A 115802-nucleotide genomic window follows, 5' to 3' on the forward strand; every position below is an offset into this window, starting at 1 on the left:
AGTAGTGTAACAGAAAAACCTGAGCAGAAGGGGACGAGGGGGGGGGGGGGGGGGGGGGGGGGCTTTTTAATGAGGTCTTAACAAACACAAAAGTTGTAACTCACATTAATTTGTGTGCGATATTAGAATAAGGAAATATTATGTTAGCAAAATTGAGACACGTAGTTAACTATGTAAAATCTACAGCGTTAAAAATGAAAACAATACTTTATCAATTTCATACTTCCCAAGTGCGTTCCTGGCTTTACTTTCATCAGAAACGCTCAAAGCGTCATATTTGAAAGCGAAGGAAAAACAAGATCCGAAACAGTCAAAGAGCTAGGTATACAAAAAGAAGATGTGGTATGATTGCCAATGCGACAGCTGTTCACAAGAGACCAAAAGTACACAGACATTTTACAACTATAGGTCACCGTACGGTCTCCAACAATGAGCAATTTTAAAGCCCATACCGCATAGTCAGCTATAAAAGGCCTCGATATGACAATGTTAAACAATTCAAACGAGAAAACTAATAGTCTGTATTACAGAAAAATTATTAGAAAAACACAGATTTTTAGCGCTTCATAATTTGGTAGGTAAAGTATAAAGAAACCTAATTAATACCTATTATATGTGACAGAAACATCGGATGTATCCTCAACATTAATTATAATGACAAATTGAATGGTGAACATTCTATAAGCAATGTATTGTGTGGTATCAATAGATACAAAGGATGAATATGGTCCCCAAGTACAATACATGTTGTTGTCAAAAACAGTTTTACTTAAAAGTTTAATGATAAAAATAACTCAAGTATGAAGTTATAAAACGTTCTTCGCAACATCTATTAAACTAAGGCAATAACTAGATATTGTATATTGAACAGATCTTGGGTGGTGGAAAGCGGCCTTTTTTTAACAAAGAAAGGGATGAATTTAATAGAAGATGATTACACAGTTGAATGGGAAATTTTTATTTCTTGGAAGATAGCTCAGGGATTTAATTGAATTTTATTTGCTTATTTGACCTACCAGAGATGACATGGGCGGAGCCAGCCATTTTCAAAAGGTGGTTTCGAACCCAGGATAAGGGTTGATCATCTTAAAAGAGGGGACCAACCCTCAGAAACCTCTGGATCCGCCACTGGGTTACAATACTGACACTATTCTGGATGAAGGAACTGAAATAGATGTACCCCATATCAAAAGACTTTGTTATGATAACAAATTAAAATCGACTGTAATTGAAGCCTTGTCATTCATCCTTAACAAAACAGAAGAATGTAGAATTTGAATAAATTTGCAAATAAGACGCAGTGAGACCTGAACATTTTAGGTCGTAAATAGAATAATGCACTCCATGAAACTAATTAATAAATGTTCACGTGATATCAACTGTTATTGAATATCACTGAAGACATTGGCCTAGTATATAACTACTAGTACTGTTTATCAGAATTATGTAAATTTTGATTTCAAGGTAAAATATTTTGAAAAATTTACAATATTTGATCAAAGTATAAAATAGATGTTGGAACGTTTTCAATGAATTGTTCGTATGCTTAGTCTTTAGTGTGTGTCTTGCCAATGAATATTTGTGCCGGCTCATAGTAGTCCGCTTAGAAACTTTACTATAAACAATGCCATACTATCTGTAAACTGTTTGAACAAATGTTAGATATCTGAACAAGTCTTTATTCCGTAAGTATTTCTGCCAATCGGAACTTCTATTTCACGACAGTCTGGCCTTGACGGTCTTCATGTGCACTGTATCAGAGCCAGTCTTTTGTTTTCGAGATTAATAAACAGTTGGTAATACACAAACTGTGTCTCTTTGTTGTTGGTCTATTCCTTGTTTTCACATGCTGTTTTTTGTTTTTGTTTGAAATATGGGATGATTTTGTCCATTGGTTTTCTGCTATAGGATTTAATACAATGATTGTGAAAATAATGCAATTTAACGGAATTCATCATTAATGCGGGTGAACAGATTTTTTACAAACATTTATCAAATCGAAACTACAAAAAAGTCATCCGAAAAAGTAAACATTTGTGTTCTAAATCGAAACTACAAAAAAAAAAGACATCCGAAAAAGAAACATTAAAATGAGATAAACATAAGAATATAAGGACTCCTTGTGTTCTTACTTACCATCCATCGCTTGGAAACAGTGTTGATGTTATACGGAACACAAGACATCCCAAATTATCCTAGATCTTTTTTGAGTCAATCATGATGGCTCTTACCAGTGAAATAATCGCAGGAATATTCTGGTGCGGTTTAAGTGTATAAGTTCTGCATTGCTAATCATGAATGATGCATGCTCGTTTGTACAGAAGATACAAATGTTGCACACAAATGCTTCATGCTCTCTTAAAAAAATACATCAATACTCAGATTCACCGGGAGTCTAGAAAAGTAGTGGACCTTTTTAGGTCTGCAATCAACATCAATTCCCCTATTTTGAATAAAAAAAATAATAAACAAAGGTTTCATATAAAATGTACCGAAACATTTGAATACACCTTCAAACACACATACAGTTAGGATTTTTGATGAAGTGAAATATTAAATCTTTTCATTTGGAAGACAAAATGGTAGAACTAATAATCAATCGAAAAACTGACGATCAAATTGAGACTTGCTTTAAAAATGAATCGAATATTGTTCAATTTTATAACCCTTTATCTGCAAGACTTCAAATATTAATTGGGTTATTACTATTGATTTAAAACTAAAGTTAACTTCAAAGTGCAGGGTTATCGTTCACTTTGCAGTTAAGTTGTTAATTTATATGACCTATTGTTTAAATTTCACAGCAATGCGATTAATGCATTAGCATAGCGAATTTTTAAACGGACGCATTTAACATGTTTAAATTGTTGTATATATTCCAGTTAACAAGTTCACATAAGATTGAACGGTTGATCGTATTAGTTTCCATATAGTATATATAGTGTAACAGCTGATAGTTATAGGTGTTGTCTTTTAAAACGATTTCTATTGGCTGCTGGTAGCCACACACCACTTTTAAACGGTCAAGATTTTGGTAATTGTACAATACTGATAAGGAAAAGAGGAATAATGGTGAACGTACGGAGAATAAAATTTCCTATTTTTGTGATTATTTGTCAGGTTGTTTTCTTGGTGCTTTTTGGAGCATTGGTGGAATATGACGACTCTGCAAAACCCGATAACCAGGATAAAACAGTCGATCGTGCCGAGGGAGGCATGGTTCCTAGAATGTACCCCAGTAAGTCATTAGTATACTTCATTTTACCATATAATCATATAACCCTGGTTTTTGTTCATTATTAATATTGACCTTGCATTGTCGTAAAAAAAAATCATCAAAAATAAGTACAGGTTTATATAAATTTGTATACCAGGCGCGCGTTTCATCTAGTAAAAGAAAATGCGTGAAAACATTTTATATTTTATTCTATGAGCTGAAAGTCAATGATGAAACTTTTGTTGTAAATATAAAAGTCAATATATATCATAATAGTGTGATATGTTTATATTACACAAATGGTAAAATGTCCTTGACAATACTATTACGGTAACACATGTTTCTGTATGATTGATGGATGTACTACATATTCTACAAATAAAACAAAATTCACGTCATTATTCTGGTTAAAACAGGTTCTTTATAAAAAAAAATGTATTTGCTTCGACTTCATTGTTAGAACTAGGAGATGGGTGTACTTGCAGCACTTTAACAAAAGAAAACTTAAATCTATATGGGAAATTATTTTTTTGTAAAAGAGGGACGACAGATACCAGAGGGACAGTCAAACTCATAAATCGAAAATAAACTGACAACGCCATGACCAAAAATGAAAAGGACAAATAGGCAAACAATAGTACACATGGCACAACATAGAAAACTAAAGAATAAACAACACGAGCCCCACCGAAAACTATAGGGGTGATGTGACATCCCTTCTCTCACCTCTCAAAATATAATTATTTGACGTAATTCTCCGAATATAAAAAAAATATCATTATGTTAACAAGTGCATGCTTACAGATGTAACATAAGAGTACACGTTGTTAAATCATGCTCACGCTCTAAATACATGTTATTTTCAGCGTGTTTTCTATTTTTGGAAGCGCCTGTATGGTTTTCAGAATTTAACAATTTTAAAATCTCTTTTCAAAATAAATGCATATTTATACCAAACGAGATTGATTGATGCGACTGTCGTACAAGTGAGAGGTTTAGCGCTATAAAACCAGGTCCAATCCACCATTTTCTACATTTAAAAACGCCTGTACCAAGTCATGAATATGACAGTTGTTGTCCATTGTTTGATGTATTTTATCATTTGATTTTGCTATTTGATTAGGCACTTTCCGTGTTGAATTTTCCTCGGAGTTTAGTATTTTTGTGATTTTCCTTTTTAATGGCATACATGAAATTAACAAAATAACTCAGCTCGCATATATCATAGTGTTTGAGTCCCCCCTCCGCAGTGACCATGGCGTTTAAACGGACATGAAAGCCATAATTCCAATGTTACGCACTTATTTTATATCATCTTTCTTTAAATATGATAGGTATTTTGTGATTTTTGGCAAAATTCTTTCAATAATCGAGTTTTTAATTAATTAATCTGTTATTTTCAAAGTTTCATTCGGTTTTTTTTTTATTGCAATTTGGTATATTTTCATAAACAAAGTTTACTTAATAGTACAGATAAGTTAAATATGTTTACTATTTGTGACATAATTTGGGTTATGTAATGCACATTTAAATTCATGAAAAAGCTTTATGCATTTCTAAAGCTTACTATCAGCTTTACTTTCTAAAGTTAGTTATGTTTTTTATCATTTGTCACTCATTGAATGACACATGAAAAAACATTGGCATTGAAATAAAAACATGTATATGGAGAGATTAAGGAGTATACATCAAATGTACAGTGTATATAATAGAGTCTGTTTCACCTTAATACATTCATCATTCATTTACAAAGATATTGCTGTTCGGTGTGAGCCAAACTCTGTGTTGAACGCCGTTACCTTGACCTTAAATGGTTTACTTTTACAAATTATGACCTGGATGGCTAGTTGTCCCATTGGCACTCATACCACATCTACCTATATCTATATAGAATCAATTCGAGCTATATAGGTCTCTATGACCTCATTGAAATGTCACGTCCAACAAGAGATCTAGACAAGTGATCTTTGGAATAGACAAATACAGCACAGTGATGGTCATGATTATACACCGTGGTCAATGCTAGATATAAGGAATTATAGATTGGCAGAAAACGGGGACAGTAGATATTGTCAACTTTAGTTAGCCGCTTAAAGTCGACGAAATGTAGTTAAAAGCTCATAAACGCGAAAGACTACCAAATCATTATTCCTGAAAGAATTGTAGAAATCTCTTGCAAATTATTGGCACATATATGTTTTCAACTGAGCATGCTGCGCACCATTAAATTAATAACTTCACCATTTTCTCAAAAAAATGTTATGACTCATGAGGACGGATCTTTCTGTTGGATATGGGGAATATGCATTAATTTGTTCGAAACTAATGATAACAGTCTTATTACAGTACCCTCAAAATAGTTGATTTTTAATTTTGGTCGAAATGTCAAAACTTGCTGTTGTCTGGTTATTTGATGCGATAATTTCCCAATCTGATTTGGCACGGTAACTGTATTTTGGGGATTTCAAGGATGCAAATTTAAAAGAAATCTCATAAATTTTTAATATCGGCAACTAACTGAAAATTCCACTTGTAATGCTTTCAATTTTAAAATTTTGTATAACCTACCCCTTTAAATTGATGAGAATTTTGACATACCAGGATTTTTAAATTTCACAAACATGGTAATTTTCAAAAAGTCCTTGAATTCACTTTTATCAAAATTCATAGTATTACTGATTTATGTATCTACTGTAAAGTTCTGACTATAATATGTATTATTACCATATTTAAGACTATTTGATCTAATAGATTACAACCGTTTGATAGAAGAGCGAGACAAGTGGAAAATGTTATCATTACTTTACAGTAAAGAAAGGATTAGATTCAAAAACAAAAGCAAATATTATATATCAAATTGAAAGTAAATGTTGCATTGTTTTGATACATTTTGTACACTTCAAACATAAAGGTTCTGGTAACGTTTAGTTAGAATATGGCCGCATTAGACAATTTTAGTGACAATAGCGAAAAACTTATCCATTTATTGAAATGCTATCAAATTCAAACTGCAAAATTTGTAAATTCAGCATTCATTCAAAGAAAAATAACTTTTACGTCTAATTCTGTTTTTTTATTTTGTAAACTTTTACGTTTTCGGATATGATATTATATTAGTTTAAACATATTTATTTATAGTGGATTGGGAAACAAGTTTTGCAACTTATATTAATCCCTTTCCACTTTGCGGGTGCGAGTGCTGCCTTGTAGCGGCATTAGCCTACTCTTTTTCGAAATCTACAAGGGTGTCTTTAACGTGCAAGAGATGTGGCTCTCTCTTAACACGGGTCAGCCATTTATCGCCCTTTTCCGACGGACTATCATCGTTTCCTTAAGACCATACTCGCAGATGGTGTCAAGGGAGAGCCGAAAATTGAGTCCCTGAAATTTTCATCCCAAACGGGAATCGAACCAGGAACCTTTGTGTCAGTAGTCCGATGCACTAACCACTACACCACGGCTATTATATTATATTGCTGAAGTGACATATAGATCCAATGGGCCGGGTATAAATATCAAATTGCTATGTATATAATTGTAAAAATGTATGTTGTGATACACATTTCACTATAATAAATAAATGCTTACTTACTTACTATAAGCAGAGCGGTCATTCGAATAACAACATTTCATTTTGGTGGGAAAGTGTATAACAATCAAAAGCTTCGACTGTTTGACATTTAACGATCTTCGACAAACTCTTTTTTTTCACTTACCTGGTCAATATCTCCCATCCATTTATTAAAAAGAATACTGAAAGATTAGAATAATAAACATTATCGCTATTTTGTGCATTTTTCCTTTGATCTTTTTTTGTGATAATTTTCATATCATGCTTCTCGCTTGATATGGAAAAATTATTGCTAGAAACTAAGAGGCCACGTGGCGTTGCTAACGAAATTGACATTGAAATTGACAACGTCGTCATAGGTAAAATAGCGATAAACAGATTATCATTGGTCATCTCAACTCGATTGCTTTTCTCACTTTCGCTGTACCAGCTCAAGCGAGAAAATCAATCTCGTTGAGATAATCAACGATAATCTATAATTATCCATCCATTGCCCGTAACCAGACTCAAGCTAGTTACTAGTACGGAGGAATACACTGCAGAGCTTACACTTTCTCAAAGAGTATAACTTTTTATTGCAAGCATCATAGTTCGCTATTTGAATTTGACTTTTTGGATTTTTCACATTTTATTGTACTCTTTCAACTAACAAACCAGAATTGTTTTTGTTTACATTTTTATAGGAAGCGCTTTATTCAAACTAGATCAAGGACGATTCGGATGCTATTTAAACGAATTATACATGTTAGGGTCTCTTATTACGGTTACTCCTATGTAGTGCCTATTCTGATTGTCATAATGGTCATTTAAACGATGTCGAAGAAGATCAAAGATTTAGCTATACCCCATAATTATCATTGGGACGATCAGCTTACGTTATCTGATTTCTTTTGACTGGAAAAAGATGAAAAATAATTAATCATGGTTTATTTTCTCTAAAGAAAGTGAAGAAAATTCATGTTTTTAAAGTACAGTGATTTGAGTAGCCTAAAGTAATCCTAGAAGTACAACTACAAGAGAGTTATTCACCTTAGTAGAATTTTCTATTCATATGAAACAAATTTTTAGTCCAAATTGCATACGAAGCCTGAAATGATTTTATAGCAAATTAAAAAGATGGAGTAACAAATGCTGATTTTATTGTACAAAATGAGTTTGTGATTATTACAAACAACGGTAGTTCTCACCAGTCACTTGCCTTTAAAGGGAGCAACTCATATGATAATGTACTTCACCGACCGTGCGAGGGTGGTATAGCTAGTCAAGGTCGTTATAAACTCCCATTATCATCATAATGTACTTCTCAAGTGTGAAAATTTACCTAAATGAAATGAATGATGTATAATGTATCATGGTTCTTATATCTATATACATTCATAAATGATAAATCAACACTATGCTACCTGGAGATCTTCAGAAATGATTTCCACCGAGGCTTTATATAGCCATTTTTTTTTTATAATATCATGTTTTACAAGACTACGGTACCATACCGAGAGAACAAGTGTATAATTTATTTTGTAAATATCATCTACTAGTTTTCAGTGCCTTTAATATGTAGACGGCCTGCAGTTATAATTAGAACGTATTACAAAAACATACAAAATATTTTACTTGTAGTTTCTATCCGTCTACACGTTCTTTCGATTTATATTTTATTGATATGATGATCCTTCTTTATTTCTATGCAACATAATTGAAACTAACATATACGATGACATATATATATATAAGAAGATGTGGTATGAGTTCCAATGAGACAACTCTCTTTCAGAGTCACAATTTATAAAAGTAAACCATTAAAGGCCACAGTATGCAGCCCTCAACATGGAGCCTTGGCTAACACCGAAAAGCAAACTACAAAGGGACTTAAAAATGACTGATGCTAAACCATTTAAACGTGAAAACCAACGGTCTAATCGACATAAAAAACGAAAAACGAGAAATGCTTATGAACCCCATCAGCAAACGACACCAACTGAACTTCAAATTTCTGACTTAGGACAGGTGCAAACAATTGCAGCGGGTATAAACGTTTAAATAGGTACCAACCTTTACCCTTATCTGAAACAATAGTGTAACATCACAACATAAAAATACACACTATAAAATATCAATTAAAATGGCTTAACTCAATCAAAAGACATATTAACACAAGTGAACATACACTGAATGAATAAATTTGATCTATGATACAATATAAATCAATAAAATAATAGGGGAATAATTAAAGCAACAGTATTATACAGCTGTGAAATGTTAAACAATTTCAGAAAAGTGTATGTTTACCCACTAAATTTATAATATTTGTTTTATCACCAGTGTTTCAAGATGTTCATGTGATGATTTTTGTTGGTTTTGGATTTCTGATGACCTTCCTCAAACGATATGGTTACTCGGCTGTCGGTATTAACCTCTTGATAGGAGCTTTTGTAATCCAGTGGGCCATTATCATCAGAGGACTGCTGTCAGATCATGGTGGTAAATTTACCATTAGTGTTACAGAGTAAGTGACGTTTCATGTACTTAGGTTACTACATATTACCGGTATTAGTTGGCCAAAAGTAAACATTGTATTTTTTCAGTATCCGAGGCAAAATGTATTCGCCGATAGCGTGCCGAGTTAAATCAAAAGTTTGAACAAAGACTGCGTGTCGTTCTAGTACAAAGCGTTTATTTTCCAAAAAATATTGTTATCTTGGACATGTATATGTAATATTTCCCGTTGGACTAGATAATCATCCACGTGCACGTATCCGTCAATTTAATTATTAGTAACCTTTTAATTATTAGTAACCTGAAATTGTAAAAAAATATATATATCCTTCACGAATATTCCGATTTTAAACTGCTTTATTCGTAGCAATGAGCGAAATATTATGAACAAATTAACATAAAAAATTAAATGAAAAAAACCCACATACCAGCTATCATGGTTATCCAATAAAGGATAAACAGTCTACTTGAACTGAATAACAGTATATAGTCTTAAAAAAACTTTTCCGAAGAGAATAATATATAACAAATATGAATAAAAAAAATATATTGTCGGTTATTCGTTCTAGCACTTTTGTATTTTTAAAATATAACTTGATATCTCCATTACATATTATAATATATGTCTTAACTTGACCAACAGTATGCTGACCGCAGATTTTGCTGCTGCTACAGTCCTAATATCCTTTGGAGCAGTGCTAGGAAAAGTTGGTCCAATACAGCTACTGGTTATGGCAATTATTGAGGTTGTCTTGTCACAAGTTAATGAACATATAGGACTTGAAATGTTACATGTATGTATATCTTTACTATTATTTTTAATATAAATGTGTTAGTACAAGAGGAAAACTTGAAAGCCTTCGTGTATCATACCACGTCATACCACATCTTTTTATTATATGGTAGAATTTATCCCCATAATTGTGGTGTATTTCTTATATCCTATAGTTAGGGTCTTTGCTTGTTTGGACTATTCGGATTGAGGTTTGCTCATTTTGAAGGCCAAACAGTGATAAATAATTGCAAACTTCTACATTATTTTTGCCTATATATAGATGAGAGTTAATTCCTTTGTGACGGCAAGGTTTCAACGAATCATTCCATCGAAATAGAATATGGCAAACAAAACATTTGTTTAATGGTTATATTTAGAGCATAATACAGACTGCTAAATTAAGTATACAAAACGTTTGTTTAATGGTTATACATGTGGAATGGTACAGCCTGCTAAATTTTAAAAGTATACAAAATATATAAATCTTCAAAATAGAAAAGCAAATTTACACCATAAAAATACATACATGTTGAAGGCCGTACATTGATTTATAATGGTTTACTTTTTTAAATTGTTATTTGGATGGAGAGTTGTCTCATTGCCACTCACACAACAGTACCTATATCTATATAAGAAGATAAAGAAGATTTATATTATAGAACATGATATTATTATGAAAAATATAATAACGCCAATGCCCTCTTTAAGCAAAAGCTTCTGTATTCCCAAGTCTTTAGTTAGATTTTCCACACCTTTTAATCATTTTTTTTAGGTTGCAGATGTTGGAGAGTCTATGTTCATTCACGCTTTTGGTGCTTATTTTGGGCTAGCCGTAGCGAGAGTTCTTTACAATGATAAAAGTGAGGATAATCCAGCAGAGGGCGCAGTATATCATTCGGATTTATTGTCAATGATTGGTAAGTTCACTTTCCATGAACAGTCAACATTAATTTGGTCACTCCTACATATGGACAAAAATACTATTCGTTCATATGCATCAGCCACGAGGAAGGACTTAACTAATTAAAGCAATTTTATAATGGGTGTGATGCTGCTTCTGGTGCATGGTCAATTAACATTAAAATAATGGTTTGTATGACTACATATATTATTAAATACATATAAGAATATGTGGTATATATGCATGCAAATGAGACAACTTTCCATTCAAGTCCCAATTTGTAAAAGTAAACCATTATAGGTCAAAGTATGTTCTACAACAGTGAGCATTGACACATACGGAACAGAAAGGTATAAAGGGCACCCAAAGTAACAAGTCTAAAACCACTCAAACGGGAAAACAAATAGTCTAATCTATATAAAAAACGAGAAACGAGAAACATTTATGAACCACAACAACAAACGACAACCACTGAACATCAGGTTCCTGACTTGAAAGGTACCAACAAGTTAACATACGCTGAACGAGTAAATTTGATATATATATACATGACGCAATGTAAATACATGTTGTACAAAATCAATCAAATAAGGGTGAAATGTTAAACAATTACAGAAAGACAACCCGAACAAAATGCCGCCAAATAGAATAATGTATACAGGTAAATGAAAATAATTTTGTTGTAAGGTAAACATGTACAGTAATGGAGAACGGAAATATCTATACTGTGAATTCATTATTATTCGTTGTATACCAATTTCGTGGATTTCGTGGGTACAGGGGAACCACGAATTTAAATGTTCAACCAATTAAAAATTTCCTACAGGAATATACGCAGACTTTGCCAAAACCACGAAATTATATATCCACGAAAATGCAAGTTTTCCTCAATCCACGAAAATTGGTACCCACGAAAATAAATGAATCCACAGTATTTTAAAATTTGATTTGGTTTTCTTGTGTAGTGTCTTTTTTACAATTGTTTAATATAAAAATCATAACACTGATGCCCATAATTTTCCTCCTGTTTTTTTTCTACTTTCTGTTTGTATACTTTCTTATTTTACAGGTACCGTATTTCTTTGGTTATATTGGCCTAGCTTTAACGGCGGTGGTGTTACAGGCGATGAGCAACACAGAGCTGTCATAAATACATATCTCTCATTAACTGTCTGTACGCTCGTTACATTTGTTATATCTGCCTTGGTGGACGGAAAAGGAAAGTTTGATATGGTATGTATGTATATTGTAATTAATCATCTCCTCAAAGGCCATCTTGGTTGGTAAATGAAAGTTATCTGTATATATATATATATAGAAGTACAAAAACATGTATTATCATTTATCAGCAAAAAGTTCTGAACTTTGCATTCAAACAGAAATAAATAAGATAGTGCAGACTAGATCCATTTTCTACACAAAATCTGTTATAAGTTAAATTGAGATAGAAATGAATAATATATCATTGTGACAACAACCCAACCATAGAACAGATAACAGCCGAAGGCCACCAGTGGGTCTGCAACGCAGCGAGAAAAACCCGCACCAGAGCTGGCCCATAAAAATGTGTATTAATTTGAATTTATTCATGACAGAAAAACACGAGTAGGATTTCATTCAATGCCCATTGCTACAAACATCTTCTGAGAGTGTAAATGCATCTAGAAATTTGAATTAATGACACTTTTCCTGAATTTTATTAAAACTAATTGCTCTTTTTAAAACATGATTAAAAACATGAAATATTTATTTATTTATTTGAGAAAAATAGATGTAACTCGGGGTCTCATTTCTTCGTGTCTTACGCCTCTCAGATATAAGCAGATAGTATCTAATACATGTATCTGAAACTGTAGTCCTATAACTATTTCATATATAAATCATTTCAATGTTATGAAAAGGTGAAAATTACATAATTCTAGAATCATACAAATGCCCCAATAACAAGATTAAATCTGTTTAGTAAACTTTTCATGTAGTTAAATTTTATTGTGGATACAATACAATAGTAGTTGATTCAAGTACAGCCACTGATTAACAGTGGTGAAAGGCGGTATTTCATAATATGATGTTAAATTCCAATTTAGATTGTACTGATACATGTAAAATTCCTTAAATATATACTATTACGTATGCCATAAATGCTCTTCATTCTATATTGACCTAAATTTGCTTTGTCAAATCAACTTTTCGTTCTGGTCCGCTTGAATGAAGATAAATATATTGGAAAGGAGTAGCGTAATAAGACCCTTATTTGGCCCTAATATAAGAATTCAAAATCTTCTGTTTTTCATTTATTTCTTGTCCCTATGCTTTTCCAAGCATCATGTGACAATTTTGATTAGCTTTAATGCCCCTTCTCAATCGGCATTTAGAAAATTTAGTATTGAACACAGCACGCATTAGGTGAGTCTTGCAATATGATGCTCATTAAAAAAAAATTACATGTGCAGATTTAAATTATACTGTTTTTGTATGACTTATCTGTTTTGAAAATATCATGTAAACTGTTCGAAAATGCCTCCTTGTCATCAATATTTAATAGTTTTGGTGTTAAGCAAATTCAATCTTTGATTGTACGAGGAATCTGAATTAGTAATTAATGATCGATGTTTGAAGATTTCTGAATTTTCGTTAATGAAATTTCCTTGCTGTCCTGTGTTTTAACAGAGATTCTGATTAAAAACACAATCTAAAAAGATTGACGAAAAAGTATCTTGTTATGACACAACCTGGTGTTTTATTTTTTATTTTTAGCAAAACTACTTTAAAATGGGGAGGGTGGAAAATATTGAGATAAGAATATATCAATATATCAAAAAATCTTAGAGTAACGCTGTAATCAGAGTAAAACAGCAGATATGTAATAAAAGATATTTACTTGGATACATGGTATCGTTTGGTAACTGTTTCATTGATCCACTATTCGTCCTTTGCTTATACCATGACAAGTTAAGTGACTGGTAACACCTAATCAAAACATTTTACAACAATGGAGAACATTACAACTATACTTTTAAAGAATTTGTTTTCTTTTAAAAACGTCAAAAAATGTTATAAAAGTCAAGTTTATAAATGACCAAATTACACCTCTAGCCTTGAAACTGTGACACAATACCTTTTTATATATTTAAGATTTTAAAATGATGGTAATGTACAAAATGTAATACGACCGAATTGCTACTGAAATTCTACCCTAACAAAACTATCTTCACAAGAAATAATTACTCTTTGACCGGTTTTTATGTGACAATGATGTATATTCAATTTTATACAGGTCCATGACCTTCGGATAGATCATAACATACTCTACCCAGATATATATACACAAAAGATCTGCCGATGGAATTTAAACATGTATCAAGCAAATAGGCTGTTCAGTGTTTGAGTAATATCTATCTATTTACAAAGATATAGGCTTTGTAGATCTTTTGATTTGAAATTCGGTCGAAACTCAAATTCAAATGTCGAAAAAAAAACTATGAAAAAATGACAACAAGACGAACAACAGTCAGGATCAAAACACTTAAGAGGCATACAACTAATATTGATTTACACCAACCCTACCAACAAGGGGTAAAAGCACATACTCAGGAAGAGTCAACACTTTCAGGGTTAGCGCTATAAAACCAGGTTTAATCCACCATTTTCTACATTTGAAAATGCCTGTACCAAGTCAGGAATATGACAGTTCTTGTCCATTCATTTTTGATGCGTTTTGTTATTTGATGTTGCCATGTGATTATGGACTTTTTCGAATTGATTTTCCTCTGAGTTCAGTATTTTTGTGATTTTTCTTTTTTCAACTGGTGTAGAAAGATGTTCATATTTATTTTTCTGTACATCATAATTCTAAATCATTCGCATCTACTGTTTGACATTCCTCGCAAAGGTAACATAAGTTAGCTATTCCCAAATAGGTAAACTAATGTTATATTCTTCGTAAGTTTAACCTCAAGTAGCATTCTCCGTCAGATAACCTAAGGTAGCATTCCCCGTAAAGGTTACCTTAGGTACATTCCCAAATAAGGTAACCGTAAATAGCATTCCCGTGAAGGTAACATCATAAGGTAGTAAACCTCGTAAAGGTAACATAGGGTTGCAGTTATCCGTAAAGGTAACCTATTTGCTAACAACATAAATTCCCCGTAAAGGTTACCTAAGATAACAGTCCCCGTAAAGGTAACATAAGGTAGCATTCCTTGTAAAGATAACCTAAGGTAGCATTCGTCGTAAAGGTAAACTAAGGCAAAAACAATCCCCGTTCAGGTGACTACAAAAGTCCTCGGTAGAACACTTATATTGAAACGGTGGTTTTAATAAAGGCATTGGAACATGACTTTATGTGTTATTCCCATTTTCAAATGTTGTAAACATGCGGATAATTCTGATTTCATACGTGTATAATTATTTGATATGAAATGTGTTTTCTTTAAATTTTCCATATATATATATATATATATATTGAAATCTTCAAACATCGATCATTAATTACTAATTCAGATTCCTCGTACAATCAAAGATTGAATTTGCTTAACACCAAAACTATTAAATATTGATGACAAGGAGGCATTTTCGAACAGTTTACATGATATTTTCAAAACAGATAAGTCATACAAAAACAGTATAATTTAAATCTGCACATGTAATTTTTTTTTAATGAGCATCATATTGCAAGACTCACCTATATATATATATCATATTGCAAGACTCACCTATATATATATATATATATATGATAGGAATTTGACTATTTTTTGGTATGTTAAAAGCGGATAAAAATAGATGATTAAGACATTTATTTTCCTAAGATTTCAAAAGCCCCCCATGTAGGATTGGCCTCGAGTTATCATATTACCCAATTTAGGATCAGTGTTGTATATTGTTGCCAATCCCCCCGATTAATGTTGAAGCATCATTCATTATATCATGATAAGATCAATTAGTTCACTATTTATAAAATAACCAACATGATACTGGCAAATAATCCAGCTGAATAACAAAATATGTCACTATAATGATCAGAATTATCTAATTATCTAATTGTAGAGAATTACAAGTATCATCTATGTATATGACAAGTGAAGTTGTGATAATATCATTTCACAGACACAGGTGTCTGTCTATATATAATTGACCTTAATATAACAGGTATATAATAAGGTATTCAGAGGCAAGTGTCATTGTATCATTTCAGCGAATAAATGATCAACAAAAATTTAATTCTCAAATGTGAAATTTGTCTGAATATAATATTTTTTATATTGTCAGGTTGTCATCTTATTATTACTTTGGGTTTCTTATGCAAATTAAGTGAACCACCGACATTGATGCACACAAATGAACAAAGGCAACAGCAGTATACCGCTGTTCGAAATTAATAAATCGATTAAGAAAAAAATCCAAATCCGAGTTACAAACTAAAACTGAGGGAAACGCATCAAATATATAAGAGGCGAACTACGACACAACAGAAACACAACGCTAAAATGTAACACACACAGAAGCGAACTATAATATAACAATGGCCATTTTCCTGATTTGATACAGGACATTTTAAGAAAGAAAATGGTAAGTTGAACCTGGTTTTGTGGCATGCCAAATCTATCGCTTTTATGGCAATGTTAAATATCAACATTATACGACAGGATTATAATACAAATAAATGGGAGAATATATAGGACAGAGAAACACACGAAAAATAGCTAACACAAGGTACCAGGTTTGAAATTTAATACGCTAGACGTGCGCCTCGTACACGCAAGACTTGCCAGTAATGTTCAGATGAAAAAAGTTCGAAAGCCAAAACAAGCACAAAATTGAAAAGCATCGAGGACCAAAAGTTCCAAAAAGTGGTGAAACAAAATAAGCATATTGTGCATGTTTCCACGTAAAACTGTTTGAATAGTTTTACATCAATTTATTTTGGCCCTCTTGAACATGTTTGTAAACTCGTGTTTGATTTGAAATGATAACAACACATTCTTTTCATCTGTGAATTCGAGCACGTAGTCTCTTTTTACTTCTACTAAATTCAATTCGGAATTGTGTGTCGCATCGTAGTTATATATTTAAAAAACCTAATTAAAGATAACATGCTGCTGCAGGCTAATACATTTTTACGCCAGATGCAAGCTACGTCTATACAAACTTCCATAAACTTCGTTTACTTTATAGGCCTTTTTTGCTGACATGTACATGTGTACCTAAGACGTTTTAAATACTTATTTGAATTGGAAATATTATTTTTATCTGCATAAATTCCTATGCAGGTTAATAAAAATTATTGCATAATCATGTAAAATTATTCCCTTCCCAATCGTGTTTATATAATAATTACATCATTAAAATAAATGCACCATATTAAATGTATCTAAATGAGATGTCATTTTGTTAAGATCTGTAAATGTTATGGTTATCATTGTATATTTGAGAGGTCTATTTACCCATTACACTATCAGAATCAAATCAAAACGAATATCTGAATACTAAGTATAGCCAAACATACGTTTATCTCAAAAATAAATTACGGATTTATTCTATTTTTTAGGATCACGATTTAGTTGGCTTTTGCAAAGGGTAAAAAATTACTATATAGTGGGAAAAAAATAACCCAACTAAATACGGGGCGCCGAATGGGACTCTTGTGGTTTTGTACAAAATTCAATTCTGTCATAACAAAATCATTTTTGTCTTACAAAACTATGTGCTACAGACTTGTTTTGTGAGAACTTCAATTTTGTGATGACAAAATTCATTTGTGTAGACAAAATTCATTTTTGTCATGACAAAATTCATTTTTGTAGACAAAATTCATATTTGTCATGACAAAAGTCAATTTTGTCTTAAAGGTATGCAAATATAAACATATTTGCATACAAAATTGACTTTTGTTACCTGATATGAAAATTAAATCACAAAAGTCAATTGTGTACGGTAAGATTCAATTTTGTGAAACAAAATTGACTTTTGTGAGACAAAATTGACCTTTGTGAGACAAAATTGACTTTTGTGAGACAAAATTGACTTTTGTGAGACAAAATTGACTTTTGTGAGACAAAATTCAATTTTGTTCATTTTTGTTGAGACAAAATTCAATTTTGTCATTTTTGTTGAGACAAAATTCAATTTTGTCATTTTTGTTGAGACAAAAGTCAATTTTGTTAATTTTGTTGAGACAAAAGTCAATTTTGTAAATTTTGTTGAGACAAAAGTCAATTTTGTTAATTTTGTTGAGACAAAAGTCAATTTTGTCAATTTTGTTGAGACAAAAGTCAACTATGTCAATTTTGCTGAGACAAAAGTCAATTTTGTGACGACAAAATTCATTTTTGTGATGACAAAATTCAATTTTGTAACAACAAAATTGACTTTTATGAGACAAAATTGACTTTCGTGAGACAAAATTGACTTTCGTGAGACAAAAATCAATTTTGTTGAGACAAAATTCAATTTTGTTAATTTTGTTGAGACAAAATTCAATTTTGTTAATTTTGTTGAGACAAAATTCAATTTTGTCAATTTTGTTGAGACAAAAGTCAATTTTGTGTAACAAAAGTCAATTTTGTGTAACAAAATTCAATTTTGTGTAACAAAAGTATTTTTGTGTAACAAAAGTCAATTTTGTGTAACAAAAGTCAATTTTGTGTAACAAAAGTCAATTTTGTGTAACAAAAGTCAATTTTGTGTAACAAAAGTCGATTTTGTATGCAAATTAGTTCACAGAAACCAAACTAAACTAATTTAAATACAAAATTGACTTTTGTCGCTCAATTTTCAAATTAGGTAACAAAATTCAAGTCTGTGTAACAAAAATGAATTTTGTCATGACAAAAGTGACTTTTGTCCGCTGAAAGATAATTTTGTATGACAAAATTTCAAATTTGTAGTATGATACAAATTTTGTTAAACTGAACTCATTTTTGTTGAACAAAAGTCACTTTTGTCCGTTAAAAATTGAATTTTGAGTACAAAATCACAAGAGTCCCATTCGGCGCCCCGTACTAAATATCTATATAGTCTTTTTAATGAACAATATTTATATATAATCTTTAGAACAATTACTCTGTTATCAAATAATGACATAGTTATGGATACCCTTTCTGGAAGTAAGGTAGAACTTTAAAAAGATACGATAGTTTGTCAACAGTTTATGCATGAGTTTGTATACATTTTCAATTCTATATATAACAGTTTATATAAAGAAAAAAGTAAAATCACGAAAAAACTGAACTTCGAGGAAAATTTAAAACGGAAAGCCCCTAATCAAATGGAAAAATCAAAAGTTCAAACATATCAAACGTAAGGATTACAGAGCTGTCATATTCCTGACTTGGTACACACAGTGTACAGGCATTGTCTTGTGTAGAAAATGGAGGATTGATCCTGATATTTTATCTAGCCAAACCTCTAACTTATATGAGTCATACATTTATTATATTGACAACGAAATGTGAACAAAGCAAACATACATTATTAGTCATAAAAAATTACAAAAATAAGGGTAAAAAAAATCTATTAGTGTGACAATAATAGTCCCCATATGTAAACATGTACTCGTAGTTACATGCAATTTAACTGTAAATGAAAAAAAAAACATTCTCAAGGCTAGATAAAAATTGACGAGGAAAGGTAACACCCGGACACCAAAAGCTTTATTAGTGTTGAGCCTAGATAATCGTCGAGTGGTCTAGCGTTCTAGCGCGTCGGGCATAGTGCAAGGCGATATGGTGTCACGATATGTCAGTATTACAAGTACGAATCCCGGTCAGGGAAGAACAATTTAACGAATTAAATATGCAGAATGCGTTTTCAGCCCTGTATCACCGTTTATGCTGATCCTGCGCAACTCTTATTAATTGAAAGCAACGGTCAAACCTATGATTGTGTTGAATAAACACCACAATTTATATACGTGTGCATACAAAACAAATGTCTTGGTCTTAATACAGCTCCAAAAGACAAACAAAGTGTAAAAGTATATTTTAACAAAATGCATTTGACTAGAAGGTCGAACAACTGATATTCTTAAACCCTGCTGACTGCCATTGAAGATAGCCAAATAAGCGAATCAGATGTAACAAAAAGGACCTTATTATTAATTTATTATTAAATATTTATAAAAAATTTAAGTTCATCATATTATCACAGAACTTTTACAGTTTTAAATGAGAACTGTTTATATTAAACTTTATTATTTACTTGTGGTTATGAAAAAGAGCGAGGAACTGTGATACCAATCATATAAATTGGCCGCCAGGGGCTCTAATCAAAACATTTTATGTATAGTAAGTGTTTTAAAGAAAACTCGTGACAGTTGTGTCACTTTGTATAATCGTGCATTTATATTTGCCATGTGATATTATCTGAAAAATATATAATAATATTGTTGCGTCTAAGCCAAAGCAGGCTACACAAAACGTATAACATACTTTTGGAATATGTACTAACTAGGATGGCCTGTTTGAATTACTCAGTGCATATTAAATGCATATGTACTTTATAGATAAGTGTGTTTGTAAATCTAAACGAGTACTACTGTTTCCGAACTGTTGAAAAAAATCTACTGTTCTTGTATTTCAACAAATCGTCAAATAATTTCGCATGGTGTTTCTTTCATTACATAATTGATATAGATATGCAATATATCCATTTGAAACAAATTTCATAAGTTTTGTTTACCATTAAAATTTGCATAAGACATATTATCCAAATACCAATTACTACAATTAGAAAATTTTGGCATATTGCTAGTTTGTAATGTATAGTCTCAATTCTAATGTACAGATTGTATTGTTCGCGATGACTAAAAACAGAGATTGTTTTGATGATGTTGACTGCGTGGCCTTGAAATCTGATTCTATAAGAGTACATTTTTACCGAACCAATTTCAACCGCATTTGGGCAGTTGTAACAAAAATGAATAATAGATAAGGTTTTGAGCTACACCTACTTAAAACATCTATTGAAAACATAACTTGCTAATATGGGACATTTACTGAGTTAAAAATAAAATGAAACATCAACTACGATTGGTTGTTCAATCATGCACCATGAATTAAATGCATTTTTCTGCACTGATTTCTAAAAAAAAGTTTTCCACGGTGTTGGCCTTGTATGAAGACGGAGTTGTTATTCAACAAGTATGAGCTATAAATCATAACAAGATAGTACTAATATCTTACAAAATGTGATTCATAATTCTTCCCATTGATTTCTACAATAGAGTGAGAATAAAGAGAAGATATCAGCTTTCATGTTTACATCTAACACGTCCCTATGTGTACCCGCACCATTTTTTGACGTGGGGCATGTTAAAAGAATGACAAAAATGACTGTAATCCTATATCATAGTTCTAATCTGGCAGTAAAATGAATAAAAAAGTGAATGAATGATGCGTCTTTCTCAAATTTTTAAGGGTCAGCTAAAGCTCTCCTTTCGGTGCAGGATTTTCTCACTGTGTTGAAGACCCATTAGTTGCAGTGGGTTGTTTGTATGGCTCTTTTGTCGGTTGATTGTCTCTTTGACATATTGCCCGTTTCCATTCTCAATTATATCTTTTTTCAAACGTTTTCTATCTCTTTACGCTTAAACACATATCCTCCATCTACAAATGTTTGTTTTTTTTAATCTAATGATTTTGCACAAATAAATATGTGCAATAAAGTTTGCTTCCATTTTTGGAGAAAACCAATATTGTTTTTAACCCTGAGAAAACAATGCTTGTTTCACCCTCAGCTGCCACTATTATATATGTAATGCTAAAATTTAAAGAAAAAAAATGTTCTCGACTTGATGCCAAATAGATTGTTTTTCGCCGAAGTTTGTTCTAAAACCCCCTACCCCCTAGAAAATCAAAATCAAATGGTTGTTGCCTTATTGATTGGTGTGTCCAAAATTAAACTGTGTTACATACAAGATACACGCCTTTGTATCTTGGTAAAGCATGTCTTCTTACATGTAGTAAGTTGGGTATTTTGCTTTCTCATGTTAGTCTCAAAAACATATTTGATGAAGTGGTTTTCCATAAAAATTGTGTTGTGTGCACTTAAATAACTTTTATACATTTGTTTACACGTTCATCATTGTTCAATTCGATTCCCTTGCTTTGTTATGATAATGTTATGATAATTAAGATAAAAACGACCGACTGAAATTCAATCTTTGGTATTTATACCTTTAACAAAACAGAACATTCTAACACATGAAATTTGATTAGAAATGCAAATGCGCAACCTGATGACATGGCACCTAATAATTCAATCAACGTGTTTATTTTGTAAATGTCAACACTTAAAAGTACATTTTAATAGATCATAATCATAGTGCATAGGAGAAAAACTTTAGTTACTCGGCAATTGATCACAAATTATATCTTGTTCTTTTAACGTAAACGTAGAGGCAATACATTTTACCCGTGTCCTTGTGTACGTCCGTTCGTCTCAAAAATTGTTACCATTTTCAAACTTTAGTTTTCATCAATCAAATGTTGTGGAGCTTGTACAAAATGCTTTTATTGTACCTCAAAAATCGGATTTACCTTGAATTTGGTAAGCGTCTTTTATATAACCGTTCTTGAATTATTATCTTTTTTTTAACCTTTCATTTTACATTGTAAAAGAAACAGATCTTTTCCATATGTTTCTTGTTGCTTCTGTACTGGATCAGGTTAATTCTTTTTGTAACTTCTCACGATATCATTTGTGTTATTTTATATATGCGAGTATTAGCGCGTTGAAGATGAAGAAACAGTTTTACGAAAAAAAATTTAAAGACAGTATAAATATATAATTTTATGTGATTTGTTATGCAATTCAGTGGATTTAACAGTTGCTGATGAAATATTTCTCTTCTTATGTATCCCTCCACTTGTCATTAGTACAGTTTCAACATTATATTTTCTGGGGATTTTGTATATACAAAAAAAACCACTATGTGATATAATAAATCGCTTTTAAGTTTCGTAATTCTTTCAATTCCTACGCCTTTACGTAAACGTTTTAGGAGAAAGTATGGGCACCAATATCAGTACTAGTCTTGTGTCTGAGCTCTCTCATTTATAAACAAGAATGTGTCCAAAGTACACGGATGCCCCACTTGCACTATCCTTTTCCATGTTCCATGGACCGTGAAATTGGGTAATAATCTAATTTGGCATTGAAATAAGAAAGATCATACCAAAAGCAACAAGTGTACTAAGTTTCAAGTTGATTGGACTTCAGCTTCATCAAAAACTACCTTGACCAAAAACTTTAACCTGAACGGACGCACAGACGGACGAACGAACGAACGGAGCCACAGACCAGAAAACATAATGCCCCTCTACTATCGTAGGTGGGGCATAAAAATCACTGTCATAAATCAACTTGCCAATCAAAGGCTCTTTAGGTAAAATACAATATATGTGTAGCTTAGGAATGACAACTCTGGAGTAAAAATATCAACTATCACTGTCATTTGGTTAAATAGCTGTTTCATTGACAATCATACCACATCTTATTTTTGTATATAGCAACCGATGATTTAACTGGAAATATGTACTACATGATTATTCTTAATTTTTCTTCCAGGTACATATACAGAATGCCACATTAGCAGGTGGAGTGGCAGTCGGAACAGCAGCTCATATGCCGCTTCATCCATGGGGAGCTATGCTTCTTGGTGCAGTTGCCGCAGTTATTTCTACTGTCGGTTATAAGTATATTACTGTGAGTTTGTTTTCAATACTTCTATTTTCCTGTAATAATTTGTTTGAAATAAAGAACATGATATTAGAGCTTCGTTGTGGAAAAGGTTTTTCATGATTCCACAATGAATCAAAAGGATTATTACAATTATTTGCGTTACCTTCTGTCACGGTTGGATTTTGACTTCATCGGCTATTTTTAGAACTTGACAACTTGACTGAGAACATTTAAAAGAAGGTATTGTAAGGACAGAAATCGCACGATGTAAAATATGCAATTATATAAATTACAAAATTACTCATTTTGGAAACATTTCAAGTTTCCATTTAAAGAAAAGGTAACATGTATCATACACTGTTTAATAAATCAGACCAGATTTAAAACATGTGTACTCATATTAAAACACGCATTAACGTTTCAGCGCTCTTGGTCACAACTATCATCTAGTCTTAAAGTCTCAAAGATGGCAAACCATGTACGTATTTGTGACGGTTACTTGTTTCTAAATGTACAGTCGCAACTATCAGTTATTCGGCCGTGCTAACGTCAACTTGGAAAGTTTATTAAGTGGAGGTAAACCACCAAGCGGACTAGCCATCAACCTAAAAGGAGTTGGCAAACCTGAAATTAGCTGCCTTATAATCTTATATACGTTTTAAGTATTGAAACAGACTTTAGCAAACAGTCATATAAGTATCGTTTATTTATTTACAGCCATGTCTCAGTAGTAAAATTAAGCTTCACGACACCTGTGGTGTTCATAACCTCCATGGTTTGCCTGGAATTCTGGCTGCAGTCGCTGGTGCTGTTATGGCAGCTCTCTCGTCTAAAGAAAAGTGGGGAACCAGGTAAGGAGTTATATATAAATTTCATGTTTCTAAGTTTTATTGAAAAATCAAGGCCAAATACGATTGAAAGGTTAACTGATACTACTCAATTATACTAATTGTTTTTCCAGCTTTATCATAAGTCCTTTCAACTGATTATATAAGTTCTGGAATAATGATTTTTTTTCTTTTTTCCCCCAGCTCATTATAGAACTAACTTTGTAGAATTTGGCTATTATTTTATGTATTTTTTTGGTCATATAGCAACAGGTTCTTATATAAACACCATTGGCTTTCAAAGTATTCCTCTTTGAGCGTCCCCAGTTCCAAGTTTAACATAGAAATCGGCACTTTGAAGGCATTTATACAGTGTTGCTTTCATTTTTTTTTAATTACAAACCAATATATATATAGTCTGTATTTTGCATTAATGAATACCGTTACCAAAAACTGCGTAGCGTTTTCTAAGGAACGTTTCATAATCATTTTGGCATCTCAGTAGTTTTAAAATAATAATATCAACACCTCTATCCTTCAGGCACATGTCTCAACAAAAATCCTATATATATCGGGTTAAAAGTTCTGAGATAAGAGCCTGTGCTCTATCCATACAATCAATAACGGACTCGGATTTTACTTTGCTTGATTTGCTGTTCTAAAATAAAATTAAAGGTACCAATTTTCTTGCACCAGATGCGCATATCGACAATACATGTCTCTTCAGTGATGCTCGTGGCCAAAATATTTGAAATCCAAAGCTTATCTAAAAGATCAAGAGCTATAATCCAAAAGGTCCAAAAAGTATGGCCAAATCCGTGAAAGGAATCAGAGCTTTGCATGAGGGAGATACATTCCTTAATTTATAATAATTTCTATCATTTTGTAACAGCTAATACCGGATCTCACCAATAAACGATTATATGTTGTACCTCTTTATTTTAACACACAATAAACAGCTTGGATTGTTGATGTTTTAGTCTAGTTCGAATTTCTCCAATGAAAGAAAGTTCTCACTGTAGTCTTACTTATTCTTTTATCTTTTTTATTTTTTTATATTAACGACAAAATTCGAGCACATTACATAAAATCTTATATGATAGAACTAAAAAGAAAGACATACACACAACGAGTAATTAGCAGTATCATTTCATTGGGCGACATGCGGATGTCTTAAATGTTACGCTACAACACATTTTGTCAACTTATGAGGGGCAATAGGGGGTCAGTTAACATGTTAAAAACACCTCGAGTTTGGCAAAAACAGTTAACAAAAATTCAAAAAATGCAGTTAACAAAGCAAGTTCAAACAGTTAACAGTTAACAACACCGTGAAAAGGGTCAAAACAGGTAAACATAAAAAGGTATTCCCCCCTTCTTATATGTACACAGTGGTCTCTAGAAATTTCAAATAATGGAAAACTATGATTATTCTGAAATAGTTATCTCCTTCATACAAAATATAACCAACTATATTTCCTTAACCTACACACTCAATGCAATCGGCTGTAAATCGAATTATATTCTTTCTATACTTGCGGTAAAACGAATGAAATTCAAATATAATATGAATCTAAATGATTTCTTCAAACAGCCTTTTTGAGATTTTCCCTGAGATGGCTGCATCAAACGCTACAGGAAGTGTGATGCCGGGTTCAGACCGATCAGCTACAGTTCAAGGTGGATACCAGATGCTTGCCTTAGTTATCACCCTAGCTATTGCCATTGTTGGCGGGATTATTACTGGTAAGCTATATTTTTGTATTACGCCTTGCCTTAGTTATCACCCTAGCTATTGCCATTGTTGGCGGGATAATTACTGGTAAGCTATATTTTTGTATTACGCCTTGTCTTAGTTATCACCCTAGCTATTGCTATTGTTGGCGGGATAATTACTGGTAAGCTATATTTTTGTATTACGCCTTGCCTTAGTTATCACCCTAGCTATTGCCATTATTGGCGGGATAATTACTGGTAAGCTATATTTTTGTATTACGCCTTGCCTTAGTTATCACCCTAGCTATTGCCATTGTTGGCGGGATAATTACTGGTAAGCTATATTTTTGTATTACGCCTTGCCTTAGTTATCACCCTAGCTATTGCTATTGTTGGCGGGATAATTACTGGTAAGCTATATTTTTGTATTACGCCTTGCCTTAGTTATCACCCTAGCAATTGCTATTGTTGGCGGGATAATTACTGGTAAGCTATATTTTTGTATTACGACTTGCCTTAGTTATCACCATAGCTATTTCTATTGTTGGCGGGATAATTACTGGTAAGCTATATTTTTGTATTACGCCTTGCCTTAGTTATAACCATAGCTATTGCCAGTGTTGGCGGAATAATTACGGGTATGGGCTATATTTTTGTATTACACATTGCCTTAGTTATCAACATAGCTATTGCCATTGTTGGCGGGATAAAAGTATCTAAAAAATACCGAATCTAACTGCTACATGGACAAAAAGATCACAAGAGTAACGCGTTATCTGTGACTACTAAATGATTTTTTTATAAACAAATGGTATATATATTACATTGAACATATAAACCAATGTAGAAGACAACACAGTTTAGTTATGCTATATGTATGGGTCATAAATGATGCAGGGTATGATAAAAAACAACAACATTGAAGTCTTGATCTTGCTGAAAGACTCAATACATAACCATAACATTTTTTTTAAACATCTATTTACCATAATTTTAATGGTTTATTTTTTTATGCAAATCATTATAAATATTCAAATTCAATCACATACACTTTTAAAAACAAAAAGATTGGAAAAAACATTTCAACAAGAAGATTAACAAACAGTGAAAATTAAAACTTCTCTGACATGCATGACCCCCTATTATGGAAAGGAGTAGGTCCGGTAAGGACCGAGTGTGGCCTCAAATTTCAGGTTAATATGAAGCTTTTGACCACTTTTTTAACACTTAAGTGTCTATTTCATTTGATTCAATTAGTTTATGTGAAAGATTTTAATTGATTTAGTCATAAAAAACGATCCGTTTCAAGCTCAAATATGAAAAATCTACCAAATATGCCCAAAAATGTCACTTTTCAGGTGGTTTTTGTCAAAAATGAAAGTGGCCGCATCTGTGTACCGTTCATCCTCAACCTTTATATACATGTATGTTATGTATTATCATCAAACACAACTTAAATTTCAATATTTAGGATGAACACGAATGCGGCCAATTTCGTTTTACACGGAAACCGTCTAAAAGTTAACTTAAATGCTAGAATTGTGAAGATTTCAGTAATTTAGCATGACTTATTGATGCTAGTACCCAATAAATGTGCATTATATTGTCAAAAACATCCCATATTTATGAAGCAGAAGCATTCTACTGTCCAATAAATAACTAAAAGATTATATTTTAACAATTTTGTAAAACTGCTATATATTTTGGGACCAAAAAGGGGTCTTACTGGACCTACTCAATTCTGGGTCCACCCCTGTGCTATTGAAATATATAATATATATAATTTGTCTATAACTTATAAATATATTGTCATCAGGGTTTATACTGAAGTTACCAATTTGGGACAGTCCGGAAGGTGAAAAATTCTTTGACGATAATCACAACTGGAACGTAGCAGAAGAAGGCTTCCCTGGATTTCCAAAATCAAAGTATGAGAATGGGAAAAGTAATGATGATACTGAAATGTAAGGAAATTAACAGTGGATTTATATGTTAAAACTGTGTTCGTCAGACTTTATAAGTCAGACTTTCTGATAGTGCATACTATTGATTTTCATATACTCAAATCAATTTCAAGAAGCGTCTTTATGTTTCAAAATAAATTCTTGTATCATACGCATTTATATTTTTATAATCGATTTTGTGCATCAAATTGATATCCATAAACTGAAATCCATTTCAAAGTATCGCATATATATTTTTATTATCGATTTTGTGCATAATATTGATATCCATATACTGAAATCCATTTTAAATTATCGTCTATATATTCCAGAGTAGTTTTTTTTGTATACGCATTTATATTTTTATAATCAGATTTTATATGTATTTTTTATATTTGTATTTTTATAAAGAGATACTTCATATCCTTTTTTACCTTTTATATGATTGTACAAAATTAATTTACATGTATATTTATTTATGATAATAAAAGCCAATACCAGAATTGAGTTTGTATTTCTTTTCAGCAATCTTATGTCAGATGAAACGAAACTCAGCTGAGAGCATCAAAGACAATGGTCATATAATAAGTACATCTATTTTATCTTTAATATGCTAGGTCCTTGATGCTTGGAATCGGGCATGTGTTTTGTTTTTGCTTTATTAAATTGATATTGCATGAATTTTGTTTCTTCTATTTGTACTGTTTTATGTTTTAACTATGAAAATGTTATTTTAAATCTTTCTTTTGGTCATGTAAACAATATTTTTCAAAAGGAATCCCATCTCCAACTATTCTGCATTTTTTTACTTTAAATTTACACAAATGAAGAAGGCGTGTTTCCCGCTGTCAACATACGGGTAACACCCTTGCTGTCAAGTATCATTCGGCAATTCTCGGTAGAATCCGCTTCTCTTCTTCTATCAACGTTAGATGAGGGTACGGAATCGACCGAGTTGAGACGAATGGTCAAGAATAACAGATAATAAAGGGAATCAGTCTATAAGGTTGAACCAAAAGTAACTGCAACAAAATATTAACTATGACAGAAATGCTATTTTAAGTTTTTGCTGTTACACCTAGAATCGAAAAGCTTGATATATAACTCTTAATTTCATGGTTTTGGCATCAAAATGTAATAATGTGTTCAAGCGTTGACCGTGCGCACACTTTATGAATGAATATTAGCTCTCAGTCTGCATGCAAAATGCGCTACGTTCAACTCCTTTCACACCTTATAATTATGAAATATTTATTTAGACTTTGATAGTGCAATACACATGCACAAGAACAATTATTATTGTAAAAAATAATTTTCAATGATTTTTTTTACCAGCTTTAAAAAAAACAAATAAAACATGGTCATTTTGTACCTGCGATTGTCCCCTTTTTTTTTAACAAATTCCCTAAAACAAAGTTTATATTTAAAAATGAGCTATTGCTGAAAATGTGTATGACATATAAGCAAACTGTATATGTGTGTGTGAGAATAAAAAGAAAACTTATATTTTACAAATAATTTAATATACCCTTTTACACAAATATTTGTATTTTTTGCTTTATTACATATAATGTATTGTACGTGTAATATATGTATTTTTGTTACATACATATAGGTATATTATGTTTTTATATAATTTACTGTGATGTAAGTTGTACTGATAAAAAATAAAATGTGTATTAGTAGAAGTTGTTGACTTTATAATGCTTTCCACTTGACACAATTTTCTATGCATACAATAACAGTCTGTTCAGAATTGTGTAAGGTACAGAGAAAGAAGCAAGCACCAAATTAGTCCGTCGGAAGGGGACGATAAATGGCTGACCCGTGTTAAGAGAGAGCCATATTTTTTGCACGTTAAAGACACCCTTGTAGATTTCGAAAAAGAGCAGGCTAATGCCGCTACAAGGCAGCACTCGCACCCGCAAAGTGGAAAGGGATTAATATAAGTTGAAAAACTTGTTTCCCAATCCACTATAATTAAATATGTTTAAACTAAACCAAATACCTATACCTCTTAATAACGGTTTCTTCAGTAAGAAACAAGTTGAACAATAGGATGCTGCTCACTAAGATACCTCTTTTAGTATTCGATGCACAGGGAATGATGAATATGAAAACGCATTACACAGATATTATTCTCACTGAAGTCAAGTATCTGCTAAAAGCCCAGATTTTTAGTACCCTAGAAAATAAAAACAAAATTTCAACGAAAGAGAGTGTTCACATTAAAATATATACACTTCACCATACGCCTTCAACAATGAACAAGCAATAAGCAAAATAGGATACAATTCAAAGAAAAGAACATTCGCCTGTTATAAGCTCATAACATTAAAGAAATCAACGAGTGAAGACGAAAATTAAAAAAGTAACTTAGCTTCTGGTTTAGAACATGCAAATATAGAATGTGAATGGGCAAAATAATTTTTAAAATAGGTAGCCTGAATATACCGAAGCACTGGGACAAAACAAAGTTTTAGTCGAGACATGAAATAAGTAGAATATGAATAACCATCTTGAAAATATTGGTTGCAATTAGATTTGATATTTGATATTTAAGTATACTTAAGACGACTACAGTGTGTATACTAAAGAAATTTATCCTGTTGATTTAAAAAAAAGAGGAAGATGTGGTATGATTGCCAATGAGACAACTCTCTACAAAAGAACAAAATCATGACACATAAATTAACAACTATATATGTCAACGTACGGCCTTCAACAAAGAGCAAAGCCCACACCGCATAGTCAGCTATAAAAGGCCCCGAAATGACAATTGTAAAACATTTCAAACGTGAAAACTAACGGCCTTATTTATGTACAACAAATGAACGAAAAACAATTAAACAAACGACAACAACTGAATTACAGGCTCAGGGACAGGCACATACATACATAATGTGGCGGGATCCCCTAACCTAGGACAGTGGTATAACAGTACAATATAAGAACGAACTATAAAACCCTTATTTTAACTACAAACTTACTTTAAATAAAGCTAATACTACCCATGACCACTGCCTTTTCCTCGATCTTGATTAATGCAATGATAAAAGAGATGATTTTTCATTTCCAATCGTTAATTATCCATTTTGAGAAGGTGACGTTCCCTGTCACCATCTTATGGTGTTTATATATCTCAACTTGTACGATTCGCTCGTGCAGGTAACATGCAACGTCTTAGATTTTAGCGAGAGAAATTTATATCTTATTGAAAAATTATTACACCAGGGGTTTCGATATCATAAACTAAATTTTATCATCGGTAAAAAGACATCTTCATTCGTAAATATAATTCAACATGCAGGCATCTTCGAAAGCAACAGATAGCAAAAGAATATTTACTATAGTAGTTCACAACGTTCTACCAACTCGTGATGGTGTACGTAAAATTTCCCAACTGCAGTGGCGGATCCAGGTGGAAGGTTCCGGGGGTTGAACCCCCCCTTTTTTTGGGGACGATCAATGCATTTGAATGGCCGGGACATAGAGTTAGAACCCCCTCTGTCCTTGATTGGGAAATCCCCTTTTTAAAATGGCTGGATCCTCCCTGCATTTGGAACCTTTGATTTAACAGCTTTCTTGTAAGCAGCAAGTATATATATGAAGGAGATCATGATAGCAAGCCAGGGAATATTGTATCAACTGTGTGACATGCAGGGGCAGCCAATCCATTCAAGGACTGTATTATACTCTTGAGCTGAACACGCTCATTGTTCTCCTTCCTGAAATGGTCCGGAAACATGTACCAGTTCAACCAAGATTTGAAAATATTTCTGTGTACCATACAAAATATAATTCTTGAAATATTCAAAATACATTGTCAATATTTTATAGATCTTAATATGTATTGAGTGACTGGGTAAGAGAAGGATTCTAATAACATTGGAGTTTATTCTTCCCGAGTTGCAACAATTGCCCTTTGAGGCGTAACTGTTAGTGATTGACAAAACAACACATTTACTAACTGAACAAATTCGTAACGTTACAATATGTTCAGTACTGTAGCCGGTACTGAATCGACGAATAGAACGGTGAAATACATGCAGACAAATTCCGTATTTATAGAGCTGTTCGGCATAGAGTTAGGATATTAGAAAATAGACTTCCTGTTTCACTTTCATTTTATCTAAAAAGTTGCTTTAAATTCGGTAAGAACAGTTGCCCTGAGTTGGGAACAGGTAAGGGCAGTTGGTCGATTTAATTAGAGAAATAACTGCTATAATTACAAATCATTGTTTTCAATGTGTTATAGAAGTCCTATTATCTATGTTTTCATTATTGTAAATTTCTTATCAATATTTGTCACATCTCTTGACAGTCTTTGTACTTTTAAAAAGTTTTTGTTTGTTTGTACATTTAAACTTTCATAATTTAAGCATATATGTTATACCCATATATATGATCTATGATTGAAGTAATTCTCGGCAAATATAGGCACAGTGCAATGACTTTTAATGTATTAAAATTGTTCTTGAAACTTATGAAAATATATGATATTCTATGTCAGATCATAGCTAGATGATAATAAGTGATTATCATGATTTTCAGAGACACAAAAAACAGAGTACATGACATATATATATACATAGGGTTTTATAATTTAATAATATTGAATGATGATTCTTTTTCATTAGTAACCCAAAAAAACATTTTCAGTTGTAAGAATGATCTTTTTTCAAAATGTCATACAAATGAAATGCTTAGATATAGGAAGATGTGGTGTGAGTGCCAATGAGACAACTCTCCATCCAAATAACAATTTATAAAAGTAAACCATTATATGTCAATGTACGGCCTTCAACACAGACCCTTGGCTCACACAGAACAACAAGCTATAAAGGGCCCCAATTTACAAGTGTACCATTCAAATGGGAATACCAACGGTCGAATTCTCTATATTTATTCTTTCAAAATTTTGTTTAAGAATTATTAAATATTCTACAAAAAATGTATTAAGCCAATATTAAACTGCCTTCACATACAAAAACATGGCTATTTGATCTTTTTTTAAGGTAAGAATGGATACCAGCCAATTCATCGCATTTTTCAAGAAACAATTGAAACCACCTTTGTTAGATATTTACAGACAGTATGAAAATTTAGTGGAAGCCAAGACTCCATCATTTAGTATACCACAGGGAGAAACTCCCAAGCATAAGTTTGTACATGGAAAAATCTTTGAAGACTGCATCAACCAAGCTGCAAAAAACTGCAAGGAAGACAGAAAAATAATTGAAGAATTTAAATCTTTATATGAAGAATTTTGTGAAAATCCTAGAAATGTTGAAGAATATTTTTCTGGTATGAAACAAGCTGGATCAGTGGCATGGAGTATTGTTCGTTATATGCAGTTACACCATGGGTCCTCCACCTTTGGTAAAAGAATAAAAAATGAACATTTTAAAATGCTAAGACCTAATCCTCAAATAGACTTCATACAGCCAACATTGATATATGATTTTAAACTTTCAACAGCTAAATCTCAAGAAGAATATGAACAGAAATATCTTGTTAGTGGACTAATTCAGGTTTTGATTTATTATTTGTGTATGGGTTTATCTCCAGAAAATGCTAAACTTGGTGTTTTGGTATTTTATAGTAGCTTAAATAAAGTTGTATTTTATTCCTCAAATGTTCATAAAGATGGCTTCTGTGTAAAGCTTTTAAAGGACAAGATGAATGAAAATAAACATTTAAATGACAGCGATACAGAATCAATGCCAGATTTAGAACCAATATCAACAGAAATAGAATCATTGGACACAATGCCAAAATTAGAATTATTAACTATTTAATATGTCTTTGTTAACAGTGCTATATACATAAATTGTGCAAGAATTACTACTGTATTTTGTGTGACTGTCTCTTTATCTTATAATATAATATGAATATAATATATTTCACCACCAATATCATCTTGGAACAGTGTGTGTTAAACACATTTAAGTGACTGTCTCAAGTGTACTAGATAAAGTTTTCAAAGAAACAAAAAACTTTCACTCATGATTTGGTATCATCATTATTCATAAACAGTTCAACACACTGTAGGTAAAATCAGCTTCTTATTAAATGATACCTTGAAAGAAACATCTGCATAGTAGTGCTCAGTGCATTGGTATTGGTATGGTTTGGATCCGTCTCAATGCTTAAAAAGTGAACATTGGTAGATCAAAATATGGCATTCAACACAGACCCATGATTCACACCAAACAGCCAGCTATTAATGGCCTAAAATGACTAGTGTAAAACCATTCAAAGGAAAACTAACTGTCTAATCTACTTCTTGCATATTTTTGATGTTTCATGCAGTTACTGAGAAACAGATCTCATCCGGAAAATTTTACCTGAACAACACTGAAACATTAAATTGAGGTCAAGGCCATAAGGTTATCAAATATAATCCTTGAAATCAATCCAATTAACTGCATTGTTGATCTATAATGTATACTAATTACTTTAATAAATGAAGAACAGAATACATCCAGAAAACTCAACTGACTCTAGAGCATAAAATTATAGGTCAAGGCCATAACATGTCAGTTGCAAATATACTTCTCATAACCAATCTATACACACAGAATATTGTTGACCAAGATGTATAGGAATTGAGGTACATATCTCACCCTGGAAACTTAACCTGATCACTGTAGTATCACTATGAAATTGAGGTCAAGGTCATATGAAATACAATGTGTTGATTCAGTTGCAGCAGGAGGTAATTAATAGTAATGTTTTGCCAACTACAGGCTAGACAACAATTTGGATTGTATAGTTGTAGCTCAGTGTGTTCTGTTTGGACAGTTGAACTGGTGACATAAACAAGAGAGCTCATGCTGAAACTGCTTTTTTTATTGACAAGTCTTATGGCTTTAGAAATTAAAATTAGAATCTGGCTAAAAATGTTACAAAAATTGAGCTGACCAACAAGTTGACCGTGAAGGGTGTAAAGGGACAAAATTGAAAAAAATGTCACTACCCAAGTTTGTACTTGATAGGAGTTTTGTGGTAAAAATAATTATTGTGTATAAGTTTTATAATATTTGGTTGAGGCAAACAGAAAGTAGAGAAGGTAATAAAAAAATTCAGCATTTTTCCATTTGTAAAGGGGCATAACTCTAGAACAGTAAAAGACACACCACCAAAATTCAAACTCCATATGTATTGTGTTGTTATACATGGTAGCATTGTGTAAAAGTTTCATATCATTTGATTGAGGCAGCCTACAGTTCCTGGGACCACAAGTTTCTGTTGATAAAATTTATTTATCAGTACATAAGTTAGAATGCTTGTAAACACAGAAGAGTTAAGATTGTGTTAATTTATCAGTGAGAAGTAAAATTAAATATTGCATGGTCAATAAGCCTTTTAGTTGTTTTTGATTCATTCAACTGTATTCTTGACAATGCGAGATAACTTCAAATTATAAAGATGAATTTTCCAATGGCATGATTCATATTTTTAGAACAGATATCATATCCATGCGCCTTTCAAAAGTTAAGTAAATTTTTTTGACAGGTGTAACATTGTTTTGTGACTTGAATATCTGAGCATATATCTATAATACTAAAATTACGAAGTCCAATTTTTCAGCCGTCATCACGTAAAAACGACGAATCAAAGAATTCAACTTTGTATATCACTAATATAGTACAAAGGTGTAGATTGAAAATTACACCACTCCAGGCCCTTTTGTTTTCCACGTAATTAATATTGCCAATAATTAAGAATTTCCGTGTCGAGTCCGATACCGATACCAATAGTATATTCACCTGTTACCTATTACCTAATCTGTACATTCCCAATCTGCCAGGCGCACCACCAAACGGTGTATTCAGGGTTAATATGCTATATACACGGGTCATAATCACAGGGTTGACACTACTAAATTGTGAAATAGCTACCTATTGTAGTATTTTAATCAGTAAGACTTTCTAAGATAACAAGACTAAAAGTGAGGAACAGTTTTCAATTTGTTAGTGTGCATACATGACGTAAAACAGCGAATCAAAGAATTCATCTTTATTTATAACTAATATAGGACAATGTTGTTGATTAAAAAATACTCCATTCCAGGACCTTTTGTTTTCCAAATAATTAATATTACCAATAATTGATAAGTTCCAGTCGATGGGTTCAAACAGAAAGATTTGAAAGCAGAGAAAAACTGTGTATCTTATAATCGGCATGACTTTATCAGATGACAATACTTATACTAAAATAAGGCTTGCGCATAGTTATATACCTTAATTCAGTCACGGAACCGCAATATCACGGGTGTGTTCTAGTTACATTAATAAATGTCAGGAAATGTTTATGTAGGATGTATAGAGTGTTCTGATCAATGCACTATATTTTGTGTATAAAAAGGTAGTGATAAGCATTATGAGGTTTAGATATCAAGTCAGTAACATAGGGTTTTGATTGAAATGCAATCTTTACCGAAAAACAACAACAAATGCACATTAAATATATTTTTCAATCAATGAAAAGTGAAAAACCAATTAATTAAAGTCATATACAATAACACAAGTACAAAATATCAATAGAAAAGTGTCCATGAACATCAATTTCAACAAATTTATGTATAAGTGATAGCATCTAGTTTTAGTTGCAGAACATCAATTATTTACAGTTTTCTCATCATGATCACAAAATCTTGTACATGTACAATCATCTGGCTTTTCTTTTTTGATAAAATGCAAACACATCAAGATATACAATCGTTAGCATGTTTAGTACTTGCTTATAAAATGTTACATTTTAAACCAGAATTCAATCAACAGTAGTCGTGAGTCAATTCATTTCCAATTTAAGAGAGAATGAGGTACATTTATACATAGACAATTTTAAACCATGATGGAAAATAAACAATCTAATAGTTAAACTAGAGGCTCTCAAGAGCCTGTGTCGCTCACCTGTTACTGTATTTACTGATGTCGGTCATCTTGGTTGGTAGGTGGGGTCATTAGACACTTTTTAAAAATAGATACCCTAGTAATGATTGTGGCATAGTTTGGTTAAATTTGGCCCATTGTTTTAGGAACGAAGATTTTTGTACAAGTTATAAAAATGACGAAAAAATATTCAATATTGACTATAAAGGGCAATAACTCCTTAAGGGGTCCTCTAATAATTTGATCATGTTTGACTTATTTGTAGATCTTACTTTGCTGAACATTATTGCTGTTGACAGTTTATCTCTATCTATAAAAGTATTCAAGATAATAACCAAAAACTGCAAAATTTCCTTAAAATTACCAATTTTAGGGCAGCAACCCAATAACGAGTTGTTGGATTCATCTGAAAATTTGTGAGGGGATAGATCTTATTCTGATGTACATTTAAATCTTAAAAGATTTGCCCTTAACGTCTTAGTTTCAAAGATATAAATCAAAAACTGCATTTTACAACTATGTTCTAATTTTAGTCATGTCGGCCATTTTGTTTGGAAGGCGGGGTCATCAGACACATTTTTTAAACTATATACCACAATGATAATTGTGGCCAAGTTTGGTTAAATTTAGCCTTGTAGTTTCAGAGAAGAAGATTTTTTGTACATGTTACAAAATATAACGAAAAGTTGTTAAAAATTGACTATAAAGGGCAATAACTCCTTAAGGGGTTGACTGACAATTTTGGTCATGTTGACTTATTTGTAGGTCATACTTTGCTGAACATTATTGCTGTTTACAGTTTATCTCTATCTATAATAGTATTCAAGATAATAACCAAAAACTGCAAAATTTCCTTAAAATAACCAATTCAGGGGCAGCAACCCAACAACAGGTTGTCCGATTCGTCTGAAAATTTCAGGGCAGATAGATCTTGACTTGATCAACAATTTTACCCCATGTCAGATTTGCTCTAAATGTTTTGGTTTCAAAGATATAAGCCAAAATATACATTTTACCCCTATGTTCTATTTTTAGCCATGGCGGCCATCTTGGTTGGATGGCCAGGTCACCGGACACATTTTTTAAACTAGATACCCCAAGGATGATTGTGGCCAAGTTTGGTTAAATTTGGCCAAGTAGTTTCAGAGGAGAAGATTTTTGTAAAAGTTTACGGACGACGGACGACAGACGACGGACGCAGGACGACGGACGACGGACGACGGACGACGGACGCCAAGTGATGAGAAAAGCTCACTTGACCTTTCAGGTCAGGTGAGCTAAAAATGTAATGCCAAAATTTAAAACCCATCACCCCATTTAACAAGTTCATCATAAAAATACATGCACATATACTATGGTTTTACAAAGAATATTTAGACTAATGTATGTTTAAGTTGCATTCTTACAGTCATGATTGATATATAGTGTTCAGGATTTCACATACACATGTACAGAAAGACCAATTTAGTTCATGAAGTTTTTTTTTAGTATATTTAATGCCAAGTCCACAAAGATAGGTTTATTCAGCAGGGATTATATAACCAATAACTAGGCAGAGGTTTAAGGCTTTTTCAACAGTAATACATGTTTCAATTAAATTTGTTTCTCTAGAATTGATCTTGTCTAAAGTTTTATCATCTGTACAAAAGACTTTGGGTTCCAAATGTCAATTATTTCAGATTTTTTGTTCAATTTTTCGCCATTGCTTTTTGTTCGCCACTTTCTCTGAATGTCTTTTGTAACACATATGCATCAGCAGGTTCAATTCTTTTATAATAGTTCTTTTTTTCTTCAACGATTTTAAATCCAAATTTTTCGTAAAATTTTATAGCTCCATCATTATTTACTTGCACATGCCTGAAAAAAGAAAATAAGATTATGATGAGAAAACAAAAGGAATCCAGATTCCACAATAAATTGTGTTGTATCTGAGACAAGAACAAATAAACACATAATCTGTAAGTAAAGTCAAGGTTCTGGATTTTCCCCCCAAATTTCTGTCATTTTGTAGAACTAGAAAGCTGCACTAATTATAAATGAACAAATCCATACAAGATGTCACAAAACATACACAAACCTCTATCACCAGTTATGCTGTATGAATTGCATGAAATTTTATATAGATATAGGAAGATGTGGTGTGAGTGCCAATGAGACAACTCTCCATCCAAATAACAATTTAAAAAGTAAACCATTATAGGTTAAAGTACGGCCTTCAACACGGAGCCTTGGCTCACACCGAACAACAAGCTATAAAGGGCCCCAAAATTACTAGTGTGAAACCATTCAAACGGGAAAACCAACGGTCTAATATTATAACTTTTTTTGTGCAAGAGTTTTAAGAATACTATGTGGTATGCAAAAATATAACACAGCAATTAATCGTATAACTTGAAATTGCAAGAGAATAATCTTCATGATCTTGTACCTACCAGAAAGAGGGGAACATTTGCACAAATGTGTAATGCAGATGAGCATTAGACTTCTTATAGAGGGAAACACTTGCACAAATGTGTAATGCAAATGGGCATTAGACTTCATATAGAGGGAAACACTTGCACAAATGTGTAATGCAGATGGGCATTAGACTTCTTATAGAGGGGAACACTTGCACAAATGTGTAATGCAGATGGGCATTAGACTTCTTATAGAGGGGGACACTTGCACAAATGTGTAATGCAGATGGGCATTAGACTTCTTATAGAGGGGAACACTTGCACAAATGTGTAATGCAGATGGGCATTAGACTTCTTATAGAGGGGGACACTTGCACAAATGTGTAATGCAGATGGGCATTATACTTCTTATAGAGGGGGGGGGGGGGGCACTTGCACAAATGTGTAATGCAGATATGCATTAGACTTCTTATAGAGGGGAACACTTGCACAAATGTGTAATGCAGATGGGCATTAGACTTCTTATAGAGGGGAACACTTGCACAAATGTGTAATGCAGATGAGCATTAGACTTCTTATAGAGGGAAACACTTGCACAAATGTGTAATGCAGATGGGCATTAGACTTCTTATAGAGGGGGACACTTGCACAAATGTGTAATGCAGATGGGCATTAGACTTCTTATAGAGGGGGGACACTTTCCCAAATGTGTAATGCAGATATGCATTAGACTTCTTATAGAGGGGAACACTTGCACAAATGTGTAATGCAGATGGGCATTAGACTTCTTATAGAGGGGAACACTTGCACAAATGTGTAATGCAGATGGGCATTAGATATCTTATAGAGGGGAACACTTGCACAAATGTGTAATGCAGATGGGCATTATACTTCTTATAGAGGGGGACACTTGCACAAATGTGTAATGCAGATGGGCATTAGACTTCTTATAGAGGGAAACACTTCCACAAATGTGTAACGCAGATGGGCATTAGACTTCTTATAGAGGGGGACACTTGCACAAATGTGTAATGCAGATGGGCATTAGACTTCTTATAGAGGGGGACACTTGCACAAATGTGTAATGCAGATGAGCATTAGACTTCTTATAGAGGGGAACACTTGCACAAATGTGTAATGCAGATGGGCATTAGACTTCTTATAGAGGGGGACACTTGCACAAATGTGTAATGCAGATGGGCATTAGACTTCTTATTAACAAAATTCAAAATCTAAATTATAGATAGCTTTGGCTGATATTTTTTCAATTTTGACGAACAATTTATTCTGCCTTAATCATGTGATTTTTTTTTTATCACTCCTTTACATGTTTTAGAGTGTGACTTATTCATTATGGAAACAATATTGTAAAAAAAAACTTACAGAAATACATTATCAAAATTTGCATCTTCCTCACAGATCTTCAACACGTGCTTTAACATAACTGTACCTGAAAAATATCATCATATATTTGAATTATTTACAATTTTGTCCTATTACATGTTTATGTATCATCATCATCATCATCATGATTGTTTAGTTTTTAAACTTAACAGAATAAAAATTATCACCATTTCAATCATTAACATTTGATAAAAGGTCTAAGATATAAATTTACACTTTACACCTTGTGAAAATAAGGTATAATATGTATGGATTATAGTACAGTTCTTAACAATATATACATGTATAGTATAATTTTGTCAATTATCTTAAAACTGTACCACTCTGCTCTTAAAAGTGCATTAGCTGTCAAATTCATTCTATCTATTTGACTCAAATTCTCATATTTGCTTTATAACATACTAAAATGTACAGTCAAATTATAAAAAGTCTAAAATAAACAATTGATGATGCATGTACTCAGTAATATGTATCAGCATTTGAGTGTATTTTAGTCTAAACATCATCCAATTAACCATTGAGGTGACTGCTGAAGACGCCCAATGGTTATATATAACATTATATAAATTAATTGAACTGAAGGTCACATAAATACAGGTTGAATTCTTTAATTCTTTATTTAACTGCAGACACACTTAGTGTACAAGAGGAGTTTGGCAAAAAGTGAATTATCAGTTCACTAATTGACTTTCATAAATGATTGAACCAATCTTATTATTTTTTTATTATTTGTTGTAGCAAATGCTCCTTTAAATCTAAGCTATGACTTTAACTAAATAGCCTACCTATATGTAATTTTCTATATGGTGCCAGACATCCTAGCTATGACTTTAACTAAATAGCCTACCTATATGTAATCTTCTGTACGGTGCCAGACATCCTAGTGTCATTATGTATAATCGTCTCTGGTTATCAGATGTATCAATACGACAACAAACAGCACCAACCACAATGTCATTAAAATAAGCTGGAAATTAAACAAGAGGCTCTCAAGAGCCTGAATTGCTCACCTTAATTCGTTTGGTTAAATCTCTCATCAATGATTATTTTGGCTTTTCAATTTATTTAAATGTTTTTTGGATCGTCCTATTTTCTTCAAAAGCAAAAAAAAATCATTTTCTCCTATGTTCTATTTTAGCCATAGGAGCTATGTTTCTTGACATACAAGGAAATAAAATATAAAATTTATACTAGATACTCTGAAACTCATTTAGCCTAAGTTTGGCTGAAATTGATACAGCAGTTTCTAAGGAGAAGATTTTTTAAAGTAAGTCAACATGATGAACAAATTGTGAAAAAAGTCTTTAAAGGGCAATAACTCCTTAAGGGGTCAATTGACAATTTTGGTCAAATTGACTTAATTGAAGATCTTACTTGCTGAACATTATTGCTGTTTACAGTTTATTTCTATCTATAAGTTTAATCAAGATATAAATAAACAAAAACAGCAAAATTTCCTTAAAATTATCAATTCAGGGGCAGCAACCCAACAACAGGTTGTCTGATTAATCTGAAAATTTCAGGGCAGATAGATCTTGACCTGATTAACAATATTACCCACGTCAGATTTGCTCTAAATGCTTTGGTTTTTGAGTTATAAGCCAAAAACTGCATTTGACCCCTATGTTCTATTTTTAGCAATGGCGACCATGTTTGTTGATAGATCATAACTTCGAATACAATTTACAAACTAAATACCCTAAGGAACATTCAGTTAAAGTTTGGAAGTATTTGGCCCAGTAGTTTCAGAGGAGAAGATTTTTGTAAAAGATAACTAAGATTTACGAAAAATGGTTAAAAATTGAATATAAAGGGCAATAACTCCTAAAGGGGTCAACTGACCATTTCCGTCATGTTGACTTATTTGTAAATCTTACTTTGCTGAACATTATTCCTGTTTACAGTTTATCTCTATCTATTATAATATTCAAGATAATAACCAAAAACAGCAAAATTTCCTTAAAATTACCAATTCAGGGGCAGCAACCCAACAACGGGTTGTCTGATTCATCTGAAAATTTCAGGACAGATAGATCTTGACCTGATAAACAATATTACCCCATGTCAGATTTGCTCTAAATGCTTTGGTTTTTGAGTTATAAGCCAAAAACTGCATTTGACCCCTATGTTCTATTTTTAGCAATGGCAACCATGTTTGTTGATAGATCAAAACTTCGGATACAATTTATAAATTAGATACCCTAAGAAACATTCAGTTAAAGTTTAGAAGTATTTGGCCCAGTAGTTTCAGAGGAGAAGATTCTTGAAATAGTTTACGACGACAGACGACGACGGACGCCAAGTGATGGCATAAGCTCACTTGTCCCTTCAGGACAGGTGAGCTAAAAATGAATAAAGTTTCATTAAACATGTTAAATGATTAATCTGACAATTCATATAAATATGTAAATATTTCCTAGAAAATAAAATAAATGAAAGAGCCCAATTTCACTGAAAATCAAAACAGAGGCTATAGGTATTAATAAATAGTATGATATGAGTACCTGGTAAAAAAGAGTATTCTATTTTTATTTTTACTTAATTGCAATCAGTTATGTTTGCTTTTTGAACATGTACATCTTATAATCTAGCCAACTTTTTTTGGATGTTTTCTCTCCATCTATGATAGTTTACAAGAAAGTATCGAAACTTGCATTTGTAATTGACAGGGAGTCATTTGATGATTTTGAACTTTCTGTAACCTTTAGAAAATCTTTAAAGACCTTAAAAAGTATAGGCTTTGCTTTGGTCGTATCACATCTTATACATTGTTATATATCAAGTGTTGTCAGCTCTCAATCCGCTAGAAACAATTCTAGATCATTGTTATAAACATACCAAGTTTTGCTAGCTCTCCCACTTCTAATACATCTTTATAGAACTTGTCATTGTAAGTCACAGGGAACACCACTTGATTCAACAACTTTAGCTGCTTGATGTTGTGAGGAGTTATGTCCCCTAGTTCTGTATGACCTCTGAAAAGAATAGACATAATCAACTTTAGTAACTTCAGCTGCATCATATCATAAGAATTCATATGTAAATATATATCTTTCTTCGATGACCTGTGAAATCTCAGTGGTGCTAAAGTCAATTTAACAAGTTTTCCCCATTTGTCCCCAACCTGTTTTTAATGATTGTAAATTGTATTATTCCAACATTTGACATCTTTACATGTACTGTTGCAAATGGTACTTATACATCCTCTACCATTTCCAGCCAGTGAAACCTCATTTGACACCACCTTATAAAATTCAAAATCCGGTCAGTTTTAATGGCTCGGAATTTCCAGACCGTTCGATTTACATTGTCCGGAAATTTGGGTCTGTAAAATTTTAACGGATTTTAAATTTTATATTCACCAGAAGTCACGTGCCGTTGGTAATTGTGGGAAATCTTTGCCAAACAAAATAAATATTCCCCCACTTCAAATGGAATCTTATCTTGTTTTATCCTTTTCTTTGGATATTTCTGGAAATATTTTACATCAATATGCACAAAAAAGGTAGGATTTTGTAACTACGTCATGTACGTAAAAATTTCTAACCGGCAATTAAAGTTTCTTGTCAAAATTAGATTTCAAAGTTCCCCCCAAAATTTGCTCTCCAACTCCAGCCGTAAAAAATGGCTTCAGCATAATGACGTCGTAGGAAGGCGTCCCAGAAAAATAATAAAATAGCCTTGCCAGACGTCATAATTATTTGGACTAGCTTAGACCCCAATGAGACCCACTCAAATCCAGTTTAAAATAATTTACATGAAGCTTAATAAGTATATATGTTCCTGGTACATGTGGTAAGTTGTACCACAGGCAACTGTTTCTAATCATGGGGAGGTGGATATATATATATATATATATATATATATGTATATAGATAGTCGATCTTCCCATGGAAGGAAACAAGTGCCTATGAGTTGAATAATAAAATAAAACAGGCCTGGGCTAGATAAAAAAGGGGGTTACGAATGCTATTGATCCACCAATCGATTTCAGTGCACACTTGGTGAACAAAAGGTAGCAATAATAAATACACAACTCAAAGTAAAGATCACAAATATGCACCTTGTCATTGTAAACACTTGATTAACATCAACTAACTGCTCACATGTGTTCCCGCTCCAAAACCGGAAATAAACAAAAAATGTTTTGAATCGGTCCCTTAATTGGGTAAAATTAAATGCTGTTTTGATTGGAATGAACAAAAGTACGATAAAACAAGTCCGTTATAAGCCAGAAAATTTTCCGGTTTGTTAAAAGATCGTCAATATTCCATGACTTTTCATTTGAAAAGGACAAATAGTATTTTAAAATATACATAAGTGCAATTGTTGGCAAATAATTGATATTGAAATAAATGACAACAGAGACATACAGTACATTAAAATAATACAAAATTGTCAAAAACACTATTGTAAGAAGTGGCGGATTCAAAAAGGGGGGTAGAGCATCTTTACATTTTTTTTAATTATTTAACGTGATTTTAGCCAAAAAAAGGTATGAAAAAAGTAGACAATTTTATTGTGCGTATTGTTATGCGTTTACTGTTCTTCATTGGCTAGAGGTATAGGGAGAGAGTTGAAATCTCATAAACATGTTTGACCCCGCCGCAATTTTGCGCCTGTCCCAAGTCAGGAGCCTCTGGCCAAAGTTGTTAGTCTTGTATGATTTTTCATTTTAGTTTCTTGTGTCATGATAATTCGGAGTTTAGTAGGACGTCCATTATCACTGTACTAGGAAATATCTGAAATTTAAAACTCAACTGATTTACTCCAAAAGTAGCACATGGAGGTATATCTTTTATTACATATTTGATTTAATCAGGTGAAAAAAATTAAATACGGGATCAAATCTGTATCGTATGCCCTTAAAAACCGCCGGGTTCACTGGAACCAATTGACCAAACTAACAACTTGACACGAATTGGTTGATACGAATTGGAGTTGGGACGAATCATCCAGAGACGTTTGTGAGACTAGAGACATATAATGTAATTGAACTGTATTGTTCAAAGCAAGGCTTTGTATTATAAGATATCCTTGTTCAAAGTAATTAAGAATTGACAATTCTTAATTACTTATTATTATTGAAATTGACTCTGGTATTGAAATCGACTCTGGTATGCGGACCGTATGTTGTTGTTTTTTTCAATAAAAAAAACTATAATAATTCTTGATACATAACATATGATTTTCACAATCATTTTTTATTCATCTGAATTTTTACCGGCTGTAAAATGAAATAATATGAAATTTTATACTGTAGTGTATTAAATTATAATGATTATAGATAATTGGTTCCTCTGCAATTGCATATTCAATGATTAAATATAATTGGATTATCATGATAAGTGATAAAATATAAAGTGTTTATATAATCAGAAAAATATGTAAGATACACTGTTCACAGATGTAATTGACAAAAGCTTGTGTCTCATGATAAATCAATTGAATTGAATTGAATTGTCACATTTGGGAAAAGAGGACGAATATCTTCTATCAACGATTGTTTCTAAGCTGATTTTGACACTTGTAGAAGTTGAAGTCGGTAAAATCGAACCAAAAAGCGAATCATTATTTCACTTTTAAATTTTCATTAGATTGAGAGAAACAAAAATATTTTCTTTATATTTTATATCACATATTTAATGCCACTTTGAAGGAATTTAATTTATTTAGCATTGAAAGGGATTTCTTTGAAATTGTTATAAATACAACCAAGGATTTGTATAGTTAGTCTAACTATACAAATCCTTGATACAACTGAATTAATTTATCCGGATCTATATACGTTTTTAGCCGATAAAGTTTTATGTTATTAAAAAACCGCTTCAGCATTTTCATCAAACCGGAAGTTGTTTTCTCTCAAGACATCGATTATCACATGATAATTTACAAATCCAATATTTCATTGCAAAATGGTTAGTATTTATTTAAGAATTGGCTGAATACTCCATATGTTAAACAGTCACCACAAAAGAATTGAAGTTCTACAAAGATCGACTAAGAAATGTCTTATTCATGAATCCTAAATGTATCATGTAGCCACTCGAAGTCATTTGTTCTACAGTTCAGTCATTACAGTCTACATTTATAACCACTAACCATTAGTGAATGACCACATTTGACAGTTCTTAAACTATCTATATTCTAGAATTGTCAGGTTTTTACCAGTAGATTGAATAAATGTTGTACGGTCACTTAATGACAGTAATGTCCAGTGGCAAATATTACATGCATATTCTTGATGATACCAAGTTAAAAATTGTGATTTTACAGTATTGCTTGTTTTTTATACTTAATTGAGGCCGTTGCTTCTAGATAAGACCTGAAAGGTTATAAGAACAGGATTATTTATCATCATGTCATGATCATCCTTTTTCCGTCATCAGATACACATTTGCAAGAAATCATCTGCACCTTCAAATACAAATTTGCAGAAAATCAGATGCCTTCATAATGTTTCTGAAAATTTTGAAAGCTGACGAAAAAAACTGGGAAGGGTTTTATCAACCCTTTGGTGTTGAAGGTCTTTCAGGTCATTGATCATGTTGTTAGAAATAACCAATAGATTTCAAATTTACCATGCTGATAATTTAATACGCCAGACGTGCATATTGTCTACATAAGACTCATCGGTGACGCTCAGATCAATAGTTATAAAGCCAAACAAGTACAAAGGTGAAGAGCATTGAGGACTCAAAATCTCATAAGTTGTGCCAAATACGGCTTAGCTAATCTATGCATGGGATAAGAAAATCTTATTTTTTTTAGAAAAAGTTATATTTTTGTAAACAGAAAATTTATTAAAAAAAAAGAGTATGCTTCCTTTTAGAGTATAAAATAGGGGGGAAAAAAATCATATTTCTAGCATGCACAGGCTTAGACATGTTAGACAGTATACATACAATCTTTATCGCAAAACATAATTCAGGCAGAACTCAAGACATATGTTTTTGATGATGTTGATTCACTTTTGCCTTTTTGGACTTAATGTATATCCATGATGACTAGGTCATTGTTTGATACACCTTATTGCAATTTATGTCAATCTGGATAAGTTCTAAATTACTCAAATTTTTCATACCAGTTGAAGCTATCTGGGGACTTGTTGAAATAATATATTGTGCTTAAAACTTCATAGCAGTGACAAATCCATTGTAAGCACATCAAACAAAGCATTTGTCTTGTAAAAATTGCTTCTTACACTATCAAAATGTTTAAATGTTTGCCTTCCAACTTTTCTTTCAAGCAGCTCATTGCTGATGACCATTGTTTTTTGTGATTCATGCCCAATCAGGAAGTTGTCTCATGCTCATGCTAAACGACTCCCCCCCCCCCCCCTCGGAATGGACTCAATATAATCATGAATAATTTTCATGTACAGATGTATATAATCATGATAATAATTTACATGTACAGATGTATATAATCATGATAATAATTTACATATACAGATGTATATATACATGATGTACATGTATTGAGCAGGTGTATTAGAAAATGTACTTTATCGTTGATTCAATGCCATAACTTTAGAACTCACTGGCTTTCAAATTTGAATATTTATTACTGACGACAAAATGAAGGAGAAGTTTACTTGTAACATTTTTTTCAATTATGCTGTGCAAACATGGTATGTTGTGGTCCTTGGTTGATTTAAAAATAACTTTTTCTGTTATTTCTATGCAATAACCATGATAACCATGATAGCTTAAGATTAATTTATCCAATGCTTTTCAATAAAAAAACAAAACCAAAATTCCTCTTTTAATTCATATTTGAATGCTCCAAAAACTTATCAAAGTCTTATAAAATACATGTATAGTTCCATTGCATAAGGTTGATTTCTAACAGACACAGCTCAAATGTAATAAAAACCAGACATGTCACATGGTATCATTTTACCTTTTACATGTCTTAAGCAATGTCAAGTTTGTATCTTTCATATTTAAATGCACATGTACTAAATTAATACAAGGAATGTTTACCATATTAGCATTTTTCTTTATTGAAAAAACAACAACAATCAGTATGGTAACATTTAGATAAAGTTGGTTGTGAAAATACTAGAGTATAAACTATAACTAGCTAAGAAACTCGGAGCAAAAATACAAATGTCTGTTCAATTGTATTTTTAGGCTGGTGGTTTAGACAGAGCTAAGAGTAGTCTCCCAAAGATTAAAGATGAAGAAAGAGAATCTATGTTTGGCAATGTGTTTGCTGTTTCTGGACCAGGTAACCTTTTTCATTTACCATGTTAACTTTAGCTACATGTACATGATGTAAAAGTCTGAGAAACCTAAATGTTTCAATTGACCCACAGCATATAATTTACATGAAGTTTGCTCTAAGGTACAAAATCAAGGTCACAAATTGTCTAAATGTTTTGCTGTTGCAAAGATTAATCCAAGATTTACCTATTTAAGTTTATTTACTATTAAAGTGGGTGCATACTGCATATATTGCATGTATTAGTAGCAAAACAACCTCAAACTTATATTTCAAACTTAGAAATGTGCAATAAATATGATAAAGGCACGCACATGGATATATTTTTTGGAGCAGAAACGCGTTCAAAAATATCTCTTAAAACTTAATAAACTCAGTTCTTCATTTGACTTTATGAAATGTGAGTTAACACCTAAGAAAATCAACAATTACCGTCCAAAAGTTCTGACTGCTGCTTTATTACAAGTTTGTATCTCTCCATTTTTTATGTCCCATTGATGGGCATTATGTTTTCTGGTCTGTTCGTTTGTCTGTGTGTATGTTTGCCCGTTCCACTAAAGGCTAAAGTTTTTGCTCAAGGTAGTTTTTGATGAAGTTGAAGTTCAATCAACTGGAAACTTAGTAAACATGTTCCCTATGATATGATCTTCCTAATTTAATGCCAAACTAGAGATTTCATCCCATTTTCACAGTCCACTAAACATAGAAAATGATAGTGTGGATGGGGCATCCATGTGCTTGGGAGTCTGAACACATTCTTGTTTTCAAATGATTAAATATGGATCAGTGGATTCAACACTGCTTGTGGATATTATTTATGAAGAATTAGAACTTGGAAAACTATGTTTGATTGATACTTGATTTTGTGGTTTGAACAAATCTCTGTAAACATGATACCTGTGAGTGTGCATTTGGTTGTTTACTTTAATTTTCGGTACATTCATGAAATCACAAGTTATGACTCCACTGAGTGAATGTTACTTTTTCAGTTATAAAATAATAATATTTGATTTTTTGTTTTACAGTCGTCGTGGCACAGAACATGGCAGGAGCTGCTATGTACGAGTTGGTTCGAGTCGGACATTCAGAATTAGTAGGGGAGATCATTCGATTGGAGGGTGACATGGCAACCATCCAGGTTTATGAAGACACATGTATCCTTAAAATATCTACATACCTATATAATAAAGGGGTTAACAGTTCAATAAACAGGGGTTATTATTGAATATTATCAAAGGGGTTTGGAGCAGTTAAAAATGAAGTTCTTTTAAAATCTTTTAAGTGAATAGATATTTTAAAAGATTGTATGTATGACTTTGTATGTTAGTTTCATTGAAGTAGTTTCTTAAAAAATTTTTTTTAAGTATATGATTTTTTTTTATAATGAGTTTGAAAACCCTAAAATTGAATTGGTAAACACAAGAAATGGAGAATCAGAAATTGTACTTTTTCTATAATTCTACATTCAATTGATTCTAATACTTTGTTGAATGATTTGGATATTTTTACCTTAACACATTGTACAGCTGGTGTAACTGTTGGAGATCCCGTATTACGAACAGGAAAACCTCTATCTGTAGAATTAGGTCCAGGTATTATGGGTAGTATTTTTGATGGTAAGTAAAAACTATATTTACGTTATGATGCTGGTTGTATTTTTGTTTAACACTGCACTATTATTTTATATGGATTTATTTATTTGTAAATTTAATCAAACAAGATGAATTTGATTCTATAAGTGAACTAAGTGGTAATTATGTGGTAGGTAAAAAAACAAAGTGTATACCGCTTAGGTGTATATCTTATTTATATCTGATAAAGTACCCTTATAAAAACAGTAAGGTTACTTAGTTTTCTGCTTTTTGAAGTCAAGAGTACCTGATATTTATTGGCTGATTGTTTCATATTAAAATTAATGATTCCAGGTATTCAGAGACCTCTTGCAGACATTTGTGATATCACACAGAGTATTTATATACCTAAAGGTATCAACACACCAGCTTTGGACAGAAGTAAGAAATGGGAGTTCGAACCTCAAGGCAATATCAGAGTAAGTCTACTTGTTACAGTTCTTCTAAAAAAGCATGCAAAACAAAACATTGATCAACTTGCATGCTATGCTTGCTTGGTTGTTTGCAAACAATAGGTAGGCAGAGTTTCAGTCAGTTTTTATATATACTGGGATTTGGTTGGACAATAAGAGTTGACATGAAATGAATTTAATGTTTATTGTCCAATCAAATTCCAGTAAATAGTAAACAATTTCCCATTTCCACTCTCAATTTTATCCAAACAAATATAGCAAGCAAGTTAATCAATGATTTGTTTTGCATGCTTTTATAGAAGTGCTGTAAATGATTCTAAATTTACCATCTTATTTAATATCTGCTATCTATTGTGTATTACATTTTGTGTATTTGATCTCTATGTCAAATTATTAATTTTTGTTTGGTTCCTCGACATGTTTCAATATTAAGAAGGAATCTCAATGTCAGTATGATAGAGACTGCTTTAAATTTAATACCAATGGTAAATTGGGAGGTCAGAATTGTCACAAAAGAAATTTTATCTAAATTTCATTAAAAAAAAAGAGAAAATGAAAGAAAGGGATTGACATACATGACACATTTCATTGCAGTGACATGAATCCTTATGGTTTTAAAAAAAAAACATGTTTAAAGTCATATGATTGGATATTCCTTTCTTAGTTGTTATGGATGTTGTGAAAAATTTTGTAAGAAATTTGAAGAAAAAAATATTGAAAAGTATGTAGGACTTGTAAAATGAAATATTGATGCCACAGTGCTTTAAAGTTCTGTGTTTGATAGTCTTGTGTATAGCTACAATTTCCAGGGTTGCTATCCAGAACAAAGAACTTTATATAAAACTTTAGATGTGATTGTAACTGACAATATCAACATGCTTTGTATTTCTCATTACAGATTGGTAGTCATATAACTGGAGGTGATATTTATGGAGTTGTATATGAAAATATTCTAGTCAAACACAAAATCATGTTACCACCACGAGCCAAGGGCAAGGTCACATGGATAGCTGAACCAGGTTGTTATGATGTTAATGTAAGTTGAAATCACTATATGTGTTATCATGATTATAGGATAGGGTCACAGAATTGTGATATTTTTATTTAGAAATAAGAATACATATGGCCTCTTAGGACTAGTAAGCCAAATCTAAATGTTATTGTGAAAACTGCCAGTAAATGTTGACAACTGGTTTTTTTTACATTGAAAATTTATCCTAATATTATGCAAATTATTAGTTATGAAAATGTTATGCATTTTATTAGTTATGAAAATATTATGCAAATTATAAGTTATGAAAATATTATGCAAATTACTAGTTATGAAAATATTAAGCAAATTATTAGTTATGAAAATATTAAGCAAATTATTAGTTATGAAAATATTAAGCAAATTATAGTTATAAAAATATTATTCCAACTCTGATTTAAAGGAAATATGAAAACCAGGATGGATGCTGTGACAAATAAATTAACTTTTTGTGCACTTTTCAAAAATATCACACAATATTAATGTTGCAACCCTAAAAAATGGAATGCATCATCCTTTTCAGTATACATATATATTCCAAAGAAAGAAATGCTTACACTGTATTATACATGCCACTGTTTTTTAAAAAAAATCTTGATTTTATTTTTCAGGATGTTATATTAGAAACAGAATTTGATGGTGAAAAATCTAAATTTACCATGTTACAAGTATGGCCTGTACGTACAGTTCGTCCAGTCACCGAGAAATTAGCTGGTAATTACCCACTGCTCACAGGACAGAGAGTGTTAGATGCTCTTTTCCCGTAAGTAAAACAAACATCAACTAGTCCAATTGTACTGTAGTTTAAATCTATACTTGTCTGTGTTTACAATTGCTTTTCATATTTTTCCTTCTAGATCTTTTTCAACCGGTTTTCAAAAATGCAATTACTTCAAAAGTTGTGCTTGTGCAGATATCTAGAAACTTATATAATTTTAATTATCAACAATTAAACTTGCAGTTTGAGCAAAGCAAAAATCAGTATAGTATAAAACAAATGCACAGTCATTCTAATATCAAGTTTAAAAAAAAACTGTAAAAATACTGTAAATGTGTAGGTTGGCATCAGACTAGATCCCAAATTAATCTAGAGAAAGTACAAAAGTAAAAGTAAAAATTATGTAAATTTATGGAAAATTGTTATTGCATATTCTTAATTTTATTTTATTCAGATGTGTACAGGGTGGAACAACAGCTATCCCAGGTGCTTTTGGATGTGGTAAAACTGTAATCTCACAATCTTTGTCTAAATATAGTAACAGTGATGTCATTGTCTACGTAGGATGTGGAGAAAGAGGAAATGAAATGTCTGAAGTATTGAGAGACTTCCCTGAGGTAAAGTTAATCATTTTGTGAGATTTATAGAAAATAAAACTGTTTAAGCTTTAAAAAAATGTATACTGCTCAACTATAATACAAAGGAGGAGGATTTTTACCTGCAGAGTAAATAACTGAATATTACAGGATTATAAATATGGAATCAATATCTTAGCTTTCTCCTAAGAATAACAGTACCTTCCTACATGTTCCTGCATTTTATACTATATATATCACATTGAGCTAAAAATACACCATTATATACAGTTCTATATCATGTAGAAAATCATTAAATCTGTGTTTTTCTTTTTCTCAGTTGACTATGGAAGTTGATGGAAAACCAGAAAGTATTATGAAGAGAACAGCTTTGGTTGCCAATACATCAAACATGCCTGTAGCTGCTAGAGAGGCTTCTATTTATACTGGTTAGTATAGTCACTCTACAAATATATTTACTTATCACAAAAGCAAATTATAATATTTGACTATGACATGTCAATAGATATTAGAAGATGTGGTATAGGTGCCAACGAGACAACTCCATCCAATCACAATTTGTAAAGTTAACCATTAAAGGTCAAAGTATGGTCTTACCACATCAACAAACAACAACTAAGTTGAACATCAGATTTCTGACTTAGGACAGGTGCAAACAAATGCAGCTAGTTTAAACATTTAAATAGGCATTAAACTTCACTCTTATACGAAAAAGTAGTGTAACATCTCAACAAAGAAAGACACACTACAAAATTACAATTGAAATGGCTTAACTCAAGACATATGTACCCAAGTAAACATACACTGAACAAATCAAGTCTGACTTTGCTTGTTGGTTTAGTATAATTCAAGGTACAATAAACATGTAATTGTCAAGAATATACATATGATATTTGTTTTAGATATAGATATAGAAAGCACACAGTTGACAGTAGGTTTGACCCTATATTTTATCATATTTTTAGGTATTACATTATCTGAGTACTTCAGAGATATGGGTTACAATGTATCTATGATGGCTGATTCTACGTCCAGATGGGCTGAAGCTTTGAGAGAAATTTCTGGACGTTTGGCTGAAATGCCTGCTGATTCTGGTTACCCAGCATACCTAGCTGCTAGATTGGCTTCCTTTTATGAGAGAGCTGGTCGTGTCAAATGTCTGGGTAATCCATCTAGGGAGGGAAGTGTCAGTATTGTAGGAGCGTAAGTAATATACACTTGATACACTTGGTAGAATGAACTATGAAACTCTTTCATTTGTTGCATGAATCCACAATAGTATAAATAAGCATTGTTGTTAATAATACATCAACACAAACTGTCAGGTGACATCACAAAAAAAAAAATCATATTTCGGTTTTATCATCCCTACACATTGTTGTAACAATATTCAGGAAAGCATGTGCCTCCCCTAACCTAGCTATTGCAGTGGTGTAACAACATAAAATAAGGACAAACTATAAAAATCAGATCTAAGGAGATTAATTAAAGCAAAACTAACATGTTACAAAAACACTACAAACAAAACACCAACCAGAGAGTTCTCAATTTTACTTTAAGCTATTTCCTGTTAATAACAACTACTAAATATCTGTATCCAGGACAAAACATCAATTGGAACAGAGCTAAACGATTTAGTGTAAAGACATTTTAAGCATTACTGCATATTTTGAAAAAATCTGAGGAATAAAACAGGAATGTAGTTTCATAATTACACATTTACTTATCATAATAACATATTCAAAGGTATATTAAGTACACAAGTTAGTAGGAATTCTTTATACTTTATTTTTGCATATAGTTTATCAGAAGATATATAATTATCAGATTATATTGTTTTTCAGTGTGTCTCCACCTGGTGGTGATTTCTCAGATCCTGTAACATCAGCTACCTTGAGTATTGTACAGGTGTTTTGGGGATTAGATAAGAAACTTGCTCAACGTAAACATTTCCCATCTATTAATTGGTTGATTAGTCATAGTAAATACACAAGAGCATTAGATGAGTTCTACGATAAAAATTTCAATGACTTTGTGCCACTAAGAAAGAAGGTAAGCTTTGTTCTGAATTTTATTAGGGAAAATATAAAAATTTCTAACAGTTTATATAACTTTCCATTTATCAAGAGATTTCGAAATGATAAATTCCTCATACAATGGGTATGAAAGCTTTTTTGTATGCATGTAACAATTCTGTATTTTTGTGATTTTTCTAAAGGAGTAGGTCCATTAAGACCCCTTTTTGGCCCCTAAATATAGCAGTTTTACAAAATTGTTAAAATGTGAACTTTTAGTTATTTATTGGACAGACGAATGCTTCTGCTACATGAATATGGGTGGTTTTTAACCATACAATGCACATATATCGGGTAGTAGCACCATTAAGTCATGCTAAATTACTGAAATCTCCACAATTCTAGCATTTTAGTTTAATTTTAGACAGTTTCCGTGTTAAACGAAGGTGGCCGCATTCGTGTTCATCCTTAATATTGAAATGTAAGTTGTATTTGATGATAATACATAACCTATATAAAGATTGTGGATGAACACAATGCGGCCACTTTCATTTTTGACAAAAACATCTGAAAAATTATTTGTCGGCATATTTGGTAGATTTTTCATATTTGAGCTTGAATCAGAGAGTTTTTAATGACTGAATCAGTTAAAATCTTTCACATAAACTAATTGAATCAAATAAAATAGACACTTAAAAGTGTTAAAAAGTGGACAAAATCTTTCGTCAGATGAACCTGAAATTTGAAGCCAAGGTTTTATGTTGACGTTATTTTTCAATGCAACATTCTCGAAAGAAAATTACTGTTGACTGTATATAAAGTTTTAAACTTATATATTTTCTTCATATGCTCAGTTTTTATAACACCTTACATTAGAATACTAAAGAGCTTACATTATTTCAGTGTAAAGAAATTCTACAAGAAGAGGAAGAATTGTCAGAAATTGTACAGTTAGTAGGAAAGGTAAATATATAAATATATAAATGCATTCAGTACATTGTAACAACAATCTACCAAGACAATTTGGCAGAAAAGTTAACCTTGAAGGTCATCATCAGCCTTGAACATCGAGCACAAGACAAAACATAAAACAGACTTAAGTTACTAATTTTGTATCAAAAACATTTGCAAACATGAATGGTATATATCGTAAATTTAGAAATTATCAAGATGTATTTATTTATGCAAACAAACGTCATAACTAAGACTATGCATTTCTATAATTTTAGATTTCAAAATCTATTTGACCCTCAATTATATGTTTTTTGTTGTTTATTAAATTTAATTTCTGTATAAAAGTATAAAAGATACTCTTATATCAAACAGATTTGTCATATTTAATGCTTATAATTTTATACTTTAAAATATTGTAGGCATCTTTAGCTGAAGGAGATAAAATCACACTAGAAGTTGCCAAACTAATTAAAGATGACTTTTTACAACAAAATGGTTATACACCTTATGATAGGTAAAAGATTTGTAATTGATTTATATTTAGTCTTTACAGTATGAAAATTCATATTAGCTTTCACAAACCTGGCAAATTGAATATTTTGTTCTGACCACAAAACTACACAAAAAGTTAACTTTATTATTCATTATTAGTCCTGATAGAAGAAATAATCAACATGTTTATATTTACCACTTTTTCTTTAACCTGAACATTTTTAAATGGAGAAGAGGGGCATTGATGGCCAAGTGGTCTAGGTAGTTACTACTGTAATCACTAGCCAGTCAACACAGGTTGTGAGTTTGATCTTCACTCCATCTTAATTGATTAGGATTGTAAGTTTTCCTATTGAAGGTCATTGGTTTTCTCCAAGCACTCTTGGCTTCCTCCACCAATAAAAACTGACAGCCACCCCATGAAATAGCCAAAATGTGGTGCTTAAATGTGGAGTTAAATCACCATAAATGAAGAAAAAAATAAAAATTAATGAACAAGATCCATGCATATCATTTGTAACTTTAATTACACAAAACCGTCAAGTTTATTTTTAGACATAAGAAGATGTGGTATATTTGCCAATGAGACAACTATTCAATGTGGACCTAATGTTACTTGAATTTAATTGAATTTAAGCAATTGGATGTCACAGTACGGACATCAACAATGAAAAACCTGTTCTATATTGTTATTGCGAAAAAGGCCAAGACATAAAAATGTGACACAATTCAAACTTGTCAGGTTTATTTAGTTATCAAAATAGACAGTTACTTGTTAAACATTATAGATACATTGTACCTATGTTATATTTTATATTTCCCTCTTTTCAGATTTTGTCCATTTTACAAGACTGTTGGTATGTTGAAGAATATTATAGGATTTTATGACATGGCTAAACATTCAATAGAGAGCACAGCACAAAGTGAAAACAAAGTAACATGGGCAATTATTAGAGACCAGATGAACGATTTATTGTATAAACTTAGCAGTATGAAATTTAAGGTATGAGCATTATTGTTTTTTTTCATTTACAGATGAAAATGCAAAAATGAAAAATATAGATGTAAATTTTTGGACATTGTGGTCTGAATGTTAAACTGAAAATATGAAGATTTGGTATGATTGCCAATGAAACAACTCTCCACCAGAGACCTATGGATGTAGAAGGATAGCAACTATAATTCACTGTATAGCCTTTAACAATAACCAAAATCCTTACCTAATAGCAAACTTTTAAAAGCCAAACGAAAAATGTAAAATAATTCAAACCAGATTTTTTTTTTCAAATTAGTTACTGATGACTAATGAAATATTGGTATACAGTAAACCATTGCAAAGTGTGTAATGTAAACTGATGAAAATATGTTCAACTTGGATTTCCCCCTGTGAAATATAGTTAGAACTGCAAGAACAATCATTGCAGTTGGTAAAAAAAGGTGAAAGACAAAAAAATATCCACTAAAATATTTAAGTATGTTTACAGTGCATCATACATTTCTATAAATAAAACTGGCCTTAAATTGAAATAGCTTCATATAACCAATTTAATTTTATTCCCAGGATCCAGTCAAAGATGGAGAGAAGAAAATAAAAGCAGATTATGAAGAATTACATGAAGAACTTCAACAAGCATTCCGAAATTTAGAAGATTAGAATATAATTCAAACTTAATTCTGTTGACCATGACGATTGTTATACTAATAATTATTGTTTAGACTGCTAGTACTTATATAACACATCTAATGATCCAAGCAGGTTCTTGTTGACAATATTATTCAGAATTTGTGTAACTTAGAGTAGATGTGCTAAGAAAAATTCAGATAAACACAAATAATGTAAAAATGTCAGGCATTTTTGCTGCAATGTTATAAATGTATTGAGTCCAGGATTCTGATTAAAAAAAAATCATTTACTCCATTTTGCCATTTTTGTTTTCAAACAATATTTTTATTTATTTATTCACTGGTTAATAATACCCTATCTTTGTAATTAAGATATCAATAAAGAATTGAGTGAGAAGATTTTTTATTCTTAAGCTTTTTTTCATATAGTGCTAAAAATAACATCGTGATTCAGGGAGACTTTGAGTAAAGAGAAACATTTAATATATAAACATTCCATTTCATAATATGTAAAATAAAGGTGGTTGATGTAAACACTGATCTGTACAATAAGCAGGTAAATGAAATTAAAAACAGTAAAATTAATATTTGTTACAATTCAAAAATCAGTTTTTTCCGAAAGAAACAGTTTTATGTAATTTTTTTTCATTTCATTTTCAAATTAAGTCAATAAAAAAATCTTTGAAATACACAAAACATATTTTAAAGGATGTCTCTCATTTTTATATATTGTAAAATAAAAACTGCTACAAATCTTTTTAGTGGAAATAGAATTATCTTTCTTAAAGGGAGATAAATTATCAATCTTAAAGGGAGATAAGTTATCATTCTTAAGGGTAGATAATTCGCTATTCACTTAAAAAGAACTGACTGAAAATAACCATTAATCATGTGTATATAGTCACAATATAGAGTGTCAATGTGATTGTGAGATTGTTGGTGGTACATGTGTGTTGATAGTATGAAATACAGTTGAAATCCATAAGTAAACTATTCAGCACCCCCTAAATGAGAACATTAAAGAATGAAAATCTAAAACAATTTCCCGATTTTTGTTAATTACTGAATTAGTTATGGATCTGTCTCTTTCAAGTAATTTTGTTTAAATTAATATAAGTTATATAGCAATAGATAGATATATATTTGGATATTACTGTGATACGTATGTGAATGTCTTAATTTAGTTAATTATTTCACAAACATAATTGTTCTCTATATTATAATGAAGAAGAAATTCGTATTGCCTATATATGATGGTTTGAATAAAACTGTTTGTCTAATGTGAATATCCTATTAAACAACAAAAATGAACATTTAGGGAATAAAAGGGAGAATGATTGCCTTTATATAATATCTTTGAGTTCTAGTCAGTTGAGAATATTGCATTGTTCTACATTCCAAAATAAATTGTTTTCTTCAATTTTGAGATGACCCCTGTTTTAGAAAAAGGGTGTCCACCTACAATTTATTGTAAGGCTGTCATTTGAGTGTCAACATAGACCACACTTAAATAAGTGGTAGTTTTATCATATTTTTGGTGAAAAGGGGATCTAAACCATTTATTTATAAGAAATAAAATTATGGCTTCAATTTATTTGTGTAATAATGTGCACTGTAGTTGTATTTGTTTCCTTGTTTGATTACTGAATATGCATGAATACATAAATTATTGAATTGTACATATTAATGCATTTGAATTTTCAAATAACAATTAATTAAACTGAAATGAGAAACTTACTTTTAAGGAAAATTCATGTTAATGAATTTTCCCGAAAAGTATATTTCAGAGCTATGAGTGTAAACTTGAAGTTATGCAAATAAAGTTTCAAAACAATGATACCTTTCCAAATCTGCTTATTACTAAAATCAGATGTGAATCTAGGATTTAAAAAAGGGAGGGGTCTCGGCCCCAATGTAGGCAATGTTCAGAGCTGGACTTATAAAAAGTTGATGCATTAGCCATATATATATCTCCTTACATGGAGATCCCTGGCACCCTGCACTCCCTACCCCTAAATTATCATCTTTGATTTTTTTTCATATTCTCATCATATTTAATGTACATTAATCAGGCAACATTGTATAAGAAATATGTATTTAATGTTAGACAGTTTTATTTGTTAGACATATGTGTTACATTGTTTTCTACACCAGTACATGTATGTTAGAAAAAGTGATGCAACATTTACATATATATACTATCTGGTATCAATTAATAAAAATTGAACAAAAAATGTGTTGTTTTTTTCATCGAATAGAATTAAAAGATATACTATGTTTGGTTAAAAAGAATTCAAGGCTGTACAGTGACCTATAGTTGTTAATGTTTGTGTCATTTTGGTCTTTTGTGGATAGTTGTCTCATTGGCAATCATACCACATCTTCTTTTTTATATATCATTGATGAAAAATGGAAAAGTTTCCAAAAGCTCAAACTGTATGACACAGCTAATGAATATAATTGTAAAGTGTTTCCTTGGTATAAGTTAAAATCTATCTTAATTTGTCATATGATATTTTTGTCGAGCCTTCGACTTTAGTCGAATAAGCGAGACTAAGCGATCCTACTTTCCGTCGTCGTCGGCGGCGTCCACAAATATTCACTCTGTGGTTAAAGTTTTTGAAATTTTAATAACTTTCTTAAACTGTACTGGATTTCTACCAAACTTGGACAGAATCTTGTTTATGATCATAAGATAGTATCCAGAAGTAAATTTTGTAAAAATAAAATTCCATTTTTCCGTATTTTACTTATAAATGGACTTATTTTTTTTTCTGCTGGGAAACATTACATTCACTGTGTGGTTAAAGTTTTTAGAATTTTAATAACTTTCTTAAACTATACTGGATTTCTACCAAACTTGGACAGAAGCTTGTTTATGATCATAAGATAGTATCCAGAAGTAAATTTTGTAAAAATAAAATTCCATTTTTCCGTATTTTACTTATAAATGGACTTAGTTTTTTTCTACGGGGAAACATTACATTCACTCTGTGGTTAAAGTTTTTAGAATTTTTATAACTTTCTTAAACTATCCTTGGTTTGTACCAAACTTGGACAGAAGCTTGTTTATGATCATTAGATAGTATCCAGAAGTATATTTAAAAAAAAAAAAATCCATTTTTTCTGTATTTTACTTTTAAAAGGACTTAGTTTTTGTGCAAGGAAACATTGCATTCACTCTGTGATTAAAGTTTTTAAAATTTTAATAACTTTCTTAAACTATCCTGGGTTTGTACCAAACTTGGACAGTAGCTTATTTATGATCATAAGATAGTATCCAGAAGTAAATTTTTTAAAAAGATAACTCCATTTTTTCTGTATTTTACTTTTAAATGGACTAAGATTTTCTTCCAGTTAACATTACATACAGTCTGCAGTTAAAAATTTCAAAACATATATTACATTCATTAACAATCCTAGATTTTCACCAAACTTGGACAGAAGCTTCTTTATACAGTCAAAAGATAGTATTAAGAGGAATATTTTTATTGATTTTTTTCCTCATTTTTGTTGAGCCTGCGATTTACAGCAAAAGTAGGCGAGACACTGGGTTCCGCGGAACCCTTACAAATTTTTTATTGCATGAATGTTTTGACCTGATTTTTTTAGGTTAAAAGTAAAATCACAAAAATACTGAACTTAGAGGAAAATTAATTCGGAAGTCCATAATCACATGGCAAAATCAAATAACAAAACGTATCAAAAACGAATGGACAAGAACTGTCATATTCCTGACTTGCAAATCCCTGTTTTGTTGAAATTTTGGCAGCTTTTTGATAAACTAAGAACTCAAGAGGTTCAACATGATTAGGACAGGTTCTAGTTTTACCAAGAATGCTTTGAGCTGTTGCATAGTGTTAACGATGACAACTGGAGTTCTTGTGTGCTATTATGCAGTGTAATGGAAAAGATATAATCATAGAACAGGTTTTATAATTGGATTTGTTTCAATTTTTGTCATGTCAGGATGTTTTAAAGCTTTCTATACAATATTGTCGAAGGTCATATAGTGACCTAAAGTTACAATACATATCCCTGGGTATTCGGTGGATCGAAGTCTCATTAGAAAATATACCACTTTTCTGTATTTTTCTAAGGGTCTTATAGGTTCTTGTTTCAACATGAATTAAGATATTTTTTTTATTTGGAATTACTTCATAATTTGACGATTTTTATAGCTTTCTTTACTGTGTGGGTTTGTTCATTGTTAAAGACCACACAGTAATATATAGTTGTAAACATTCTTTGGGAAATTAATATAAACTACTTGAAAACTACTTGAAAAGATATATTTATACCTTAAATTATTGAAAAGAAGGGATATAGTGTTTGAAATCACATTACAATATACAGCACCTACATGGAAAAAATAGAAGCAAGGGAAAAGGCTGTTTATGGCTGTTTACTGGTTTGAGTAAAATTCTTTGCTAGATGTTGATCATGTTTATGGAATTGAAGAAAACATCTGTAAGGCTATGTCAAATCATATGGTAAAAGATCTATTACAAACACTGTCATAAATAGCATGACAATCTTGCTGTTAAATACAGAAGCATTACAAACATCAAAACAACTAGGGAACACATTACTATACATGCTTAAGATAACCAGGAACAAATTATGTTTGAATAAGTCTAATAATTATGGTATAATACATTATTATATACTGGTAGCAGCTAGGTAAATTAGTAAGAGAATTCATTTATTTGGAGGAGGGATCAATGCTTTCAGCGGCGGATCCAATTGTAACTACTCGGCCATTTTCGCTATGCAGTACAATAACTTATTTCTTCCTGCAACCAGAAAGGCTGAGTAGTTCCGATTGCGTTGGATCCAGCCATTTTAAAAAGGGGGAGTTCCAACTATATGTCCCCATTCAAATGCATTGATCTGCCCCAAAAAAGGGGGGTTACAACCCCTGGAACCCACCCTGGACCTGCCACTGTTTTTTTTTCTCTGAACATAATATTTCCCCAGACTTTATAAAAACAAATAACTTTATGACCTATACAGTTCATTATCAAACAGGAACAAGAAATTTCCTTATTTTTCCCTATTTTTCAATGGAAACTATTTTTTTTCACTTTACTTTCAGTTTTTTCTTCCTCATCAAAAATTTATAAGTACACAAAACATGATATAGAAAACTAAAGATTGAGCAAAGCGAACCCACTAAAAACTGGAGATGATCTTTTAACAGTTATAACACAACTGCAGTTTTGAATTTCATTTTTAGCTCACCTGGCCTAAAAGGCCAAGTGAGCTTTTCCCATCACTTGGCGTCCGGCGTCCGGCGTAGTCGTTAACTTTTACAAAAATCTTTTCCTCTGAAACTACTGGGCCAAATTAAACCAAACTTGGCCACAATCATCATTGATGTATCTTGTTTAAAGTTTGTGTTTAATTACCCGGCCAACTATCCAAGATGGCCGCCATGGCTAAAAATAGAGCATAGGGGTAAAATGCAGTTTTCCGCTTATAACTCAAAAACCAAAGCATTTAGAGCAAATCTGACATGGGGTTAAACTGTTTATCAGGTCAAGATCTATCTGCCCTGAAATTTTCAAATGAATCAGACAACCCGTTGTTGGGTTGCTGCCCCTAAATTGGTAATTTTAAGGAAATTTTACTGTTTTTATACGACCGCAAATTTTGAAAAAATTTTCGTCGAATATTGCTATCACGTTGGCGTCGTCGTCTGCGTCGTCGTTGTCGTCGTCGTCCGAATACTTTTAGTTTTCGCACTCTAACTTTAGTAAAAGTGAATAGAAATCTATGAAATTTTAACACAAGGTTTATGACCACAAAAGGAAGGTTGGTATTGATTTTGGGAGTTTTGGTCCAAACTTTTTAGGAATTAGGGGCCAAAAAGGGCCCAAATAAGCATTTCCTTGGTTTTCGCGCAATAACTTTAGTTTAAGTTTATAGAAATCTATGAAATTTTGACAAAAGGTTTATGACCACAAAAGAAAGGTTGGGATTGATTTTGGGAGTTTTGGTTTCAACAGTTTAGGAATTAGGGGCCAAAAAAGGGCCCAAATAAGCATTATTCTTGGTTTTCGCACAATAACTTTAGTTTAAGTTTATAGAAATCAATGAAATTTATACACAATGTTTATGACCACAAAAGGAAGGTTGATATTGATTTTGGGAGTTTAGGTCCCAACAGTTTAGGAATTAGGGGCCAAAAAGGGACCCAAATAAGCATTTTTCTTGGTTTTCGCACCATAACTTTAGTACAAGTAAATAGAAATCTATGAAATTTAAACACAAGGTTTATGACCATAAAAGGAAGGTTGCTAATGATTTTGGGAGTTTTGGTCCTAACAGTTTAGGAAAAAGGGGCCCAAAGGGTCCAAAATTAAACTTTGTTTGATTTCATCAAGAATTGAATAATTGGGGTTCTTTGATATGTGGAATCTAACTGTGTATGTAGATTCTTAATTTTTGGTCCATTTTCAAATTGGTCTACATTAAGGTCCAAAGGGTCCAAAATTAAACTTAGTTTGATTTTGACAAAAAATTAATCGGTTGGGTTCTTTGATATGCTGAATCTAAAATGTATTTAGATTCTTGATTATTGGCCCAGTTTTCAAGTTGGTCCAAATCAGGGTCCAAAATTAAACTTTGTTTGATTTCATTAAAAATTTAATAAATGGGGTTCTTTGATATGCCAAATCTAACTGTGTATGTAGATTCTTCATTTTTGGTCCTGTTTTCAAATTGGTCTACATTAAATCCAAAGGGTCCAAAATAAAACTTAGTTTGATTTTAACAAAAATTGAAATCTTGGGGTTCTTTGATATGCTGAATCCAAACATGTACTTAGATTTTTGATTATGGGCCCAGTTTTCAAGTTGGTCCAAATCAGGATCTAAAATATTATATTAAGTATTGTGCAATAGTTTTCAATTGCACAGTATTGCACAATGGCAAGAAATATCTAATTGCACAATATTGTGAAATAGCAATATTTTTTTTAATAAGAGTTATCTTTCTTTGTCCAGAATAGTAAGCAAGAAATATCTAATTGCACAATATTGTGAAATAGCAATATATTTTTTTAATTGGAGTTATCTTTCTTTGTCCAGAATCAACTCAAATCTTTGTTATATACAATGTATATTCACTTTTTACTACCAACTGATAAATTAAAATAATCTTTACCATTCAGTGATAACAAGCAGTTTTTTTACATCTTAATATTTTATGATGTATTTAAATGAGTAGTTATTGTTGCAAACTCCATTAGAAATTTAATTGAGATTAATTTGGAATAAGGGAAAGGGGGATGTAATAAAAAAAAATGGGTTCAATTTTCTCATTTGAAATGAAATTTCATAAATAAAATGAAAATTTCTTCAAACATTTTTTTGAGAGGATTAATATTCAACAGCATAGTGAATTGCTCTAAGAGAAAACAAAAATTTTAAGTTCATTAGAACACATTCATTCTGTGTCAGAAACCTATGCTGTGTCAACTATTTAATCACAATCCAAATTTAGAGCTGAATCCAGCTTGAATGTTGTGTCCATACTTGCCCCAACCGTTCAGGGTTCAACCTCTGCGGTCGTATAAAGCTACGCCCTGCGGAGCATCTGCTTGGTTATTATCTTGAGTATTATTATAGATGGAGATAAACTGTAAACAGCAATAATGTTCAGCAAAGTAAGATTTACAAATTAAGTCAACATGACCAAAATGGTCAGTTGACCCCTTTAGGAGTTATTGCCCTTTATAGTCAATTTTTAACTATTTTTCGTAAATATCCATGATCTTTTACAAAAATCTTCTCCTTTGAAACTACCGGGGCCAAATTAATCCAAACCTGGCAACAATCATCATTGATGTATCTAGTTTAAAAATTGTGTTTTTTGACCCGGCCAACCAACCAAAATGGCCGCCACGGCTAAAAATAGAACATAGGGGTAAAATGCAGTTTTTGGCTTATAACTCAAAAACCAAAGCATTTAGAGCAAATCTGACACAGGGTTAAATTGTTTATCTGGTCAAGATCTATCTGCCCTGAAATTTTAAGATGAATGGGACAACTCGTTGTTAGGGTGCTGCCCCTAAATTGGTAATTTTAAGGAAATTTTGCTGTTTTGGGTTATTATCTTGAATATTATTATAGATATAGATAAACTGTAAACAGCAATAATGTGCAGCAATTTAAGACTCAAAAATAAGTCAAAATGACCAAAATGGTGAATTGAACCCCTAAGAAGTTATTGTCCTTTATAATCAATTTTTAACAATTTTCATAAAATTTGTAAATTTTTACTAACATTTTCCACTGAAACTACACGGACAAGTTCATTATAGATAGAGATAAATGTAAGCAGCAAGAATGTTCAGTAAAGTAAGATGTACAAACACATCACAATCACCTAAACACAATTTTGTCATGAACTGTCTGCTTCCTTTGTTTAATTCACATATACCAAGGTGAGCGACACAGGCTCTTTAGAGCCTCTAGTTTTTTATATGTCTGATATAATAAGGGGGGACTGTAAAGCAAATATTGTTGAATCTACCCCTAGAACCCCTTGAATCTGCTGTAAGTGCTGAAGGAACTGCCTGTTAAATATCAGTGGCTGAACTTTAGCGTGATGTCCTGCAAACGTCAGTAAGGAACTTTCATTGTAACGTCATTCTTTTGTTGTTGTTACTTTATACCTGAATGTGGCTAATGCAATACAAATAATTTTACAGCTTACAACTGTTGTTTCCTTCATAATTGGGTCCAACCAAACACCCATTTCAAATACATTGATCATCCAAAAAAAGGGGGGTTCCAACCCAAAAATCCTCCACCTAATAATCCGCCACAGAATATTAAGTCTGGCAAAAATAACACCCAAAATTTCATTTGTGCTTGGACTAATATCTTTATAAATGATCATGCACTAAAAGTCCCAAATTTGTGCCAATCTTTATTGTTTTCTATTGCTTTTGGTGGAGGTGGTGGGTTACCAAACCTATTCTATGCCACCATTTTAGGTATTGCAAAATTGGACACCCCCTATTATTCGTCCAAACAATGCCCTGTCCCCCCCCTTTTATGTTCTCCCTCCCCCTCCAGGTTATAAATGACCAATATTACAAGAACAATGTGTACATTGGAAATAATGTGGTCAATATTTTTACTTTTATTTAACAGTCTAGCCTATATCATAACTTTGATCTTATCATTAAGAAGTTTTTCATCATTAATTATCTTATGTTTTATATAGAAACCAATGAAAGCCTTCTCTGGACCCAAATCTAAATTTAGAATGAGGTAATAGTTATTTTTAGCTTTGGCCTCCGTTAAATACTTGGTATCTCATGTCATATGACTTATTACCACAAATACAGAATAAACCAACAACGTACTTTTTAATAATCCGAAAAACAGATCGGAGGTAGAACGTATAATTTCCGGGATACGATATTAAACTATATTAAAACGGCTGGCTGGACGTGTATCAGTCTGCGATATTTTGGGGAGTATTATTTTATTTTTAAATAAATTATTTCTTGTTAATTAAGAGAAAATATTGTTGTGCATAAATAACCACAGTAGTAAATATTGTATATTGAAACCATGAACCAATTCATTACCGTTTATAATAGGCTTTTCTTGTGTGTGTGTAGGGAAGGGGAGTGTGTGTTATCTTTTTGTAATACAAATTTATTATCACAATTAAGCTCGTAGATATATAACCTATTGTGAAAGAGCCACTCTCACAGAAAAGTATTTCTGGTCTGAAAATCTTTTCAAGTTTTAATTTTGACATATGACCTTATGAGTAAAGAGGGGGGCTTTTATTTTTTCTCTCTTTTCGGTCATGCCTTTTTTTTAAAGTATTTTCTGATTTATATTTTGCATAAAATGTCTCATACTGCTTTGGTGTCAAAAACTCCTGTCCTGCCTTTATTTGTTTATTTTGTTTATTTTATTTTTTACACAATTGCCCCCCCCCCTTTTTTTCCCCCCAAAACTTTTTTTTTTAAATCAAATCAAATCCTGTTTGAGGTAAGGTTCAATCTGTATTCAGAATATTATTTTTTTTGTCATGTCAAAAACTGCTGTCCTGCCTTTATTTTTTTTTTTTTTTTTTTTTACATATTTGCCCCCCCCCCCCTTTTTCCCCAAAAATCTTTTTTAAATCAAATCAAATCCTGTCTGAGGTAAGGTTCAATCTGTATTCAGAATTTTTGTTGTTGTCATGTACACCCCCTTCCTTGCTTATATACAGGACTCTGATGGCATATGTATACATGTAGATGAATATAACTGTATAACATCAGATCCCTTGCTTGTATACAGGAATCTGATGTCATATGTATATATGAATATAACTCTATGACATCAGATCCCTTGCTTATATACAGGAATCTGATGTCATATGTATATATGTAGATGAATATAAATGTATAACATCAGATTCCAAGCTTACATAAAGGAATCTAATGTCATATGTATAAATGTAGGTGTATATAACTGTATAACATCAGATCCCTTGCTTATATACAGGAATCTAATGTCATATGTATATGTATATAACTGTATAACATCAGATCCCTTGCTTATATACAGGAATCTGATGTCATATGTTTATATGTAGATGTATATAACTCTATGACATCAGATCCCTTTCTTATATACAGGAATCTGATGTCATATGTATAAATGTAATTGTATATGACACTATGACATGAGATAACTTGCTTATATACAGGAATCTGATGTCATATGTATTTATGTAGGTGTATATAACTCTATGACATCAGATCCCTTGCTTATATACAGGGATATGATGTCATATGTATATAGGTAGATGTATATAACTTTAATACATCAGATCCCTAGCTTATATACAGGGATCTGATGTCATATGTATACATGTAGGTGTATATATAACTGTATAACATCAGATTCCATGCTTATATACCGGAATCTGATGTCATATGTATTTATGAAGGTGTATATAACTCTATGACATCAGATCCCTTGCTTATATACAGGGATCTGATGTCATATGTATAAATGTAATTGTATACAACTCTATGACATGAGATTCCTTGCTTATATACAGGAATCTGATGTCATATGTATATGTGTAGAAGTATATAACCATTATGCATCAGATCCAATGCTTATATACAGGAATCTGATGTAATATGTATATAGGTAGGTGTATATTACTCTATGACATCATTTCCCTTTCTTATGACATCATTTCCCTTTCTTATATACAGGAATCTGATGTGATATGTATATATGTAGGTGTATAAAACTCTATGACATCAGATCCCTTGCTTATATACAGGAATCTAATGTCATATGATAAATGTAGATGAATATAACTGTATAACATCAGATTCCGAGCATATATACAGGAATCTAATGTCATATGTATTTATGTAGATGTAAATAACTCTATGACATCAGATCCCTTGCTTATATACAGGAATCTGATGTCATATGTATATGTGTAAAAGTATATAACAATTATACATCAGATCCCTTTCTTATATACAGGAATCTGATGTCATATGTATATATGTAGGTGTATATAACTCTATGACATCAGATCCCTTGCTTATATACAGGAATCTGATGTCATATATAGATATAGGAAGATGTGGTGTGAGTGCCAATGAGACAACTCTCCATCCAAATAACAATTTAAAAATTAAACCATTATAGGTTAAAGTACGGCCTTCAACACGGAGCCTTGGCTATGTTTATATGTAGATGAATATAACTGTATAACATCAGATTCCAAGCTTATATACAGGAATCTAATGTCATATATATAAATGTAGGTGTATATAACTCTATGACATCAGTTCCTTGCTTATATACAGGGATCTGATGTCATATGTATAAATGTAGATGAATATAAATGTATAACATCAGATTCCAAGCTTACATAAAGGAATCTAATGTCATATGTATAAATGTAGGTGTATATAACTGTATAACATCAGATCCCTTGCTTATATACAGGAATCTAATGTCATATGTATATGTATATAACTGTATAACATCAGATCCCTTGCTTATATACAGGAATCTGATGTCATATGTTTATATGTAGATGTATATAACTCTATGACATCAGATCCCTTTCTTATATACAGGAATCTGATGTCATATGTATAAATGTAATTGTATATGACACTATGACATGAGATTACTTGCTTATATACAGGAATCTGATGTCATATGTATTTATGTAGGTGTATATAACTCTATGACATCAGATCCCTTGCTTATATACAGGGATATGATGTCATATGTATATAGGTAGATGTATATAACTTTAATACATCAGATCCCTAGCTTATATACAGGGATCTGATGTCATATGTATACATGTAGGTGTATATATAACTGTATAACATCAGATTCCATGCTTATATACCGGAATCTGATGTCATATGTATTTATGAAGGTGTATATAACTCTATGACATCAGATCCCTTGCTTATATACAGGGATCTGATGTCATATGTATAAATGTAATTGTATACAACTCTATGACATGAGATTCCTTGCTTATATACAGGAATCTGATGTCATATGTATATGTGTAGAAGTATATAACCATTATGCATCAGATCCAATGCTTATATACAGGAATCTGATGTAATATGTATATAGGTAGGTGTATATTACTCTATGACATCATTTCCCTTTCTTATGACATCATTTCCCTTTCTTATATACAGGAATCTGATGTGATATGTATATATGTAGGTGTATAAAACTCTATGACATCAGATCCCTTGCTTATATACAGGAATCTAATGTCATATGATAAATGTAGATGAATATAACTGTATAACATCAGATTCCGAGCATATATACAGGAATCTAATGTCATATGTATTTATGTAGATGTAAATAACTCTATGACATCAGATCCCTTGCTTATATACAGGAATCTGATGTCATATGTATATGTGTAAAAGTATATAACAATTATACATCAGATCCCTTTCTTATATACAGGAATCTGATGTCATATGTATATATGTAGGTGTATATAACTCTATGACATCAGATCCCTTGCTTATATACAGGAATCTGATGTCATATATAGATATAGGAAGATGTGGTGTGAGTGCCAATGAGACAACTCTCCATCCAAATAACAATTTAAAAATTAAACCATTATAGGTTAAAGTACGGCCTTCAACACGGAGCCTTGGCTATGTTTATATGTAGATGAATAAAACTGTATAACATCAGATTCCAAGCTTATATACAGGAATCTAATGTCATATATATAAATGTAGGTGTATATAACTCTATGACATCAGTTCCTTGCTTATATACAGGGATCTGATGTCATATGTATAAATGTAGATGTATATAACTTTAATACATCAGATCCCTTGCTTATATACAGGGATCTGATGTCATATGTATACATGTTTTTGTATACGACTCTATGACATGAGATTCCTTGCTTATCTACAGGAATCTGATGTCATATGTATATGTGTAAAAGTATATAACCATTATACATCAGATCCAATGCTCATATACAGGAATCTGATGTAATATGTATATATGTAGGTGTATATAACTCTATGACATCAGATCCATTGCTTATATACAGTGAGGAATCTGATGTCATATGTATATGTGTAGAAGTATATAACCATTATACATCAGATCCAATGCTTATATACAGGAATCTGATGTAGTATGTATATAGGTAGGTGTATATTACTCTATGACATCATATCCCTTTCTTATATACAGGAATCTGATGTCATATGTATATATGTAGGTGTATATAACTCTATGACATCAGATCCCTTGCTTATATACAGGAATCTGATGTCATATGTTTATATGTAGATGAATATAACTGTATAACATCAGATTCCAAGCTTATATACAGGAATCTAATGTCATATGTATAAATGTAGGTGTATATAACTGTATAACATCAGATTCCTTGCTTATATACAGGAATCTGATGCAATATGTATTTATGTAGGTGTATATAACTCTATGACATCAGTTCCTTGCTTATATACAGGGATCTGATGTCATATGTATAAATGTAGATGTATATAACTTTAATACATCAGATCCCTTGCTTATATACAGGGATGTGATGTCATATGTATACATGTTTTTGTATACGACTCTATGACATGAGATTCCTTGCTTATCTACAGGAATCTGATGTCATATGTATATGTGTGGAAGTATATAACCATTATACATCAGATCCAATGCTCATATACAGGAATCTGATGTAATATGTATATATGTAGGTGTATATAACTCTATGACATCAGATCCATTGCTTATATACAGTGAGGAATCTGATGTCATATGTATATGTGTAGAAGTATATAACCATTATACATCAGTTCCTTGCTTATATACAGGAATCTGATGTAATATGTATATAGGTAGGTGTATATTACTCTATGACATCATATATCCCTTTCTTATATACAGGAATCTGATGTCATATGTATATATGTAGGTGTATATAACTCTATGACATCAGATCCCTTGCTTATATACAGGAATCTGATGTCATATGTATATATGTAGGTGTATATAACTCTATGACATCAGATCCCTTGCTTATATACAGGAATCTAATGTCATATGTATAAATGTAGGTGTATATATAACTGTATAACATCAGATTCCAAGCTTATATACAGGAAACTGATGTCATATGTATATATGTAGGTGTATATAACTCTATGACATCAGATCCCTTGCTTATATACAGGAATCTGATGTCATATGTTTATATGTAGATGAATATAACTGTATAACATCAGATTCCAAGCTTATATACAGGAATCTAATGTCATATGTATAAATGTAGGTGTATAGAACTGTATAACTTCAGATTACAAGCTTATATACAGGAATCTAATGTCATATGATAAATGTAGGTGTATATATCTGTATAACATCAGATTCCTTGCTTATATACAGGTATCTGATGTAATATGTATTTATGTAGGTGTATATAACTCTATGACATCAGATCCCTTGCTTATATACAGGAATCTGATGTCATATGTATATGTGTAGAAGTATATAACCATTATATATCAGATCCCTTTCTTATATATAGGAATCTGATGTCATATGTATAAATGTAGGTGTATATAACTGTATAACATCAGATTCCTTGCTTATATACAGGAATCTGATGCAATATGTATTTATGTAGGTGTATATAACTCTATGACATCAGTTCCTTGCTTATATACAGGGATCTGATGTCATATGTATATATGTAGATGTATATAACTTTAATACATCAGATCCCTTGCTTATATACAGGGATCTGATGTCATATGTATAAATGTTTTTGTAAACGACTATATGACATGAGATTCCTTGCTTATCTACAGGAATCTGATGTCATATGTATATGTGTAGAAGTATATAATCATTATACATCAGATCCCTTTCTTATATACAGGAATCTGATGCAATATGTATTTATGTAGGTGTATATAACTCTATGACATCAGATCCCTTGCTTATATACAGGGATCTGATGTCATATGTATAAATGTAGATGTATATAACTTTAATACATCAGATCCCTTGCTTATATACAGGAATCTGATGTCATATGTATAAATGTAGATGTATATAACTTTAATACATCAGATCCCTTGCTTATATACAGGAATCTGATGTCATATGTATAAATGTGGGTATATAGAACTGTATAACATCAGATTCCAAGCTTATATACAGGAATCTAATGTCATATGATAAATTTAGGTGTATATATCTGTATAACATCAGATTCCTTGCTTATATACAGGAATCTGATGTAATATGTATTTATGTAGGTGTATATACCTCTATGACATCAGATCCCTTGCTTATATACAAGGATCTGATGTCATATGTATAAATGTAGATGTATATAACTTTAATACATCAGATCCCTTGCTTATATACAGGATTCTAATGTCATATGTATAAATGTAGGTGTATAGAACTGTATAACATCAGATTCCAAGCTTATATACAGGAATCTAATGTCATATGATAAATTTAGGTGTATATATCTGTATAACATCAGATTCCTTGCTTATATACAGGAATCTGATGTAATATGTATTTATGTAGGTGTATATAACTCTATGACATCAGATCCCTTGCTTATATACAGGAATCTGATGTCATAATATGTTTATATGTAGATGAATATAACTGTATAACATCAGATTCCAAGCTTATATACAGGAATCTGATGTCATATGTATAAATGTAGGTGTATATAACTGTATAACATCAGATCCCTTGCTTATATACAGGAATCTGATGTCATATGTATATGTGTAGAAGTATATAACCATTATACATCAGATCCCTTTCTTATATACAGGAATCTGATGCAATATGTATTTATGTAGGTGTATATAATTCTATGACATCAGATCCATGCTTATATACAGGGATCTGATGTCATATGTATAAATGTAGATGTATATAACTTTAATACATCAGATCCCTTGCTAATATACAGGGATCTGATGTCATATGTATAAATGTTTTTGTATACAACTCTATGACATGAGATTCCTTGCTTATCTACAGGAATCTGATGTCATATGTATATGTGTAGAATTATATAACCATTATACATCAGATCCAATGCTCATATACAGGAATCTGATGTAATATGTATATATGTAGGTGTATATAACTCTATGACATCAGATCCATTGCTTATATACAGGGATCTGATGTCATATATATATATATATATATATAGGTAGGTGTATATAACTCTATGACATCCAATCCCTTGCTTATATACAGGAATCTGATGTCATATGTATACAGGTAGATGTATAACATAACCTTGCTGTTCAAAACAAAGAAACTTGGGGTGAAAAGACAAATCAAGAAACAAACAAATCAAAATTGATATTGAATTCCTGGAAGCATTGTTCAAATGCTTTTTGTGGTCTCTTGACCACTTTAATTACAGCTTAAAAGTTAAGGAATTTTCTAAATCTGTTTCGTAGTTGGAGAAGAAAATCGATATATACCTTTAATATTTAGTGATTTGTGTACTTTGTGTCAATCTGTAGAGTCCAGCCTTTTTCAACAGATCTCTAGTTTTTCTTCTGTTGTCCTGTTACCCCACTGCCCCCAAAATAGGGAGGATAACAACCTCACAAATATAACTAAATTCACCATATGCGCTTTGATACTGTAGTTTGCATGATTGTAGTTGTTGGTTGTACCAAAAATTTGTTTGTTTGTAAAATAAAATTTTCATTTTAATAGTTTTAAATAGTTTTACATTTTGAGGTGTTTTATATACAGTATGTGTTTGCTCTTATTGAAGGCTTGATTGTGATCTTAATTTGTCAACATCTACATTTGTTGGTATCAGGTATATAGTGTTGTCTTTGCCAATCATACAACAATTTCTTATTTCAAAATAGTTTTAATTTTCAATAATGTTTGGTCAATGAACACTTGATGCATAAGGACAGAAACAACTCAGGGTATAGAATGAAGAAAAGAGACACAATCAGAAATGAAACCTTAATAAAAGTACATTTGAACTTTTTCACAGCATATTGAAGCTTTAACCAATATTAAAACAAAATATATATCTGTATATTTTTTATTTCATAACAATGATGGAATATTTCATGTATGCTTCATCAATATTTTACACTTATCGATAATAATTGTTTTACAATGTATTATGCATATTTATAATATTTCTTGAAACTTTCTATCTGTTAAATCAAGGACTTATATTAGAAGGATTCGAATCTCATAATTTTTGGAAAATATGTAGAGAATCGTTGGATTTGAAAATTTTTAAATTACTTATATTTAATCTTATACCTTATTGATAACCATGAAAATTCTTCTGTACATGTAAAAAACATTAAGACTTCAGACAAAATAATTTTCATCAAAATCAATCAAGAACTTTTTAAGTTTTTAGCTGAAAAGTTGAACTATACGTTTTATTGTGGTTTTTTTCCCAAAATGTAGAATAATGCCCAAAAAATAATTACCCTCCTTTCTTAAATAATTCAAATTACATGAAAGACATGAACATTATTAACCAAATTAACTCTATCAATGAAGAATCATTTAAGTTTAAGAAAATCTTTATTTCATTAAAATCCATCAACAACTTTTAAAGTTTTAAGGTGTACAGTGTGGTTTCTCCAATGATTCTCTACATATTTTTTATCGGGACAAGGATTGTTAAGAAGTTATCTATATTCGTCCCTGGTTAAATACAGCATCTGTCTAACTATGAACAACCATTCAATAAGATACCACATGATGTATAATGAATCAATACAATTGGACACTATGATATCATTTTTATAATATATCAATCATCATTTTACTCAGACATTACATGAAGTGTTGTATAAAAGTCTTAACTTGACAATAAATGACATCTATCTGACAACATAACAACAAAAAAAATAAATATCTAATGACATAGTAATTTCTTAAAGACATCTTTCAACTTATCAAAATACCTGAAATTTGCAATGAGTTATCCCAAGTATTCCTCTATTTTAAACAATAGGCACTTAAAATATCAAACCAGGATATATTCTGACCAGTCACATAGATTATGCCAACCAGTTTTAACATAACATATAACTTAAACTTAAACACAGCTGAACAGTCATCCTTACAACTATAATCACCAGCATACTCAGTCTTCACATGTAACACATATAAAAGATAATACATCATATGGATATTACCAGTAATAGAGGTTTGAAACTTATAATTTATATATAACAATACATATACTTTCTTATTGACTTATACATTATATAATAAGTGTAAGATACATTTACACTTGGATCATCAGATATATAGATCACATATGTACCTAAATAACATGTTATATGAAATTGACTTCCATAAGCTTAGTTAACTTAGGTAGAAACCTGCTTTTCTACAAGCTTTGTTTCTGAATGAATGAACTATTATAATTGATGCAAGTTTATTCATTTAGCAACATGAAAAAGTAAAAAAAACACAAATTAACTTTTATGATGTTATGCTATCCAGATGTTAACATATTCTGTCCTCGTCTTACTTTTTCAATTTTTAGAGGGCTTTCAGTTATAAAGTATATCTCAACTTTATTTAAGGGGTAAACTGACAAAAAGCCACAAGACCAAAACTAAATCTTGATATAATCAATTGGATCCAAAAATTTTGTGTGAAAACAAGGTAGAGTTTCAAAGAAAAAATAATAAGTATTAAGTTTACTTAGTCTAATTGTAATAACTTATTTATATATCCCTCCCGCAAATTACATCAGGTTTGTTATAACTTATCTTTGATAAATTTAGGTACAGAGTAAAATTACTGGTTTTAATTTACATATTGAATATCCAGCTTTGGTAACAAATTACAATCTATGCTAAAGAACCACATTGTATTCACTTTATCCTTGCGAATTTCTTTACCTCGTTTATGCATCATATCATAACATGTTCTTAAAATAATTTATAGTTAATAATAAGGTTTGAACATTGAAGATGATATTCAAATTACATTGTGCATCTTCCCTATTTCAGAATTCAAAGCAATTACTGGATTATTTACACTTATTATATCATTTTTCAGATGCATTGCTTGAAATAACTTTTTCTAACATATACAGATAATTTTTCGTACATTTGTAAAATGTATTGATTGGCAACTCTTCAGTTTAATTGTCTGTAACAAGTACAATATGACAAGTGAGCACTATATGTAACTTAAATGAACTTCCCCTAATCCAGTCAATTGGAAAACTGAGGGTGCCAAGAAATAGTCTTGTTCATGGTGTTATGAAATAAACTCATCATAGATACCAGGACTAAATTTAGTATATACGCCAGACGCACGTTTGGTCTAAAAAAGACTCATCAGTGACGCTCGAATCCAAAAAAGTTAAAATTGCCAAATAAAGTACAAAGTTGAAGAGCATTGAGGACCAAAATTCCTAAAAGTTTTGCCAAATACAGCTATGGCAATCTATGTCTGAGGTAGAAAAGCCTAAGTATTTAAAAAATTCAAAATTTTGTAAACATTTTGAAAATGATCATATAATTTAAATACAGTTGAAACACTTCAGTTTGAAGATGACATCATTAAAAACATGATTTGATAACAAAAAAGTATTTCAACATGAGTATAATGCAAAATATGATATACATGTAATACATGTACTCTCTAATACTTTTAATAGAAAATAAATCAATTTCAAATGCAAGTCAAAGCTTCTTACAATAAATAAAAAAATATGAATATGATCTTTATCTTGAAATCTAAAAAAATAATTAAAAAAAATAACTGACTAAGACCCGATTTTTAAACAGCAAGTTGGAAAATGTAATGTCAGTCATGTAGTTGTGAGGAGAAATAAAGAACTGAAGAAGGCCAATGGCCAAAAAGTTTTGAAAAATTGGTTTATTGATACAATGTTATATAAAGTTGGTTCCCTATTGGAATTTGAAAACTATAAATGCAAAGTAAAAATTTAATATTTTGAACATCAATCCGTTTTGTATTATTAATATCACAGCAAACTTGTTTGGTTACAAAAATAAGGGATATATAAACATCTTCTGTAAAAGTATGTACCCTTCTAATCAAATCCTAAATATGGCCTTTGCATTATTCTGTAGAAAAGTAAATATGGCTGTCCGTCTATGTTCTGCAGACTTTGAATAGTAACTTGTTTTACCTAAAAAAAAAACAACATTATAATTTTATTACAAAAGAAAATAAAAATGCAAATGTGAAATTTAACCTCAATGTCATGTGGTCTCTGCTGGACTGTTTTTTTTTCATTGAATTTGATACCACCCCTCATATTTTCTTACAATTATATTTGTTTGAATATTTTTATATACTTTCAAAATGAATATAGCAGTTGTGTCTAAAATTCAGCAGCATATTCTTGAACCAATAAAACTTATTTAGAATTAAGTTTTTTTTCATTTTTCTTGAAGTTTTATATGTGAATCAATTTTGATTATGCAAATTTCTAATAAATATGAAAATGATCAAATAATTGTTAGGAAAACAAAATATCAAAAGGGCTTGGTACTAAAATTTAAATGGGTTAATTTTGCCAATTTTTAAAAATATCCTTTCATGATTAAAATTTAATATATTTACATTTATCAAGGTGTATTACCATGAGCAATTTCCTTTACTTAAAAAAATGAATACATGTATATGTTATAAAATGGAATATTTCAAGATACATTTAAACGATTCTCAAAAAAATACATGTGACATTTTGTCTTATCAAATTCATTACTTTATGTCCTCTGAATTTTTGTCCTCTGACTTTCTGTCCATTAACCTACTGATTGTATATTCTTAAACATTTTGGACTCATCAAGAAATCTCTACATTGGCAGACTTTTCTATCACTGAGTATTATTCATACAAAGGATGTTTAATATATCTTATTGTTCTCAGAAACACATCACTAATATTCAAAATTTATGACAAGATCATTATGATAACAGGACAAATCAAATCTCTTTTTTCTATTCATCTGGTATACATTTCTTCATTAAGCTAACATGCATGTCATCCACAAGATACCACTGTGTACCCAATAATATAAAGGCATAGTAATGGCCAGTAGACAGAGTATTTCCTTTGTGTACGATTACGCCATACAGTTCACTAACTTTTTCTTTTATTTTTTGTGGTTTATAAAGAAGGCCTAAATATAATATATAAAAAAGAATAGAATTCAATATGAACTTCAGTTAGAAATTGTCAGAAATGAACTTTTAAATGTTTGCATTGTGGAGATTGATAATTATGTTATTGACATTTAATAAATATAACATCACATACAGTTGTGTGAGAAAATACATGTACTTTCATCAATTATTAAATGATAAAGACCCACAGTCCAAGAGGAGATAACTCTTTGGAAACCATTCATTTGGTTTGCAGTAAAAGACTTGCACACTTTCAATTTGAGTCTATTTGCCAAACATAATTGGCACTCACACCACATCTTCCTATATCTATAAGTTCCTTCAATATTATTTTGATGTTATTTGGTAACATTTTACTTACAAATCACATTTCCTTTCAACTTCTTCACTTTTAAAATTGCCTCCAATGGCTTCAGCAATATTCTGATGCTACATTTAAATAAAAAAAAAACACTCCTAAATACATTTATATAATTTTTGTTTCATAAACATTGTTACTTCTTTCTCACTGTATTAGTAAATTGGGTTTAACTGTCAGACACAACATGCTTTAAAGGTTTGTAAAAAGTACTGTGATTTGACAGTCAGTAATGCTCCCCACCTGTTGCATTTTATTTAAAGTTCTGACCAATTGCAATTTTATTTTTGTATGAAATTTTAACAAACTGCTTTAGGAAAACTACAGCCAAGTCTTAATAGTTAAATTGAAAGTTAAAGGTGATAAAATAAAGTATACTTATAAGAAATTCTTAAATATATTTTAGTAATATCAAAGAAGATGGGATTATTAAAGTATCAATTGATTATAAATCTGCTTTATGTTATCAACTCGGCTGTGGTTTTCTAATGGAGTTTATATAACCAGGTGAACAGCTTGGTTTCATAAATCAAGTTTGAATATGGTCCGAATGTTTGAATAATCTGAAAGCATGAAAGAGTCAGCAACAATTACAGTCAAGACAACACAAAAACTGAAAAAAATTATGTTATAAGTCTTAGGTTCTTCAATTTATTTAAAGCTATTGAAAAAGAAGATTTTTGTTACAGTACATTGCAATACGCAACATAAATTGGATATTTCTATTCAAGACATTAAACATAAATCAGTTCATTTATAATGATGAATAGCAAAAATGATTATTATTGGCATTAAATATATAGTTGTGCATAAAATTCACTGATCCATTGTTTGCTTTGTTTCTATTATCTTACCTTTTCAATGGGCAAGCTAAATGAGGAAAATGCAGCTTTTGTTGAGGATGCAGCTTGACAACTGTTACAATTCACTGGAACGAAGCAAATATTATTAACAATTTATTTTGTTCAAGCAATATTGTAAAAATTTGTTTCACTGTTTTGAGGTTTATAAAAATGTCTTACTGCAATAGTTTTAAAACAGCAAATACAATGAATAACAGAGATGGACCATTTTGTACATATATCATGAGGAAACTTTGTGCAAAGCATTATTATTTATAGTTAAATTGCATTTATTAGAAAAAGGGAATTTGGTGGAAAAAAACAAAGATTTTTTTAGAAAATCCACAGACTTTTAAAAAACAGAGATTTTTTTTTGATTTTTTGTTCTAAGGACATCATTGCTAGCACTGCATGCAATAATCATCTATCTACCAAGCATTGAAATGCCAAATATGAGAGTACAAGGGGAAAAGCTGTGGATTTCCTTTAAAATTTCAATATGTTAAGCATTGAATCAACACAAGGGTACATAATCCTTAACATAGATAAGTATTTCATTGTGTATTTTGTCAATTATCATACAGCTTGAATACTTTGTGATTGATGCTTTACAAACCTATTCAGAACCCTATATTTTAAAAGAGAGGAAAACAAATTCCTTACTTAAAAAAAGTTAGTGTGGTAGTTATTGAAAGTGTTTTATTCTATCTGGCGTGTGAGGGGGTCTCATTGAGGGGTTCTGATCCCGGATCCCGCTTACTGTTAAGTCAGATTCCCGTATCCCGCTTACACTATGTACGTAAGCAATCATCATTTCCCTTTTTCACGACACAATAATTTGACTTTCACGTGTTATGCTTACAAAAAATCAGCAATCCCGCGTCATGCTTAGACCCCAATGAGACCCACATGTAACAATTTGTGTGTGAAAATTAATATGCAAATTGTGTCATTTTGTTCCAGGAAAAATTTCAACTCTGACCTCCTTTCACTGTAAATTTTAATCCTCAGAAAATAATGAATATACTAGTATTTCAATGAAATAATTCAATAAAAACTTTTCACAAACCCACCAATTACTGTTATAATAAATTGACATGATTCGTATTTTAAAATACTCATCTTCTCCGGGCCTAAAATGGTCCTAAGAACACATCCTGATTTCATTTTTTAGAAAAATGCATTATTACACATTCAATTTGATTACAGCCCTATCTGGAAATGCATTGACTTAAGCATGAAATTGAAATAAGAAACTGGTATATCAATTAAAGTTTTTTTCATGAAATTTTTGTGCAATCAAAAGCAATGTCAATAATTAATGTCTTACACAAGCTCTTCTCCTGCCCATAAAACAATCTTTTTTCTTCACTATATAAAGTATTGTCTGACCTGTAAAGAATAAATCGTTGTTTATTTATTAGAAATTTAAATATTTCTGCTCAAATCAACCATAATTGTTTAACCAGCAGTCCTGTTGATGAAGAGATAAGAAATATTTGTAAAAAATGTTCTTTTATTCTATTTGTACATATCATCATTAAAATTCTCTTTAATTTGAACTCTCCTAGAAGATATTCTGTAGTCTCCTTTCAGAACTGCAGTTTCAGAAGAACAGCATTTTTTTCATTTCTACTACTTATTGGTTCACACACTTCTGTTTTCAGTATATTTTTGTTTAACTTGTCACATTTATATATTGTCACTATTCATGGAACTTACTAATCTTATCAGCTAATTTTTCATATCACATTTATAAATCCCACTCTTTGGAGGGTGAAAAGGGAGATATTGCTTTCTGTGCGAAATATATAACAACAATAAGGTAATAAATATTTAAGTTTACCCAAAGCATTTCTCCTTGATCTCTTGCATCATTATATGCAGCAACTCATGTGAATCTTGTTGCTGACCTTCTTTATAAGAACTCCAAATGCCTGTTTCAAAATTTGTAAAATTCATTGAATACCTAATGAAAAGGTTCATTCTAAGATATACAAATACAAATCTTTTATTAGCATGAACACAACTACAATAATAGATAAAGCCCATATGTCAGTACTTTTTTGCAATGTATAAAGAATAATAATTACATTAGATGTATGTTTCATTATAATACGTTATTCTGATTGGCTAATTGCACATCACATGTTATTCCGTAAGCAGTTGCATGAGACAATAACATTTCATTCATGATGACACGAGGTCCCACAATAAAGTGCACAGGTGAATTTAAAAATTTAACTTCATGAAAATCGTGTTTTTATAATCCTAGCTAAAAAATGTAATTATAAGTATTGAATGCTTCTTTTTGTAACTTTATAGGGTTGTAAAAGTGTTGACCGTGCGTACATTTTTAGAATACAAAATGTACTTCGGTCAACGCTTTTACACCCCAATAAATTTACAAAAAGAAGCATTCAATTCTTAAATGAAATAATATATGACATCTGAATTCTGATTTTTTATGTAAGCTGAGTGTTACTGTGTGTAATTTGCTGTGTGTTTGTTTATTCTGCATTGGCTAGAGGTACTGGATAGAAATATCTGTAATATAAACATTTATAATATTGCTGAAAATACAACATGCTTCAATCTTGCTATACATTGTATTTTTAGAAATAACAGTATAAAGCTTATTCTGTAGTAAGAATACTTTTCACACTACATTAAGTACAAAGTGATGATCATCTTCTTCCTCACCCAATTTACATAGATAATAACATTGCAAAATTGTTTATTGGTGGGTAAACTTAAATGTCGCCTTTTTCATTTGACAAGACTGTCCCAGAGACGGCAGAGGAAAAATATCGGACATTTGGCGCCAAAGTAGAACCCCTTTTAGCGCCTGATTTTTTACCCATTTCAGCGAAATTTAAAAATGTCAATGCCCATTTTTTGTGAAATATTTTATAAATATTCCTATTTTATGCAGTTAAGGGTATTCTTATCACATACTTGTCATTTTCCGGCATACAGGCTCTGCAGTTATGGAACCTTCTGTCATGAGTTTTTTTAAGCTGCATGTGAAACAGCTGTCTTCATCTACAAAAAAGTAGAAACAAAATTTTAAAAAAAACTTAAGACATCATACCACATCTTACAACTATTAAAAGGAATTTCTTCTGGTTTCATTGTTAAAAATATGGATAAAATAAAATCCCGTAAAACTGAATCCATTTATGTCCTTGCAAGAACCTTAAGAAATCTGAGATGAGGAAATGTTGAACTTCATAATTGATCTTTACATTATGCGGCTCAGTAACAAGTAATGGGAATTTTTAATTGTTTTTCACATTGGAAATTGACAACTTGGAGGCTATAAAGGAGACCACCTTATCATTGCTCATACAAGGGGCATTACCACTTCATGCTCATTTTTACCATTTGAGACATATTATTTAAGTTATATATATATATATAACATACTAAAAATGAATACCCAAATTACAAAAAAGCTATAAAATATACAATTATTAAGACATACACTCAATAATATGTAACAACATTTCATTACATTTTTGTCTATATGTGATGATCTAGTTAACCATTTAGATGATGCCCTCAATGACCCTACTTACCTAATATGCAATATACACAGTCACCACAAGGATAGTTTAAACCACGAATCATGTTTCTAGAAATGTATAGGAGATAAGACAAATACCTGTACAAGCTGTGTGATACTGAAGAATTCTATGAAGATCAGCAATTCTCATGCACTGCAGAAGTGCATTTGCAAAACACAAGTTTTTTCCCTTAGGATTTATCAAACCTCCTCCAGGATAGCATTCTGTACAAAAATTAAAAGAACAGATATATAGGTGCAAATGATATGAATAATACAATCAGAATTATTTCTGTTTTAGATCCTAGCTAGACAGATTATTCATACCTGTATCCTGTATCTGCTAAAATACTATAACTATTCATGTAAAACTTTGTATCTAAGAGTCATGGTGAGAAGCAATGTTAGGTACTCTAAACTCCAATATAGTTATCACTAAACTCAATTGAGTACTGGAGCTTACATTTTTTATATATTAAGGTAATAATAAGGTAATAAATATAACATAACTTAAATATCACCAATGCTCTAAAAATGAAGAAACATAAATTTAAACCACGGAATAATTGTACAAAATGATCAATTTAAAAATCAAAATTAACCTCAAATTGCATCTTTATACCATAACATCTTCATGTCATACTAACTTCATATTTGCATTGAATAGCCAAAATTAATTGAGATTCTTGTGAAGTTATCCAGTGTGTATGGATTTTTCATCAAATACCTGAACAGTCTGCATTAAGCTGTGCCTTTTTCTTTAATTCTATCGCTTCTTTGGTGAAGCTGACTGTGGATTTTGAACCTACAATAAATAAGTATTTTCATTTCTTCTGCATTATACAAAAGGAAATAAAGTCTATCCAATGAAAGACAGAATGAAGACATGTAATGAATAAATTAAGTTATGTGTTATACATCTGATCACATCATTTCAAAACACTTTACATATATATACATGTGTGTATTATCAAGGAATCTGATATCATGAAGTTATATGCTATAACAAATATACACAACTGTGGCAGAACTTTTTAGAATTTTAGATCCTCAATGCTCTTCAACTCTGAACTTGTTTAGCTTCATAACTTTTATGATATGAGTGTCACTGATGAGTCTTATGCAGACGAAAAGCGCATCTGACCTACTAAATCATAATCCTGGTACTTTTGATAACTATATACAAATGACGCCAGATTCCTGTATATTATCAAGGCTTATATTCAATATATCTAAAAAAAAATTTAATAAATAAGGTTGTTAGTTTTTTGGTATGAATATACATATGACATCAGATTCCTGAATATAAGCAAGGGATCTGATGTTAAAGAGTTATATTCATCTACATATACATATATGACATCAGATTCCTGAATATAAGCAAGGGATCTGATGTTAAAGAGTTATATTCAACTACATATACATATATGACATCAGATTCCTGTATATAAGACAGGGATCTGATGTTATACAGTTATATACATCTACATATATACATATGACATCAGATTCCTGTATATAAGACAGGGATCTGATGTTATACAGTTATATACATCTACATATATACATATGACATCAGATTCCTGTATATAAGACAGGGATCTGATGTTATACAGTTATATACATCTACATATATACATATATGCATCAGATTCCTGTATATAAGACAGGGATCTGATGTTATACAGTTATATTCATCTACATATATACATATGACATCAGATTCCTGTATATAAGACAGGGATCTGATGTTATACAGTTATAAACATCTACATATATACATATATGCATCAGATTCCTGTATATAAGACAGGGATCTGATGTTATACAGATATATACACCTACATATATACATATGACATCAGATTCCTGTATATAAGACAGGGATCTGATGTTATACAGTTATATACATCTACATATATACATATGACATCAGATTCCTGTATATAAGCAAGGGATCTGATGTTATACAGTTATATACATCTACATATATACATATGACATCAGATTCCTGTATATAAGACAGGGATCTGATGTTATACAGTTATATACATCTACATATATACATATGACATCAGATTCCTGTATATAAGACAGGGATCTGATGTTATACAGTTATATACATCTACATATATACATATGACATCAGATTCCTGTATATAAGACAGGGATCTGATGTTATACAGTTATATACATCTACATATATACATATGACATCAGATTCCTGTATATAAGACAGGGATCTGATGTTATACAGTTATATACATCTACATATACATATATGACATCAGATTCCTGTATATAAGACAGGGATCTGATGTTATACAGTTATATACACCTACATATATACATATGACATCAGATTCCTGTATTTAAGCATGGAATCTGATGTCATACAGTTATATACACCTACATATATACATATGACATCAGATTCCTGTACATAATCATGGAATCTCATGTCATAGAGTTATATACATCTTAATATTCACATTTGACATCAGATTCCTGTATAATAAGCAAGGAATCTCATGTCATAGAGTTATATACACCTACATATATACATATGACATCAGATTCCTGTATATAAGCAAGGGATCTGATGTTATACAGTTATATACATCTACATATATACATATGACATCAGATTCCTGTATATAAGACAGGGATCTGATGTTATACAGTTATATACATCTACATATATACATATGACATCAGATTCCTGTATATAAGACAGGGATCTGAAGTTATACAGTTATATACATCTACATATATACATATGCCATCAGATTCCTGTATATAAGCAAGGGATCTGATGTTATACAGTTATATACATCTACATATATACATATGACATCAGATTCCTGTATATAAGACAGGGATCTGATGTTATACAGTTATATACATCTACATATATACATATGACATCAGATTCCTGTATATAAGACAGGGATCTGATGTTATACAGTTATATACATCTACATATATACATATGACATCAGATTCCTGTATATAAGACAGGGATCTGATGTTATACAGTTATATACATCTACATATACATATATGACATCAGATTCCTGTATATAAGACAGGGATCTGATGTTATACAGTTATATACATCTACATATATACATATATGCATCAGATTCCTGTATATAAGACAGGGATCTGATGTTATACAGTTATATACATCTACATATACATATAAGACATCAGATTCCTGTATATAAGACAGGGATCTGATGTTATACAGTTATATTCATCTACATATATACATATGACATCAGATTCCTGTACATAAGCATGGAATCTCATGTCATAGAGTTATATACATCTTAATATTCACATTTGACATCAGATTCCTGTATTATAAGCAAGGAATCTCATGTCATAGAGTTATATACACCTACATTTATACATATGACATCAGATTCCTGTATATAAGCATGGGATCTGATGTTATACAGTTATATTCATCTACATATATACATATGATATTAGATTCCTGTATATAAGCTTGGAATCTGATGTTATACAGTTATATACGTCTACATATATATATACATATGATGCATGGTTGGGTTGTTGTCTCTTTGAAATATTCCCCATTTACATTTTCAATTTTATTACATAATTTAAGAAAAAAGAAATTGAATATTTTTTTACTGATGTAAATATTATTACCTTTGAGATGTTCCTGTATACATTTGTCAATTTTGGCCTGTTTTAATCTTGGATCTTTTGCTGGTGTAATTCCAATCACCTCCTGGACAGCTGAAATTTAAATTACAATCAATTACAGTTTCAGGTGCCAGAGAGATCATATCAATATAATTTTATTTGTACATGTTCATTAAAAAGGCAGTATGCATGCTTAATCCAACACTGGGAACAAAATGATTTGGCTTATTTTATTTCCATAACATTTGGACAAAATATTTTCTTTCACTTGTTAATAAAATATATCAATTTTTTTCTTATACTCTTACCATGTCACAATTTAATTTTATTGGAATATATATACATGTACATAGCAGTTTGACAAACACTAATTTTAATCATTCAGAAGGTTTACTATTTTAACTGATTGTTTAAGTTTGAAATATGCAAGTGAATGTATGATATTGTATTACCAACAAAAAAATCTGCTTATAGATTTAAAAAAAATGATGATGCATCATACACAAACCCAAGTTCTCCAAAATCATATAGACAAGTCTGTATTGCACAGTTTCTAGTTGGTTACTTGGGGCTATGGCTTTCAATGAAATTAACAATGCTTCAGTTTCTTCTTCATGTGCACAAACATCACGTAATACAGCTGCACCAATTCTTTCAGTCATATCTGCAGATTGACACTGTTCTGACCTCTGTGCTTCGGTCAGCAGAGACTGATAGTGTGGGTCGTCAATTGAAAACAGAAATTCTAAAAAAAGTAATAATATTATGTAACTGATATTTACAATCTCAATTATATAATTAGTAGTGCAGTACAAATATTTAGTATACCATAGCGACTTCTCAAACTTTGCATTATGACTGAGAGAGATTCATGTTAAGATTTTTTGTGAATTCAAAAGTCTTGAAGTCTTCCGCTTGTCCATCATATGCATTATTGTGTATCATGTATAGTATGTGACTACTGTTGACTTATACCAATTGAATGATCGATATATTTTATGAACCTAAATTGACGGAATATTTTTCTGAAAAATAACTCTTGTGCAAAGAAAAAATATGACAGTTAAATTTTTAAATAAGTCAATTTCAGCTGTAGGTTTTTCACTACCTTATCCGGGTACAGAACACTATTCATCTCCTGAATTTAAGGTTGTATTAATCTAAAAGTTTGTTGGCTTGAAACATAACATTTTCTTATCAAAATGCTGTCAGTTTTTTTTTCATCGTTTGGGATTATGATGCTCCTAGACCAAAGAACATAAGTTTCATGATTTTACATATGTAAAAATCAAAACAACGAAACTGGTTTGGTTACCTTAGTAAGCCCAGTTTGTAATGATCACCAACAACATATTGTGATTACCTTATGTAATCTTTGAATGAAATTAACTATTCAGCAGGAATTAAAAAATAAAAAATTATCCATACCTTTAACTTTTTCTAAGACGAAGGATTTCTTAACTGCAAACTGGAGCACACATGTCACATCTGTTTGTAGGTCTACAGAAAGAAATATTGCAATGGTGTTATAAACTGATAAAGGTTCCTTTGGGCATGAAATGATTTGTGATATTTCAAGGAATCTGATGTCACTGTAACATAAATAGCAATATATAGACAACAGACACCAGATTCTTGTAATATTTACAAGAATCTGATGTAACTGTGTTAGAGACAGCCATATATAGACAGCTGACACCAGATTCCTGTAATATGTCAAGGAATCTGATGTCACTGTGATTTAAACAGCCATACATACATACATTACAGACACCAGATTCCTGTAATATTTCAAGGAATCTGATGTCACTGTGTTATAAACAGCCATATATAGACAGCTGACACCAGATTCCTGTAATATTTAAAGAATCTGATGTCACTGTGTTATAGACAGCAATATATAGACAGCTGACATCAGATTCCTGTAATATTTAAAAGAATCTGATGTCACTGTGTTATAAACAGGAATATATAGACAACTGACACCAGATTCCTGTAAATTTCAAGCTATTTGATGTCATTATGTTATAGACAGCAATATATAGACAGCTGACATCAGATTCATGTAATATTTACAAGAATCTGATGTCACTGTGTTATAAACAGCCATATATAGACAACTGACACCAGATTCCTGTAATATTTAAAAGAATCTGATGTCACTGTGTTATAAACAGCAATATATAGACAGCTGACATCAGATTCATGTAATATTTAAAAGAATCTGATGTCACTGTGTTATAAACAGCAATATATAGACAACTGACACCAGCTTCCTGTTATATGTCAAGGAATCTGATGTCACTCTGATATAGACAGCCATACATACATAGCTAACACCAGATTCCTGTAATATGTTCAGGAATCTGATGTCACTGTGTTATAAACAGCAGTACATAGACAACTGACACCAGATTCATGTAATATTTCCAAGAATATGATGTAACTGTGTTAGAGACAGCCATATATAGCCAACTGACATCAGATTCCTGTTATATGTCCAGGAATCTGATGTCACTGTGTTATAAACAGCCATATATAGACAGCTGACATCAGATTCCTGTAATATTTCAAGGAATCTTATCTCATTGTGACATAGACAGCCATACATACATAACTTACACCAGATTCCTGTAATATGTCCAGGAATCTGATGTCACTGTGTTATAAACAGCAATACATAGACAACTGACACCAGATTCCTGTAATATTTCCAGGAATATAATGTCACTGTGTTATAGACAGCCATATATAGCCAACTGACACCATATTCCTGTAATATGTCAAGGAATCTGATGTCACTGTGTTGTAGACAGCCATACTTACATAACATGCAGACACCAGATTCCTAGTATATGTCACAGAATCTGTTATTAATATTTTTGTATATATAGAATCCTGTCGAGGGACGAACAAAAAATTTGTGAAAGCAAATTCACAGATCTATCATTGTTGGGTTGATTTTTAGACGAGTTGTATATATATATATATATACATTTGCAAAATTGACACCAGAACCGTATCATATATCTAAGCTGCTGGTTTAGCAATATCATTTGGAGATATTACACACATGATAACAAAATATAATGCCGCTCTTAAAACTAATCTATACATCCTGTGATAAGTCCAGTCCTCACGGTCATAAAACTTTCGAGCATGATTTTTGTACTCAAGACTCGAAAATCAACCAATCAAATTGCTGGATTTCATGTTTCAAGCATGATTTTTGTGCTCTGAGCACTGAGCAAAGTTTTATGCCTTCAAAGCCAGGAATCTGAAATCATGGAGTTGTACCTTATGCAACACTCTGATGGAAGTTTGAGTATTCGCAAATATGTTTGACTCTGTGACATGCTTGGGGTGCTTGTCCAATGTTCAGGTAGGAATTTAATCAATTGATAGTGTTATTGCTGCATGGTATTAGTTTTATATTTATTGCTTTATCAAAGCACAGGTATTTGGTTTCTGGTTTTTATTCTGTTATCCTAGAAATCTGACATTTAATTAGCTGTACTGTCACATGATATCTGACAAATATAAAAAAAACATACAATTTACTCACCTGGTAATATATCTTACTACAAGTTTGGCCTCACAACCAACCTTTTTGGTTGTTTGTATCAGGAATCTTCTTTTTTTTAATGTACTGGTGATCATTTTCTTCATTCTAAAACACACAAAGTCTTTTAAGCAACAGAATAACTTATTGAAAAACCTGTAAAAGAAATGAACAGTAAAGAAAATGTTCAAATAATATGTTTATCAAGAAACCACTTTAATTTATAAAAGATCACATAACCTAGTAATCAGTTTATGAAAGGGAAAATCATGGACTTTTCTCTTTTAATTTAATCATCTTTTTTCTTTATTTTTTTAGCATGAATGCGTCCATTTTAAATCTTAGATAGTTAACCATAAACAATATTTAAAATTTTTATAGATTGCCTGTTTATTTAAACTTGAGTAAACACATAAATACAAGAATTCAGACATTTCTTTATTAATAATAAGAACCAAGGATTTTTATAGTAAGACCTTCTTACTATACAAATCCTTGTAAGAACTATTAATTTGTAAATAGCAAAAACTTATTGATATGATAAATAACTGATTTTTATCATACAGTAATAGTTGATGTGAAAATAGAATGGAAAGCAACAATAAATACGCACAGACAGCAAAAATATTGAAAATAGTGTCCTCCCCTCCACTCTACTAATCAATCAATTATTTTTTTTGTAATGCTGTAGTATTATATTGATTAAGATAACCATTCAATATTCAAATAAATATACAATATAAGGACAATGACAGAAAAATATAAACTTTTTTGTATGAGGCTGAGAAAATGGTGAAGAGCAACATTCTAAAAAGCCCTTCAACATTTTTGCACTAAATACAAATAAGTTTATACTTTTATGACATAGACCTTATATTGTTTTTATACTGCAACTTAACTGATACACTGATAGCTTTTTAAATTGTAACACAAATGTCCAACTTATTTCCATCCCTGAATGGACACCCGATTGTTGAGAAAGTGTTCCACATGAAATTGAAATTATACAAAATGAAGCTATGTTACTATATTTAGGAAATAAACTGGACTAGTTGCAATATAAATCAGTTTATTGTTTTCTTTTCATACCATATAAACTAGAGGCTTCAAGCTCAGCCTGTTTCGCTCACCTTATATTTTTGTTTACAATTGATACATGAAAAAATGCAAGCAGGAGATTCAAGGACACAGTTATCCTCCTTTGGTGTCCTTAGTGTTACAGTGTATTACTTGCAATTTTTTTTTATACACTTTCCCAATTAATTTCTAAATATGTAATGCATGAAATACTAAGTAGGGGGGTGAAATTACATTTTAAAAAAAATTGGGCACCGAATCTTTATGTAAATTAGTGATTTGGTCCAGTTAAAAAAAGGTCCAGTTTTAGTACGTCTGAAGCTGACAAACTAAATTTTTGACCCCCTTATCACAAAGTTGTCAATATTTTGAGTTAGAGCAAGTAGAAGCTTCTATAAGTTTGATATTATTTGTCCCACTTGTAGTACACTACGCTTTAAAAATCTGAGAAAGAGTAGGTGCATTTTTTTTAATTTGAATTTATTTTCTTAAAGAAATGCACTACACAATAACTGTCTTCTCCAGACAGGATGGTTATACTTTATCTTTAGTTTAAGAGATATGAGCCACACAATGGATTATACCCCTATGTTTTATCTTCATCTATGTCAGCCATGGTTGTTGGCAGATGGGGTCATCAGACACATTTTTTTAACTAAATAGCATAATGATGACTCTGGCCAAATTTGGTTAAATTTGTATAAGTGGTTTCAGGGTAGAAGATATTTGTTAAAGTTAAAAATGATATACAACGACGATAACTGACAGCCATGTCGGACACCAAGTGATGAGAAAATCTCACCTGGCCTTTAAGGCCAAGTGAGCATAAAATAGGCCATGTTTTCATTGCTACTTTTTCTTCTTGGCTTTCCATATTGGCAGGTATACATTATAGTTCTTTTTACAGAGAATGGCATACTGCCTTTATGTATGTCGACATCTCCATATTTCCATAGAATCCTTCTCTCTGTTTTTTTCTTTTTCTTTGAGTCATCTGACCTAGTATACAATGATAAAATGCACATATTGTATGTAGAAATCCTTTAAATATAAAAGTAAGGAGGTAATAATATGCAAGAAAACTGCTGTTGAAACTAGCTTATATGAACTAAAGCAAGTATGGTATTAAAAGGCTATATGCATTCATAAATAAAACTTTTTCTATTTTGGACAATCTGCAATTGAAATATTGGTCAGTGTCAGAGTCTACAGAATATAAAGAATCTTAATTATAGGTCAAAAGAAATGGCAAAGATTTAGTATAATCCTTCGCTGAAATTTGGCCTGCTTTTACTATTTCTTACCTTTTGAACATTTGACTCAAAGCTTTTGTTAATACCTTAAATGGTTAAATTTGCTGAATGTTTTTTTTTCATTCAACATAATCTAGGGTATAAGGTGAGAGTTGAGATCTGACAGGATCCTCTTGTTAGATTTTTTTTTCAAAATTTTGGTTCATTTGTAGTTTTGGTGTTTAATGTGGGTTCCTGCAGTCTGCTGAACTTAGCTAGTATACATGATTGTTTTGGTGGAGGAATTTGTTGCTCCATTGATTAGGCCCATTGTTGTCCTTGAATTGTTTCATACTCTTTAATCTGTTTGCAATAATTGTCTTTTTTACATATTCCGGGTTTAATTTTTTTCTCTATATTAATATACTTTATTTTATTCAATATTACCATGTCACATAGGTACTTAGAGATGCTCTTCTATGAGCCTCTAGTACTGTCTGGAGGTCTTCCTCACTCTCAACCCATCCTTTCATCCATTTCTTCTGGTCATCTACCTCAGGATTTTGGAGCCATCTTGGAACCCAGGCTGTATTGTCATTCATTACACCTAATCAATAAGAGCCAACATAATAACGTATATAAGAGTTGTACATTTATCTTAAAATCTTAAATATTGTTGTACTAGCAATATTTTTTTGTAATATCCAATATAGTCAATATATTTTTTTAAAGTTGAAAATATTTTGAATAGATGTGAGTAGATAAAAAACTAGATACCCTAAGGAACATTCAGTTAAAGTTTGGAAGTATTTGGCCTAGTAGTTTCAGAGGAGAAGATACTTGAAATAGTTTACGACGACAGACAACGATGATAGTCGAGTTGACATATTTATAGACCCTCATTGATAGGATTTCAACCTCCTGTGAGTGTAGTCTCAGATGATAGATCTAAAATTAATTTGTACTACATAACGGTTTGTGTTTTCTGTTATGAATATCAAATGTAAGGTGTATTATTATCATCTCTTTTGTGTAGGTTTGGAGTAAGTGTTAATTACCTGTATTAACTTGTATCTTTCATATAATATGTCTCTGTCTCCTAACTTGTCTGAACTTCGTCTGTCTATTAACAATTATATACCTCCTTATTGAAGAGTTTAGTAAATATCGCCCGTTATTGTCAGTTACTGTCTTTTCGGTAATGTACTGAATTTTATCTCTGACGTATGACATGAGAAACCAAGTATTTAACGGAGGCCTTTTAGCTTTCACAGCTTTTCAATTGATCACACAGAAGCTTTTAAATGATTGAGACATAAACGTCAAATAAAACGTCTTGAAGATCTTATCACCAGTGACTCAATGCTGTCGACAAAATACCCCAATGTACAGGTAAATCATTTAACATCAACACGAAAACGGATCTTTAAAACAACAAAGCTGCCTTATTATTTCCCAAAGTGCAAGTTAAACACAACAGTTGTTGTGTTATTGTGTGACATGGTACGAATTTAACCTACTTTCGTTTCACATGGAGGACTGACAAAAAGATTTTATGCAGGTAATAGTTCCATTTCATGACTTTGTAAACAATCAATTTCAAACAAATTTGGACACGAGGTAAAGATGTTATACGAATTTTAGGGTTAATAGGGGTAACTAACAGTGACTGACATATGTACACAGTAGCAACATATATTCAAATATGGTTATCATGGTTATGATTTCCAATTTATCAGATTATTATATATAAGCTTGAGAATATCAGTGATTGAAAAATTATTTACCTGTATAAGTCAATTATTTGAGAACCATAAGGAGATTATTTATTAAAACAATAATTTGACAAATTTGCATATAGATTGAAATATTAACTAACAGTTTCAATTACTCTGTGTATAGGTTGCAGTGATCTAACCCTACAGGCACAGCACTATATTTATGTTGATAGTTGGTCTTCTGATGGATAGAAACAAGTACATGTACCTGTGGTTCTCCCCAGATATTTCATATAGCATCCTGGTAAAAAAGAAAATTTTAAATACCATCACATTTCAAAAAAATATAGTATTTATATATAGCACCACCCATCTATAACACAACCTTTAAGAAAATCAATTCAGATAGGATCACATTGAGCAATATACAAATGTAGCATGACATTACCATGATGCAAATGGGTCCTGGGTAGAACACTGACTGTTGTGTATCCTTGACTGACAGATCAAATACCTAATTACCATGATTACAATCCAATTCAATATTTTATTGGAGAGAGCACAATAGAGGTTAATATGATAATGTAACAATGATTGTAAGCAATAACAATACCTATTACCTTCACACGTGAGAGGGGGTCAGACCTTTATTGGTGTTTTTAAAGCTCAGGATTTTGGAATTGATCTTTTCTGGATCCTGGAAGTCTTTTTCTCAAATTTTGGGTTGTTGGGATTTAAATCCTCCTTAGTGTTTTTAATCCTTGGATTTTGGTTTCAGGACCCCTCTGACCCCCCACCCCTACACACATGACCTTATTGGGATTTCACATGATTAACTTTCATTCCATATCAGCACTTTAATTGCTTAGTCCAGTCGGAAAGCAAGCCCTTAGAAACGACCGTTGTTGCTACTTTCTTAAGACAACAATGGGACTGATATTCAAACCCGCCATTCTGATATTGCGTTAATTTCGTGGAAATTTTTTTTGCCGCCAATTTGGAAGTTTATCTTTTTTTTCAGTTTCCTACTTGTCATTAGGGTCTGTAATAAATTTATTTCGATTAAATAAGCATGGATTTTATTATCAAAAGGAAAAAAAATCTCAAACATGCCAAATTGGCCGTCTTTTAACGATCCCGTAATGCCCTTGATCGTCGTTTCAAATTTTTTTTTTTTTTTTATAGATTTACAAATACTATACCAGTATGTACTATACAAACGTTACAATTAATAATACGTATCTCAAAATTTTAAAAAAGCATTATAAACATAATGTTCTATCACCCCTTGGGAAACCCCATTTGAACTAAATTCCAAAAGAAAGACATTTTTTGACATTGTAGTTTTTCGGTCTTACACATCGATGTCACCTTGCATCTAAACACAGTCAATGTACACACATTTAGTAGTTTGTTTGAAAAAGTAATGGCGAGATCAGCTGTGAATATTTGACTTGATTGATTATTCTCTTTAAGTCAGTGAAATGTATGACTTAACTAAAACAAGGTAAGGAAATCTTATACTGTCTTTACACAACCTTAACTGCTTTGGATGACTGACATAAAACACATTCGTTGTTTATAATAATATATTTTTTTTGGGATGAAGGTATCCTGCAAAAGTAAATGAAAAAGTATTGACCTAAATTTGAACATAGGCAGCCAACAACCATTTGATTTTCTGGTGGGGGTAGGGGGTGGTTGCTCTTGATTGTTTTGAAGATAAAAAGTTTTGTTTCCATTTTTTGGATTTTGTTTTTTATCCTCAGCTGCCATTAAATGAAATGCTAAAATTGAAAGAGAAGTATTGTTTTCAACTTGTCTGGAAAAAAAACTATAGTTCCCCTCCCTGAAAACAAATGGTTGCTGCCTTCAAATAATCTCTTTCAGAGTATCATGTTAATCAATCTTATTCAAAGCATTATCATACTGACATGAACTGTGACTTAATTTTGACTTGTGATCTAAAACATAATTGTTGACTTAGCCCCCAGAAACTGCTCTGAAATACTTTTATATAAATTTATATAAAAATGCATAGTTTTTTTAATATTATTTTTTTTTCAAATAGTAAAAGAAAAACATTACTGAGTCTATTTAGTTCTTATTTATTTTCAAGTTCATGATTAGCACCATTTATTTATTGGTTAAAGTCATAAGAAACGAGTGACTGATGAAAAATAATGTTCTTCCAATTCTTGAACATATGCATACGAACATCATAAACTTAGTCTTCTGTGCTCGAATTTATCATTTTTTTTCGTGTAAATTTCGTATTATCGTCAATTTTTTTTTCAATTGGTCAGTGTTGTTGTGAAAATATGGCAGGTAATTAAAGTTCGTGTTTTGAAGCCGAAGTTTAACGATTGTCACCTGTTTGTCAACAATTGATGAAAAATTAAAAAAAAAGCATGGAAATTGAGCATGTGTTTAACATGTAAATTCAGATAATAGTTTATTTTAAGGACATCCATGCGTATTGTGGTCACCGGATTTTTACGAGATGGGTCACACTGAGGTCACCTTGCATACGGAAAATATGTCGGGGGAATTGCTTGCTGGAAGGAAGCAATTCAAATAAGTAAACTTCTTCTAAATATGAATACATTAAAGAATTTTCTTCAGAAAAAAGTATATACATAAGTTTTATAATGAAAACTATCCATTGAGTTATAAAAAACATATGCATAATTTTTTTTTATTTGAGGTTTCTTATGACTTTAAGTGTGTTATTTTTATAATTTGAGTCCATTCATTAGAACTAACTTGCATGAAATCAATGAGACAACATTTATTGCTACATGTATATTTAATTTGTTCATATCAGGATTGCAAACTAATTTTCCTTTTATTTAAAAAAATGAAGATTTTACATACAGAATATTTCCATTATGATCAGTGAAAAGGTAGGACCAACTTGCAAGTGTCAGTAATGAAAAGAAAATCCTGTTTTTTTTTATCATTTTATTACATACTGCCTTGATCCATTATTTATGAATATTTAGGCTACCCCTTGTACAAATTGAGTCAGTAGACATTTATTTCTGTGTAAAAATAATTTGGTTGCAGTAGTAAAAATACTTACCAAAACATGAATATTATAGGCTCTTGGAATATTAATTTAATATTAAATTATTAACCCTATCATGATCATGGCACATAGGGACACATAGTCATAGGGCCTATTTCACTGGGACTGAGTTCTGAAAAGTGATAAAATGTGTTTCTCTAATTTTTTTCACATGTTTACAGTATCAAAATATATTTAATAAGATTATTTTTAATAATATTCTCTTATAAATAAATTTGGTGTATTTATTGTCTTCTGATTGGTTAAAATAATTAGCTTTATTTTCAATGTTATCAATTTTTATGAAGACATGCCCACTCTAACGTTGTGTATTCATACGCAAACATCTGTGTACGTTGTTATTCATATTAATATATATATTTGAGCCTTATTTTTGATAGAAATTTATTTATAATGAATGGCAATAATTTATTTTGAATTTATTGAACCATTAAAAATTAATTTTTGACTCGTCACATTTAACATAATCCGCTTCACGGATTATTCAATGTGAAGAGTCAAAAATTAATTTTATGGTTCAATAAATTCAAAATAAATAACAGCCAATCATTAAGTAAATAACAGCATATGGTGCTAGATACACAATTGTTTGTTCCTGATAGTGTCAAGCAAAGGGACGTAACTCGTGAATTACCGTCAGTCCCGCTTCACCAGAAATATCGACACATCTAACTCACGACTAACTGGCACATTTGCATATCTTAGCATATCAACTGGCACAAATTTGACATATCATAGTCCAAGTTATGTTACATAACATAATTTAAATTCAGCATAGCTTCCCGAGAAGTTAAGAAAGAAAATTACGATTTTAACTTTCTGTGATCAATTTTTTTCGTCAACACCTTGACTTTGAAGACACATTTTGAGAGAAAAACATGACTTTAATCCATAATTGAGTTGAGTAATATATTTCTTATATACTCAAGAATGTTCACTTCAAAGGAAATTAGTTTTAATTCATGCAAAAAACTACAAATTCCAAAAATCGAGCTTCACTTTTTTTTGGTAAAAAAATGCCCATACATGGTAATCACATGACGTCCATTGTTGCTTTAAGAAATGGGGTCAAACCAGGGTCAGCTTTCAGACTGAGTCTTGATTATACAATGAACATTACTACGTAAATGCTTATTGTGTCAGGGTTTAAACCTTCTTACAACTTTTGAATCACCTTACAATTTCTGAGTACCACTGGCAACTAGTTCTACTGCTAATTTCATCTTGGTGATACATTGTAGCAGGAGGTAGAAGGTTCCAATCTTAAATTGATTTTTTTAGGAATCTTAAATTTTAAAGTGTCCATCTTGGTTGGATTGTAGTCTTCAGGTCTAACCACGCTTTTTATTAATCTAGAGTTCATTGCAGGAAAAAGCTGGATGTGGTATTTGTAAATTAATTGATTTAAAATTTCAGTAACTGTTGTAATAGTTCTGGTTCAAACATTTTATGTTTAAAATTGTTATAGAATTTAAACCATTTAAAAAATGGGAGCCAGGCCACACTTAAAAATGATGTGGTTTGCCCAAATCCTACCTGAAGGTTGAGACAGTGGGTATACAAATAGACATTTTCAGGGTACTAAGGTTACATTATGCATGTAGGGTTTGGGCAAACAAACATAATATAACATACAAATGTAAATATATATTCTTTTTTATGGCCCCATATGCATGTATGTAACATCTATCATCAAAACAAAAGAGGGCATAGATAGAACAACCAAACTCATCTACTGGTCTTATAATCTAATAAGTTGGTCACCTTTTGTTTCAGTCGCATGGGAATTAATAACACATTCTTATGGAACATTAATTATTTCTAGACGTAACCCTGCAGAAAGATGATTCTTAAAGTGCTTGAAGCTTTAATACAGCAGTGATACAGATGTGCCTTCTATGTGGTAAATGATCTCATAAAGGCGTGTAAATTTGACATCCTTCTGCTGAATGACATGAATCGAGAAATAGCTTATTGTGGTTAATTCAATTGTAACATTTTATTAAGATTTAACTATTTTTTTTTTATTATTACAGAATAACAATGGTTCCTGGAGATGATAGCTAAGAATGGCTACACTATTACTGGTATCCTGTTTACTGGGTTCAGTATTCACATTATGTACAGGTAAATATACCAACAATCAAAAGTACATGTATAAGACAAAGATATAAGACAAAGATATATATATCTGTTATGTGAAACAAAAAACATTATGTAATCCATATTCATTCATCAACGGATTTGAACTAGTTACATATTAACAAAAGATCATACAAAATAGCAATATATATGAGAGTTTAATCAAATTTGTATTGCATAAACAATGTACATTGAAAAAGTTAAGAATAAACATTGGGAATATTTTAGTGTTTTTATTTCACAGAAATTTGTATAACAAAAAGTATCATGTAATCTTTAACCATTACTAAAGTGATTTGAATTTTGAATATTCAATTTTACTTTACCAAATTAAGGTCATAAAACTTCAGACTGTATAAGGATTTCATCTAAATGGTGATCTTATCAATTAATCAGCTAGTATTGATCTACAGTTTTGTACAAGTAGCAGTTACATACATAGAGAAATAATCCATTTGCCGATTTTCATAGGTTTTAAGTTCATTTAATTACTAATTACATAATGTTTGTAAATATTTTAAATCCAAAGAATAATATTTAGTGAGATCAAATTTTATCTAGTAAAACTTAATGGTAAAATTGATTTCTTGTTTGTTGTTTTATGACCACCATATAATTTATAATTTACCAATTACCTTGATGTAAAACAATGTATTTAGTTATATAACATCACACTTTGGAACGTCCCTTTAGTATTTATAACCATAATATAGGTCAGTGTATGGCAAATGTCTAAAAATAAATGATATCAACAAGAAATATTGGACAAAAACACATTAATAAAAGATAAACATCTAAAGGAAAACACCAATGCCTTTGACAATAGACTTTGTCTTTACCATATGTCAGCTAGTCTCTACTTTGAGGGGGATAGGACCTTTATCGGGACTCCAGGATCAGGTGTTTTTAAGCTTGGGATTTCGGGGTTGACCCTTTCGGGATCTGGGAATACTTTTTTTTCAAATTTTGAGATTTGGGATTTCAATTTATTCAAATTTGGGACCTCAGGATTTCGTGTTTTTAAGACCCCTCCTACCCTCCCTCTACTTTATCCTGAGTTAATACAAGTTATGAAGTAGTTTAAGAGAGATTCAATGTTTCTGTTCAACAGATTGGTACTTCACGGTACAGTGATATAATTAGCCTTTCAGTGCTGACACACAAAATCAAACACCAATCAATCAATAAATGATGGTACTCCCTTAGGTCATAAGGTCATTTTTTGAAAACTGTCTCAGCCAGGTCACCAGGTCACTGTGAAGCAAGCTTTACAGTTTAAACCTGATCTTATTCTTGGGTTTGCATGTTTTAAAGGACACATGTCCTTTCAAGGTAGCCCAAGAAAACCTCCTATGTTGAAGGGTCTAGTCAGACTAAGGATTTGTATAGCATGTATAGTAAGGCTAATCTCTACACAAGTTCTTGGTTGAACCCACACTGATCAAGCTTTATGTTATGACTTAGCTTGCAGGTGATATGTCATGATATTACTTTGCATCATATGTATTTAAGCAAGCAGTTTAGCTAGCTATAAACCTAGATTTAATTCATCATTTTCTTCATAAGGAAATGCCTGTACCAATTCTGGTATATGACAGTTGTTTTCCATTCCTTAGGTAGGTTTGCATCAGCTTTTGATTTTGTCACTTTATAAAGGACTTTCAGTTTTGAATTTCCATTGGAGTTTGGTATTTTTGTTATTTTACCTTTTAACTGATATTTTATGTTTATTATTTCAGCAAATTCCATTTCACAACTCTCAACTGTACAGAAGTCTGTTCCAAAGATCTCATTTTATCCATGTGTAGTACCGACTGTTAGCAAACTCCAATTTTGTTGTGTGACAGAGAATATCCACACAGCCACTGTCCATTTCTACCGTGATGGTTCCAACATTGGAACTATACATCATCACTGTGATGTAGTCAACCTGTACACCAATTACAATGTTTCTTGTAAGTCTTTTGGCACGAAAACTGTGATATACTTGGACTTCCTCAGGTTTGACCATCAGACAGACCCGACATTATTTGGTTGCCGGTATTATGGGAAGTCAGCAGGATACAATCTGTTCTCATCTCACAGTAAGTTGTCCAGTAAAAGTTCAGTTACATTTGAATAAAATTAGATTAAAATTGAGAATGGGGAATGTGTCAAAGAGACAACAAACTGACCAAAGAGCAAAAACTAGCCTTAAAATTAATATACATTAAAAAGTAAAGCTTGATTGACAAGTTTTCAAAATATATTGGATTGAGCATTAACATGGCATTTTGGTATACAGTCCTGGGTATATGTAACTTGCAATCAATATAAACATATGGAGTTGTGGTATGATTTATGATCCTTCAAAATTAGATGTATTATAATGATTGTTACAATTTTTATCATTTTAATCATGTTATATCGACATACAACCGAATTTTGAGTAGCAATTAAAGACAAACAAATGTGTTTACCTTTTTTCCTCTCTCATCATATTTGGTTAACAGAATGAAAAACATTTTGTTCAAAGTTTAAGATAACACATATTGATTTTTCTTTGTAGCAATTTTTCACAGCACATGAACAATAAGACTTCTTCAATGATACCAGATATTGTTTATAGATTGTTATTTATCAAATCTCTTTTATTGTTGTTTACAGTTTTAACAGAAAATAAAGGTTACCAGTTCACTAATATTACCCAGAATTCTACCTTAACATGGAACAATACCAACAACAATTTTACGATTGTCAATCCAGAAGGGGAGATAATCATACAAAAAAAAAATTCAGTGATTACTGTTATTGGAAATAAATCAAAAATAAGTTACTCTGAGGATGTGGGAAATTTCTCATTAAATTTATATAATACTAAAAAGGAAGACAATGGAACTTATGTTTATGTTACCAATAGCAACAGTAAAAGAAGAAGTGGGATAACTCTAGTTGTTCTAGGTAAGTTGTTTGTCTCAACTATTTGAGGTAAAAGAAGCAAGTGGGCCTTCTGTTTCAAGTAGCAACAATTTATTTTTGTTTTTATTTTTTTACATCTGGTTAAGAAAACCACAATTGGTAGATCAAAAGTATTAAGTTAAATTGTTATTTTAGCTTTTGTATTGATCACATTGACTATATTTCACTGAAATGTTCTTTAAAGAATGAATTATAGAAGCCAACTTGAGGTGAAAGAGAAAAAAATATGCTTCTGTTTACTCATCTGACCTAATTGCAGAACTTGAAAATTGTATATGAAGTTGAAATCCAATCTGCCAGACTTCAGTTCATACAAATCCCTGTTTTTATTATGATTACAGTTATTATAGTTTCATAACAACATAACATGTTCTTCTGTTTATGTAACTACACAGATATTAAATCTATAAAAAAATTTCTCTTGGAAATGTAATGAAAATGAAATCTGTTGAAGACATTGCTTACATACATTGACATATATCTTTCTGCCTTCATTTCCAGATAAACTTGATTTACCTATTATACAAAACATTACCACCAGACTGTCAATGGGTAAAGTATGGGCCAACATGAGTTGTACCGCTGCACAGAAATCAGGTGCACCTTTATTCTACAGACCAACTTTTGAAGTATTATGGAAATATCCCCTTGATGCCAGCTACAGTGTTATCCAGAATGGATCAAATTTAATCCTGGAGGAAGTTGACTGCAGATCAGACAATTCACAGCCATTATTCTGCTCTGTCAGGGAATTAAAGGGAAGCTACTCTGACAGTCAACACTTTTATCCACACACACTCTGTAAGTTATATATGTATGTCAATAGGTCACAGTTATATATGTATGTCAATAGGTCACAGAAGTTAAATCTAGCAAAAGAGGATGTTTATGTGTATTCTGTATTAAAATTTGATGGCAATTAAAATTGCTTTACCTTTTGATGATTCTTTTGATCAAAATTTTGAAAATAGCTCAGTTTTTATGATATACAACAGAATTAACAAAGTTTTGATAGTTTGATGGTGAGAAAATATGTATATTGAAGGCAATGATATGTTTATGTCATATAAGTAAATATTAAGTATCCTAGTCTTGAAATTAGGTTAAGTATAGTCAAATGTTTAAAACATGCAAGGTTACGAATGACAGTTTGGCTTTGAATCTTTCTTCTTACTTTCAAATGCTGGAAACATTACCATGTTGTTAGTATTGATACCTTTGTTTATACAGGTACATACAAGCCTGTTACAGTTCCGCCACCGTCAGAAGATGAGAAAAATGGTGGACTCATTGCAGGAGTTGTCATTCTTTGTAAGTACTGAAATAAAATTGGATGTAAATTTGGTCCTACAGTGGAATAAAAAAATTTTAGCAAACCTGAAAATGTAATTCTACATAATATTTGAAATTTCATAAGTTCAGTAGAAGATTGTCTTCAGACTATTTGTATCAGTCTTTTTTTTTTGACAAGATCGATTAAAATTTGATTAAAAACAAATAAGAATTGTAATTGAAGATTTTGTTTTTTCAGCTCTCATGTGTGCAGTTTTACTCATTATAGCTTACTGTGGGTAAGTTTTACCTTCCTAAGTTAACATTGGTGGCAAAGTAAAATTATTTGCACAGAGGACTTATAAAAAAGAAGATGTGGTATGAATGCCAATGAGACAACTGTCCACAAAAGACCAAAATGACACAAACATTAACAACTATAGGTCACCGTACGACCTTCAACAATGAGCAAAGCCCATACCGCATAGTCAGCTATAAAAGGCCCCAAAAGGACAATGTAAAACATTTCAAACGAGAAAACTATCGGCCTTATTCATGTAAAAAAAATGAACAAAAAAACAAATATGTAACACATAAACAAACGACAACCACTGAATTACAGGCTCCTGACTTGGGACAGGCATATACATAAATAATGTGGTGGGGTTAAACATGTTAGCGGGATACCAACCCTCCCCTAACCTGGGACAGTGGTATAACAGTTTAGATATTGGATTAAGAACAGACATGGGTTATTCATCTGACACAAAATTAGTACATGCACATAAAAAAGAAGCAAAGGAAAATTGCATTAATTCCTTATAAACCTAACCCTAAGAAACCTGTTTTATATGACTTTCAGAAATAGACAAATCTACTAGCTTAGCCTTCCTATTGGTTGATTATGAACAAATTGTTGTATCTAAATTTGTTTGTGTGAAAGGGGACCAATAAATGCTCTTACCATACCCCTAATCTTTTATATTATTTTACAGAAAAGATAAAGTAAAAATATGTTGCCGTAGTATATGTGGAGTGTGTAGACGAAGTCCATTTTGTATTTGTAGAAAATGCATGAAAGGTAAGTCAATTATATGTTTACTTCTGTCCACAAAATAAACATTTGCCATTGTCAATATAAATCTTGTCATACAGATAAAGATTGTTAAGAAATATAAATTAGTCTAAAGCTAGGCCAGAAGCCACTTGGAGCAGGCGTTTTTATATTACTATCTGGCCTGTAAGAAATCCACTACAGGCCAATAGCATCCATCTAAAATTTCTAAGCAAGTAGTTGTTAATGTTTGTGTCATTTTGGTCTTTTGTGGATAGTTGTCTCATTGGCAATCATACCACATCTTCTTTTTTATATAGGCCTTTGGCGGGAAGAAGGACTTTTTTATACAAATAATGTTTTGAAAGAAACAGGTAAAAAAGAAGTGTTAATTTTGACATAAAACATCAGATCTTCTGTCCGTCTGTCTGTAGATAGTACAGGTCATCAATTCATCTAGAAATATTTGTGTCACACTATTCGCAGGTACTCACACTTCCTGACAGAATGAACTCGTATATGCACAGCCAAAAGATTTACAGTTATGTGCATTGTAAAGTGCCACTCCTTTTCAGATATTACAAATACGTAGCTTCTTACTGTTTGCAGAAATTTTGTTTTTTTTCAATATTTTGAAACAATTTAATTTAATCTGTTAAATTTTCCTCATGTACTTTGATACAGAACAACTTTCTTTTTTTGTCAGCAGCTTTGCAGTGATGAGTGTTAAAGATGTAAACACTAAACTAATCAGTCAAACATATACATCATGGTTTCAAAAATAATTTGAATAATGAGCCATTCTTGTTCTGGATAGCAAAAAAACAAACCATGCTTTAAATGCATCAACTAAAAAATTACATCCTTATAGCAGTTATAGACAACATAGATATAGGAAGATGTGGTATGAGTGCCAATGAGACAACTCTCCATCCAAGTAACAAATTATAATAGTTAATTATTATAGGTCAAGGTACAGCCTTCAACACAGAGCCTTGGCTTACACCAGACATGTATATTTATCAATTTATTTATATTTTTCAGATGACCTTGACTTTGACATTCATGAGCCTCGTTTTCAGATGCCACATGGTGATTTTGGTAGACATGATGATCTTGACTGGAGACAGATCCTTGATCTGTATTCTGGAGAACATCCACCAACAGTACCTCCACCGAGACCAATGTTATCCACCCCACGACCAGACCAATATCTCCCACCTCCACCACCAAGACCAGAGGCTCTACAAGGGACCTCATCATCTGATAATACAGTAACATTTGAAAATGATGGTAAGGAACTTGTGGAATTAAAAAAAACATGTTTCTAAATTTGCTTTTTGAAAAATACAAAAAAAGGAGAAATTTGATATTTGATTGAATTGATTCATCCTGGTTAACAAAGATTGATTCAAGACATTTGGTGTTTACAGTAAATGTTTAGTGATTAGTTGAGCAAATCGTTTTGAGTTTTGTCATGCTAACCATACTTAGATATAAGAAGGTGTGATATGAGTGCCAATGAGACAACTCTCCATCTAAGTCACAATTTGTAAAAGAAAAACCATTTTAGGTTAAAGTACGGACTTCATCACAGAGCCTTGTTTACTTAATTTTCAACAATCCTAATTATATTAAAATGACATTTGATATTTACCTTAGAACTGAATAATTACATGTGGAATTTTTTAGTTCTTTAAGCTTACTTACTTTTTTACTAATACAAATTTGATTATGACATATGAAATTCGTCCTAGTGTCATGCAAAATGTTCAACAGTTTTAAGTTTTTTATGTGAATTGATTCAATGTTATATTGGTAAGATACGTTGTTATCTATAGAATTATTATTTGTTATAGAAAGTGGTATAGATAACCCTGATTTCCAGGATGATGAAGAAACAGAAAATGGTGATGACATCACTGTGTCTGATGTTAGTACATTAGGGGCAACAGGGGTTGATCATTCTACACTTGTAAGAGAAGTGGAAACATGTAAGTTCCTTATTATATTTTATTTTCAAACATAGAAAATTTGAATATGGTTGCAAGGTTGCTGAACTATATTTATAACTTGGTTGTAACTAAATATTTCAAGAAAGTAAGAATTATGAATTTTCAACTGTCAATCATTGATATTTCATTATTCATCATTATCTTAAATTATGTATTACCAAATATTTAAATAGCTGAATGTTTACATTAGATCCCCAAGGACATTGAATTGATTCTAAAAGTACTATTGTCTGCTCTATGGTTGGGTTGTTGTCGCTTTGACACATTCCCCATTTTCTTTCTCAATTTTATCTAAAACTTTTTTTACTCTTTTTTTTATAAAAAAATAAATTGTAATTTTATAATGTCATCTCTGATCAATTTTCCTTCAATTATGTAAGATATGAGAATAACATAGCTTACAATCACTAACCAAATTGACTCTCAACAATAATATTCCTGACATAACTTACAAAAGAATCAACAGTAATCTTATAATTAGGAAAGTATAAACAAATCATAGTAAATCACGTTTTTTTTGCTAATACAAAGATTCATGCAAATCATTAAATTTGATATTTTTTGGTAATGTTATTATGATTATCTTTTAAACAGGTTTAGCCCATTTAAAGAAGCTGTTGAATTCTACTGAGAACCAGGTTCAAGTGAGACGAGACAACATCATTGAAGATCTCATCAATATTTACACTGATCCCACAATCCTTCAGTCATATTTACATATCAACGTTTTGGGTGAACCTGGGTCTGACTGGGGTGGGGTCAGCAGGGATATATTTACCTCGTTCTGGAATGAAGCCACTGCGTTGTACTTCAAAGGTAATGATGTACATGTGCCTTATTTACCTCCACATAAAATGGAGGAGGAGAGAAACTTTCTGTTGATGGGGCGTATTCTTGCTCACAGTACTGCAATTCTTGGCTACATTCCAATATCCATTTGTAAAAGTTGTATGATGGTGACAATCTTTAATACAACTCATATTGAATCCAATACTCTATTGGAAGACTTTCTACTATTTGTTGATCTCAAAGATAGAAACCTAATCCAAAGTGCTTTAAATGACTTCTCTGGTTTATCTGAAGACCAAAAAGAGGATCTCCAGAATTTATTTTACCAGTTTGAAATGGGCTGCATACTTAAAGAAGAGACTTTCCGTGACCAGCTGTTGAATATGGCAAGAAATGAACTTGTTTTAAAACCAAGATCTCTATGTGAAAAGTTACGACTAGGAATTCCAGAAGTGCATTTTGATCAATTTTGGTCACAGATGACAATAGATCATATCAGCATACTTCATGCAAGATTAAAACCTACACCTGAAAAAGTTGTCAAATGTTTAAAATTAGCCGAACCCTTAAGGTTACTAGACATGAAGAGGAGAAAAGTTTTCCAGTACTTTAAAGATTTCATTGAACAGCTTGGTGACGAAGATTTACAAAAATTCCTACAATTTATCACTGGACAAAATTGTGTGCCTAAACGTACAATCTCCGTCCAATTTTCTAATTTAAGTGGTGCTGAAAGGAGACCAGTTGCACATACATGTGGCTACTTGATTGAGATTCCTGAAGCTTATGACAATTATGCTGATTTTGAAACAGAATTTAGGAATGTGTTACAATCAGACATTTTGAGATTTGATGTACAGTAAATTAAGAATTGTTTTGTGTGGTTTAATTTATTTGAGTTGTTTTGTGTTATCACCATCACAGCATATAATGCTATTACACTGTTTTTTCATCACATCATTATGTATAGTCCGTCCAGATCATGACATTGTCAGATTTATTGGAAAAATCATTAAAACTTTTGATTAAGAGAAAATTTTCTTTTCTACCTCAAATTTTCAGAAACCCTAAACCTAGCCCTAACTTAAGTCAGGTGCAATTATTTTTTTATTATGTTTGATGCTCAAATAATTGAAAATACAAGCAATTAAAAAAGCAGATTTTATATTGATAGTCAAATTGATTGTTAATTCAAGTGATATATATTGTATTAAGTTCAGCATGTCAGATGAGAGAAATTGTATTGATTAATTTTCACCCAGCCTCCTATTTTAGAAGCATTGGTATGATTTGTTGATGTTTTTATGCATGTTTTGTTAAACCATTGCATTGATCTTTAAATATTTAAAATCATATTCTTTTTTATTTTGTGGATTCAAAACAATGTCACTACTGACTTTTGTAATCTTTTGTGTTCACATTCTATGAAAATTTAACCTTTTGTCATTTGGTTTCTTGTCGAGAGTTGTCTCATTGGCAATCATACCACATCTCCTTTTTTTATTTGACCATTATGGACCAGAGATGTCATCTACAATATATAACTTATGTCTATCTGAAAAAAGCGAGAAATATTTTTAGACAATCCTAAATTATTTGTACATCTTTGTTAGTGTATCTGTGATAATATTTCTTGTTTTTTTTTATTGAATATTTCTATATTTTCTTTTACAATACACAGTTTTAATTGAAAAGATGATGCATGATTTTTAACTAAAACATTTATTTAGGATCAGTAGTAAGATTGTCTCCCCTTTCTTTGCTTGATCTGAAACATTTATTAAGGATCAGTAGTAAGATTGTCTCCCCTTTCTTTGCTTGATCTGAAACATTTATTTAGGATCAGTAGTAAGATTGTCTCCCCTTTCTTTGCTTGATCTGAAACATTTATTTAGGATCAGTAGTAAGATTGTCTCCCCTTTCTTTGCTTGATCTGAAACATTTATTTAGGATCAGTAGTAAGATTGTCTCCCCTTTCTTTGCTTGATCTGAAACATTTATTTAGGATCAGCAGTAAAATTGTCTCCTCTTTGTTTTAAGAATAATAATGATAAACACAAGAAATGGAATAAATTTTATTTTGATTTATTATTCTCATCTTGGGATGTCTAAAAGATTCCCACAAAATTTGTATATATAAATGCATTTGAAATGGCTTGTATGGCAATTAAGATCATTTTGAAACTAAAGTACTACATACATATTAAATCATGTTGTTTATTAAAATTGTGATAAGTTAGTGATTTTATATTCTATTTAATTTTAATCCAATTGTTGAATATAACATTGTGACTATGTTGAGGTTGTACATATAGATTTATCTGTAATGTTTTATGAAGTTAATTTGTAGATAAAATGTGTTAATAGAAATTTATTACAATTTAAATGTTTAGTTTTTTATAGAAAATTTTATCAAGATGTTGTGTACTAGTCATAAATTGGATTTAGTTTTGAAATCTTTTCTAGAATTAAAGTGCATAGCTGTATCAAGTCTCAGCACACAGATTTGTCTCTATATTACATTTAAAACTAAATTTAAAATAATTTTTGTCTGATACTGGTCAAATCTAAAAGGATTTATTCAGAACTGTATGAAGTTTCTTTATTTTCATAGAGTCATGTATTCTCTCATTGTCTTTTTGACATGTTAAGAAATTATTGAGTATAAGAGTAATTGGTCTATTTATGATGTCATAACAAAATTAGTAGATCCAAAAATATCCATCAATATCAGACCAAATTCTTTTAAGGAATGAGAAATTTTATGTAAAAATACAGAAGAACAGGGACCTAACTTTTGCCATGTTTTACTTAGTGTTTTATTTCTTTATGCAAAAGAGCAAAGATGTTTAATACTTGTCATTCAGTTAATTTTTACAACAAATTTGTTTCAAATTCAGCAATCAGACGACAGTTGATATTATCATTAGTGATGGTATCTTAAATTATTATTTAACATATATGTAGCAATTTATGACTAGTTTTATTTCTAAATAGTTGTGGTTTCGTTTACAAGGTGTTCTAGACCAATATAGTAGATAATGTTATTAAGTTGATTGATTATGAATTTGAATTGTTAATTTTGGGTTGTGACTTCATTGAAATTACATTCCTTAAACAATAGTTTCTCTTCGGAAAAAATGTAAGAAAAGAAGCACATTATTTATAGACCTCTTTGCATTTGTAGATTTAAACAAAGTTAGAATGTTTTAGTGCAATACTTCTCTGTCTCATTATTATTAGGAGATCAAGAAATAATTTAGTTCTTGTATTAATTTACATCTATATCAAATCATTCCTCATTCTTTGTTATAATCAATGGTTTAAATTTGCTGTTAAGAAATTGTTTTTTGAATTGTTATACAGATTTGTGTTGTTTTGCCTTTAGTTTTGTGTGTCTGTGTGTAATTTTAATCAAATGCTGAGTGATTAATTTGGTAGAAGGGATCCATTTTGTTTTACCAAGCCATTGAGTACTTGAATGAGGTGTTATGAAATCATTATTTGTTTTGTCATTTTCCATATGCTTACATTAATGTTTCCTGATTTACCATTGTTTGTCTCAGAAACATGTTTTAAAGCAACATGTGCAATCCCCTGCAGTTGTTATCTTCTATTTCATTTGGTCTCTAAAGGAGAGGTGTCTGTCTCATTGGCAATCTACTGTAAATTCAAAATTATTTCGAGGTTTTTATTATTGCGAAAAATGTCACAGAGTTGTAAACGCAATAATTTTAACTCACATTTTGAAATATTTTATATGAATTAAACAGGATTTTTCTCAAAATAGTAAAAATTCAAATCGCATTTAAGTTTTGACTGACAGAATCGCAATAATAAATGAACACAATAATTTCCCAATTAACAGTAATCACATCTTGATATTATGTTGCATTTAACTAGAAATATTATCTTTTTACATCATGACAAAAAAAATTAAATAGCACTTTCTTTCCACCTTTGTTAAATAAGTTTGCAATTATGAAATGCTGTATTATATTCACATAGATAATTAATGAAAATGCAAGTTTCCTTTGAGAAAAAATGTTTTTATAATAAAAGAAAGGCCCATAAGTGTTGGGAGTGCACTTTCTGTATCATCAATTAATTTCATTAATAACAAAAGTGTTTGCATTGTGATTTTGTTTTTATCATGTTTACAATTCATCACTACATATCGTGCCTTGTATTTTATGTGTTCACTCAAATGGTACTATAATAATAAAACTTCTCTGTGACATTAAGCAACACCAGTAGAATTCACATTTCATTTCTGTTCACTTGATTCATTAAAAAAAGATTTGTTTTACAATTAGAGACAATTTTCATTATTGAGACACACAAGTGTTGAAACTCCTCTCTTGCTTTGCCATAAAAATGAGAAAAAAGTATATTAAGTACTTAGTTCTTATATTTACAAAAAAATGGACAGTCTATTTTACAATGATGTAAATATATTTTCAATAACCTAGAATGAAAAAGTATAAGTGTACAACACTTTATGATGGCTTCACAATCAAATAACTGACAATAACATGTTTATTTAATCTATAAAAGTGCAATTTCACAAATACAAATGCTTGACAGTAAAATTTATTTTAAATTGCACAATACAGTGTTTGATTATTGCTTATTTCCTAATGCCTCTAGATTTATACTTTGGGTTGCTTTCTTGCTTTCTTCGTTTAAAAAATGTGAACCCTAATTATAATGCTTCAGGAAACATTTATAAAAATTTAGCAAGCAAGGCAAACAAAGTCTTAATTTACAAGCATTAGGAAATTAGCTATAATAGTTTGTAATATGTTTAGATATTAGAACTTTAACATGACAATGTTAAATGCTTCACTTGTTAATGGTTGTCTTTTTATACAATTGTATTTATCTGACTACATTGTGTAGATGTTTGAAAGAATTAAATGTTGCTTTTTAAAAATTTGACTTTATGTTGTATTTATTAATGATTAAAAAAAGGGGGGGGGGGGGGGTTCCCTTAATATGCCAATGTTAGTATAAAGAAACTGCAAAACATGTAGACACAATAAACCAAAATTTACCAAACCTTTCATAGTTATCAAAGGTACCAGGATTATAATTTAATACACCAGACGCGCATTATGTCTACATAAGACTCATCAGTGACACTCAGATCAAAATAGTTATAAAGCCAAACAAGTACAAAGTTGAAGAGCATTGAAGACCAACGTTTCCTAAAAGTTGTGTCAAATATGTCTAAGGTAATCCATTCCTGGGATAAGAAAATCCTTAGTTTCCAAAAAATTTAAAGATTTGTAACAGGAAATTTATAAAAATGACCTTAAAATTAATATGCATGTCAACAATGAAGTGCTGACTACTGGGCTGGTGATACCTTCGGTGACGAAACGTTCACCAGCAGTGGCATCGATCCCATTCTGTAAATAGTTTTCAAAGGAACCAGGATTATAATGTAATACGCCAGATGCACGTTACTTCTACCATGGAAGTATTATATTGACAGGAACTCCAACGAAAAATTAGCACATTCCCATCCCACTGATTTCTGCAAGAAAATAAAAGGTTCCGACTCAGTTTGTCAAGTACGTGATAACTCCTTTGTGGGGTATCTGTGATTCCGCCTTCGCCTGTTCTTTTAACTGAAGCTGGTCTTATTACGTGATTTGATATCGATTGTCTCATCTACCTACCAATGTTAATATACACGGTAACCCCCGTGGTTATTTGTAAATCGCCACATGAATAACAACACCTGAGTCCGTTCAATAAATGATAACAAAGCTCGAAAGATCGAAAAAATCGGTCCATATTTAACGGAATAACATTAGAAAATTAACTGAATTCGGAACGCAATGGAAAGAGGGCAAGCTTATTTTTAGTTTTGTTGAGTATCTTTTAATCATTGGAACTTGGAAATCGGGAAATACCCGATTATGATAATTACATGTTTCTGAAGAAGAGTGTTTGCAGAAAAAAATGGGATGCGCGTGTAGTGTGCCAGATATTGCCAGATAACTCAAATTTCAAGTTAAAGATTGTAAACTTTTATCGAGTGTAACACAAATATTTATGATTTTCTCTATCGTAAAATATTATTAACTTATTTATCAAATATGTTTTAAAGACCAAAAGATGTTAATAATTTC

At 31.2% G+C, this 115802-nt stretch overlaps 6 protein-coding genes and 1 long non-coding RNA gene across 12 annotated transcripts; 4 read left to right on the forward strand and 3 right to left on the reverse strand.

The window, feature by feature from the left end:
• Window positions 1-2892: 2892 nt before the first annotated feature.
• LOC134698880 (ammonium transporter Rh type A-like) lies at window positions 2893-29764 on the forward strand. Its single transcript, XM_063560557.1, has 10 exons — window positions 2893-3238; window positions 9111-9294; window positions 9928-10078; window positions 10832-10976; window positions 12030-12193; window positions 23531-23668; window positions 24362-24495; window positions 26066-26217; window positions 28004-28151; window positions 28656-29764. Exons 1-10 carry the CDS (start codon window positions 3070-3072, stop codon window positions 28687-28689), a joined length of 1419 nt encoding a protein of 472 aa, XP_063416627.1. The 5' UTR covers window positions 2893-3069; the 3' UTR covers window positions 28690-29764.
• Window positions 29765-32221: 2457 nt separating this feature from the next.
• LOC134698881 (uncharacterized) lies at window positions 32222-33977 on the forward strand. Of its 2 annotated transcripts, none has more exons than XM_063560558.1 (2): window positions 32222-32314; window positions 33149-33977. In XM_063560558.1, the coding sequence occupies exon 2, from the start codon at window positions 33155-33157 to the stop codon at window positions 33929-33931; it is 777 nt and encodes a 258-aa protein (XP_063416628.1). In that variant the 5' UTR covers window positions 32222-32314; window positions 33149-33154; the 3' UTR covers window positions 33932-33977. The 2 variants fall into 2 exon arrangements, with proteins under 2 accessions (XP_063416628.1, XP_063416629.1); XM_063560559.1 differs by having other exon boundaries at window positions 32222-32284.
• Window positions 33978-36598: 2621 nt separating this feature from the next.
• Window positions 36599-45033, reverse strand: LOC134698864 (N-alpha-acetyltransferase 50-like). The gene is made up of 5 exons (XM_063560540.1): window positions 44894-45033; window positions 43669-43805; window positions 41678-41797; window positions 40810-40876; window positions 36599-38887 (listed from the first exon to the last, which is right to left on the reverse strand). Exons 1-5 carry the CDS (start codon window positions 44899-44901, stop codon window positions 38719-38721), a joined length of 501 nt encoding a protein of 166 aa, XP_063416610.1. The 5' UTR covers window positions 44902-45033; the 3' UTR covers window positions 36599-38718.
• A 1643-nt stretch (window positions 45034-46676) lies between these two features.
• On the forward strand, window positions 46677-60740 carry LOC134699099 (V-type proton ATPase catalytic subunit A). The gene is made up of 15 exons (XM_063560788.1): window positions 46677-46748; window positions 48969-49065; window positions 50085-50213; window positions 50586-50675; window positions 50985-51109; window positions 52002-52139; window positions 52745-52896; window positions 53306-53468; window positions 53767-53875; window positions 54413-54650; window positions 55292-55499; window positions 56366-56425; window positions 56836-56930; window positions 57740-57911; window positions 58470-60740. The coding sequence occupies exons 1-15, from the start codon at window positions 46746-46748 to the stop codon at window positions 58560-58562; spliced, it is 1872 nt and encodes a 623-aa protein (XP_063416858.1). The 5' UTR covers window positions 46677-46745; the 3' UTR covers window positions 58563-60740.
• Window positions 60741-76397: 15657 nt separating this feature from the next.
• LOC134698892 (ubiquitin carboxyl-terminal hydrolase 17-like protein D) lies at window positions 76398-92555 on the reverse strand. Of its 4 annotated transcripts, none has more exons than XR_010103497.1 (12): window positions 92315-92555; window positions 90178-90249; window positions 89258-89494; window positions 88753-88842; window positions 85796-85873; window positions 85168-85293; window positions 84459-84545; window positions 83347-83437; window positions 82831-82892; window positions 81513-81586; window positions 80151-80729; window positions 76398-79297 (listed from the first exon to the last, which is right to left on the reverse strand). XR_010103497.1 is itself a non-coding variant. In XM_063560570.1 (12 exons), exons 3-12 carry the CDS (start codon window positions 89409-89411, stop codon window positions 79294-79296), a joined length of 840 nt encoding a protein of 279 aa, XP_063416640.1. In that variant the 5' UTR covers window positions 89412-89494; window positions 90178-90249; window positions 92315-92555; the 3' UTR covers window positions 76398-79293. The 4 variants fall into 4 exon arrangements, 1 of the variants encoding a protein (XP_063416640.1); XR_010103498.1 differs by having other exon boundaries at window positions 80151-80296; window positions 89252-89494; XR_010103496.1 differs by having other exon boundaries at window positions 89252-89494.
• Window positions 92556-92790: 235 nt separating this feature from the next.
• LOC134698930 (uncharacterized) lies at window positions 92791-95869 on the reverse strand. The gene is made up of 3 exons (XR_010103504.1): window positions 95679-95869; window positions 95068-95227; window positions 92791-94387 (listed from the first exon to the last, which is right to left on the reverse strand). It is a non-coding gene; the product is annotated as an uncharacterized LOC134698930 (long non-coding RNA).
• A 65-nt stretch (window positions 95870-95934) lies between these two features.
• On the forward strand, window positions 95935-110937 carry LOC134698859 (uncharacterized). 2 transcript variants are annotated; one of them, XM_063560533.1, is made up of 11 exons: window positions 95935-96012; window positions 101466-101556; window positions 103311-103655; window positions 104218-104511; window positions 105031-105330; window positions 105760-105840; window positions 106061-106100; window positions 106797-106882; window positions 107900-108148; window positions 108715-108849; window positions 109465-110937. In XM_063560533.1, the coding sequence occupies exons 2-11, from the start codon at window positions 101499-101501 to the stop codon at window positions 110520-110522; spliced, it is 2646 nt and encodes an 881-aa protein (XP_063416603.1). In that variant the 5' UTR covers window positions 95935-96012; window positions 101466-101498; the 3' UTR covers window positions 110523-110937. The 2 variants fall into 2 exon arrangements, with proteins under 2 accessions (XP_063416603.1, XP_063416602.1); XM_063560532.1 differs by having other exon boundaries at window positions 95965-96181; window positions 109465-110936.
• The last annotated feature ends 4865 nt before the right edge of the window (window positions 110938-115802 follow it).

This window comes from Mytilus trossulus, unplaced genomic scaffold (assembly GCF_036588685.1).
Source record: "Mytilus trossulus isolate FHL-02 unplaced genomic scaffold, PNRI_Mtr1.1.1.hap1 h1tg000024l__unscaffolded, whole genome shotgun sequence".
In the NCBI taxonomy this organism is placed as follows: domain Eukaryota; kingdom Metazoa; phylum Mollusca; class Bivalvia; order Mytilida; family Mytilidae; genus Mytilus; species Mytilus trossulus.

Coding starts and splice junctions, on each gene's coding strand:
- LOC134698881 (XM_063560558.1), top strand. CDS start 33,155: ATGGATACCAGCCAATTCATCGCATTTTTCAAGAAACAATTGAAACCA.
- LOC134698892 (XM_063560570.1), bottom strand. CDS start 89,411: ATGACTGAAAGAATTGGTGCAGCTGTATTACGTGATGTTTGTGCACAT. Junction 88,843..89,251: donor TTTGGAGAACTTGGGTTTGT/GTATGATGCATC, acceptor TTTAAATTTCAG/CTGTCCAGGAGGTGATTGGA. Junction 83,438..84,458: donor TGTATGCCGGAAAATGACAA/GTATGTGATAAG, acceptor ATTTTGAAACAG/GCATTTGGAGTTCTTATAAA.
- LOC134698864 (XM_063560540.1), bottom strand. Junction 41,798..43,668: donor GGGAGAGCTAGCAAAACTTG/GTATGTTTATAA, acceptor TTTAATTTCCAG/CTTATTTTAATGACATTGTG. Junction 40,877..41,677: donor GTACAGAAGATTACATATAG/GTAGGCTATTTA, acceptor GATATTTTTCAG/GTACAGTTATGTTAAAGCAC.
- LOC134698880 (XM_063560557.1), top strand. CDS start 3,070: ATGGTGAACGTACGGAGAATAAAATTTCCTATTTTTGTGATTATTTGT. Junction 9,295..9,927: donor TTTACCATTAGTGTTACAGA/GTAAGTGACGTT, acceptor CTTGACCAACAG/TATGCTGACCGCAGATTTTG. Junction 24,496..26,065: donor AAAGAAAAGTGGGGAACCAG/GTAAGGAGTTAT, acceptor TTCTTCAAACAG/CCTTTTTGAGATTTTCCCTG.
- LOC134698859 (XM_063560533.1), top strand. CDS start 101,499: ATGGCTACACTATTACTGGTATCCTGTTTACTGGGTTCAGTATTCACA. Junction 103,656..104,217: donor CAATCTGTTCTCATCTCACA/GTAAGTTGTCCA, acceptor TGTTGTTTACAG/TTTTAACAGAAAATAAAGGT. Junction 108,850..109,464: donor TGTAAGAGAAGTGGAAACAT/GTAAGTTCCTTA, acceptor TCTTTTAAACAG/GTTTAGCCCATTTAAAGAAG.
- LOC134699099 (XM_063560788.1), top strand. Junction 49,066..50,084: donor GTTTGCTGTTTCTGGACCAG/GTAACCTTTTTC, acceptor TTTGTTTTACAG/TCGTCGTGGCACAGAACATG. Junction 56,426..56,835: donor TTGTACAGTTAGTAGGAAAG/GTAAATATATAA, acceptor AAAATATTGTAG/GCATCTTTAGCTGAAGGAGA.